Source organism: Myripristis murdjan, chromosome 10 (genome assembly GCF_902150065.1).
Source record: "Myripristis murdjan chromosome 10, fMyrMur1.1, whole genome shotgun sequence".
Lineage (NCBI taxonomy): Eukaryota > Metazoa > Chordata > Actinopteri > Holocentriformes > Holocentridae > Myripristis > Myripristis murdjan.
In genome coordinates, this window is record NC_043989.1 from 1399770 (window position 1) to 1542666 (window position 142897).

At 44.1% G+C, this 142897-nt stretch overlaps 5 protein-coding genes across 10 annotated transcripts in view; all 5 read right to left on the reverse strand.

The window, feature by feature from the left end:
* Positions 1 to 11580: 11580 nt before the first annotated feature.
* On the reverse strand, positions 11581 to 33975 carry pcdh12 (protocadherin 12). 2 transcript variants are annotated; one of them, XM_030062843.1, is made up of 5 exons: positions 30980 to 33975; positions 26139 to 26227; positions 21425 to 21576; positions 13089 to 13253; positions 11581 to 12403 (listed from the first exon to the last, which is right to left on the reverse strand). In XM_030062843.1, exons 1-5 carry the CDS (start codon positions 33848 to 33850, stop codon positions 12141 to 12143), a joined length of 3540 nt encoding a protein of 1179 aa, XP_029918703.1. In that variant the 5' UTR covers positions 33851 to 33975; the 3' UTR covers positions 11581 to 12140. The 2 variants fall into 2 exon arrangements, with proteins under 2 accessions (XP_029918703.1, XP_029918702.1); XM_030062842.1 differs by having other exon boundaries at positions 26139 to 26230.
* A 15315-nt stretch (positions 33976 to 49290) lies between these two features.
* On the reverse strand, positions 49291 to 52694 carry ltc4s (leukotriene C4 synthase). Its single transcript, XM_030062314.1, has 5 exons — positions 52615 to 52694; positions 51282 to 51381; positions 50628 to 50698; positions 50324 to 50405; positions 49291 to 49652 (listed from the first exon to the last, which is right to left on the reverse strand). Exons 1-5 carry the CDS (start codon positions 52670 to 52672, stop codon positions 49508 to 49510), a joined length of 456 nt encoding a protein of 151 aa, XP_029918174.1. The 5' UTR covers positions 52673 to 52694; the 3' UTR covers positions 49291 to 49507.
* A 4590-nt stretch (positions 52695 to 57284) lies between these two features.
* Positions 57285 to 89613, reverse strand: maml1 (mastermind-like transcriptional coactivator 1). 4 transcript variants are annotated; one of them, XM_030061784.1, is made up of 6 exons: positions 89247 to 89613; positions 88007 to 88304; positions 75048 to 76436; positions 69274 to 69531; positions 66773 to 66902; positions 57285 to 63531 (listed from the first exon to the last, which is right to left on the reverse strand). In XM_030061784.1, the coding sequence occupies exons 2-6, from the start codon at positions 88295 to 88297 to the stop codon at positions 62492 to 62494; spliced, it is 3108 nt and encodes a 1035-aa protein (XP_029917644.1). In that variant the 5' UTR covers positions 88298 to 88304; positions 89247 to 89613; the 3' UTR covers positions 57285 to 62491. The 4 variants fall into 4 exon arrangements, with proteins under 4 accessions (XP_029917644.1, XP_029917643.1, XP_029917641.1 ...); XM_030061783.1 differs by having other exon boundaries at positions 69274 to 69528; positions 88007 to 88509; XM_030061781.1 differs by having other exon boundaries at positions 88007 to 88509.
* Positions 89614 to 95359: 5746 nt separating this feature from the next.
* On the reverse strand, positions 95360 to 120766 carry canx (calnexin). Of its 2 annotated transcripts, none has more exons than XM_030061695.1 (15): positions 120672 to 120766; positions 112523 to 112759; positions 109957 to 110030; positions 108614 to 108672; positions 107862 to 108003; positions 107501 to 107582; positions 106190 to 106382; positions 105148 to 105337; positions 104803 to 104916; positions 104520 to 104676; positions 103924 to 104139; positions 102672 to 102791; positions 99955 to 100120; positions 99624 to 99721; positions 95360 to 98482 (listed from the first exon to the last, which is right to left on the reverse strand). In XM_030061695.1, the coding sequence occupies exons 2-15, from the start codon at positions 112754 to 112756 to the stop codon at positions 98426 to 98428; spliced, it is 1902 nt and encodes a 633-aa protein (XP_029917555.1). In that variant the 5' UTR covers positions 112757 to 112759; positions 120672 to 120766; the 3' UTR covers positions 95360 to 98425. The 2 variants fall into 2 exon arrangements, with proteins under 2 accessions (XP_029917555.1, XP_029917554.1); XM_030061694.1 differs by having other exon boundaries at positions 95360 to 98485.
* A 3522-nt stretch (positions 120767 to 124288) lies between these two features.
* The window catches only part of mgat4b (alpha-1,3-mannosyl-glycoprotein 4-beta-N-acetylglucosaminyltransferase B), a 108954-nt gene continuing 90345 nt past the window's right edge, over positions 124289 to 142897 (reverse strand). Inside the window, exons 9-15 of the mRNA XM_030062495.1 lie at positions 140708 to 140838; positions 138888 to 138995; positions 136417 to 136610; positions 135472 to 135550; positions 134564 to 134651; positions 127255 to 127367; positions 124289 to 126559 (exon numbers count right to left, since the gene is read on the reverse strand). Of these exons, the coding sequence (XP_029918355.1) occupies positions 126536 to 126559; positions 127255 to 127367; positions 134564 to 134651; positions 135472 to 135550; positions 136417 to 136610; positions 138888 to 138995; positions 140708 to 140838 (737 nt within the window). The 3' untranslated portion in view covers positions 124289 to 126535. The remainder of the gene's footprint in view (positions 126560 to 127254; positions 127368 to 134563; positions 134652 to 135471; positions 135551 to 136416; positions 136611 to 138887; positions 138996 to 140707; positions 140839 to 142897) is intronic.

Sequence of the window (142897 nt, forward strand, 5' to 3'; positions counted from 1 at the left end):
GTCTGAGGCCTCAAGGGGTTAAATACACAGTTTGGATGTCAGACTTGACGTCTGACAAATCGTGCTGAGATTAAACCAGAAAGAAGAAAATAAAAAATAAAATAAAATGATCCCTCATGCATTTTCTGCATTCTAACAGTTTCTAGTGAAATTCAATTAAAGTGAAATTAAATTATTCCTCGTTGTGTCGACGACCCCTGGAGGGGCTTCATCAACACTGCCATGTGTTTTATTAATTTTAGCAATATGAATATTCATTTTTATTTATATGTTGGTGTTATGAGGAGGCTGCGGACCGGACCGGACCGGATCAGACCGGGCCGGGCCGCCTGCTCGTCTCCTCGCGGTGAAATTGGAGTTGTGAATGAAGCCGCTGCCCAACAAAGTGGCACAATTTAATTTGTGTGGCAGGAAGAGCGGCTCAGATAGACTAAGTAATGAAACCTCAGCTTTAAGTTCCCTCTACTTTATATTCACACAGAGGCGAGGCAGCCGTGGTGGAAACATGCAAATGTGCTGATCTCTTTAATACAAGGTTCAGCCAATTGGACGCCGACTTTGACAAGCAGAACAAATGCCTTCAGAGGGCAAACATGTGCAGGTCGAGAAGAATGGCGCTGATTGCGCTGGCAAATTCAACTTAACGGCTGCACTCTTATCCTCTTTTCAACGCCTGCGCTCACATTTTGCTTGTGCGCTTACTGTTAAATTAGTCATCTCAGATTAGACAGGGCTTAACCCCGAGTCGAGCACACGCAGGAAACTTTCCTCCCAAAAGTTGATAAAGCCCATCAACTTTATGTATACCGGCCGCACGCAGAGCCAAAATGGCTGCCGGTCGGCGATGGGGGCGCTCATGTGAGGTTTTTAATTGGCGAGGCCGACGATGCTTCCTTGTTTTGCTGTCCTGACCCCACGGGGTCAGAGGTCAGAGGAACCTGCGGCCGCTCAGCTGCTGTGTTGGAGCTAATGACAGGAAATAAGACCTCACACCGAGCAGGATGAGCCGGCCGGGCTGCAGCCGCTCCTCCGGCCGCTCCTCCTGCCGCTCCTCCTGCCGCTCCTCCAGCCGCTCCTCCTGCCGCTCATCCAGCTGCTCCTCCAGCCGCTCCTCCTGCCGCAGGGAGACACAAACACGGTGGGAGTGGATTTTCATGCCTGAGGTGGATCATCCTCTCCTCTGACGGCTAAGGAGCTTAGAGCCACGGCAGCCGGCTCCCCACGGACTGAGAGGGAGTGCGTGTGTGAGTGTGTGTGTGTGTGTGTGTGTGTGTGTGTGTGTGTGTGTGTGCCCCTCAGAGATGTGAAGCCCACATGTTAAAGAGATTCCCTCGCTCCAAACGAGCTGAACACATCCTGTTTTCTGAAGGCCAATGCCAAGACTGATGTTTAAAAAAATCATAAAAATATACTAACAATAAAATAAACAAATAAATAAATAAAAAAAATTACCCCCAAAAATTGAAAAAAAAAAAAAATTGAAAAAAAAAAAACACAAGACACAACACAATACAAGAAACATACATTTATAAATCATAATAATTAAAAAATTATGTATTTAAACAGCAGATGAGTGATGCTGGATCAGGTTTAGTCCTAACAGGGCAAAATCACGTCAGTGGGGGGTCAGAGGCATATTGAACATCAACGTAAAAAAGTCTGATGTTTCGTGTCCTGAGCCTCCGGGACGTCCTGCGGCGGGTCGGGACGCTCTCCGCTGGGAGGGCTGGCCAGGTGTTTCAGGACAGGTGGGCCCGTTTCAGCATCCACACACAGGAAGAGGTTTTTTTTTTTTTTCCTTTTGCAGAGAGAAGCTACTTAGAGCCAAGGGCTGCAGTGGATTGTGTTTTTTGAGATGAGCTGGAAGCCGTGATGAAGCTGCTCCGAGTGTGAAGGAAAGGAGCCTCAGTGCTTCCTTTCCTGTCTCCTTTAGGGCACAGGAGACACTGCAGCTCCTGTGTCAGCCTGCAGGGCCTCAGTCCAACCAGAAGCTCCAGCAGGTGAGTCACTGATCACCTGCCCGCAGAGAGGAGGGGCTGATCAGAGACTCACCGGGTGGAGACTATATCGCTTTTTTATTTCTTGGTAATGAAATCACAAAACACAGCCAGGATTAATGAGGAGACTCAGTCCAGCCTTTAGTCCAGCGTTCAGACAGCAGCAGCTCTGTATCTCAATATATGTCAATAATAAAGGATAAATAAACAAATGAAATAAAAATCGGTGTATTGTCTTTTCTGAATCCCTACTAGATTAGATTAGATTAGATTTCTTTATTTGTCATTTACCAGCTGTCTGTTGTCTTCAGCGTGTGATTCTCTCACTGAGAGCGAGTTCATGAAATGTGCCTTTATCTGTGTTTTTATCTGTATTTTATGCTGTACAGCCGGAGCCATGCAGTTGTGCACTCGGTGTATTATGTATTGTAGTTATGTTTATTGTGTAGCGTGTGTACTTGGTGTGTATTTTGTGTCCTGTGTTGTGAACTGCACTGAGGCAATTTCCTCTCCGCGTGGCCTGACTGATACGGCAATAAAGTGAAAGTTGAACCTGAACTTGTACCTGTGAACTGAGGGAGCAGTGCTGATGGATCCTGTGTGTGTGTGTGTGTGTGTGTGTGTGTGCTGAGGTGATGCAGTCGGTTAAGTTGGGAGTGGGGAGGCCAGTGAGTTTATTTGCTTTTTGTGTGTGTGTGTGTGTGTGTGTGTGTGTGTGTGTGTGTGTGTGTTTACACTCTTGTCAGGTATTTTTCTCTGCCTGAGAGAATAAACCAAACTGCATGAGACGGTCAGGGCGTCCCGTCTCGTCCTCTAACCTGCGGGCTCCGGCGGCGAGGAGGGTCAGGACGTTATCAGACATGTCACGTCCTGTTTCCTGTCGGCGTCGGGCTCACACACCGTTTGTGTTTCCTGTCGGCGTCGGGCTCACACACCGTTTGTGTTTCCTGTCGGCGTCGGGCTCACACACCGTTTGTGCCACGTCAATGTGTTGTTTTATAAAGTGTGTGCTGATTTTCTGACGTTTCAACCAGGACTCCTTTGCAAAAGAGATTTTTAAACACAACTGTGTTTTTTCATGGTTAAATTAACCCCTTACCATTCTGACCCATTCTTAGGGCCATTTTAGCAGGGGCGGGGCGGGGGGGTCTTCAGGGGTCACAGGTCAACAGTAGGAGCCAAGTAGAAGTGGTGAACATCATCTGAAAGCTGGGAAATTGAAGATTAATTTGAGCTGCAGCTCAGCTCTGTGTATCGAGTTATTCTAGTCATAAATCTGGAATAAACATTGTGTTTTGGTTTCTTGCCGCCATGTATGAGCTGATACCGTTTGTTACACAGATTTGATGTAAAATTGAACCATTTTTGTCCACTGGATAAGTAAATAAATTGTCAAAAATCCCTCCAAAGCACCACATCAGGACACCAAGACCCTGAGGAACACCACAGAAACATTCAGGCTTTGATCTGGTGTCAAAAACTTCTGACATTTGGAGATTTCTGTAAAGTTTGATGAGGCTGTGATTCTCCTGGAGGTCACTAGAGGTCATTTTCTCCAGCGACGTCCAGTTTGACAAAAGTCTCTGCCTGCAGTGAAATGGCTGCTATGGGGGCCAACATCATCACACAGGAATCAAATGTGGCTCATTGAATCCACAAGAGTCTCAGCTTTCCAGTCAAAGCCAACTGATGCAGCTCCAAGACTGTTTAGGCCCCAGTCTGCACACACACACCATTTTACAACAGGCCACAAGAACACATGTGGACTGCAGGCTTTGGGGCCCAAACTGCATGGGAAAATGGGAAATGCCAAAATTTAGCCCGACTTTGAAATGACTGGCAGTTTCCTTGCATGACATGCTTATGAATTCCTTATGTTGTCTAGTTTCATAGCCCCTTACTGAAATAAAATAAAACAAAAGAAGGACTAATTTACAAAAATCATCGCATTAATCTAATGAACAAAACGTGTGAAGGAAATCATGCCACGTGAGCTTTTCCAGATTCTGTACCAAACATCATGTCAGGTTTTTTTTTTTTCCTGCAGGAGCCTCCATCATATCAGAGATGGATAATATGTGATATTTAAAAAAATAATAATAAAAAGCTAACATCAGTCCTGCAGCGTCGGCATGTGCTCCGGTGCTCGTGTGTTTGGCGGCCACAGGTTTCCTGCACTCGTGTCTCACACTAATTTCTGTTCTTTTCACTGATGAATAAAGTGAGTGACGTCCTTCACTGCAGAAGCTGCTGGAAATCACTCTGCCTTTCAGCTGTGATCAGCCTCAAAAACCCATTTCATGTTCAGAGAGGATATGAAGCTCCGCCGATACGCTCCGGCTTTTGTAATTCATCACCGGGCCGACAACTGGCAGGTAAAAACACAAAAGCAGAAGGAACAATTAACGGCTGGAGACATTTCCTGGCAGATCTGTCATCGGGCGGGAATGAAAGATCACTAATGGTTTCTGCAATTAAGGCCGGAGCTGTTTGGCTGCGCCGCGGCGAGATAATCCTGACTCCACCGACCTGCGAGGCTGCAGTCGAAGCCTCAGTCTGTTATTCCTTTTTTTCCTTTTCAGAGAGAAAAAAGCTGTGAATATTCTTATTCATGCGTCGAATTCACAAACGATAAGAAATCCTCTTTTGATGCGCTGCCACCGCTAATTACTGAAGCATCACCTCCGAGATGTAGAGCTTCCTTTCATTATTTCTATTCAGAAGCCTTTCTTTGGCATTCATTTGACTGTCCCCCCCCCCCCACCCCCATCCCCCCACCACACACACACACGCACACACACGCACACACACACACGCGGACACACACACACACACACACCTTCCACTCCCCCTTCCGAGCTGGAAAATTGTTCCTATAGTAAGATCTAAATATTCAAATGAAATGCAAATGAGGCCATTTTCATTTTCACACTGAAGCAGCTACAGGAAATGATCAAGCCTGCAATCAATCAGCTAATCAATCACTGATCCAGGAGCAGATCCCGGCCCTCCGAGCCACATCCAGCTGACAGACGGCGGGCGGCGACGGACCGGCTGCTCCGGGCGGACGTGACCAGACGGCTGGCTCTGACAGTTTAGCACAAATTTATTTTGTTCCTTCTTGTCCAGTTTACAAAACGAATGCACATAGAAATATATTAACCAATAATTCGTCATCAAACAGAACAACGGTCTTGGTTTTATGTAGCGTCATGTTTGTCTAATCTACTGCAACTCTTTTTCAATAATATATATCAGCATTTTCACTTTGCAGCATGTTAAACATTTTAATTTTCTTAAATTCTCCATCCACAGCGCTCACTGAACGACTGATATCAGCCCATGCATCTTTTTTCTCTGCTGCTGCTTTCTTAACCTGACAGCTGGTTCAGTGTCGCCCCCTGCAGGACGTCCACTTCACAGATACTGATGTTTTTGTATCTGCAGTCAGAGCTCCACCTCTACTTCCCTTTTCTACACAGACACCAGATCAGTTTCTGTGTGTGTGTGTGTGTGTGTGTGTGTGTGTGTGTGTGCGCACAGAGCCCTGCTGTCTCATGCCCTTTTATGGGGATTAACGGGGTGTTAACATGCTAATTAGGATCAAGTGGCACACACTTTGGGTTTATGAGGCGGTGGGATTCGTGGTCACAGGATCAGGTGGGAGCAGCTCCTCGGCTCAAGACGCCATCATGAATCTGACAAAGACTCTTCTCAGGATCTTTCTCAGGAACACATTTAAGAAAAAACGGATCTAAATATAAACATAATTGGTGAATGAGGAGAACGTGTGTCTTAATTGAATTAAAATCTGAGCTAAAATCCAAAAATAGAACCACACCTTTCATTATGTCATTTAGGCTGATTTTGTTTCCTCCCAGATGAAAAACAACCGACGAGGAAGAAACGTGGTGATGTCTTTGGTCATGGTTCCAAAACGGCTGTGGCCCACCTTTACGAACCAGCCAATAGGGACGCAGCATAAAATGATGTGGAGGTGAAACCAGCAAAATAAAATGTTTGGGGTTCCATCACAGAAGAAAACGCCCGGGTCCACATTCTCCTCCTCGTCTTCTTCTATGGATTTTTGTCCAAACACATTAATGTCACTTAATATTAATAATTAATACACATTAACACATTAATGTCACTGTTTCAGGCTCCATTCTTGCTGAGCTGTTTCCCGCTCCTGCAGCGCAGAGTGATCACGTACGCCGACGATGTTTTCTTGTATTTTGACTTGTAGCCAATAAGATTCAGTCATGTGATCATCGTACAGTCGACACACATCAAACTTGATGTTGTTAAGTTTATCAGATCCATGTTGCGCAGTGCGGCCTGCAGTAAACTGTGAGACTGATGAAATCTCAAAGTGTGTATAAGCGATTTTAGGACACATCAGCTGCATTAAGCTGAGTCAGCACGCCGCTGTCAGTGCCTGTGTTGTATTAAGCTGAGTCAGCACGCCGCCGTCGGTGCCTGTGTTGTATTAAGCTGAGTCAGCACGCCACTGTCGGTGCCTGTGTTGTATTAAGCTGAGTCAGCATGCCACCGTCGGGGCCTGTGTTGTATTAAGCTGAGTCAGCACGCCACTGTCAGTGCCTGTGTTGTAATAAGCTGAGTCAGCACGCCGCTGTCGGGGCCTGTGTTGCTCTTCTGAGTTGAGCTGGATCTGGATCGGCCCGCTGGCCACAGTGATCAGCTGACTGGCCTCCCCACAGGTTTACATGGTGTGGAGGTTTCAGCCAGAGGCAGAGTGACTGGACTTATGAAAATGCAGATATAAATCCAGCCGCAAGGCAAACATGAAATTTTGATGCGCTCTTCCTTTAACAATAGATGCTGTACATGAATTTATTTATCTTGTGCTCCTGCCGTCTGGCTGCTGAGTGCAGCCTCTGGGTTTCCAGGTGACCGTCTGCGTCTCTGAATAAAACAACAAAGACGCAGCAGGAGCTGCAGGAGGTTCCACGTTCCAACACAGGAGCTGCACAGGATGGAGCTTTTACATTTTTAAGTCTGATTCTGTGTCAGACCAACCTCTCGATGCTGAGCCGACGACCGGACCGGCGGTGCTCAAGCTGCGGCCCGGGGACAAGAGGGGGGTCCGTGAGACGGTCCCCTGAGAGACTGAAGACTTTAGGTGGGGACTCCAAGCGTCAGCATAGATGGAACATATCTTCACATATCACAACATACGTGTCCTGACGCTCTGCTGGATGTTTCAGCTCTTTACCTTAAATCTTCAGGTGAAGTTTGTGTGGTAACTTTTTAGTTAATAATTCTGACAAATCGATATCAAACACACAGAGTGTCTGATCCAACGTAAATGCTCTGGGGGAAAAAAATCCTGGAGCTGGAATCTCATTTGTTAAAATCAAGCAACCAATCACCTCCAGGGAGTGTCGCAATCTCAATCCAGTCATGTTTCGTGCACACGCACGTGCACCGCTGCCATGCACGCCACTCCCCCACCCCCAAAAACCTCCACCCCGCCGTCCTGTACAGTTCAACTTCCTGCAGCCACGGCTCGCCACTTCCTGTTCGCCTGTTGCATCGACATCAGAGCAACACGCATGAGCTGCATGAGGGTGGGAGGGGCTTAAGGGGGCTGGAGCTCAGGTGGGAGGGGCTTGGAGGAGGGGCATCATCAACTGACTTACACAGTAAAGTGTGAGGTTATCTGACACGGGTTTTCAAAGTGGAGCCCAGGGGCCCACAGCAAAATGAGGAATAGTTTTCATGTTTCTGAAAGTCTTTCACAAACATTTAAACACAAGAAATCTGATCCAGCATCACTGATCTGAAACAATTTCTATCAGCATAAATATTTTTCTTGTCTTTAATATAAATATTTTTTGCAATTTTTTTTTTGCAATTTCTTTTTTTGGGTACTTTTTTGCACATTTACTCTTTGCCTTTTTTTCCAATGTTTTTGAAAGAAATCAAGTGAAATTGGGGGAAAAAAAGGTGAAATTACCAAATCAGCAAAAACTGACTGGAACAATTTAGTTAGCCTAAATAACTAAATCAATAATAAGTAAATAAAAAAAAAAAAAAATAGTATCTCCAAAAAATACATACAAAAATTGATGAGAAAACTACAAAATATAATGATTACATTATATTTAAAATATATTTAAACATCAGATCAGGATCAGATCAGGCTGGATCAGATTTCTTGTGTTTAAATGCATCAAAAAAATCTCTAGACATCTGAGTCCCTGCAGGGAAAATCCCCTCAGGCGGCTTACACTGCTTAGAAAACACCACACTCAGAGAAACACTGGTTCTTCAGTGGTTCTGCTCTGTGCTTCTACAGAGAACCATCAGCAGCTGAAGAACCTCTTTATTTAGGGGCTGGTTCTCCACACACTTTCTGTGGTTCTTTAAAGTTATTTGGTGGTGGCAGCAGCTAACAATTCTTTTCCTTGTGGATTAATGTGCAGATTATTTCCTCAGTGAATGGATTAATGTCTCGCCCTATAAACTATCAGAAAACATTTTTAATAGCTCGTCTGGAACCCAGTGAAGGAACAAGGAACGTGGAGAACCGGCCAACAACATGTTCATGCTGGTTTTCTGCGTGCGGCCTGCTGGTTCAGGTTTGCTTCTGATTTTGGCCGTGGCAACACTTCCCCTCTTCCTCCTCCTCCTCCTCCTCCTCTTCCTCCTCTCTGCTGGAAACACATTTCTGTCTCTCCTCTCCTGCTCTCAGCTCGTTATTTGCATTTTAAGACTTTGTGCTCGTTGCTGCAGATTTGAGAAGAGGCCGTTTCCCTGCGGGGAGCAGCGGAGGAGAGACATTACAGTGAAACAACATGATGTGATGAAGAGCGCCGCTCGTCTTCATCGGCTCGCTGCAGGGGACGGCGAGTTACCGGAGACACCGCATCTGTTCTGCACAAGCTGAAAAAAAAAAAAAAAACACAGTGAAATTATTAAATGTGAGTCTTTTCAGGAGATATCAAAAAACACTGAAATGCATTCAATCATTCACTCATTCATTCATTCATTCATAAGGAAATCTAAATAAAAAACTATTTTCCATTTTGCTGGAAAATGAAAAAATAAGTTTTGCATGAAATTCAAAATAGCAGAAAAATGTTCAGCAGATTTATTATTTATTTATTTATTCTTTATTTCATTCATTCATAAAAGAAAAGAACAATTGAATATAAATACAAACGTTCCCAGATCTTGAATGAAAGGGAGCAGAAAGAAGATTCATCCTGAGCCAGGAAATCTGAAAAAATAATGAAATAAAATAAATGAAAATAATAAAATAAAGCAAAGCTAAATAAAATAAAGCAAAAATAAAATAAAATATAATTCAAATAAAAAGTAAAAACTCTCTCGAGGCCTTTAGTGAAGAAGAGGAGGAGGAGGAAGAGGTTTTCTGCTGTTTACAGAGGAACTACAAAAATACAATTTAATTTTGCCAACAAAAAGGGTTTTTTAAATAAATAAATTCATCAAACAACAAACAGCAAACAAAAATAAAATTAAAAAATAATAACAATAACAAATGATAAATAAATAAACAGGACAGCGGCTTTCATTACCATAAAATAAATTATTGATGCTGCTGTGAAGCTGCTGTGAGTACAGCTGAGGCCACTGGACAGTAAACACAGAACCCAACGCAAAGACAATAAAGGTTCAGTCCGCCAACTTTGTTTTCAGATGGAAGTTACAAACCCAGAGGGAGCGGATCTGAAAGTCATTTGAAATCTGGGAGGAGGCAGTTTCAGCCGGAAAATAACAGCAACATTAATACTAACTAATACTACTAGTACTACTACTAACAATACTACTACTACCACTAATAATACTAAAGGAAGGATTTGTTGAGGTGAATCTTCCTCCTGCACATTTCACTGCTGCTGACAAAATGTGCTTTATGAATAAATGTGTGGCTTTGTTTGGTGTGTGTGTGTGTGTGTGTGTGTGTGTGTGTGTGTGTTTCCTCGACCTGCCAGCAGATGGCGGTGCTGTTCCAGTTCCTGATGTAACGTCCTGTAACATCCCAAAACAAAACCGGTCAGCATAGCATCACACACTCTGTATGTGTGTGTGTGTGTGTGTGTGTGTGTGTGTGTGATAGAGAGAGAGAGACAGACAGAGAAAGAGAATAAAAAGAACACTCCTCCTTCTTTTACATCTTTCACATCTTTCACACACACGCACACACACACACACACACACACACTTGTACTACCTCAGGTTGGCAGCAGATGGCGCCAGCGGCTGTGACAGCGGGGAAGGCGTACACTACTGTGCACAGCAACACACACACACACACACACACACACACACAGAGTTCAATATTAACATCAACAGCATTACAAACAACCCACATGATGATGATGATGATGATGATGATGAAGATGAGAGAGAGGAAGGAAGGGAGATGGAGCTGAAGAGGTTTAAAGGGACAGTTCAAATTTTTTTGTGTGTGTTTCAGTGCAAACGGAGCAGAAGTGACTGTGATACACGTTTTATTTTATTGAAAAAAGTTTTACAAAAGTTATTTAATGCAAAAGGTTTTACAAAAGATTCTGTACAAAGTGCTGCTTCGAAAAAAAAAAAAAAAAAACACAATTCTCCGGGTAACAAAAGGTAAAGCAATAATTTACCACAAAAACCACGTGAGAGCAAATGGTGAGAGACACAGGTTGTTGTTTTCTCACAAAACATTCTTTTCATCTGTAATTCATCAGACAGATTATTTTCAAACCACAGATTATTTTCAAACCACAGATTATTTTGCCCTGAAAAACAAACTTGTATCTTTATAACCTTCATCAGTTTGCTCGTGTCAGAGTAAAAGTCGTCAGAGTAAAAGCGTCGCTGTGTAAACTCAACATTCAGAGGTTTTCACGGCGGCGGCGAGCGGAGGAAGTTCAGACGAAGCTGGTCTATTGTGAGCAGAGCGCCACTCGTCTCTGAGCAGGAAGAGCGATCGGCCTGTTGTTGTTTTGTCTTGAGGAAAGACAAAGAGACAAAGGGACGTTTCCGCCCGGCCGGGTCACTTTCTGCTGACACACACACACACACACACACACACACAGATCTCATCCCAGTGTTTTGAATGTTTGGTCTGTTTACTACAACTCCTCCAGCTTTTCCATTCATCAGATCCTGCAGGGGAACTACAGATTTCACAAAACTGAGTCAAAATGTGAGTTTGTGGTTGAAGCAGCTGCCTTCTAATGTTCTGCTTGTGTGGCGAACAAAGTCCTCAACACTCAGAAACCACACAGCTGATAATTGGCTGTGGAAAGCAAAATGTTTCCTTGGGGACTATTTTCCCTGGCGGCGGAGGAGGAGGAGGCGGAGGAGGAGGAGGAGGAGGAGGGAGCGTTTCAGTTTGAAAAAAGTCCTGAAAACACGACAGTCCTGCTGAATCGACGTAAACCAGCAGGATTTCCTTCTGACTGAATCCCACAGAACAACGACTTTCACTGTTTTTTTTTTTGTTTGTTTGTTTGTTTTTCTCATAAATTCGCAACTTCTTTAATCTCAGAATTTTCACATTTTTTTCTCATACATTTACAACTTTAATCTCTGAATTTCTGACGTTTTTCTCATAAATTTGTGATTTTTTTTCTTGTAAATTTACAAATTTAATCTCAGAAATTATGGGGGTTTTTTTTCTCAGAATATTCCCTCCCAGTTTTCTTGACTGACGCCCCCTGCTGGCAAACTGTGGAAAAGGTTTACATCCTGTCATACTGCTGCCTTTACATGAATGTGCTCGGGATGGACTGATGGTAAAATACAACATGCAGCACCTTAATTTTTTTTTATTTTTTTTTTTACAGGATTTGTCATTTTCAGCACATCATACGTCTGGTTTGGACATTTTTCAACATTTTTTTTTTTTTTTTTTTTTTTTTATTAAACACATTCTGCACAGCTGGCTGTATGTTGTGTAACCGTGCGTCCGTCGCTGCTGAAAGTGTTGAAAATGACAGCATCCGTTTGTAACTCTGTGAATTATAATTTTGCGTCTATAAAACAGATTTGCAGCGTCTTTATTTACAGTTGCAGTCACTTAAATTTTGCGTTTTATCGCTTTAATGCCTCAGAAATCTCAGCAAACGTCCGTATCTGCTGCCAGTCTCTTCCAGTGCTCGTCTAGTGGTAAAGTCCAGAGGGCGGAGCCAGACCTGACCTCTTCTCTGCGTTCCCAGAATTCCTGGCTGCAGCGTTGGCGGCGGGCGCGGCGTTGGCGGCGTCGAGCCCCAGCGAGCGGCGGTACGCGGCAGAGAGGCGGTACAGCACCTCGGGGTGCGGGCCGGGCTGGGCGTCGGCCTTCTGCGTCATCAGCATCTCGAACAGCGTGCTGACCTCGGACAGCAGGGCGCCGCCCAGAGCGCCGTCCTTCTCCGGGGTTTTACCTGAGAGGAGAGAGGCGTCACTCTGCTGCCATTTCCACAAACCAAAACCTCAGTGGGCCGCTGGTAACGAAAACTACTCACATAATAATAATAATGATAGAATTACAGAATATAAGTACAGTCTGCTGTTCACAACATTCAGGTTCAAATTATTAATGACTCAGTGGCTTTTACTCAGCATCTGAAATGAACTTTTAGGGGTGAAACTAAACTAGTCATCTTCATTTATTTATTTACTTATTTAGGATGAATCACTTTCTCCTTCCCTTTAAAGATGTATATTCACTGTCCAAAAATAACCCAAGAAAAGTGCAACAATATAGCATCTTGGTAAAGCTGGATATTTGGCAGATATTTAGCATTTTTAATTAATAAATGACTAAAACAGTAACTTATCAAAGTTATAATTGATGTAACTTGCTGTTTTCAGTTTACCTTCTATTCTTTTTGAATTTTTTTTTCATTTGATGTTTTAATCTTTTATTTTTACAAAAGCCCTTCCAGGAATGGGTCTCGCAAACAAGCATCTGCTGCAAACACGGTGATGCTTTCACCGCAGAGCCGTTTCCAATAAATCATAAATAAACCAACTAATCACCTCAGGACTGTGGTTTTGTAGTTTTAGTTTAGTAGATTTTCACAGCAGTGTTTCTGCTTCTGTTTCAGTAAAACATTTTGATTTTACCGAAGGTGGAGAAGGAGGCGGAGTCCAGGGCGTCTTGGGGGCGGAGCTCAGCTTCGGGGGACGGAGGCCCGTTGGGGACAAACACGTTGTCATGGTAATCACCGGCGAGGGGGAGGGAGAGTCTGGCCATCCAGGCGGGGTCATCGACCTCCGAGAAGACATCGTCTGAGCGAGAGAGAGAGAGAGAGAGAGAAAGAGAGAGAGAATTATTAGAAAATGATCAAAAACTGGGAATTTGTTTCAGGTCATTTTATTTTATTATTTGTTTTGATTTTATTTTTTTTTTCCAGGACTTTTCGACGGTGACTCGTCTAAATTCCGGGATTTTCCAAAACTAATTCCATGAGGAGAACCTGCTCTGTTGTTTTCAGTCTCCTCTCTCTGTCGTCTTTCTTAATATTTCTTGGGGTTTTTTTGTACGATGGTTAAATCCGCAGCTTTCATCCTGTTATTCTGCTGTGAACTTTGTGAATCCCTCCGAGGAGGTGAACAGGGATTCTGGCTCCGGGAGAAACGCAGCGGAGGCGTCGGGAAACAGATTCTGCTGCTTCACTGAAACGTGACGCGGTGCGACTTTCCCGGCCTGCAGTTCACGTCTCAGACTTCCCGGGATTTCCAGAAATAGGGGCTAACGGAAAGCGATACGGAGCAGATTAAGAGCCGAGGTGTAATCTGTAATCCCCTCGGCCGCCTCGGCCTGGAGGAGCAGGAGGAGGAAACGGACGCCGTGTTTTCATCAACAGGCGTTTCCTGCACGTCCTGTCATCCTCGCCGTCCTGCGCCGCCACGCTCAGCGTCACGTAGACCGCCACCGCCGCCGCCCACCTCCTCCCGCCTCCCCCCACCTCCTCGCCCCCTCACATTCCAGACATTTCTGTGAGACGTAAACGCCGGGTGTGTCCGCAGGATTTCACGGAGAAAAAAAAAAAAAAACACACAACAGAGGCGATGAGTCACTTGTGTCTCTTCTTCTGTGGTTTCCCAAACAAACAGGCAGACCGCCGTGCGCTGCCACTCACATTTACTGCAAACTGAATTATTTTTTCTGTTTTTTTTTTTTTTTTTTTTTGTATTGTATTTTTACTCTCTTTTTAAGTTGTTGGTTTTTGTTTGTTGTGGTCGAGCTGCGATTCACGCTCGTGTTTTCTCAGCTCCATCCTGCTCCTGTTGTTTTTCCTGGCTGTGTGACCAGGAAGAAAACTCAGCAAATAAATAGAAACTGGAAAAAAAAAATCCCAACCATAACCCTAAAAACAGATAAATATATATCTGTGTCTATGAATAAATAAATAATTTTAGAGGACAAAAGTAAGAAAAATAGAAAAGTGTGGCCACCTTCATGTTGACTGTTGTGGGTTTTCTTTTTTTAATCATTATTTATATTTTTTTAGACAAGAAATCTGCAATTTCCAACATGAAAATTCTACTTTCATCGGCGATTTTTTTAATTTAAAAAATAAGAGAGAATTTGCGCAGAGGATTAAATGAAACATCAAAATAAAAGCCCGTACATGTGTTCATGGGTTTCAAACTTTCATCTACAATCTGAGGAGGAGCTGAACGTGACGGGAAATAAAGTCAGGAGAGAATTTATGACTTTAGTTCATGACTTTAATGTATGAGTTTAATTTCTGAGTTTGATTTCTGAGATTAATCTCTGAGATTAATCTCTGAGTTTTAGATCTGAGATTAACCTGCGAGGGTCCAGGAGAGAGGCGCAGGCTGAGGAGCTCCTGGATGTTTGGAGCTGCTCGGCTTCGGCTAATTAGACTTTTTTTTTGGCTGGAAGAGCTTCACTCGGCTCAGCCTGCGGTCTCTTTCATCTAATCACAGCCAGATGCAGGGCGTCAGACACACACACACACACACACACACACACACACACACACACACACACACACACACACACACGTCTGGGCTCAGTGTGGCAGCGAGCGGCCCAAACTCAAATCTGTGCCATCAACTGACTGAGGAGGCTTTGAACCCTGCAACATGCCTGCACATCAAAAAAACACACACACACACAGACTAACACACACACTCCAACACACACACATAGAATCACTCAAGTTCACTAAAACAAGCTCATTTTCGCCTGCAGCCCCTGCCCAGGATATTATATTCAGCTTTAAATTAATATAAAATATAACAAAATAATAACAAAACATATATTAAAATATGTATTTGTTTGCAGACTAGAACAGGAAACCTTAAGCTCAGTGTCAGCTCCTGTGATGCTAAGATAGCTGATGCTAGTGAGTTTAAGGTTTAAGGTAACCACGGTGACAAACAAACACAAACAAACGCAGCGTCCACAGATATGAAGCAGAGCGATCACTCCGCTGGTCAATAATCACAACATTTTCATTTAAAAGGTGAACTGCACCTTTAACTCTGAACCAACAGAGTCAGCCTGTTAGCTCGTTAGCTCGTTAGCTCGTTAGCTCGTTAGGCTGAGGAGTTCACACCCGTCAGATCTGTGAGGAGTGACTCCTCTTCTCCTTTCAGCATCTCAGTGCCTCTCAGGCTTTGTACTGGACTACAAAAGAGACGTGCAACAGCAGTGCAACATCTGCATGCACACACACACACACACACACACACACACACAAGCAGACACGTGTGCACACACACACACACACACACACACACACAGTTAAAAGCCAGGCCTGGCTGTGCTGGAAACATAATGAGAGCTGCTGCTGCAGGAAGAAAAAACATGAGAGACCCTCCACACACACAGACATACAGACACACACACACACACACACACACACACACACACACACACACACACACAGACACACACACACACACACACAGACACACACACAGACACACACACACACACACACACACACAGACACACACACACACACACACACACACAGACACACACACACACACAGACACACACACAGACACACAGACACACACACACACACACACACACACAGCAGCGCGGTGTTTGATGTGGGTTGGAGCCACAGACCGACATTCTGGGTCTGAGCTGGACTTTGATTATCAGGATTATTTGATTGATCAGATTAATGGGATTAATTATTCCAGAGAGGAATTACAGTCCTAATGAGGCGTTTCCATGCTGATTAATATCTATAAATATCCTGTGTGTGTGTGTGTGTGTGTGTGTGTGTGTGTGTGTGTGTGTGTGTGTGTGCTCTACATTTCCACTTTGTTTGGACTAAACAATAGAAGAAGTGGGTGGTTCGTATGAGCAGAACAAGGAAGAGAGCGCCACCTACAGTCCACTGCCCACCTGCCACAAACACATGAGAAAAAAGGCAACAAGCAACTTAATGAGAAATGACCAGAAATCAATAAAAAGTTAAAAGAAAATGGTGTGAAAATTAGAGGAAAAACAAACAAAACAAAACAAAAAAAAGCTCAAATGAACAGAAATTAAGCATAAAAAAACAAGACCTGAAAATTTGCCAGAGAAAATATTCTTCTCCTTCAACATCATTTTAAATGTATAAATAAACAGCTTTATCTTTAATAATTATAAATATAGCTTTTGGGACATTTTGCTTTGTTATATTTTTTTCCTTTTTTTCCATTTTCAGGTCATTTTCATTCTTTTTTTTTCTTTTTTTTTTGTTTCTGTCTTCTATATATTTTTTTCCATTAATTTCCAGAACAGTTTCTTGTACATTTTTACAAATTTTATAAAAATTTTTGTGTCATGTCTTGTGAAGTAGCTCGTTGCCTCCTGTCCCGTGTGTGTGACAGACATCCGGCCGGTCTGCTGTGGGTTGGAAAGGGTTAACAGGCCGCGGTCGAGCAGAAAAACAGTCGAAATGCCGCTCACACACCCTCAAAACAAAAACCCTCGTTAGTCTCTCTGTGTCGGGGTGACCCTGCAGTCCGTTAGACTGTTTGAGCTGAAGCTCCTCACTTTTTAAAATCCTGCAGGACGAGAAGATTCACTGCTTCACCTCAGGTTCTTCTAATCCGGCCAAAAACAGGTTCATTAAAAACAACATCTTTTAGTTTTTAGTTTTCAAGTTCTTTGTGGATCCAGCTGGTTCAGTAAAGAACCTTGTTTAAATGGTTCTTTAGTGGTTTTTCAGAATAAAAGCCTCCCTGAGTGTTTTAAATCAGATGATTGTGTATCAGGTTGAAAACCAGCATGAACATGTTGTTGGCCGGTTCTCCACGTTCCTTGTTCCTTCACTGGGTTCCAGACGAGCTATTAAAAATGTTCTCTGATGGTTTATAGAGCGAGACATTAATCCATTCACTGAGGAAATAATCTGCACATTAATCCACAAGGAAAAGAATTGTTAGCTGCTGCTGCCACCAAATAACTCCAATAAACATGAAGAACCTTTAGCACTTTAAAGAACCACAGAGAGTGTGTGGAGAAGCAGCCCCTAAATAAAGAGGTTCTTCAGCTGCTGATGGTTCTCTGTAGAACCACAGAGCGTTTTGAGGAACCTCTGAAGAACCAGAGTTTTCATATAAAAGATCAAAAAGTGATTAGAGTGCAAGAAATCTCCTTGTTTCTGAACCCGCCCACACTGTTTGATTGACAGGTGAGCTCACACACACACACACACACACACACACACACACGGCCTTCAACACTCACAATATCATCTTCAAACTGAACAAAGAACCAGGTGTGTGTGTGTGTGTGTGTGTGTGTGTGTGAGTGAGTGATTCATCACAGCCTCTAAGATGCAGTTACAGGGGAGTTATAACTCAGAGAAAACAGAGTGAAAGGAATGTGTTGCCGCTGGCACACACACATGCACGCACACATGCACACACACACACACACACACACACACACACACACACACACACACACACACACACACACACCTGTCACAGTACTCCTGTGTGAGTTACACTGATAATAGAGCCTGCAGGGTAGCAGTGAGTCAAGCATGACACACACACACACAAACACACACTCACACACACACAAACACATACTCACACACACAAACACACACACACACACACACACACTCTTTCTCTCTTTGTCTCCAGCCTGTTATTGTCTCTCTCTCTCTCTCTCATCTTTAAGTGAAGCTCACTCGACCACGAGGACGTAAAGCCCCTCAGCTCGCCTGGGGCTGCGAGCAGCACAATGCCAGGAAAACACACACACACACACACACACACACACACACACACACACACACACAGTAAACCAGCAGGATCAGATGTTTTCATGTTATTGATCTGAAACTGATATCACCTGTTTGTGTTAAAGTGATCGGCTCCGGGTTGATCTGATGATATGATGCGTGTTGATTGATTACATATTGATTGTGTTATTGATCAGCACGGCTCTGGCCGGGGTCCTGATCTAACGAGACGTTCCCTCAACTCAGATTTCACACACACACACACACACACACACACACACACACACACACACACACACACAGCTTTATGGTTTTGGTGTTTCTGACCGTCTAAATGTTGGAAACACTGAAGCACGCCGCCGCCGCCGCCGGACTCTGGAGCGGAGGAAACGTGTTCTGCAGAGCAACCAATCAGGCGTCTCTATGTGGCGGTCTGATGGACGAGTCTGGGTTTGGGGAACGCCAGGAGAACGTTCCCTGCCTCCAGGAGAACGTTCCCCGCCTCCAGGAGAGCGTTCCCCGCCTCCAGGAGAACGTTCCCCGCCTCCAGGAGAACGTTCCCCGCCTCCAGGAGAGCGTTCCCCGCCTCCAGGAGAGCGTTCCCCGCCTCCAGGAGAATGTTCCCTGCCTCCAGGAGAACGTTCCCCGCCTCCAGGAGAGCGTTCCCCGCCTCCAGGAGAACGTTCCCCGCCTCCAGGAGAACGTTCCCCGCCTCCAGGAGAGCGTTCCCCGCCTCCAGGAGAACGTTCCCCGCCTCCAGGAGAATGTTCCCTGCCTCCAGGAGAACGTTCCCCGCCTCCAGGAGAACGTTCCCTGCCTGAGCGCATTGTGCCGACTGTGCAGTTTGCTGGAGGAGGGGTCACGCTGTGGGCTGGTGTTTCTGGGCTCGGCCTCGGCCCCTCAGCTCCACTGAAGGGAAATCTGAACGCTTCAGCTCACCGACACATTTTGGACAATTCTCTGCTTCCAGCTCTGTGGGACCAGTTTGGGGAAGGAAGGCCCTTTCCTGTCCCAGCATGACTGAGCCCCAGTGCACAGAGCAGCTCCATGAAGGCGTGGCCAGCTGAGTTTGGGGTGGAAGAAGTTGAGCGGCCCGCACAGAGCCCCGACCTCAACCCCATCCAACACCTTTGGATCAACTAGAACGGAGACTGGGAGCCGGGCCCTCTGGTCCAACATCAGAGTCTGAGCTCACAGAGGCTCAAAACTCCCACAGACACACTCCAACATCTGGCACAAACTCCCACACACACACTCCAACATCTGGCACAAACTCCCACACACACACTCCAACATCTGGCACAAACTCCCACAGACACACTCCAACATCTGGCACAAACTCCCACACACACACTCCAACATCTGGTAGAAACTCCCACAGACACTCCAACATCTGGCACAAACTCCCACAGACACACTCCAACATCTGGCAGAAACTCCCACAAACACTCCAACATCTGGCACAAACTCCCACAGACACACTCCAACATCTGGCACAAACTCCCACAGACACTCCAACATCTGGAAGAAACTCCCACAGACACTCCAACATCTGGCACAAACTCCCACAGACACTCCAACATCTGGAAGAAACTCCCACAGACACTCCACCATCTGGAAGAAACTCCCACAGACACTCCAACATCTGGAAGAAACTCCCACAGACACTCCACCATCTGGAAGAAACTCCCACAGACACTCCAACATCTGGAAGAAACTCCCACAGACACTCCAACATCTGGAAGAAACTCCCACAGACACACTCCAACATCTGGCACAAACTCCCACAGACACTCCAACATCTGGCACAAACTCCCACAGACACTCCAACATCTGGAAGAAACTCCCACAGACACTCCACCATCTGGCACAAACTCCCACAGACACTCCAACATCTGGAAGAAACTCCCACAGACACACTCCAACATCTGGCAGAAAGCCTCCCAGAAGAGTGGAAGCTGTTCTGCTGCAAAGGACCAACTCCACATTAAAGCCTCTGGGTTCAGGATGGAGCTCAGAGACGCTCCTGCAGGTGGAGCAGGACTTCTGTCCGGACAGGGTTTCAGCTCAGTGTCAGAGGAAATGAATGTGTTGTTTCCTGCTCTCTTCCTGTTGTCGCTGTGAGTCTATTGTCAGCGATCAGGATCAAACAGGCTGTCAGCAGGAGGCCGAGCTAAACGCAGCGGCACAGTTTACATTCAGCTGGGTTTCAACAGAAGGTCACAGTTTACATCCAACACACAGCCAGTTTCAGCAGGAACAACAACACACACTGTTAAACTGTCTGACCCTGACACACACACACACACACACACACACACACACACACACACACACTTTAAAAGACACCAGAGCTCCTGCATGTTCAGAGTTTCCTCTCCAGAACGTTCCTCTGCTCTCCTCCCAGAGCGAGCAGTGGGGTTTCAGAGCTGCCACATCACTCCTCCTCCCTCTCCTCCAGCTTCATTCCACTACTATATGAAAATGAACTTTCAGAGCCTTCAGACCTTCTTCACAGCCGATCATCAGCTGTGTGGTTTCTGAATGTTGATGACTTTGTTCGCTGCAGAAGCAGAACATTATAAAGCGGCTGCCTTAACCAAAAAATCAGTTTGATTCTGTGTTGTGTGACTCATAATGTTGTTGTAGTCCAGAGCACAGCTGACAGAGATTTAACTGGAATTTAAAAAAAAAAAACTGAGCATATCACACTCACACTCTCAGATCCCTACGCTGGCTTCCTGTGAGTCGCACAACTGATTTTAAAATATCATGGCTCGGTTTTAATCGCCGAACAGTTTAGGGCCCAAAACATCTCTGACTGTTTTGAACCCTGAAGGCGTCTCGGGTTCTGCAGGACGGGTCTACTGACTCCTCCCAAAGCAGAACATGGCGAGGCGGCGTTCAGTCATGACACTGAGGATCTGAGAAACGTGCCCTTAATCCCTTAAATCCAGGCTGGAAACACTTATGTTCATACTGCTTTCTGCTAAACTAATGCAAATTATTGATGATTTTATTACTGATTAATTTTAGGTTGTGTACTGTGCTGTATGTGCTGTATTTTTAATTAGACAGAAGTTTTACATGTTTCCGGTGCACATTTTACGTTCTGATTTTTCTGAATGTCAATAAAAATGTTGAAGTGGGGAAACACTGGGATAAGTTTGGAGTGTGTGTGTGTGTGTGTGTGTGTGTGTGTGTGTGTGTACGTACCAGCGTTGTTCAGCAGGTTGTGAAGCCCCTCCTCCAGCTGGGGGTCGATAGGCGAGTCTCTTCCTGGTTCCCAGTCCACGTCGCCGGCCTCGCTCTCGCCGTGGCCGCTGTCCTTGGTGCTCTGCCAGTCGGTGCAGTCCTGCCCTGCATATCTGAGCGCACACACACACACACACACACACACACACACACACACACACACTGTGAGACCGTGTCAGAGTGACACCTCTTTCCAGTAAAAATTATTTTAAAAAAACAAAAAAAAACAAAAAGATGAAGATGTTTAACTCAAAAAAAAATTGAAATAGGAGCAAAGTATCAGAGGCAATTTGATTTACATTTTGAATTTGAATTTGCACATCTTGTCTTTGTAAGAATATCAAAACACCACAAAATCCAGGAATACACTATTTGTAGTAATCTGAGGAACCTTTCAAAGTGGAACTTAAGGGGACCGCAGAAGGTTCCCTGAGGAACTCCTCCATAACTTTCATGGCATCTCCCAAGGAATACTCCAGTGTTTTGGGCTAAATAACCTTTTTCTGCCTTACCCAAACTGAGACAAGATGTTTGATACCATTTTCACCTCTGTTCAGTCCCTATGGGTAGCATTTCCTGTTAGCTTAGCATAAAGTCTGTGGGGGTCGTAAGCCTGGCTCAGTCAAAGTGAAAAAACAAACCTTTCAGCAGCTCTGAAACTGTCTGAGTCACACAGGGCAGCATGTGGATCTGAAATCCACGTCTTGGAATTAAAAAAACAAACTCCAGTGGTTTGAGGAGAAGTTAATTAGTGGTGGATCTTCCTCTACATTCAGTGATGTGAGGATCACTGCCACAGACGGTGGGAGAAATGTGTTCAGAGGCTACAGCGCCACCATCTGACTTCTCTTCAAACCACTGCAGTTTTTTGAAAAGATGTATATTTCACCTCCACATGATCCACTGTGTGAACAGACACTTCAGAGCCGCTGTACGGTTTATTTTTTCACTTTGACGAAGCCGAGCTAACAACTCCCATAGACTTCAAGTCTTTATGCTAAGCTAACAGGAAATGCTACCCATAGGAACTGAACCACTGGAGGTACAGAGGTGGAAATGATGTCCAACATCTGGTCTCAGTCTGGGGAAGTCCAGAAAAGGGGATTTTGCCAAAATGTTGGAGTAGGCTGACTTCATCCTAACCCTCTACCTGGCGTCCCTCTGGGGCTGAAGATTGTTCCAGTCGGGTTGAATTTATTTCTAAAACACGTTTAATCAGTCGGTCGGTCACACAGATCATCACAGAGCAACGAGGGTCAAATGCAGATAAACACAAGACTGAACACGTCGTAAATCTGAAGATACGAGGCCAGAGACGTTTGGTGATAAAATGAATGCCTTTAAATGCCTGAGGGTTCAAGTGACGCCACACACACACACACACACACACACACACACACAAAGACACACCTCTGAACCTTTATCAGAGTATGTGCCTGCAGGCGGGCGGAGGCAGGAAGTGCCCGTCAGTCGGTGAGGTAGATAAAGACGGTGAGTGAGTCACGTCGATCTTAACAAGTTTCAATCTTATCTTTCCCAAAACAAGTGAAACAAGCTGCCACTGAGGAGCACTGCAAAAAAAAAAAAAAAAAAATCCACCTTAACAAGTCCCTCAGATTCATCCTCACTGTTTTCCCTTCAAATCGAGATCAATAATCTGCCAGTGGGATGAGATAATCCCACTTGATTCCAACACTAATCAACTTTTTTCTTGAATCAAGTGTCATTTCCTTGGTCCCAGAGGCTGATCTGCCTCATTCTGCCTCGTTTCTACACATTTAGACTTGAATTGAAGATTTTTTACAGTGTGAGGTGAGTCCACTTATTGCCAGTGCAAGTTGTTTCAAGAGTTTTTGAATAAAGTGACTTTTGATCTAACTGAAGTGATTTATTTCCCTTTTGGCTCATTTAGAGATGCTCTCTCTTGATTCAACAAAATGAGCAGATTTACTCTTGTTCCCAGAAACATTCCTGAAAATCTGTGTTGGAAAGAAGTGGGATTATCTCATCCCACTTGCAGATTATTGACTTTGTTTGAAGAAAAGCAAGATTTGAACACAGAAGATGAAACTTAAATGAATTAAACTTAAACTTAATTAATAAATTAAGCAGGAATCGTCTTTTAAGGCAAAAGTGTTTGGAATTAATGTGGGACCTCCTCATAGGTGGTGAGATATAAAGACTCATATCCTCAAAGGTGTGTGTGTGTGTGTGTGTGTGTGTGTGTGTGTGTGTGTGCTCGTGCTGAAACAGTGCACCGCCTGTAACAAGCTGTTGAGGTGATGTCAGATCTAATCTCATCGCCGTGGTGACGCCGCGGCCCCTGCTTCCTGTCAGGGTCTGAATCACTGAGATGGAGCTGCTCTGACCTGCCTGCACACACACACACACACACACACACACTCACACACACACACTCACTCACACACACACACACACACACACACACACACCTTGCGGGTTGTGAGCCACACTTCCTTCGGTGTGAGGGTTTTGGTTTATTTCCTGTTTGTGACACCACACCGTCGCTGTCTAAAGGGCAATGCCACCAAATATAAAGGATTAAAGTCCACTGGAATTCTATTTTCGTCCTGTTGTCATTACTATCCATGCAGTACGACTGGCAGTTGTATGAAAAAAAGAAATTATGGAGCCAGGGAAGGGGGGGGATGAGATTATATTCGGAGAAAAAAAAACTCAGTTAAAGTTAAAGTGGTAAATTTATTGTGATTCTGGGCTAAAATCATCAGGATTTCCTTCTTATTAAATCTCAGAGCAGAAGAAAAAATACTCTAAATTTACGACTTTAATCTCAGAGAATATTCAAGCAATTTTCTCATAATTTACTACTTTAATCTCAGTGACTATTCAAGTAGTTTTCTCATAAATTTATGAGTTTAATCTCAGAATTTCTGAGGTTTTTTTATAGCAAAATTGGGACTTTATAATCCCCAAAAAAAAATTTTTCTCATAAATTTGTAAGTTTTTTTCTGGTGAATTTGCCACTTTAATCTCAGAGAATATCTGAGTTTTTTTCTTGTAGATTTACAACTTTAATCTTGGTTATTCTTATGTTTTTCCTCCCTACATGGCCCTGATAAGCCAGGCTGTCTGTCCTGCTGCTGTCAACACTCGGCGACATGTGAGAACACATCTTTCTTTTCTCCGTTTCACTTTTCCGCTCACAAAAACGAAGCTTTTCCGAAAGGCGTGTAAATCTGAAAACACCGGCCCGGCGTTTCCGCGTGCAACCTCGGCACCACTTGTTAAATGGTTTGTTGACGTGTAAAATGAGAAGAGTTTTCAGTAAACAGGTCGAACCTTGAACATCGCTGGGACGGAGCTTTAACTCTCCGGTCTCTGAACCGTCCCGGGACGCAAGAAGAACATCTGTGAGCTCTTTAAACGGGGGGCATTTCCCTTTGAAGCCTCGCTATCAGAGGCAGCCTGGTTTGATCAGAGAGCGTGATGTGTGTGTGTGCGTGTGTGTGTGTGTGTGTGTGTGTGTGTGTGTGCGCACGTGTGTGTGTGTGTGTGTGTGTGTGTGTGTGCGCGTGTGTGTGTGTGTGTGTGTGTCTGATACCAGCAGCCAACTGGCTCTAAAACAAAGCACCTGTGTTCTGGGAGGAGATCAGAGGGAAAACGGGGGAAACGGACGACGTTCTGCTTTTCTTTTTTTAGGGTTTCAGTCTTTTTTTAGTCGCGGCTCCCCCGTTTATTTCCAACGGGAGAGTCCTGATGATCACCTGCTGCAGCCCGGCCGCTCCCCCCCTCCCCTCCCTCGAGTTTCCGAGCGAGCGGCCGGCCGCTGTGAGGTTTTGGAGCGTTTCCTGTCAGCAGCCTGGATGCTTACAGCTGATTTGTTGACGTTTATGTTGATTTTTGTTTACAGAACTTGAAAAATAATAAAAGGCACTTTACAACATTTACAACACTGGCTCAGTCTGGTCCGGTTCAGTCTGCTTCAGTCTGGTCCACTTCAGTCTGGTCCGGTTCAGTCTGGTCTGGTTCAGTCTGGTTCAGTCTGGTCTGGTTCAGTCTGGTCCGGTTCAGTCTGCTTCAGTCTGGTCTGGTCTGGTTCAGTCTGGTCTGGTTCAGTCTGGTTCAGTCTGGTCTGGTCCGGTTCAGTCTGGTTCAGTCTGGTCCGGTTCAGTCTGCTTCAGTCTGGTCTGGTCTGGTTCAGTCTGGTCTGGTTCAGTCTGGTTCAGTCTGGTCTGGTCCGGTTCAGTCTGGTTCAGTCTGGTCCGGTTCAGTCTGGTTCAGTCTGGTCTGGTCTGGTGTGGTTCAGTCTGGTTGAGTCTGGTTCAGTCTGGTCTGGTTCAGTCTGGTTCAGTCTGGTCCGGTTCAGTCTGGTTCGGTCTGGTCTGGTCTGGTTCGGTCTGGTCTGGTTCAGTCTGGTTGAGTCTGGTTCGGTCTGGTCTGGTCTGGTCTGGTTCAGTCTGGTCTGGTCTGGTTCAGTCTGGTCTGGGTTTGTTTGGTCTGCATCGGTCTGGTCTGGTCTGGTTGAGTCTGGTTGAGTCTGATCTGGTCTGGTTGAGTCTGGTCTGGTTCAGTCTGGTCTGGTCCAGTCTGGTCTGGTCTGGTTCGGTCTGGTTTAGTCTGGTCCAGTCTGGTCTAGTTCGGTCTGGTCTGGTTCGTGGTTTTCGGTCTCAGATGTGGTTTGTGTGTTGCAGACCTGCCGGTCCGATGAGAATATTTGTTCCCGCGGAAGTTTGGCCTCGGCTGCAGCTGACCCTGACGCAGGAGAGAGAGGAGCTGGGAGATCTGCTGCAGGAGGAGGAGGAGGAGGAGGAGGAGGAGGAGAGGGAGGGGGAGGAGGAGGAAGAGGAGGAGAGGGAGGAGGAGGAGAGGGAGGGGGAGGAGGAGGAAGAGGAGGAGAGGGAGGGGGAGGAGAGGGAGGAGAGGGAGGGGGAGGGGAGGGAGGAGGAGGAGGGAAGAGAGGGAGGAGAAGGAGGAGGAGGAGAGGGAGGAGGAGGAGGAGGCGGAGGAGAGGGAGGGGGAGGGGGAGGAGGAGGAGGAGGAGGAGGAGGAGAGGGAGGAGGAGGAGGAGGAGGAGAGGGAGGAGGAGGAGAGGGAGGAGGAGGAGGAGCAGAAGAGAAGGAGGAGGAGGGAAAAGAGCGGTTAGAGAGATACAATCAATAATACAAACATCAGACATTCAGAATGCAGAGCCCTCTCTCTACCATGACTGACTGACTGACTGACTGACTGACTGACTGACTGACTGACTGACTGACTGACTGATTGGTTGATTGATTGATTGATTGATTGACCAACTGATCGATCAGGCTGCCAGTTGGTAGCATTATAAAAATCTCATCCTAAACCTCACAAAAAAAAAGATCTTTGCAGTCTTTGGCTTTTCATCACTTTTATCCCTGTTACATTTTGATGAAGTGATTAGCTGACTGATGTCTCCCTCAGAGCACCTATGGTTTATGCTGCTGTGTGTTTTTTATTTCATAACAGAGCTCAGCCTGCTGTTTTATTTCTGGAACTGAAATCTCTCGGCTTCCAACATGAACCACTTCCTGTACAAACCACTGTTGTCAGACTTTTAAAATCACTCAAGAAAACAGACGTTTTAATTCTATTTATCTGCTTCAGTTTGTGTTGGCCTCAGAAGTCCCTCCCTGCAGGGTCGTGTCTGCGCCAAAGAGCAGCAGCAGCAGCAGGATGAGACGGAGAATCTGCTGCTGCAGAAACTCAGGAAAACACAAAGAGAGAGAATCTGACTGACTCTCTGACTGGATCAGGCTCTGGATCTGAATCTGGATCTGAATCTGGATCAGGCTCTGGATCAGGATCAGGATCAGGAGCAAGAGCAGGATCAGGTTTATTGTTAAAGTGATAGTTTATCTGCTGCTGCATGTGAGTGTAACACCTCCACCAGGTTTGGTGCATGAGCTTCAGATACTACGACCACCGCAGAGACAGAAAAAAACATTTGGAGCTGAGAAAGGGGAGGTAAAAAAAAAAAAAAACTCTGAGATTAAAGAGTTAAATTTGTGAGAAAAAAACTCACAAACCTATGAGAAAAAACTTTAAAATTCAGTGGCAGTGCCAAGGCAGAAAGTAGTGCCGTCATTTTGGAGGCAGGATAGAAACCAGGCTCGGTGGATGAGTCACACCCACACAGAGCAGCAGACAGAAACTACGTGAACTGTCCCTTTAAACGTTTCACCACAGGATCTGGACATTTTTACTGTAACGTGTTTATCCTGAGCAGACTGTGTGTGTGTGTGTGTGTGTGTGTGTGGGTGAGTTTAGACAGATGCTCAGGTAGAGAGTGAATAAACACAATGTGTGTGTGTGTGTGTGTGTGTGTGTGTGTGTGTGTGTGTGTGTGTGTGTGTGTGTGTGAGAACAGGCCGGCTGCGTCAGTCTCACTGCTCAGCTCTTTCTGCTGACAGCTTTGTTCTACAGCGGAAACACAGCCTGCTCACCAGGGAGGAAACACACCGAGGTGTGTGTGTGTGTGTGTGTGTGTATTTGTGTGTTTGAGACAGACTGACAGTGTGTGTGTATGTGTGTGTGTGTGTGTATTTGTGTGTGTGAGACAGACTGACAGTGTGTGTGTGTGTGTGTGTGTGTGTTTTGGCTCTGTGTTAGTACAGTTTTTGTGTATTTTTTTAATGTGTTCGTGACTGTGTGTTGTATATCATTTGCTATTTGTGCATACATTAACGTGTGTTCATGGTATGTGTCCTTGAAGTGTGTGTGCGTGTGTGTGCGTGTGTGTGTGTGTGTTTATGTGCTCACATGTCTTCATTTATGTGTGCCTATGTGGATGAATTCCTTTGTGTAGAGTGCGGCATTTGTGTGTTTATAAGTGTTCAAGTGTGTGTGTGCATGTGTGTTTTGACCTGTGTGTGTGTGAGTGTGTGTGTGTGTGTGTGTGTGTGTTTATGCACATCAATGCTCCTGCGGGGACAGGAAATGGCCTCTACGTAAAAGCCTATTCTTCTGCAACCGGTTTCCTTCCAGGATGGACTCTGAAATATGGACGAGGTGAGGGCGGTGTGTGTGTGTTAGTGTGTGTGTGTGTGTGTGTGTGTGTGTGTGTGTGTCGGGGGTCACTGAAGGGAGGAGGTGAGCAGTAAAATTCCCCGTCAGGCATGCAGGCCTCTTCCTCTGCGACCTCCAGGGAGAGAGACAGAAAAACGTCTGAAAAAGCCAAAGTGCCAACTGGGCCGCCGGGGAGGGGGATTGTGGGTAAAAAAGCGGCCTCTTCCTGGTCCTCTTAACGGGATTCACGTGAGGCACGAAAACCTGGCCAAGCTCTTTGTTCTGTCTGCTGGGCGTCGGCAGCGCGGCCTTTCTACAAGTCTCACAGCTCGCTCACATGTCTGAGCTGCCAGATGCAGAGTAACACTGAACTTTCACACTAATTACTTTAAAATCAATTAAAACTGCACGCAGCAACCAATCAGATTAGAGATTAGAGTGTAAGGACGTTACCGTCAATAATCAGATGTGGAAGTGACTGATTACATTTCCTCATGTTACTGCAAATGAGTCGATTTAGGTGTACTTTTACTTTTTCTTCATTTGAATGAATTGAATTGAATGAATTTAAATGAATTTTACAGAGAACAGATGATCACTGACAGACTGTGGAGCCTTTCACAATAAAAGCTCAGTCAGCAAAGATGAGAAGAGGAACCTGCTTCTACTTTGTTGCTTCTACTTCTTCCAAATTTCACAATAAAAGCTGACTGTATTTGAGAGAGTTTTATTCAGTGAACTTGTTTATTAACTGTCTATGATGGATTTTAATGAACTCTGAAGCTATGAGAGGATTGTTATTAAGTTAGAAATACCAATAATACACTACGTGGGGCTTTTTTAAACATCTTTTTGTCTCATTGTTAAGGTTAAGGAGAGTCATTCAGTCTCATCTTCAGTGTTCAAATCTTGTTTTTCTCCAACAAGATTTAAAAAAAAAAAAAAAAAAAAAAACTCCTCCAGTGGGATGAGATAATCCCACTTGTTTCCACTGCTAATCGACTTGTTTCCAGAATTTTCTTGAATCACTGCCTCATCCCACTTTCAGATGTTTTACCTTCTTTGAGGAGAAAAAAAAATCCAGATTTGAACACTGAGGATGAGACTCCGTGACTTGTTAATCTGTGTAATTATCCATAACTAACAGACTCCCTTACGACTGGGCTGTCCTGGATTATCTGGGATGTGGAAGCAGCCCGGCTGGTTTTCCCTCCCTGCTGCCGGCTCAGTAAAAGTGATTGGGGTCATTTGTAAGTGACGGTGTGCGGCGCTTACATGTCAGAGCGGTGTTAGCTTACACTACAAACACATCACAGCTTACTTTGGCTGGCCTCCCCCCGACACGGGATAAGAGCGGCTCGCCGGTTCTCCCTGGAAAATCAGCGACCCCCACAAACCCCCCGACCCACCCCCACCCACCCCACACGGTTTCAATATGAATCTGATATATGATATTGAGTCAAAAGGACTGTCAGAGTTCCTCGGAGGGGGAGCGGTAAGGATTACTGTCTGTGACACATGAGCACCTGAATAAACTCACTGCTCTGGCTTCACCATCATCCGTCAGCGCTCGCCTCCGGCTGTCTGGGTAAGTCATACAGCAGAGAGGCTGCTGGGAAAATGTACAGAGAAGAAGGGGAGGGGGTAGCCTTGCTTTCTACATGACTTCATTTTAGATTTATCATAAAACCTTAACCAAGAGACTCAATTTAAAGCAAATTGAAATGAAACAACCTGATAGTAGGGGTAATTGTCCCAAATAATTGTAATTATATGAAAGAAATGGGTATCAGGACTTGTTGTTTTTTATACTGTAATAATCCTCTTGGTTGGTGTTGGTTTCTGTGCTCAAAGTGTTGTTTTGGGAGCTGTTTTGCACTGGAAGTGAATGGAGAGATAAAGGTTTTTGGTCATCTAGTTCCCTGGCAGTAATATGAGTCAGCATGGTAGTGAAACTCAAGCAAAGAGAAATATTTTCCTAATATTAAAAAAAACAACAACTCCCAGTACCCATTTTTGAGGAAATTAAATGGCTCCTTTCTTGTTATTTTAATGTTTTAACTGGAAAGTGGATCCAGCAGGTAAACTTTCATATAGTAACCTTGCACTAGGAAGAAATGACCTAATGAAAGGTCTACTTTCACAGACAATTCTAATTACAAAAAAGAAAAAAAAAATGGCTACTGGGATTTGCTGTTTTTTTATATTGTGATGACTGAGTTTGTTGGTGTTTCTGTGCTGAAAGTGTTATTTTGGGAGCTGTTTTGCTGTGGAAGTGAATGGAGAGATACAAATACAGTATTGTGGATTAGCAATGAGGATATTTCACTGGGCTAGATGACCAAAAAGTCAATTTTGATTTAACGCTGAATTAAAGCACTTGTTGAAATTCCTCTGGGTTTAGATGCGATGTTCAGAAGTAGAAATAGAATTTAGATTTAAAAGAACTGACCTGTTGTTTTAATTGTAAATGAGAATGAAGAAGAAAAGTAAGATATTGTGTCTCACCTGCACCTCTGGGGAAGCGGAGGAAAGCTCGATGGCGTTTTCTCCGAAAGCCGCCATGGAGAGTCGGACCAGGTTCCTCAGCATCTGTCGGTGCTCGGCCTCCTGCCGGCATCTTCCCTCCGAGGTCTTCGGTCGCCTGAGCGTCGCCTGCGAGGCCGAACATGGCGGATCGACCTCCTCGGCCTCAGGCCTGTTGCCGTGGCGCTTCAGAGTGCTGGAGTGTGACAGCGAAGACGATGATGAAGGGTTCCTGGTTTTACGAAGGGTGCGGTACGGCGTGGCCGGCGTCCGCGGCAAAGTCCCGTCAATTTCAATGCTTCCAGGTTTCCGGAGAGTTCTGCAGTGCGACATGGGAAGAGTGGCGTCCCCCTCCGGGTAGCCCTGGGAATGGAAGCTTGTGTTCATGACTGATGGCGCCACGCTGTATTGTCTCTCGGTGTGTTGATCCTCTGACATCATGGGAGGCGGAGCCAGTGGCTGGGCCTCACACTCATCCTCTGGGGGCTCCTCCTTGCGCCCCCTGATGACGGGAATGAGCTGGATATCTGACTTCCTGATGTTCTTCTGTGGGCGCCGCGGGTGGCGGGTGTAGGTCGACTCCGCCTGTCTGCAGTTGTAGGCTCGGTTGTCCCGTTTCTCAGGGCGACAGAACGTGGTCACCAAGGCGATGGTCAGCAGTAACAGGAGGCAGGTGGCGCCCAGGCAAATCGCCATCATCATGGTGAAGCTGAGCTGTCCGCGGTTGCCGGGTGATGAGTTCTTCAGATGGTCCTTCAGGTTGATAAAAGTCACCTCCAGTGTCGCCTTGGTTACCAGGCTTGGCGTTCCCATGTCTGATACAGCAATGTCCACCTTGAAGGTCTTTCCTATGAGCTCAGTGGCATTGGTGGTGTTCACAAACAGCTGGCCGGTGGTGTGATCCAACCAGAACAGCCCATATGGGTTTCCATCAGTGATGAGGTAGGTGACCTGTCCATTTAAACCAGAGTCTGGATCTTCAGCCTTTATGGTTGAAGCCAGGAATCCCACAATTCCCTCTCTGACCAGGTGGTCCATCGGCGAAGAGGTGGAGCCCTCATCCATCTCATTCCCCAGTTCAGTCACAATCTCACCCTTGTCTGCGTTGACCGGTACGCTTAAAGATGCCACTCCTTTCCTGGGTTTTGGCTCCTTGATGACTGGGTAGTTGTCGTTCACATCTTGGACATCGATCTGAACGGTGGCAGTGCTGGTGAGAGGCGGGAAACCCTGGTCAATGGCTTCCACGACGAAAGAGTAGCTGCGAGATTCCTCGTAGTCCAGAGGTCGCCGGACGCTGACCACACCGCTGGTTGGGTGGATGGCGAAAGAGGCTGTGGCTGTCTCCAGGTCATTGGACTCTTGTATGGTGTAGGAAACTCTTCCACTGAGCTCCAGGTCAATGTCATGGGCTTCCACCTTGAGAGCCTGGTAGCCTGCCACATTGTTCTCATCGAATGAAGCCTTGTAGTGAGGCTTAGAGAACACAGGCGCATTGTCGTTCTCATCCAGAACATGGACAGTTAGGTGTCTGACACAGGAGAGCGGGGGATCTCCGTAATCCTGGGCGAGAAGCGTGATGTTATACTGCATGATCCTCTCTCGATCCAGGCTGCCGTTGGTTACGATCATGTAGTTGTCACCGTGGATTCTTTTCAGGCGGAAAGGGCCAGATCCTTGCTGGATGTGAGCTTTCACTCTACCGTTGTCTCCTGAATCTGCATCAGACACCATCACCAAGGCGAGGAATGTGTCCTCTGGTGCGCCTTCCAACACCGTGGCGACAGGTGATTCAGGTGGAGTCCAGGTGATGTGTATCCTCGGGGCGTTGTCATTAACATCCTTCAGCTTGACATGTAGCTTACAGTGCGAGGGAATCGAATTGGGTCCGCGATCTCGGGCCTGTATGTCCACTTCGTACGAGTGTTTAGCTTCATAATCCAGAGGTCCTTTCAGAGTCACCGCTCCAGTTTGTGTATCCACAGTGAAGATCTTCTGGACCTCTGGAGGAGCATGTTTACTCAGTGAATACTCCACTTCGCCATTGAGCCCCTGGTCTGGATCAGTGGCCTTAAGGTTGATGACAATAGTCCCGCGGGCTGTATCCTCTGTTAGCTCCACAGTGGGGGTGCTGTCCTCAAAAGTCGGACTGTTATCATTGGAGTCCAGAATATTAACACGGACTAATGTGCTTCCAGACCTGGGGGGGTTCCCTTTATCCCAGGCCAGCAGGGTGAGGTCAAAGGAGGCCTGAACCTCCCTGTCCAGTTCCTTGATCACCACCAGCTCTGCCTGCTTGGTCCCGCCTGGAGCAACCTTCACATCCAGGGCGAAGTGCTGGTTGACAGACAGCGAGTAGGTCTGGAGGCTGTTGGGCCCAGCATCAGGATCGACCGCTCGGTCCAGCGGGATTCTCATCCTGAGGCTGGCAGTCTCTGAGATCTCCACTTCTTGCACAGCGCTGGGGAAGCTGGGACTGTGGTCGTTCAGGTCCATCACCTCCACACGAACCCGCAGGAAGTTCATCGCACCACCTTTCCTGTAGAGGACGCTGAAGGCCAGCTCGCACAGGTCTGCCCCACGGCACAGTTCCTCCCTGTCCAGCTGGCCCAGGGTGGAGACAGCTCCGTCCCGAGCGCTGACAGAGAAGGGAAGGGCTTGGCCGTGCTCCACAACCTGGAAATCCTCCAGGGATCCACCTTCATCTCTCTGCCGGAGGTCGTCCACCAGACGGCCGACCTGAGTTCCCGCCGGCTGCTCCTCCCAAACCCGGTACTGGATAGTTATTGGTTTTGGGTCGGAGGAGCGAGCCTCCGAACCAAAACTCAGAACCAGAAGCAGAGCCAGCAGCATAATGACGTGAGATATTACTAATCACCTCACTGATGCCTAAACATTTCTACAACCCACTCACTGAAAGTTTTAAGAAAAGCAAACTAAAATATTCTGTAACAAATATGTGCAACTAGCAGCTGGAAAAAGTCTATTCTACTGAAATATATTTGAAAATATTTAGTCTGTGTATAATCTACAAACACTAATGAGCATTTTCATAAGTGAGGAATAAAAAAACTAAACTAAAAAAATCACATAATATTAAAATGAAATTTCAATCATGGACGCTCTCCAGCAATAACCTCTGGCAGTAGTATGACAGAGTAAACAAAAAACAAAAAAAAATCCAGTTGGGCAGCAGAAAAAATATACAACGTCTTCCCACAAAGCAGAACACCACAACAAAACTGGTGACAAAAACAGTTTCCTTTTGCAAAGAAATGCCTAGAAGAAAACCCTCAGTCTAGTCAGAAGGCAATTATAGCTGCCCTGTAATTAAGATATCATCCTCTCTCTCCCTCTCTCTCTCTCTCTCTCTCTCTCTCTCTCTCTCTCTCTCTCTCCCTCCCCCTCTCTCTCTCTCTCTCTATCTGCCTGCTGTGTTAGTTACTCACTCATCCAGCTGCCGGCTCCCAGCCTCTCCGTTCATCCTCCTGAGCTCAGGAAAGTTTGGACTCGACTGAGGAAGTTTGGACGTGGGTTTCCACATGCCAGGGACGGCCCGGCCAATCAGAGCAGAGGAGGCGGCTCATATGCAAATGACGGCTCCGGCACAAAGAAGTCCAGCCCCGAGGAAACTCGGCAGGCATCGACACAACTCTGCACTGCTTTTAAAGAAACTCGATGCCGCTCTCTGCTTTCTTTTTTCCCCCCACCTCCCCTCTCTCAGTTCACAAAAACTGATTGCAGCTTGCAGAGCGGAGCCTTAAAATGACTGTGAGTTTATGTGAAGCTGAAATTCGGCGCGGTGCGTGGGGTCAAAGGCCGCGGCAGGACAAACGGTAAATCTGAAGGCCATCGCAGTGACGTTCGGTCTGGGCTCCTGACAGAAAACACAAACACAGACGGGACCAACGCCGTAAATCCTGCAGGGAGTTTCAGACCCGTCAGTCACAGCGGTCTGAGGTAGTTTGAGCACAAAACCTCCTCACTAGCAAGTCCTTTAGTGTCAAATTTAGTCTAAAAAAAATCTTGTTTTTCATTTTTCTCCCTTCCATAATTTTTTAAAATCTTGTTTGAAGAAAAACAAGATTTTTAACTCTGAAAATGACGTGAAATTACTGGAGATGGTTTTTACTTTATAGTGCATAATAACTGAACATTTTTATTCAGTGTAAATAGTAAATGATTGACGTGTTTTCTGTAGAAATCTCAGCTCTGATTGGCCAGCAACACGACGACATGCCAGTTGTTCTTTTCCAAGGACGGACAGAAATAACCCGGCAATGCAGATTCTTTTTTCAGAGGGGAAAACCGTCCTTGAACACATCAGCTGACGGTGGAATGAACAATCAGAATTTATCAGAATGTCCTTAACGTGGCAAAACCCCACATTTCATCTGTCTCCAAACACAACATCGAGTTTGAGTCGTCTCCTTCCAGGAGGGCCGGCAGGTAATTAGTGCGACGAGCTGCTGGAGTCGACTGCTGGACCTCGACGGGGGGATTCTGACACCGCCGAGTAAAAACAAGCCCTCAGACCTCTGAAACCACAAACTCACAGACAGGAACTCGTGTTCTCCCAGCATGCCCGGTGCTTATTTTTCACTTGGTGCCCATAATATCATCGAGCGTCTCAGAGTCACGGCGAGAGGAAGTTTGGAGGAGATCACCTTCCTTTTGGCCGCAGAAACACAAGAAACACAAACAAAACCAACAACACCACCAGGACAGAAGACGGGGAAGACAAAGGAAGAGGAGAAGAATCCGTGTATCATTCGTTCTTTCTATTTTCAATTGCCAATCAAAAATTTAAAAAATGAAAAAGTGACTGGTTATTTTGTTATTTGTTTTTTAATCTAACACCAAAATCCAAAATATGCCTGGTTTTTCATAGTTCAATTTTAGGCTCGGATCAAAAATACGAAATGGAAAAACGGGAATCAGGACTGAATTTGATTTTATTATTTAATTGGTCCGGTTTACATGACCCAGAAGTTTGGTAATGAGCGGTAGTTCACAGCAGATCACAGCAGCCAGGTGCATTCAGTCCCGCCGCCCTGATCACCACCACCATGGATAGTTATTAGTGTTGTTTCGAGGACCAAAGCGTGTGGCTCTAAAAGAAGAGGACATGACAACCGAAAAAATCAGCTGAGCTTCTTAACAATGATGGGTAGTAGCTCCGGAGACCTTCTTAACCGATCTGGGAAACCCGGCCCTTTTCTGTGAAATTGCACAGTGGCGGTTCTGCCTATGTTGCCGCCCTAGGCGAAATTAGTGGCTTGCGCCCTTCCATGTTACTACTCCTACCGCGGCGCCAGTCGGCCGCGGCATCAGGCGGGCCGGTCGCGGCACCAGACGGCATCAGGCGGGCCGGCCGCGGCACCGGACGGTACCGCGCCCACCCGGTCAGGTCTGCCGGATCTGACAGGTGAGCGTCCGATGCCGCTCAGCTCAGCTGATTTTTTCGGTTGTCATGTCCTCTTCTTTTAGAGTCACACGCTTTGGTCCTCGAAACAACACTAATAACTATCCATGGTGGTGGTGATCAGGGCGGCGGGACTGAATGCACCTGGCTGCTGTGATCTGCTGTGAACTACCGCTCATTACCAAACTTCTGGGTCACGTAAACCGGACCAATTAAATAATAAAATCAAATTCAGTCCTGATTCCCGTTTTTCCATTTCGTATTTTTGATCCGAGCCTAAAATTGAACTATGAAAAACCAGGCATATTTTGGATTTTGGTGTTAGATTAAAAAAACAAATAACAAAATAACCAGTCACTTTTTCATTTTTTAATTTTTCATTGGCAATTGAAAATAGAAAGAACGAATGATACACGGATTGAGAAGGACAAGTAGGAGAAGGAGAGAGAGGATATTATCATTTTATGTTGGGTGCATTTTTAGTTGTCAGCTAAAGAAAAACGTCTGAGGCTGTGCAGCAAAATATTGAGACAAATGGAGAGAAAAACCAAACAGATTAAAAAACAGAAATCAGAAATCAGCTTGAAGTTTGTTTAATGACAGAGTGAATGTGACAGAGTGAATGTGACAGAGTGAATGTCAGTTGAAGTGTCAGCGACGCGTCTGGAGAAACTCGACTCCCAGCGCAGAGCCTGCAGGTCACAGGTCAGCCAATAAGATTAGGATATCACCAAAACAAACAGCACCAACAGCCTGTGTGTGTGTGTGTGTGTGTGTGTGTGTATGAGAGAGAGAGAGAGAGAAAGAGAGAGAGAGAGTTTTTGAGTTTTAATCTTGACGACATGAACCTCATTATGTTTGCTTGAGTGTGTCTTTTGTTTGTTTTATGATGCTGATGTCGTGTTTTTCTCTTGTGTCTCTAATGAGAATCATCATCTTACCAATAAAGGTTTCTGATTTAACTGAAATGCAACAGAGAGAGAGAGAGAGAAAGAAAGAGAGAGAGAGAGAGAGAGAGAGAGAGAGAGAGAGAGACTACATCCCCAGTTGTGTAAGCACAGCAGGAGCTGAGGAAGAATGCTTTTGCAGATGCTCTAACCATGCAACACACACACACACACACACACACACACACACACAGACACACACACACACACACACACACACACACACACACACACACACAGCTGCATGTTTACTCCACAGCTCTGCTTTCTAATTAACTCACCACCTGTATGAAAGTGTGTGGTGAAGAAGTTACAGCAACATCAACTTTCACATTTGTGTGTGTGTGTGTGTGTGTGTGTGTGTGTGTTTATGTGTTTATGTGTGCGTGCGTGCGTGCGTGCGCGTGTGTGTGTGTGTGTGTGTGTGTGTGTGTGCGCGCGCGCGTGCGTGCGCGTGTGTGTGTGTGTGGTTTCTAAGAGCTGCATTTTTCCAGATTTGAGCTGAACTGAAGCCTGAAACATTTTCTTGCCATCAAACTCCATCGACCCTGCTGACATGACTTCAGGTTAAGTGTGTGTGTGTGTGTGTGTGTGAATGAGTGAGTGAGTGTGTGTGTGTATTATTACATTATTGGCTCCACTTATAATTTATATATTTTTTACCCAGCTAATAATGTAATAGCCAGCCAACAATGTAATACCTTATTACATTAATGGCAAAGAGGTGTTGTGTTGTTGTTGAAATGTTGCTACATGATTGTTACATTATTGCCTTTTATTACATAAAGAACAGAGAAGGTGTCACATCAGGGCCTGATCTTTATATTTTATATTTTATATTTTATCTTTGTGACCCTGAGAGGATGAGCGAGCACGTCTGCAGGAGCTCATGGATCCATCAAGTAAACAACAAACAACAAACAGTTTCAGCTGCTGAGGAATTTTCCAGAACAGGGTGGGGGAGTGGGGGTGGGGGGTGGGGGCTCTGACGTCCCGAAACAAAACGATCACAGCTGGACGATGAAATATGACGAGATCAGCTCACCTTGATTTTAGAAACGCAGATTTCAGTTTTCAAAATCTCAATGCTCTGTGCAGGTGGATTATTATTTCAGTCTAATCTGGGAACTCACTTTCCTCGTTTCCCTCTGTCAAACTGACAGTTCAGACAGTCTCACACACACACACACACACACACACGCACACACACACACACACACACACACACACACACACAGATCTCTAATAGCTTCCATGTGGAGGTTTGATGTTTAATGCCGCAACGTCTGATCACCACGTTTCCAGTGTGTGTGTGTGTGTGTGTGTGTGTGTGTGTGTGTGTAATTATATGATTATTGCTTATACAGTCCATTATGTAAATAATATGAAACAGATTTGTTTTATTAATACTCCCACAGTCTCTGAGTCTATATGTTTAAATAAAATATTCATATCAGACTGTATTTGTGTTCATATTTTGTCTCTCATGAACTTCCTCTCCTGCTGCTGTTTCTCTGCTCTGCTTAAATATTTACACACTTTTTAACTCATATTTGTTTTATGTTTTATATTCCAGCTCAGTTTTTATCTGTTTTGTGTCTTTTAACCCCAGCTGCTCCGTTCATATAAGCTCTTATATGAGAGTTTCATGATTTATTAATCAGATTAATAATTAGTCATTCATTTGTGTAAGAATATCCTGATTTATTCTGTTTCCTTGATTCTTATTTATTCTGTTCATTTTTTTTTTTTTTTTTTTGCTGATGCAACGGCCTGCTTTCCCCCAGGAATCATGAAAGTTTCATGAAATTTGAATTTATTCATGCACAAAACACACACACACACACAGAGAGAGAGAGGGAGAGAGAGAGAGAGAAAGAGAGAGAGAGAGAGAGAGAGAGAGAGAGAGAGAGAGAGAGAGAGAGAGACAGACAGAGAAAGTTGTTTTTTATAATCTCTCTTCCCCTGCTGTTAATCTGCTGTTTGAGATTTGACTTTTATTTTTCCAGGTGAGCAGGTGAACCGCACGCTGACGCTCCAAAACTCACTGCCTGTCATCCCTCACTGTGTTCATGCTGATCCCTGGGCCAGAAGACACATGCATCAGATTAGATTAGGTTAGATTAGATTAGATTACAGAGGCTGTGTGCTGATAATCTGAAGCTGTTCCTGATGTTTGGAAACCCATTTTAGCAGCTGGTCTGAGAGCAGAGAGGAACAGGAAGTCACGTTTCCTGCAGCTGCGAGTGCACACACACACACACACACACACACACACACACACACACACACACACACAAACAGAGGCTGATGATTCTGTCTGAGTCACATTCACTGCTGTTATTAATACAATTACTGCTGCTTCTGTTCAGTGTGTGTGTGTGTGTGTGTGTGTGTGTGCACACAGATAGATTAAAACTACACTGCAAAAAATCTCCATGTTGCCAAGTCTTTCAGTTTTCAAATCTCATTTTTCTTCCAACCAGGTCAATAATCTGCCAGTGGGATGAGATAATCTGAGATAATCCCACTTGTTTCCAACACTAATCAAATTGATTCCAGAATTATCTGTGTCATTTTCTTGATGCTAGCAGCTGGTCTGCCTCGTTCCAACACATTTAGACTTGTTCCTGAAAAAGTGACCTGGACACTAGTGGGATTAGATAATTCCACGACTGGATTTAATTTGTATCTTGTTTGGAGAAAAACGGGAAAATGAGACTAAGTTACTTTATCAGATTGATTTTTTTTTTTGCAGTGCCTAACAAATGATATTTTCTCTGTGTGTACATTGTAAATGATCAGTGTGTTGTTTAGAAAGCTCCGCTCTGATTGGTCGACGACGCGACGACATGCCAGTTGTTCTTTTCCAAGGACGGACAGAAATAATCCAGCAATGCAGCTTCTGTTTCAGAGGGGAAAACAGTCCATGAACGCAGCGGCCAACGGCGGAATGAACAATCAAAATTTATACAAAAAAAAAAAAACACAAATTCCTGAAATGAGTGAAACTGCTTTGGAAACAGGTGGGATTATGGATTATCTCATCCCACTGACAGATTATTTTATAATCTTGTTTGACAAAAAACAAGATCTGAACTCTGAAGTGTTTTTGTGGTGAAGCTGATACTCTGTGTGTGTGTGTGTGTGTGTGTGTGTGTCTGCACGTTGGAGCCTGCAGAGCCATTAGTGTGTGTGTGTGTGTGTGTGTGTGTGTGTTTGGCGGTGCAGACAGACAGCAGCCAAAAGTTAACTCGGCTATTGTTCATCATGCAGCCTGAAACCTTACACACACACACACACACACACCCCATGCTGTGTGTGTGTGTGTGTGTGTGTGTGTGTGTGTGTTTATATGTAAAAGCAGGATGTAGCTGCTCCACTGACCCACATGCAGCCTGATAAGAATCACAGTAGAAGAAGACAAACACACACACACACACACACACACACACACACACCGCTCTGAGAGGATATACTGTGTGCGTGTGTGTGTGTGTGTGTGTGTGTGTCACATGCCCTTGGTTTGCCACATTATCTTCACGCTGGCGGCCTGAATGTGTCTCAGTGTTTCCTCAGCAGATGAATCTGATTTAAAGGACGGGAATAGAAAAGCTAAAAGCGGCTCAGCTCGGCTCGGCTCACAAACTCACTTTGCTTTTCTGAACAGCAGCAATTTAGTTTTTACACCGAGAGACACTGAAGCACCGGCTGAAACAAAACTCCTGTTTCTTCTCAGAGTCTCAGAGTTTAAAACGAAGAGGCGGGAAAAGCAGAAACGACCAGAAAATCTGAAAGAAATTAATTAAAAGTTACAAGAAAATCACTGAAAATAACTAGAAAACTGTTTTCTTTATGTCTTTAAACGCCTTGAAAGTTGTTGAGGGTGGTGAGTGTGTGTGTGTGTGTGTGTGTGTGTGTGTGAGTGTGTGTGTGTGTGTGTGTGTGTGTGTGTGTGTGTGTGTGTGTGTGTGTGTGTGTGTGTGTGTGAGGTCAGCAGGGTTCGCTGACGACTCACAATCACAGGAAGAAACAATTAACCCTGCAGGGACACACACACACACACACACAGACACACACACACACACACACCATCATCATCATCATGACTCTGTTGACTGCAGTTCACTGTTTCTTGCTTATACAGTCAGATTGTTGTTGTTGTTGTTGTTGTTTTTATTATTATTATTATTATTATTATTATTATTAACTATTTTTATAAAACTCAAATATTATTGTTGTTGTTGTTATTATTATTATTAACTATTTTTTTAATTTTTTTTTTTTTTTTTTTTAAATTATTAACTATTCAATCAAGCAGGGTGGGCGGGGCTTGGAGTCATGACCCCGTTCTTCTTCTTCTGTTTATTCCCAACAAAACGCACCACTTCCTGTAAGAGTGACCAGACACTGAGTGTTTAGAACAGACGATGGAACACACACACACACACACACACAGACACACACACACACACACACACACACAGACACACACAAATATTTATATTAAAAGTAGTTTGACGCTGCTGTTGTGAGCAGATTATCAACTTCCACACGACAGCAGCCAAACTGACCTGTGTGTCTGTGTGTGTGTGTGTGTGTGTCTGTCTGTCTGTGTGTGTGTGTGTGTGTGTGTGTGTGTGTGTGTGTGTGTGTGTTAGTGTGTGTGTGGCGTATTGGGGTCAAGGATGAGGATGAGGAAGTCAGAGACTGTGCGGGGAAAATTCCCTTTCAGAGCTGAGCTGATGCCAACTGGATCTGTGTGTGTGTGTGTGTGTGTGTGTGTGTGTGTGTGTGTGTGTGTGTGTGTGTGTGTGTCTCCACAGAGTCAAAACAGAATATCAGCTCTCTAAATGAGATATACATGTTTTTTCCGGAGGTCCTTGAAAGGCCACAGCAAAAGTAGGAATAACTATAAATATATGTTAAATATGAATATCAAATGCAATTTTAACAATTCGAATATAGTTTTCTTGATTTGTTTTGTTTTATTTTTTTTTATTTATTCTTATTTTTTAATTTTATTATAATCTTCAATAATTTTTTTTTTTTTTTTTTTGAAAATTTCATTTGCACTAGTTTTTTTTCTTTTCTTTTCTTTTCTTTTTTTTTATTCCGGTAATTTATTGTTAATTTTCTCCTCACCTGTTCATGACACATACCAAGTGAGTTTGTTCAGGTTTTAAAGGGTTAATTTCACTGTTAATTCATTCACACGAACACGTCACCATGCAAAACGAGTCCGAGTGATTTATTATATCTCGGCGGTCTGATCTCAGCTCTCTGACTCTGAGTTCAGTCGACATCGAAACGATTTAATATCAAACACAAAAACATGCGCAGCAGCAGGACAGCAGGGGGCGCCGCTCAGCAGCACAGAGCCTCGCTGCAGCCACAGGACAGCAGGGGGCGCCGCTCAGCAGCACAGAGCCTTGCATCAGAAATATTGACAGGAACAGTCCAGTCCCTGATCAATATCTGGATCAAATGGACTGATCAGGTTAGAGCATTTAGCCCCACTGACCCACACATATTCTGCTCTGATTAGCTCAGTGCTGCCCCCGCTGGACACAACACTGAACTGCAGGCTGATACTGTCTCAGAGCAGCTGATGTCCAGTGTGACAGTGTGTGTGTGTGTGTGTGTGTGTGTGAGGGTAGATACAGTGACACTTAACAGATTTAATCAGATTTAATTAATAACTCCAGCTGGTATTATTATTGTGGATGGATATCATTTTTTCCGTGTTGTTGTTGTTATCTTTATTTGTATTTTTTGTGAGGGGGGGGGGGGGGGGGGGGGGGTTTGTTTTCTCACCAGTGTTTCTGTTTCTGACGGTGTTTCTCGTCACGCCTGCTGGTCTCGTCACACAGATGCTGGCGTCCGGCCGCTCATCGTGCTGTCCTGAGTTTAACTCCACCCGTCTGAAACACACAGCGTGTAGAAACAAACTGCACCAACGTGTGTTCACACTGACCAGCTTATTAATATTAATATTAATATTAACATTAATATTAAACATGGAGGAGTCACACGGTCCGAACGCTGAGTCAGCCTTTTCACCTCCTCTCCTCTCCTCCCCTGTCGTCTCGTTTCCTCTCTCCTAATTTTGTTTCCTTGTGACCTCCCTGCTCTATGCATATCCCTGTTTCCTCTCCTTGTTTCCTCTCCTCTTCTCTCCTCTCCTTGTTTACTCTCCTCTCCTTTCCTTGTTTCATCTCCCTGTTTCCTCTCCTTGTTTTCTCTCCTCTCGTTTACTCTCCTGTCCTTTCCTTGTTTCATCTCCCTGTTTCCTCTCCTTGTTTCCTTTCCTTGTTTCCTCTCTTCTCCTTGTTTCCTGTCATCTCTCCTTGTTTCTGCTCCTTGTTCTTTCTTCTTATTTCCTCTCATCTCCTTGTTCCCTCTCCTTGTTCCCTCCCCTCTCCTTGTTTTCTCCTCTCGTTTCCTCTCTCCTCTCCTCTCCCCTCCTTGTTTCCTGTCCTTGTTACCTCTCCTCGTTTCCTCCCCTCTGCAGGACTTCCTGTTTCTCGGCTCCTTCCTGCCACAAGAATCTTGTTCGAGGATGCAGGGAGGAGGAGACGAGGAGAGGAGACGAGGAAGGAGAGGAAGGATGAGAGGAAGGAGGTGAGGAGGGAGGGGGAGGCGTGGAGTGAGGGAAGAGAGGAAAGAAAGAGACGTGTGGGAAGGCCAGGGAGGTCAGAGGTCAGAGGTCACCATGGCAACAAACAGCTCAGCGCTCGGGGTTAACGAGTTCAGCCCGCTCACTGATTGGGCGTCAACAGACCCGTGTCATCACCTGTTGTCGTGTGGGATCCACCAATGAGACGACGGCATGCAGGAAGTGCTCTGTGTGTGAGTGTTTGTGTGTGTGAGTGTGTGTGTGTGTGTGTGTGTGAGTGTGTGTGTGTGTGAGTGTGAGAATGTGTGTGTGTGTGTGTGTGTGTGAGTGTGTGTGTGTGTGTGTGTGTGTGTGTGTGCTGGTCACATTGTGTCTATCAGCTGATGACAGATTTGTTTTAATAAGTTTCCCGTAGTCCTCTAATCTGCACTATAGGGCATTTTAATCTGCATTTTTTGGAAACATTTTATAAAATATTAGTTTTTCTTGTAATATAGTTTGAAATATATAATTTTGATTAGTTTGAAATATGTATTATATTTGATCATTATAGATAGATAGATATAGATATAGATATAGATATAGTGTTATGGTAACATTTTAAACTCATTTTGATTTTATCTCTAATTGTCTCATAATTTTCTGTTTTGTTTTGTTTTGTTTTGTTTTTCTTTTTTGGGGTAATTTTGCAATAATTCCCTTGTAATTATTTACTTTTTTGGCTATTTTTCTGTTTTTTTTTTCTGATATAGTCTTTTTCATTTTTGCAAATTTTGTAACAGTTTTCTTCTAATTTTTTAACAGTTTTTTTTTTCCCTATTTTTCTGAACATTTTCTTGTAACTTTTCTCTAATTTATTGTTAATGTTCATGGTATTTCTTGCTGCTGTGTCTCAGTTGTTTTGCTCTGTGTTGTTTCAGCCTCATGCTGTCGTGGTTTGGTAGCGTTCAGTCTCATGTGGCATTCTGAGTCAATTTTCCAGCAGAAGCCGTGCATCATCACACCGACACGAAACCAGCGTGAATCTGTCACCGTGTGATGCGGCGGGGCGGAGGGATCACAGACACGCCGTCCGGCTGGGTTTGTTCTGCTGGAGAGCCCGGGCGGGTGGAGCTTACCACCCAGCAGAGCCAAGCGGCAGAGACACACTCTCAGGAAACTAGAGGATGACAATCAGAGGAGAACTTTTTATTTCTCTGATTCACCGCTCGCTCCCTCTCGTCATTCATCCTCCAGCTCGCAGGAAAGAAGTTATGAGGCTCAGAAATGCGAGGAGAAAAAACGCTATCTGGCCCTGTGAACCCTGAGCAGCTGCACGGCTTCACTGGATATGGAAACGATATTATAGGGGAAAATCTGCTGATTCTGAGGGAGTCAGGAGGAGGCATGACGGTGCCCATTAAAATGGCCACCGCTGAGACCTTCCTGTTGATTTGAATGGGAAAAGCTGTTGTGCCTCATTCAGGATCTGTGGTGAAGATCTGCTGCAACACAGAACAACAACATCATGACACTCAGACGGCAAACCAGAGGAAATCTCCCTCACAGTTACTGGCAACATGTGGTGTGTGGCTAACAGTGTGTGTGTGTGTGTGTGTGTGTGTGTGTGTGTGTGTGTGTGTGTGTGTGTGTGTGGGACAGATGCAGACCACTTGGTTGTGGTGTTTTGGCGGCAGCCGTCCTCTAATGTGGCTTCACTTAGAAAGAGACCACAGCATGTGGAGCCCACATTACACACACACACACACACACACACACACAGTATATGTGTATAATGTAGCAACAGTCACACTGAGAGTGTGAGAAATACCACAGGAGCTCAGTCTATTTACTAAAAAGGTTTAACTTCACTTCTGTTTTTATTTATTTATTGCAGATTATTTCATGTATAATTTTATGTATCGTCAACGTGCTGGACTCATCTCTGCTCTCTCGTCCTGTAGCGACACAGTTTCCCCTCAGGATCGATAACCACCTCACTACGTTCTCAGCAGAACCTCTTTTTCATCACCGATCTCATCAGATGGAATTTGTTTGGTTTTATTTCGGAGTCAAACAGGAAGTGAAGCTGAAACAGAGTCGGAGCTCAGGATCAAACAAATCAGGAATAAAAAATTAATCTGAGACTGAAAAGGAGAAAAACATGAAGGTGTCAGTTTTCTGTTTCTCTGACAAAATCCTAATCCTAAACCCTAACCCTAACATCAAACCTCTCAGCGCCCTCTAGTGGTCAGAAATGCCTTAGTGCAGCTTTAATTTAAAATAAATTATCATAAATTATAAATTAAAATATTGTTATAAGTGAACTGTGTAATTATTCGTTGGATCTCTGTGGAACAAAGAGGGAACAGAACATTTTCCTGCAGAGCTTCGCTGTTTATTTCCTCTCTACTTCCTGGGTCTGGGCCGGGTTCCCGCCGCGCTGCTCGCCGTCTCGGCCTCCAGCTTCATGTCGGTCATCATGTCGACGAGCACGTCCACCTCCAGCCGCAGCCGCCGGTTCTCCGCCTTCAGCCGCCGGTTCCTGCGCTGCAGCGCCTCCACGTCCGCCGCTCGCCGCTCTCGCCTCGCCGCCCACCGGCCCCGCTGGAAGGAGAACCCGCGGCCTCCTAATCTGAGGGTGGGCGGTGTTTCAGGCCGCCGCCAGAGCTCCGCCTCCCTGCGGGGGCGCTCCAGGCCGCTGGGGGGGTTTTTGCTTCGCGACGGCGGCGGTTTGGGGTTGAAAGGTGAGAAGTAGGAAACGCCCAGTTTGTACAGAGCGTTTCTGAGGAGGGCGCGGCCCTGACGGAGGGACGGGATTCGCTGCCTGAGTGATGATATCATGAGGGTCAAAGGCCAGGGAAGATGGCAGCTTCCTGTCAGAATGACCAGAAATGAGAGGAATTTTTTAAAATCATTATTTTATGTCAAACAGACTTTTACTTAATCACTTTATTTTGAAGGAACAACGCGTTTCGCCTCAGCGTCTTCAGGCTCACCTCAGGTCTCACCTGATCATCTCCAGGTGTGTTTTTTAAATGCTTGTTGGTCACCTGACCAATTTCACTCTTAAAGCCCAACTCAGGCAGAGAGCCAGTAGTCGAGTTGTAAAAAAAAATTCAGGGGGAATGGTCAGTTTTTTTCACTTGATGAAAAGGGAGGATGGCAGTTTTACAGGGTGGATGATTTTGACCGTTTTTATTGCAGGGGGGATGCCATCCCCCCTCATCCCCCCTCAACTCGAGTACTGCAGAGAACACATCACAGTGTCCCGTGAAAAATACAAGGTATAATACAGTATATTGGAGCAACAAACAAGAAGCAGAAAAATATTAACCATATTATAAAGTTTCAAAACATAGAAAAATATTTAGATATAAACCATCAATGATATAATAGGCAAGGAAATAGAATAGAAATATTAGAGTAAAGCACTATATCAGCTAGAGACCCCACATATAGAAATACAGTACACATCTCTCATGTACAACAAACATATGACAAGAGTAAAGTACATCCCACAAATTTCTCTCTTAAAGAAAACAGGTCAGGTCGTGTGAATCATTCATATCGAGCGGCTCGACAGCAGACGGTTCATTGATCCAGAACGCTTCCCTTCTCAGGAGCTGTTTGATAATGTCCCCCCCTCCTGGATTAGGAAATAGTCTTTCGATTCCAATGAATCTGAGAGAAGCTGCAGAACCATGATTTTTTTTCTTTATAGTGTCTGGCGATGGCCTAATCCAGGTTGTTATTTCTGACGGCTGCTTTGTGCTCTGCGGTCCTCAGCCTGTTTGTCCTGAGCTCCTGCTGCCGTCCAGCAGCTGACCGCCTGCGGCTGTGTGAGGAGTCTGCATTATTTTATGTGTTCAGTTTAAGGCAGAGAACAACCGAGGATAAAAAAAAATGTATTTTAAAGAGTAATGAAACCCCAGGCACCGCGACGCAAAAACACTTAATCAATAAAACAAAATCAATCAACTCTAATCAACAGATAAAAAAACAGTAAGCAGATTAAATGTTCAATAAAAATGTAGGCTAAATGTTTTGAGTTTCCATTTAAAAATATCCTGAAGTTGACGGCTGTGACCTCTGACCTCTGCTGGGTGTCGACTCTGACGGAGTTTATTTGATTGGCAGGTGAGGGGGCGGTGCCAATTCAAACATGACAGCCAATCAGAGCCAACGTGCGTCAGTTAACTTCATGTTTGTACCCGTCTGCCCGCCTGCTGATCCAAACCGCTGCCGGCGCGTTAGGGTTAGGGCCCCGAACCTTCAACCTGCCGGACGGGTCATTCAAACGATGCCGTCACCATGGTAACACATCAGCCTCATGCCCAAACGGCGAGTGCGGTGCCCGTTACAGCATCATCACACGCTTTACGACCAGAGAAGCGGCTGAATCCCACGTAAAGGGAAACGGATCTCCGAGCTGATTTTCTCTTTTCAAACGACGACAAACTTTTCCCTGCGTCCAGATCTGTGTGACCTCTGACCTCTGACCTTTAACCTTTAACCATTAGGGCTGATCTGGACTAGCAGCTCATTTTCCTGGTAAAACAACAGACGGTTGTCGGCTCACCTCCGCTCAGCTGCTGCTGCTCTGCATCAGGCTGCCGTCTCCATGGCAACCGGATGGGGAGCCTCCGGCCTCCGGAACATCAGCGCGGCGTTTAGAGAACAGCAGACATTTGAAATCTGCTGATTCTCAGGAGACGATAATAACGATAATAAACCAGAAGCCCACATTTAACACACACAACTAACAGTTTCAGTGCAATTATTATTATTCATATTTTTCTTCTTTGTATTCTAATTATTATCATTATTATTATTATTGCATTCAGCTGCCCGGCCTTCAGGTCTATTTGCACCTGCAAGGCATGCTGGGTAGGCACGTCCAGTATGTCAGTTTCGCCTTTAGACGACCAGCTGCTGCACTTCCTGTCTGAACAACGACCACGAGACACATTTCATCCGATTTTTATTGGTTTTTCACTGATTTCACGTCAGACTCTGATGCTGATTTTATTTTGTTCTCTCATCCTGCTGCGACGGGTTCAGCACCTCGCTACGTTCTCAGCAGAACCTCTTTTTCATCACCGATCACATCAGATGGACTTTGTTTGGTTTTATTTCTGACTCAAACAGGAAGTGAAGCTGAAACAGAGTCGCAGCTCAGGAGGAAACAGAATAAAACAGAAGACAAATTAGGAATAAAAATAAACAGAGCAGCTGAGGAGTGTGAGCGTGAAGCTGTCAATCAAAACTCTCACAGCCACTTTTATTCACACAATGAAAACATTTATTGATCAGTTTGGATTCCTGTGGATCTGCTCGGCTGCAGGTTGTGTTTCAGTGTGAAGCAGCACCGCCACCTGCTGGCCAACATTTACCATCACACCCTCATGTTCTGTCCAAAATATGAACTTCTTCTTCTTCTCTTTATCTTGATGCCAATTAATTTGTGACGGGCCGGTCAAGCTGATGAGCCCCACCCAGACCGGTGACCTTTGACCTGGTGACCTCTGACCCCGGGGTCACGGCTGCAGGCCGAGCGGCGACAGCAGCAGCTGCAGCAGGTCGACGCCCAGGTGGAAACGACAGAGGAACGACAGAACACCGACGGAGGAGAAACCGATGAGGAGCCAGAGAACCTTCGCACTGAAATACAGAGGAGCCAGACTGAGAGACAGACAGGCAGAGAGACAGACAGGCAGGGAGACAGAGAGAGAGACAGACAGACAGAGAGACAGAGAGAGAGACAGACAGACAGAGAGACAGAGAGAGAGACAGACAGGCAGAGAGACAGAGAGAGAGACAGACAGACAGAGAGACAGGCAGAGAGACAGACAGACAGACAGGGAGAGAGACAGAGAGAGAGACAGACAGACAGAGAGACAGACAGACAGAGAGACAGAGAGACAGACAGACAGAGAGAGAGAGAGACAGAGAGAGAGACAGACAGACAGGAAGAGAGACAGAGAGATAGAGAGAGAGACAGACAGGCAGAGAGAGAGAGAGAGACAGACAGACAGACAGAGAGACAGAGAGAGAGACAGAGAGAGAGAGACAGATAGAGACAGAGAGACAGAGAGACAAACAGACAGACAGAGAGAGAGAGAGACAGTTAGATGTATATAAATATTTCTATATTTCCTACATGAACTGATTTCTTGTTTCATCAGGTCCAATGTAATTAATAGATTTATTTATTCATTAATTTGTTTGTTTGTTTAATTATTAGAATTATTTAAAAAAAAATAGCAAGACATAATTTTTTTGGAGGAAAGTGGCCCAAGACAGACAGACAGACAGACAGACAGACAGACAGACAGAGCGTCAGCGCCCCCTACCGTCCCTGTGCCGCCTGTGAATATCCTCTGAAGTAAAGGAGCCGTCCGTATAAATACAGCAGCCCGCAGAGTGATGACAGGCCTGCAGACACACACACACACACACACACACGCACACACACACACACACAGAGACATCATTTAAATGAGCTACAGATGCAGAGGGTCGACTGAGGTGAGGACCCTGTAGACTCAGCTGATGACAGGTTTGTCGGTTGAGTCTAAACAGTCCTCGCCCCAGTGGAGCCGGCGTAATTGAGCGAACTGGCCCTTTAAAGACAGGAGGGCTGAAGCTGCTGCTGACCCTGACTGAAGAAGAGGCCGGACATCCACAGCACCGTGATGAAGATCGGGAAATACTCGGAGCAGTTGGCCCTGCACACACACACACACACACACACACACACACACACATCATCATCATCATCATCAGTAATATTCATCAGTTACTCAGTCATCATAATAACAAAGCACCTGGAGTCTGTGTGTCAGCCAGCAGGGGGCGCTGCAGAGGCTGAACAGGCTCAGATGAATGGAGGATCTGCTCTCTAAATTATTTGTATACATTTTTTTTCCAGGGATCCTTCAAAGGCAAAATTAGGAATAAATATAAATATAAAATATTGATATCAAATGCAATTTATTAATTAGAAATAAATTTTATTTTGGCAAATTTTCAGTAATTTTTTCAGTAATTTCTTCTGTAATTTTATTTGCAATTGCAATTTTAAAAATTCTGGTAATTTATTGATAATTTTCTCCTCATGTGTTCATGAAAGATAAATATGAAATATTAATATTCAATTCAATTTTAGTAATTAGAATTTAGCTTTTAAAATGTATTTATTTTTAATTTTTGGCCAGAATTATTATTTTTTTTAATATAATTTTATTTGCATTTATATATACAACATACACACGCACACACACACACACACACACACACACACACACTGACTGGGCGCGGAAGACTCTCTGGAACTCCGGTGGTCCATCGGTGGAGGGCGGAGCCACAGAGAACTTCCTCCTGGCGTAGATCACCTGCAGGGAGAAGTATGCTGCACACACACACACACACACACACACACACACACACACACACATTTTTACATATAAGTTCATGCATTCTTGCACTCATATGTAAATTAATATACCTTGGCATGCATACACACACATACACACACACACACACACATAAACACACAAATGCCACTCACACAAAGGAATTCATTCACAGAGGCACACACAAATGAACACCTGTGAGCACATAAACAAACAAACACACACACACACACACACACACACACACACACACACTGAGGCTGTTTTGGCTCGATTCTGTTTGTGCACCTTTTTTTTTTTATTATTTGTAATTTTCAAATTTTCAATTAAAAAATAAGAGTCTAGTTTGAACATAATCAAACACCATATTGACTATTAAAGCTACAACATCAAAGTCCATCACAGGCCTGAGTAATCTGGGATATATTAAATTATAAAGCCTTGCATGTAACTTATAGCCCCTTATACCTCCTTATACATCTTATCACTGCAGGGTCAACCTTTAAAACAACTGTATATTCAACCAGCTAACAACAACAAACTGTGTGTATTAATTATTAATAAGACCAGTTAATGTGATCACATTAATCCACTCTGTAAAAGCCCACGCTCTGAAATTTGATGATTTATTAAAAAATAATGATAATCATGTTCAGAGCTTAAACAAAGTCAGTGCCAGACTCTGTACAATTTTTTTTTTTCTATTTCTGTTGTTGGAGTTCAAGTACAGAAGAATGCTAATGTGAACTTAAGAATGTGTAAGTGGCTTTTGCTTTTCAGAATAATGGTTTATAAAGATGTTTTTTTTTTTTTCAGAGTTACAAGTGTGACTGATTCTTTAAACTTACTTTTTATCTATTTTATCTCTCTTTAATAAGAATGGAGAACAGATGTATATTATTACAATTATTATCATTATCATGCCTGAGCTGTCATTCCTAATGACTGTGGTCAGTTAAACTGCGCTGACTGGTTTTTTCACTAAAATGTGTGACGACTGAATAAAAACACTGCTGAAGTATTTCACAGTTGTACTTTTGCTGCAGTAAAACATCAGCAGGCAGTACTTGTGTCTGCTTGCTGGTTAAAGGAGAAGATGTTTGCTGGTTCAGCTAAAATCAGTTGGTTAGTTCATTTTTTCTTTTTTTTCCTTTTTCAGTTAGTTAGTTAAAATAAAAACTAAAGCAGCCTCTCCAACATCAGCAGGTATTTCCCATCATTCCTCTTACCTTGCTCCAGCACGGCGAGCACGGACACGGCAGCGAGGCCAACCACGTCCTGCAGCATCTCTGCAGCCACAGGAGAGAGAGTGTGTGTGTGTGTGTGTGTGTGTGTGTGTGTGTGTGTGTGTGTGTGTGTGTGTGCAGCAGCCAGGTGAATCATTCACCTGTTCAGTCCAAACCACCTGAGCAGAGGGGAGGAGCCTCAGTCTGACTGCACTGTACAAAATATTACCCATGTTAACACGCTTTGACCTTCAGTGTTCAAATGTTTTTTCTTCTTCAACAGGTAAACATGTCACCACACACACACACACACACACACACCCTTACTTTGAAAGGTTTTACTACACTCCCATAACCATAACCATAACCACTTTATTTATATAGCACATTTCGAAAACATAAAAAGTTTATCAAAGTGCTGCACAGTAATTAACAATAAAAGACACAATGGTTAAGAAAATGAGGATTAAAATGAGGATACAGATAAAAACAGGTTTAAAAGAAGATAAGAGTCATACAACAGAAAAAAAAAAACAAAAACAAAAACAAAAACATGCTTTTATTATTATTAGTACATAGTTAGTATTGTCATTATTGTTAACATGTTATGTATTTTTTACTTTTCCAGCAATGTTTCACTGATTTATCGGTCACTCTTTTGTTGATTTTTTTTACAGTTCTTTTTTTGAAGTGGGTCCTTTTCTTGTATTTTTTTTTTTTTTACAAACTTCACTAGAGTTAACATGAAGGAGCTGAAGTGGGCGTGACATTTAGTCTCTGCAGTGACTCTTCAGCTCAGGTCAAACAGAACCTGCTGGCTGTGTTGGTGTTGTTGTTGTTGTTCTTGTGAACAGGCAAGACGCGGCGGCCGAGTGGAAATGTGATACAGCAAAAAAAGAAAAGAAAAAAACAATTTCTGGCTTTTGTCTCATTTTCCGGCTCAACTGAACATGAGGAATCCATCAAAGTGTCTCCTGGTACAACAGAAGCGATATTCTATAGCAGGGGTCACCAATCATGTGCCATGGAGGGCCAAGAGGCTGCAGGTTTTCATTCCAACCAAGACCTCCACCAGGTGACTTCACTGATCACCTCACCTTGTATCAGAAAGGAGGAATTAATCAGTGAAATCACCAGGTGGAGGTCTTGGTTGGAATGAAAACCTGCAGCCTCTCGGCCCTCCATGGCACATGATTGGTGACCCCTGTTCTATAGTAATATTTTATTTCATGGTTAAAAAATTAATTAAAAAAAAAAAGTCACATTATTTCATGGTTTATTTCATGGTTTATTTCATGGTTAAAAAATTAATAAAAAAGGTCACGTGATGCGGCAGAGCTAGAGGGACGGTGGTCAGAGGGCTCTCCAAACAAATCCATTTAAAACCTTTAAAAACATCCAAATCTTCACTTAAATGGGCCATGCAGTTGCGGCATGTATCTAATTCATAATAATATTCATAATAGTAATTCATAAAAAGAACAGAGACCCACTAAAGTGCTCTTCATATCAGCCTATTTCACTATTAAATACCGACTACAAGTTGATTTCTAAGGCCCTGGCTAACAGGCTTGGCCAGTACTTGCCACAACTAATAAATCCCGATCAGTGTGGTTTTATACAAAAACGGTTATCATCAAATAATCTGTCGTCTCTTCAACATTATACACCTAGCAAAGTTTAGAACTGAGCCAAGTATTGCTGTGGCGCTGGATGCTGAAAAGGCCTTTTATAGGCTAGAGTGGCCATATTTGTTTAGAGTGTTGACCAAGTTTGGATTTGGCCATTTGTTTATTAACTGGGTGAGAACTCTTTACCATAGACCTCTTGCTAGAATAATCACAAATGGACAAACCTCAGCGGCATTCTCTTTAAGTAGATCTAGCCGACAGGGCTGTCCTCTGTCACCAGGGCTCTTTGTTCTGGCTATTGAGCCACTCGCTGAAGCAATTAGACAAGACTCTGGGATAAGGGGCTTCAGAGTGGACCAGACAATTCACAAGGTTAATCTTTTGGCAGATGACGTAATTTTATATTTAACAGATCCTTTGCCAATTCCATTGCCTAAGGCCTTTTTTACAACCCTAAATTAGCATGTTAGACAATTTTTATGGAACTGTAAGGTACCCAGAGTATCTATGGAAAAATTAACATGGGATTATGGATCAGGGGGCCTTCGACTACCGAGCTTCAAAAAATATTATTTGGCAGCCCAAATGAGGTTTATCTTATCATTTTTTGAAGGGGATGGCCCCCCCTCCTGGATACAAATTGCATTGCATTCTCTGAAAGATAATGTTCCTCAGGAGTTTATTTATAGATGGAACTCTGAAATGATATTAAAAAAGACAGGTAACCCCATTTTAAAGCACATGTTCACAATATGGCATGAGGCTCATGGGACCCTTGGACTGAAAGTGGGACAATCACCCAAAACACCTCTGAAGCAGAATGGACTTATACCCATGACTTTGAATAATAAAATCCTAGAGACTTGGCACCGGAAAGGAATTCAGTATTTGGAGGACTGCTATGAGAGAGGATTTTTCATGTCGTTTGAACAACTGAAGGACAATTATGACCTGTCCAGCAAGTCTTTCTTTTGCTATCTTCAGCTGAGATCTTTCCTCAGATCCATCCTGGGCCCTGGGATGGCTATGCCTGTAATAAGTGAGGTGGAGAAGACACTTTTGGAAGGGAATGCATGCAAATTTATTTCTCGAATGTATGCCCTATTTCTGAATAAGAGCCCAAAGCTAGGCTTGAATAAATCTAGAGTGAGATGGGAATCAGATCTTAATGTTACGATTGACGAGCACACCTGGGCAGATTTGTGCCGGAACAGTATCTCAGCTACAATTAATGCCCGGTATAGATTAACACATTATAATTTCCTCCACCAATTATATTTAACACCAGTGAAAATCCATAAATCTAAACCCGAATTATCAGATACATGTTTAAGGTGCGGCATAGAGGTCGGCTCTTTTCTTCATTGTACCTGGCTCTGTAATAAAGTGAGGCCCTTCTGGCATGACCTCTGTGACACATTATCCAGGAGTAACACTCCCATTGGATCCAGAGCTATGCTTATTAGGGAATTTCGCAAATATTAATGACTCTTTAACCCGACCACAAAAAAAATTTATGAGTATCGCTTTATGTGTGGCCAGGAAATGCATAGCCCTGACATGGAAATCTGATTCCCCTCTACTTATTGATAAGTGGTCCTCGGAAATGAACAGTTGTGTTCCTTTAGAAAAAGTTACATATAACCTGAGGAGAAAACACAAAACTTTTCTTGAAATTTGGCAGCCTTATCTGGATTATATTGATCACTTAACTTCTCATTAATATTCTGATGCAGTGTCTCTCTACTTTGTTTTATTGGATTTGATGCACTGACCTTATTTTTATTTTATTTTATTTTTTTTTGTATGTATGTATGTATGTATGTATGTATATATGTATATGTGTATGCGTGTATGTGTATGTATGTATGTATATACAGTACAGGCCAAAAGTTTGGACACACCTTCTCATTCAATGCGTTTTCTTTATTTTCATGACTATTTACATTGTAGATTCTAACTGAAGGAATCAAAACTATGAATGAACACATGTGGAGTTATGTACTTAACAAAAAATCGTGAAATAACTGAAAACATGTTTTATATTCTAGTTTCTTCAAAATAGCCACCCTTTGCTCTGATTACTGCTTTGCACACTCTTGGCATTCTCTCCATGAGCTTCAAGAGGTAGTCACCTGAAATGGTTTTCCACTCTTTTTTTGTTAAGTACATAACTCCACGTGTCCATTCATAGTTTTGATTCCTTCAGTTAGAATCTACAATGTAAATAGTCATGAAAATAAAGAAAACGCATTGAATGAGAAGGTGTGTCCAAACTTTTGGCCTGTACTGTATATGTACATATATATATATATATTCTAATCTTGTTTAGGGGAGGGGGGGGATTTGGGACTTTGTTTGTATTTACATGCATTTACTAAATTGAAAATAAAAAAAAACACAATAATAATAATAATAATAAAAAAAAGAATAACAAAAAAGCTAATTTCTGTTTCAACTCATTTTGATGCTGAATGTTTTTGAAACCTGAACTTTTCCTTTTTTTCTCCAAAGAACTGATGATCAGAAAACTCATTTAAACTTTTGATTTTGTTGATTTTTGTTTAAGTAATTTTGTAAGTCTTTATTTTTTACATCTTTTCTGAATTTTTTTTTATTACTTTTGCCTTTACAAAAAGAACATAACTTTTTTCTGTATTTTTTTTTAAATTTCCAACAAACAGCTTTTACAGACCAAAGTCATTTTTGTTTTGTGAAGAAATAAAGGCTATTAATAAAAATGTCCCAAAATATAAGAGGTTAAATCTATTCAAGACTTTTTCAGATAAAATAAAATGTCAAATTAAAATAAACAATGATAATAATAATAATAATAATAATAACAGTAGGCATTGAGATCTTTTAATACTTTTTCAGATTGTGTCTGTCAGCTGAACTGAGCGTCACTGAAAGTCACACTTGGATCAGGATGAAGAGCTTTTCCAAGTTTTCAAGGAGTTTCCAGGAATGTATGTGATGCTGACACACACACACACACACACACACACACACACACACAAAAAAGAAGGCACGGACAGCGGGCCAGTTTCTAAAGAACTATATTTACATAATACTCTTGTTTTACAGAGAACCATATCAAAAGTATAAAATACTTACAAAAATCCGCTGCAATATATAAAAATAACATCTATCTTCTCCAGAACATTAGGAAAGGAATACATACAAAAAAATATATTTATAGACATTTACACAGAGCCCGTTCACAAGTTCCAAACAGAAAACCCCGGGAGGCTGGAAGCTGAAGGTTCGGCAACAGACCGGCAGATACGGATTTGGAAGAAAACATGAAAACCAGCCCCAAAGCTAGATCTGAATATTAATGCATTATTCAAAATAAAATACACAACAGTATTTGCAAGAAAAAACAAAACAAACAAAAAAAATTCATACGTTCTAGTTTCTTTGAACAACTCAGAACAGTACAGTAGATAGAAAGACCAAGTCACAGTTCCACCTTAAACACTATGACCCAGTCACAGTTCCACCTTAAACACAACGATCCGGTCACAGTTCCACCTTAAAGGAACACGCAACCGTTTTGGGCAAAATCCCCTTTTCCCGACTTCCCCAGACCGGGACCAGATGTTGGTCAACCTTAACGCAGCTCTGAGGCTCTGAAATACACAATAAAGTTTTTTTTTTTTTTTTTTTTCCCACTCAGACAGAACCAGGCTAATGACTCCCATAGATTTCAAGTCTTTATGCTAAGCTAACAGGAAATGCTACCCATAGGAACTGAATCACTGGATGCCCAGAGGTGAAAATGGTGTCCAACATCTGGTCACAGTCTGGGGACATCGGGAAAAGGAGATTTTGCCCAAAACGTTCCTTTAAACACAATGACCCGGTCACAGTTCCACCTTAAACACAACGACCCGGTCACAGTTCCACCTTAAACACAATGACCCGGTCACAGTTGCACCTTCCGGCTGGAGACACACCGACTGTAGCAGGACTGACTGTCACACCTCAGGTCTCATTTTGCAGTTTTTGTTTTGATAAGAGGGAAACGGTTTGCGGTCCGTTGGATTTGGGAAACGCTTCACGAGCTCTGATGCTGCAGTCAAGTCGTGCCACAACATCGGAAATTCTGATTCGTCAAACACGTTTTAATCCCCAAAACACACTTCGCTTCTGTTTTCACAACTGCGTGATTTTAAATCCATCAGACACCAGTATGTAAAGGGTAAAATTCATACGAAACATAAAAATTGCACTTTTTTTTTTTTTTTTTATTTGCGTTGCACAGCGGGCAGTTCATGATCCAAACCTACCAGCAGGGAAATCTCCCACCATGCTCATACGGAGACAGGTCTTTCATTTATCCACTGAAAAATGATACTGTTAACAAAAACCTCTATGCACATGGGACTGTTTTCGACACCTCTGTCCACGCGAGAACACAAACACACAACTGCCTAAAAATGCAAGATCGAGTCCGCAAACGCTGTGCCAACGTCCAAAGCTGATGGGAAAAGAAAGCGGCCTGATCAAAACGAGGCTGAGCGGTTCATCTGGACAGAGGAGGAGGATGAGCTCCTCCTAAAAGTCACAAATAAAGACCAGTTGTTGAAAATAACTGCCGGATCAAAAAGGCGCCAGTGTGAGGTCAGCATCGCAAAAACGACAGCCTTAAAAGTTGTGTTTTCGCTGACCCAAAAAAATAAATAAAAAAAATTCAGTTTTCATGTGGGACAGAAGCACGAACGGTATAGAAATCTGCATTTTCAAAAAAAAATCGTCTCCGTGTGGACGAAGCGTCAGACTGGAACGCAGCATCACAACAGAGTCACAAAACCAAAACCATGGTGGGTTTTTTTTTTTTTTTTGGTGACACTTGTTGCTTGGTTCTCATTGGCTGGTGCTGATGTCTATTCAGATTTCATTTGTTAACCATCTCGCTACAGGAGGATGCCACAACTTAAGAGTTTGGGCAACAAGTCAAGCACGTCTGAAATGAAGTGACTGTCCCGGTGGATCTGAACCTTCACACACTTCCAGATCATCTGAACGAGCGGCGCCGAGGAGCAGCAACTCGCTCTGATCTGGAGAAACAGCTGTGATGTTGGATTGTGGCTGCAAATGCCTTGAAAAAGTCACGTAGACTTTCCCCCCCAGCTGAGCTCGAACCTGAACACAGAGGAACAGGTTTCATCCTCTGAGTCGTCTAAAATCCACCATGAATTGTCTGAGATCCTCTAACTTCGCGGAAACATTAACGTGGACAAAAACAGAAACTCCGTCAGCAACTTCAAAACAAACCGCCTGCAGCTGCACAGCGACCCGCACAGCTGCTGGGTGAAAACATTTAAAAAATGACATCAGAGTGACGGCAGGACAGCAGCAAACAGCCGCCATGTTGGAGGATCGTTTCCCTTCGACCTGTTTCCCCTTTCTGTTGGCTTCCATAGGGCAGCTCGGACTCGGTTTGCTGCTGCTGCTGCTCATTTCCATTCCAAAAAACCAAACGAAGCAAGCCGGAGGAGAGGCGGCGGTGGCGGCTCAGGCAGTGTGTGTGTGTGTGTGTGTGTGTGTGTGTGTGTGTGCTGGCAGGAGTGTGTTTGCGGGCCGCAACAGGAGCTACAGCGTGGATCATGTTCACACTCGGTTTAAAAAGAGTTTCTTCACCCGCGATGCGTGATATTTGTGTGAAGCGCTCCCCATGTGCTGCCCTGGACGCCTGACATAATCTACATACGCTGATGACTTCCCGCTCGCGCCGCATGTCCAACATGAGGGGCTTTCTGGGAGTGGTGCTGAGTGTGTTTGGGAAGCAATCATCATACAACCGGATACCAGAAACGTAGATTATACAGCATGACGAGTATGCGCTTTTTAAACTGAACCTTTAAAAGCTCTTACAGAAGCATGGACCCACTTTTTCCCACTGGATCAGAGATGGCTAGTGTTTTTTGTTTTGTTTTGTTTTTTAAATACAAGTTTACCATGAATGCTTCCCAGTAAATCTGTCTTTGTCAGGGATGGAGGACAGCACAGGGTGAAGACTTGGTAGAAATATCCATGCATTATCGGTGAAGAATCCCTTTAACATCTGTCTCGAGTGACCGGATCACAATCCCATTTCCTGTTGGATTGCTGAAACTTTATTCATCCATCGCACGATTAGACTCTCTTCGCGATGACAACATGTGCTAAATCGTAAAACACAGAATTCAGAAAAATAAAAAGGGAAAACATGGAATTTGGGAGGGAAAAAAACAAAACAAAACAAAACAGAATCTGGAAAAAATTTAAATAGTTTTACAGGGCCCTACACGTCCATACCAAATACTGAAATAATTGGTCTGAGGTGTAGCATCAGGAGCATCCACAAGAAACACAGCAGTGGACGATCGCAATCCAAAGGATCTGTCAGACTTCGGATGAGAGATTTGGGAAAACTGTGACGGTAATGGATATGAATGTGAGTCAGAAGAACAGACAGAAGGAGCTGGAGTGTAGAGGAATCAAAGTAAGAAAAGATGCAGGATAATATCAGGCGTGAATGCAGGTCTGACTAAACTGTTTATTTGTGATTGGGTCACCAGAGACGGATGTTAGGAATAAGTGTAAACGAGACTCTGTGTGTGTGTGTGTGTGTGTGTGTTAATTCTACGTGGGGCCGGTCCAGTGGTTTCACACTGAGCCACGGTTTCAGTAGTAGTCTTAAGTCACTCCACCCGCCAATCCTGTGTTCAGTCTTCAGTTACCAACAGCAAACACTGTATATATACTAGGCAAAAAAAGTTCTGCACCGCTTTTTCAGTCTATAATTTCTCCCCTTTATTTATACCCAATAGTGTTGTATCTTATACCGTTGTAAAGCCTGATTCGTCCTCTTTCCCCTGAGATACAACTTGTAAGGATGGCCGCTTGGTCGCTTCCCATACAATTACCGGTGTCACTCATTCCGGAAATGCAGGATCCTTACAAGTTGTATCTCATTGGAAAGAGCGAATCAGGCTTTACAACGGTATACGATACAACACTATTGGGTATAAATGAAGGGGAGAAATTATAGACTGAAAAAGCGGTGCAGAACTTTTTTTGCCTAGTTTATATACACATACTGTATATATACACAGTATTTTATCTCCATTTATACAAACACTCAGCACAGAGTCTGCAGAAGAAGCTCAGCCCAGCTCTGACACGTGCTGCTCTTGTGTGGAGGAAAACAAAACTTTGAGCGCTGCCTTGCTCATCAGCAAATATATGCAAGGTGGTAAAACCTGGCGAACCTGGGCTCAGACGCGTTACTATAGAAACAACACATCGCAGGAAGTCGGCGACGAAGCAACACCAGGCGAGGCAACCAGGGAAAGTTGAGAAATCACCTAAATGTCAGATTCACCATGACGTCTCAAGTCATGTTCCACAACATCCACAGGTTTGCCGTAAGCAAGGCGACATTAAAACTAGCAGATTGTTGATTTTTGGAGCTTGGCGACACGTTCTCTCCACACAAGAGGACAGAAGGTTTCAGGGCTGAAGCACAGCAGTGACCCAACTGGCTGGAATCCCTACTGATGTGTCAGTCAATGGATCTCTTTCTTTTCCATCTTTTAACCATCTACAGCTGGCATAGCAGCTCAGAGTCTTGCTCAAGGGCAGCTGGGTAGTGGAGGTTCAACCCTATGTCGCACACTACTGAAGCGTCTTTGAGCAACACACTGAAACCGCGCCAGGTGGTCGACCCTCATCGCTATCACAGACACCTTGAAATGACACATGGCTGCTGACAGATGCACGCTGGCTGTTACAGGAATTCAACCTGCAACCTTTCAATTACATGTCTCTCTACCCTCTAGGTAAACCAAACTCCTCCTTATTGCTTCATTGCATTGCAATGGATTAGCAGTTGGCTTGTTTCCCCACTTCTCATCCACAGGTCAGTGTTTTGTAAATCCCAAAATTCACAGACAACCTCCACTGGTTTACCAACTGGATGTTAACAACATGACAACCTGGAGAGCAGACAAACACCACAATCTGCGTGGTGGCCGGTTCTCATTCTGTGTCTGACGTTTAGACACTGACCTCTTTGTATTTCAACATATCAACAGATCTGAACAGTGTTAGGATCCAGGGTGTCATGGACTGACAAATTCCCTTTCACAAATCTAACTCCTCGACATGACTCCTTCAGGAAAGTGTTTCTCTCAGGTGGAGACACCTGTGCAGCTCAGCAGGGTTCAGGTGGGCCAGGTGCTGGTAGGTGGAGCCGGTCAGTGGTGGCTCGCTAGGAGCTCATCCAGGTCGTCCATCCACTCCTGGGTGCTCTGACCTTTCAGCAGGGAGTCGACCAGCTCACTCTCCCCAGGGAAGCTCCCTGACGCCGCGTTGTAACCAAACGACAGCTGTTGCTGTTGCTGATTGGCAGTCCGGCTGACCTGGTAACCCTGGTTGCACTGCAGTCCCTGGCGCCCATTGCCCTGCGGCTGCCCAAACGCTGCCAGGTCAGGAAGGACAGCCTGGTTCTGGTTGGCTTGTTGTTGAGTCTGCTGCTGGTTGGCCAGTGGCTGGCCCAGGGGCTGGGCGTTGGGTGGTGCCCTCTGCTGGGCAGCTGCCATGTTTGCCTGCATCATCTGCTGCCCGGGGTTCAAACCCCCCAGGGGGCGGCCGCTGGGGTTGGTACCGAAGGGGGCGGCACCTGGTGGCATCTTGGGGATGCGGGGCTGCTGCATGTGGAAGGGGTTGGGGGGGTTGTTGAAGGCGTTGGGGGGCAGGCCTGTGGTGTTGGGGGGGGTTTGGTTGCTGAGCGCCTGCGGCCAGGCTGCCGCCTGCGTGCCCTGCATGCCTCCTGGCATGGAGCTGGGCAGGTTGGTTCCCATGTTGTTTTGCATGGCGGCGGGCATGCGGGTGGCGGCGAGCTGCTGCTGCTTCAACATGGCGGCGTTAGGCTGTGTTTTTAGATGCTGCTGCTGAGCCAGCAAGTTCTGTCTGTAGGTGGCGCTCATGGGGCCCAGAGGCTGCCGCTGCAGGCTGCCCTGCTGGGGGGCGTGGCCGGGCATGTTGGGGTGGTTGGGGTGAAGGTTCATATTGTTGTAGAGGACCTGCTGCACGTCCACACCGGCCCCGCCCCCTCCACAGGACGGCAGGCTCATATCGGCCTGGCTGACCGCTGGGGGTGGGGCTACACCACCAGCTGGCCCGCCGCCCTGGCCCATATTCATTCCCATCAAGCCTTGGTTCTGAGGGAACATACGCTGGGTGCCGGGGGCGGGGCCTCCCATAGAGCCGACGCTGCCCATTGGCTGAGATGAAGCTGTGAACACAGAGAGAACTCAATTTATACCAGAAGAACAGAATGTGTTAAATACATCAGACTGTGTCAAATACAAACATGTCTGAAACTGTGATTCTGACTTAATTTTGCAGACTTAAATTAAAGAACTTTAAAAATCAAGTTATTTTATCATTCAAAGATCTGGAGGTCACTGATGCCATTTTCTGCGCTCCCTCTGGTCCTATCCCAGCTCAGTCAGACGGCAACAGCCAGGATTTTTACTCGTGTCAAATACAGAATCTGTATATGTTTTATACATACCTTATCACCATGTTTTAGATCTCAAATTAAAACACCCTTTACAGACTTAAGTGCAATTATGATTTCCTCTTTCACTTTTAAACCATGTGTTTGTTTTTTAACTGTTTGACTATTTTGGTCAATTCCTTCAAATCTTTGTTTTTTGTCTCCCTATGAAGCACTTCCTGTAAAGTTTAGTTTCCAGCAGGAGCAGGGGATCTAAATGAGCATTTCAACTCTGGAGATATTGTTATATTCTCATTAGGAGCAATAACTGAACTGACCTAACTGCCAGTGACCACAGGCAGAACTGTGACCTGCCTCTGTGTGGGACCAACAGACCCAACCCGCTTCATTAGCAGGTTCACTGGGAACGGGAACTGTACGGCTAGTTTGCCATTCAAATCAGTGGTGAGCAACATTTACACAAGGGGTGGCATGGAGCTTATTTATTCACCGGCAGACAATGAACTGTTTGTCATGAGCATCACAACAACAACAAGCCGGTCCACACGCCTTTCCAAAAGCCAGACCCGCCCTGCCCAGATGGAGGCGTTAACACACAGCAGAGCTTTTATTCTGCGAGTCAACTTCCCCCGCAGCCCTGCTCCGACCAAACGGCCGCTCGGTTTGGTTTGGTTTGGTTTGGTGGAGCAGGTTTGGTCTGCGGCCTGAGGTTAAGGACTGGAAATGTTCTCTTGGCTCATCGTTTGTTTGACAGAAACTTTCCCTGGTAAAGGCAGAGGACGGTCATATCCAGGTCAATGGCGCCTACAACACCTCCGACAGTGAAATGAGTGCCATGTTGCAGCCTCTGACACACATACAGGATGATTTTCAGCAACACTTTCCCGCAGAATAAACTCCTGCCGTCGCCCATTTGTAGTGTACAATGGACTATTAGGGCCATTTTAGCAGGGGAAAAAAATTACAGAGCCAGGGGAGGGGGGCTAATCTGAGAAAAAAAAATGAATTTCAAAGATTAAAATCGTACATTCTTGAGACAAAAAACTTTGAAAAACCGTTTATTTTACTTTCTTTTGTTGGAGCCACATGGCTTCACTTTTCTGCCGCTTCATATCATATCATGCAGTTGAAGGAAATACTGGTGATTTTACAATATTATGATCAGCATTCAGACTTGAAGAGACATTGTCGTGACTCGGGCCTTTTCAGAAGAAAACAATGCGCTAATTTTGGACTTTTTTTCCTCATAAATTTATGGCTTAAATTTCAGAAATTCTGCGTAATTTTCTCTGAATATTCACTGGCCCTGTTCTGGCTCAGTAGGTTTTCTCCCTACATTGGCCCTAACCCTATAAAGCCATTTGTATCATATATGATACAACAGAAAAATCGTATATATATATTTTTTTTTTTTTTTACATTTTGCTATAGGACTAAATAAAGAGTTCAATTTTTAAAAAATTGAATTTTCTGCCAATTCTTTCATAGTTCAGGCTTTATAGGGTTAATATACGATCATAGTTGTGAACCTGCTCTCTTCCTGCTCAGCGAGCCGAGCTGACTGTGAGGACGGTGAAACTGCACAAGCAGTCCTATAAGAATTTCAAAATCCTGTTGTTCCCTTATGGGAAACTGAGTCTGTCTCTTAAAGAAGTGTTACCTTACCAGTAAATTCCTCCTCTCCTCTGTATCCTGATGTCACCTGAGATGTCCTGGCTCAATGACACCAACTGGGTTACAGGTCTGATTCCCTGTGTAGCTCACTGGGTGAAGTAAGGCACTAACACTGCCAGGGTTTTCATATCAAAGACGCCCAAATACACCAGCATTGCACTGTAAACACCATTTAATATCTTTAATATCTGCTGTCAGATATGACTGGGACCAGAATGACTGTGGATGAGGTGATGTCATCAAACCTACGAGAAAAACAGTCGGCTCATTGTTCTCTCATGCTAAATCCTGGAACATAATAAATAAATTAATGTCCTCTTTTCTGGGGACGCCCTGGACTTCCCTGTAGGACCCCTGGGGGTTGGGGGCGCAGCAATTCAGTGATCTAATCATCAATGATCCAGTACAGTCGACACAAACTGAAAACATCGTTTCATGTCGTCATCTTACGAGATACACCTTTGTTTTGAAGTTCCCGTGGCACATCCGTGTCATCATTTCTGTCAAAGCACACCGCCTTCCTAAACACTCAAACAGTGCCACCGCCAGGCAGATAAAAGCAGCCAAGAAAAACACAATGAGAATTTCCACTGCCCTCTAGGGGATAAACCAGCAGAGAGGAAATATTTTAAATTTCAGAGAAAAGATAAGTCACATGTCATATGTTAGCGATGCCAAAATGAGAGAAAATCCTCAGGAAACTGTCCAAAAAAATCGATATAAAATAGTGCCGTGATCAAACATGTGATCTACTCACCTGAACAGCGCACTACAAAGTGTGGTGTTACAAAATTAAGACTTCTATTAGTTACAAAAGTAGTGGGTTGGTAATCAACTCAATTTGATAACCTGGATCAATACAAAAAACTCACATCAGCTGTCAATCACACAAAAGTCAACTGAACTGACTCGCTGACTTTCCTGAGTTTTTCTGAGCGTTCTGCTAACTAAATTAATCTGATCATCCTGTTTAACTTAAGGCTCATTTCTGCTCTTTTACATATGAAAATAAATGCGTCCATTTCAGACGATGTAACCGTCACTGCCCACATGCTTCCATGCATCCTTTTCGTTGGCATGGATGTTCATCAATGAATCCACTAGAGGGCAGCTCAGAGTCCAAACCTACGCTGCTGCTCTGTTTGGCCTGGAGTCGCAAGCTTCCTGCAAACCTGGACGGACGGAGGAAACGAACGCAGAGCACGGACAGAGGGCTCTGTCTTATCTGGAGTTAACATCGAGCACGAATGAGCCTTGAAGGGTCGAGGTGAGCTTCCTGTGCTGGTGCAAGAGTCCAGCATGTGAACTACAGAGAGAGAGAGAGATGCTGGGGTCGTACCTGTGAACTGGTTGACCTGCGGCTGAGGGAAAGGGTTCTGATTGGCCGGCTGGCCCTGCTGGTCCTGGTACTGCGGAGGCGGGCGGGTCAGGTGTCTCTGCAGCTGCTGGTCCTGCTGACGCTGCTTCTCCTGCACACAGACGAGCACAGATCATTACCTCAGCGAGAGCAGGGGCTTCCCCTGAGGCCTTTACACACTTCCAGGTCTTCAGCAGAACAAGGAATAGTTTAAATGCTCGTGAAAGCAAGAAATCTGATCCAGCATCACTGATCTGATGTTTAAATATAGCATTTCAATCCTCAAAAATATGAGTTTCATGTCATTTAAAAAATACATATTTTTACTAATTTTCTGGCCTTTTCCTTTTTCTGTTTGTTTGTGTGACTTGACATCACTCAGTGTGAGGTCAGAGGTCAAACAGCAGCTGCTCATGTCCTGGTTTTAATCAGCAAAATGTGTTTCCATTGCAAATGATCACATTTCTGTTTATCCAATACAAAGCTGATCCATGTCAAGTGAGCGTTGTAACTTTTAGGCACATTTTGGGCCTTTTATTTGACATCATCTGCCATCTGCTTTTTTTTTTTTTTTTTTTTTTTTTAAATTTGAGATGGGAAAAATGCAAACCAAAAAAGTATTGATGGAAACAGGTTAGTGACACATCTGGGTAAAAGGTACGACAAAGACGCCTCCACAGAAATAAACATCCCCTGCGGCGCTGTTTTTTAATCACATGCCGTCGACGCCAAAAGGTCTGCAGGATCATTCAATACAGCTCATTATACAGACTTCATTTAAATGTACACAAATATTGCAATATCAGCCTGATTAAGACAGTAGTCTGCAAACAAGATCTGAACTGCAGTCAGAATATTCAAATCAAGACACGAGTCTGGTCATTTATGGTGCTAAACAACTGCACCTGCTAAGACACGTGACTCCCAGGTTTTGTGACATTTTATGGGACTCGCCACAATCCAACATGTGATGACAGAGGAAAAAAAAAATCCCTGACATGCAGGGACACGAAGGCAGCTCAGCATTATCTCCATTATTAAGACTCTGTTCAACTGCATGAAAAACAGAAACACACATTAGCTGCTGGCCCGGCTCATGGAAAAGCTTAATCACACTATTGTCCCGTCTACAATAAAGACATTAATTAAATTATGGCGTGCATGTAAACACCAGTCACTAATGAGCTGTTGGACATTACAGACTCTGATGGAGCTCTGAAGCTCTGCATGCTGGGTAAAGCTTAAGTTCTGTGCTACGTAGTCACGTTGGGTGACAGCCGATGGGAAAAGGGGGCTTCTCATCACTTGGACTGTTCAGAACGAGACAGTCAAGGTTTCACTGTGCAACCTGCAGCTCACAAACACACACACACACACACACACACACACACACTGCGCTGTGTGAAGCCGGTCTGAGGGGTTACAGCTTTTCCTCAGTCCGTCACAGCTGCATGTGAACCAACACAGAGCTGTGAAGCACTTCTTTCAGGAAACAGCTCCCTCTGCTGGGGAGGAGAGGCGCTCGCTGGCTGGTTAGTGCATACAGACAGGTGACACATGAAAGGAAGTCCCAGCATGCATTGTGCTAGTTTGGTGTTGAACAGCTTCATAGGAACTGTCCTAGAGGGATGGAGCTCCATGCTTCCAAAAGATCCAGTACATAGAGCGCATAGAGAGAGGGATATTATAGGTGTATTAAAGAACAAAGAGGGGATATTACAGAGATATTAGAGAGAGACTCACATAGAGATTGATTGACTGATTGATTGCTATAACACAGGGAGAACATTAAATAGAGAGGGATATTACAGAACATAGAGAGAGATTATAGTACACATATATGGATATTATAGCCACTGTTGGGAGGGTTACTTTTAAATTCTGTTCCACTACAGATTTCTGAATACATGCTAAGTATTCAGAACCTAAGTGATTTTGAACATTTGGTCTGTTTACAACAACTCCTCCACATTTTCCATGTTGACAAAAAAATTTATCAAATCCTGCGGGTGAACTAAAGATTTTACATAAAATCAAAATGTGAGTTTGTGGTTGAAGCAGCCGCCTTATAATGTTCTGCTTCTGCAGCGAACAAAGTCCTCAACATTCAGAAACCACACAGCTGATTATTGGCTGTGGAAAGCAAAACGTTTCCCCGGGGACTATTTTCCCCGGCGGGGGAGGAGGAGGAGGAGGAGGAGGGAGCGTTTCAGTGTGAAAAAGTCCTGAAAAGCCAACAGTGCTGCTGCTTTTAGGAAAACTCATGTGGAGGACTTTATTCCGCTGATGGAAAACTGGAGTGAAGAAAGTGTGAAGGCTCTGAAAGTTCATGTTCATATCGTAGTGGAATGAATGGAAACCAGCGGCTGGAGGAAAGGGAGGAGGAGTGATGTGGCAGCTCTGAAACCCCACTGCTCGCTCTGGGAGGAGAGCAGAGGAACATCTGACACCACTTGGTTTGGTTGGTTGGTTTTTAGTTTTACCTGCTCGGCCATCAGCTGCTGTCTCTGCAGGTACTGCTGCTGCTGCTTCTGCTGCTCCAGGATCTGCATCTGCTGCTGCTGCTGCTGATGCTGCTGCTGCTGTTTCAGTGCTGCCGCCATGTACGCTGCGTTTCCATGGTTACCCGCCATGGCGTTCCCCCCCGGCTGAGCTGCCATGGCGTTGCCTCCCGGTGCGGCTGCCATTGTGTTGGCGGTGCCGGGGCCGTGAGGCGGGGCCGGGTAGCTGCTCTGGTCCTGCTGAAGGTGGAGCAGAAAGTAATAAGATGTTGTCAGCTGCTATGTCTCCACCAGGGGGCGCAGTGCAACATGCAGGGGTCACCAGAAGGTTTTGGTGGAAGAAGTTACATCACAAGTTCAGAAATAACCAGCTGAGAACAGATCAGCACATCAAACAACTTCACCATGACTTTCCATGACCAACACTGAGCACGTCTGCTCTTCCTCTCTGCTTCATAAATCATTTTTGTGTGTCTAATGCAGGAAATGAAATAAGTTAAGGGCGAATCTCAGAATTTCTGTTTTTTTTTTTGTTTTGTTTTGTTTTATTGTAAATTTGTGAGTTTACAATCTTTGAATTTTTTCTCATAAATCTGTGATTTTTTTTTTTTTTTTTTTGTAAATTTGCTAGTTCAGAGAACAGCTGAGTTTTGTTTTTTTGTTGTAAATCTACCACTTTAAACTCAGAAATTCTGAGTAATTTCTCTGAATATTAATAAGTTTGATAAAACACATTTTATATTCAGTTTTCCCTCCAGGTTCCCTGAAGGTGTCAGATGTGTGTGTGTGTGTGTGTGTGGTTTCAATCTGCTGCCGTGGTCATCGAGCGAGGACGTTTGTTCACTCTGAGCGGGAAGACGAGACCAAACAAATCCAGAAAGTGGATCAGTGGTTGAAGCTGGAAACAAGGAGGAAGAAGAGAAGAAGAAGCAGAAACACAAACAAGAGAATCTGCTCAGCATCAGGTTGGTGGTTCACACTGATGGAGCTGGACTGACCCTCTGACCACAAGGTTTTGTTGTTTTGCTCTGATCAGGGGCAACGGGGCTAAAAAAATGTTTCAAAGGGGGAACATTAGTGAAAAAAGTTTGAGAATCACTGCTCTGAATGTAGAAACAGTGTCTCTGGTGTTAGGAAACGGACATTTTGTGTCCTGCGTCGGCGATTCTGCCGTGATAATAAAGTGAGAAGTCAGCTGGAACAGAGCGTCCCGTCTCGCGAGAGGAAACACACCAGCAGCAGCAGCAGCAGCAGCTATATTTAAATAGAGAGAGAGAGAAAATGAAAGGCTGCTTTGTCACACACCCCCCCTCTTGGTACGAGCCTTAGCAACCAGCTGCTTGACCCAGACACACACACACACACACACACACACACACACAGACACACACACACACACACACACAGACACACACACACAGAGCGTGGGGCCAGACTGAGGCAGAGCAGCCAAACAAAAGGCCTCGGTGCTGCAGGCTGCCTTCACTTCGCTGCTCCACTCTCTGCTGCAACTTCACATTAATTTCACACAAATAATCTATCTATCATAAAAGGAAAAATACCCCCAAACTGTGATTTATTTCATTTTGGTCCACTTTTCAAACCAAAATCTTGTCTGTTTGGTTGAAATGTTGTAATAGAATAAAAATAAATTGTGTTTGGAGACTGTGAAAAAGCATCAGGTGGATATTTTTCTTCATGGTGGATGTGTTTCTTACCGCCCAGCAGCCGCAAAACGCTGTGGACGTGTGTGTGGATTTTATTATTCTGCTTAAAACTCAAAAATATCGCCTGCCACAAACCACTTTTTACCTGCCAAAACAAACCATGCATGTGTTTCTGCGACCATGTGAGTCAGTTCATGAACAGATTCATTTTAATCACCAATACCTCGTGGGTTAAATCTGTAATTCAGGGATAACATTTCCTTCAAACTGATATTATACTTATGACAGCGTATTAAGGCCATTGTAGGGGGAAAAACATACAGAGCTGGGGGAGGCAATATTCAGAGAAAATAAATAAATAAATAAAATAGAAACTATTTTTCCTATTTTTTTTCTCGGAAATACGTAACCTTATGATCTCAGTTAATTTGGTACAGACCCCAGCAGAAATCACACCACCAATTTTCTTACTGTTGTACGGTGGCCTGAAGCAGACAAAGACTGAAAACGGTAAATAACAGCCGATAATAATCACAGCCCATGTCACACTCACTGATTTATGCACCAAAAAAAATAACTTTACCTACATTTGGCAGTGGAAAATTTCAGGGACTCACCGGTGTAACTTGGACAGACACTGTGATGTGATGCATGATTTTAGTGAAAACAAACATTTCTGCATCATAATTTCCTTGTTCACTGACAAAGACACTAAATGGTGTCAATGTAATTTTTTTCTGAGGTCTGTGCTAACAAACAAACAAACTAATAAATATTTTCTTACTTCTGTTTGTACTTACAGAGACTGTAATTTACAGACTAGAGCATCTCTGCAGCAGCACAACACTGCATTTATTAATATTTTACCTTTACTAACATTTTGGATGAAGTGTTCCCCCCAACTCTGCATACAGGCGTCAATGTTAAGACGGGAGACTGGGACAAAACAACAGAGCGACTGGAGGCGCCGCTTAAAGAGCAGAGAGGCACCTCGGCCCTGAGCTGTGGAGCTGCAGACAGACAGGCAGACAGACAGGCAGACAGACAGACAGGCAGACAGACAGACAGACAGGCAGACAGACAGACACACGGCAGACCTTCATCCTCCTCTGCCTCACTCCCCACGCCGGAGGAAACCGGCTGACTGCGATCGAATACTTGGAGCGGAGGAATGTACAGCGCCGGCCTTGAGAGGCTGGAAACACGGATAAAGGCTGAACGAGGACGGAGACATGAGCTTTCAGGAGTCTGAAACATGTTCAGGGTCTCCGCTCTTTCAAGGACGTTTTCAGAGACTAACAAAGCGGTCAGCTGCTGCTCACAGGTCTCTTTACAATTAGGCTTTACGCAATCAGGATTTTTCGGGGCCGATCACCGATCAGTGAGTTTAAATAAACCGATCACTGATCTGATCACATGAGGGAGCAATACGTCTATTTAAATAACTTGTTTATTTACTGTATATACTTACGTACAGTTTACTGAGTATCAACAAAAGGGAATTTCCCAGTTTGGGATCAATAAAGTATCCCTATCTATCTATCTATCTATAAGTATTCTCAAGCATTTCTGCCAATGTTTAACAATCTTTGCCCCAAACTGACAGAGGTACTGTTGTGTTGCACAGGTTGCAAATAGCTTGAGTTTTCTGTCTCAGACACTTTGAAGTCCCACACCACTGACATGTTTGTTTGAATCTGACAGCGAATGATTCAAGATTCAAAAAACTTTATTGTCCGTCATATAGTGACAGGGCTCAAAACTAACATGGCGGTGGTGTGGAAATGAGACAGATAAAACAAAGCAACGGGAGCATCTGCAAAAAGTTTCAACACGACTATGACGTCATTGATCGGATTGGCAAATTAAGACATTACGGCCGATCACACAAACTGCATAAAATGCAAAATATCGGCCGATCTGATATAGCCAATCAGATCTGTGGAAAGCCTATTTACAATGATCCAAATTAGACAAATAACACACTGTTAACATGTTTTTTCATTGTACAACATGTTTTTAACTGTAAAAAAAAATGAACATAACAGGGTGACAACAGACAAGACTGTTGATGTGTTTATGTGTTTCGAGTGTTTATGGCCTGTTTGGGCTTCCATACACGTGACGCCACAAAACGCCAAAACACGACAGCTGGGTATCAGTGGGTTAAAAATGTGTGAGGTGAGCTCAGGAAAACAACTGAAAATGTGGTCTCAGTCAAACGTAGCAGTTTTCCAGGATCTCAGGACTATTTTCAGGACATTTTATCACTTTTAGAATTTTCCAAGTGTTTTCCAAGACTGGAAAAGTAGTCCATAAGTTTCCTGGATTTCCAGGACACGTGGGAACGCTGATGCGGCTCAAATACGTTGTTAAATGGTCTTACAGCCTCAAATTTAAACTGGAGAAACACACAGGCTTGTTTGTATGAGAGCTGATGCAGGCCGACTTCTCAGATCATATATATTTTCACTGATTCTCTTTTTTGTCTTCCAAAGAAATTTATTTTCTGTGCTATGAAGCCCTGGGTACCATTTTGACTGTAAAAAAACACTTTCCAATTCTGGACTCTTAGGCTTGTCTGTGTCTACACAATCTGAGACTAGATGATATGAACGTTTAGAAAATAAGCCAAAAAAAATCAGCCAAGTCAGTTAAAATGTGGCTCCACTGTTGGAACTGCAGGTTTCCAAAGCTGAATCTGATACTCAGAGTTTCTCAAGTCCAATTTCAGTCAAATTTAACACCAATTTGAGCCCCAAAACAAGCCAGATGGTCTGCACAACAAAAGCAAAGCACGGAGAAAAAGCAAAAGTTTGTGAGACCTATCAAACCTGAGAGTCCCTTCAAACACGTTTCCATGCGTGTGTGCACCTGTTCGAGGCTCTGAACTGGAATAATTCACTTGAAAACAATGTGCGACTATTTAAAGAGGATCTGCTCCGCTCTGGGGAATGAAGCAGAGCTCGTCCCTGCAGCATGGAGGCCTTTTGTTTTCTGTGTGTGTGTGTGTGTGTGTGAGCTCAGCATGGACCTGGAATGTGCTGCAGGCCTGGTTATGAAAGCAGGGCTGAAAAAAACACTGATGAGTCTTTGTAGTTGTTATTGTTGTAGCGCTGTTATGCTAGCTTGGATGCTAACTGCGGCCAAATGCTGTCTGTTTGTGTTTTCAGTGGAACCACCTGGTGGACCACATGACACTTTAACTTTATTTAACATATTTAGATATTAAAACCTGAGCGAGGAGAGGACAAATCCAAACAGTGTGGATGAAGAAAGCAGCATTTTCAGTCTCAGATTAACGTTTGACACTCTGGTCCTCTCTGTGAGTCTTATCACTTCGAACCAGTCCAACAGCAGAATAATCAGCACCGTTACAAAGTTAAGGCCCAGAAATACTTTTTCCCGGAGCTAGCTGGCTAACATTAGCCTGCAGCGCTCAGCAACAAGGTTTCATGAAGCGCGTTAATTTGGAACAACAGGTGACAAGGCGGCAGCTCGACAACGCTCTGCTGCTCACAAATAATCGACCTGACCAATCAGAGCCCGGCATAAACGAGCTGTGTAAGACAAACAGTGTGAGAGTGTGTGAGCTGCACCGAGTCGTTTCAGTGCTCTGTGTGTGTGTGTGTGTGTGTGTGTGTGTAGATCTGTAAATGAACCAGAACAAAACAAAATGTCATTATTTGCTATGTTGTTACTCAGACTGAACGATATATACTGTTAACATGTCGTTTTCTCCATATGAACATGTGAGATATTAATATCTCAAAAGGCACCGATATGAACGATATGAACTTTAAGGTTAGGGGTTAGCCTGAGACACTGATCAGTCTGTCATTACTTATTTTGAGCATGATAAATCTGACAGTGATTTCATGGTAAACTTACTGATTTCATATATACACAAATACAGAATGGAGTCTATTGTTCCCTAATGATTTTCTTTATTAGAATCCTTTTTTTTTTTTTTTTTTGTAATTTTATTGCCATCAAGCATAAATATTTAATTAGAATTTTACTTTATTAGAATTTTTACTTTTTTATTTTAATTTACACTACTGCTGGGAAAAAAATAAGAATACATACCTGTGTGTGTGGGATGTGTGGGCGGAACGTCATGCTGTTCTTCTGCTTCATCTGCTGCTGCCTGAGCAGCGACAGCAGGGCCGCCTTGTTCTGGGTCTGGGCGTTGGGGGGCCGTGGCGGTCCGGGCCCCGGGCCCCCCGCCTCGAAATGGGACAGGGGCTTGGTGTTGTTGAAGTTCAGCATGGAGGACGGGGCCTGGGCTCCGGGCGCTGGGGGGTGGCTGAGAGGGGGCCCTGAAGCCGGGTGGCCCAGCATGTTGGGGTGGCCCCCGGGCCCCTGCATGTAGGGCCCGGCCCCCGCCTTGGGAGAGCCCTTGTTGGGCTGGCCGGGCATCAACAGCTGCTTGGGGTTGTTGGGGTTGAAGTCCTGCGGGTACAGAGAGGGGCTGGTGGGCTTGTCCATACCAAAGGCGCCGCCTAGTGGGCTCTGGGAGGGGTTGGCGGTCTGGGGCCAGGGCGGGGGGTGCGGGTGAGGCCCCTGGGGGTGAAACTTGGCCCCCTGCTGCTGCTGTTTGTGCTGCAGCTGGCTGTGGAGGTGCTGCGCCCTCTGCTGCTGGGCGGCCAGCTGCTGCAGCTGCTGGGCGGGCGACAGGTCCTTGGGCACGGGCGGGCCGGGGGGCAGGAGGTGGTTGGGGGGCTGGAGCTGCCTGGAGGGCGGAGCCGGCTGGGACTGGGGCAGGGCCGGCGAGGAGGCGGAGGATGAGGCGACAGGGGAGCTGGTGGGCAGCGGAGGAGGTCCAGAGGAGGTGGGCCTGACGTGGGGCGAGCCGGTGCGAGAGTCCTGGTCGAAGGCCACGGACGCCGGTGAGAACTCTGTCTTGACATTGGCCAGATCTGGAGGGAGGAGGCCCTGCGAGGACTGGCCTGACGCCACCTGTGGGCCTCCTCCCCCTCCCGCCGGCCCTCCCGGTCCTCCGCCCGCCGTCACGCCGCCCGGTGTGGGCACCAGATCGGGCGGGTCCTTGCGGTCCTCGAAGCCGTCGTTGAGGATGTCCTGGATGTCCTCGTAGGCCACGGAGCGGTTCAGCTCCTCCATGAGCTCCGTCCACTCCTGCTCGTTCAGGTTGAGGTCGGGGAACAGGCTGTTGTTGGCTCCGCCTCCCGCCGGCAGCATGCAGGGCAGGATGTCGTCCGGCTCCTGCTTCAGCTCCTTCAGGCGGAACTCCTGCTCCCCTACGCCATCCGCTGACTCCCCCGCCGGCCCGTGGGTGCCATTGGAGGCCAGCGCGTCGCTGATGCCCAACTTGGAGTCCAGCGGCGAGCCGTTAGCCGTGCCGTTGTCCAGACATGACTTCTTGCTGGGGGGGAAACCGTCACTGAAGCCGTTGACCTGATCCCTGCCGAGCGGCGAGCCGGCACTTTCCAACTTCCTCTTCACCGTCTCCTGCAGCTGCAACGAAGACAACAACCAGTTTAACATCAACGGCCACAAATCACTGCAGCAAGAAGCATCATTCAGCAAGTTTTCAGAGATCTTCCTTCAGCAGAGACCCCAGGTTCAAACCCTGAACCATGGCTCCAGATTTCATTCATCTAAGCTCACAGAAACATGGATTTTCTTAACCAGCGCCTGCTCACTTTCACCAAAGCACAGTAAAAAAATTTTAAAAAGTTATGATTTAAAGATCTGATTTTCTGGAAAAGTCCCACTGATCCCTGAGCTTAGTGTTGTTTTAGTTTTAACACAACAGAAGATTTTTTTTTTGAATGAAGCAAATAATTTAATACAAATATAGTCATTAGTACTAGCGTTATTATTGTTATTATTATTTCCTAATCATTTGAATAGAGTTTTTTATGCACACACAATTTGAGTTTTGCATGGCTTTACACTCATTTTAGGGCTGTTCAAACTGTTTTTCAGGATGGCTCAGTGATGGTGGTGAGAAAAGTTAGTCTGGAGTCCTGACCTGGAGGTGGAAGATCTCCATATACACACACACACACACACACTAGCTCTGCTGGGATTCAGGAACAAATATCATCCACACACACACACACACACACACACACACACACACACACACACACACACACGGCTCAGAGTCACATCAAAAGAAAAAAAGGCTTTTAACTTTTATCTTCTCTCCTCTGAGCCAGTGAAGTTCACTTGGAGCCAGATCTTAGAAAACGTGTTGATTTACTGACTCAGACTGATTTCAGTCTTCATGTGATCCGCCTCTTACCAAACTCTGACTTAGCATGACTGATCTCACTTTCTGCTGAGGCTGAAGCGGCTGTGTTTGCCTCTACAAAGCAGAGCCACAGAGCCACCAACACTCTTTAACATAAAGAACAAACATCTGTGAATCCTGTGGCAGTGACAGAAACACAGGCAGGAGAACACTCTGCTGCCTTGCACGACGGAGGAAAAACCCTCCACCCCGCTGGTGTGTGTGTGTCTGTGTGTGTGTGTGTGTGTGTGTGTGTGTGTGTGTGTGTGTGTGTGTGTGTGTGTCTGTGTGTGTGTGTGTGTGTGTGTGTGTGTGTGTGTGCACATCAGTGTGTCTGTCTTCAGGAAAAATAAAACTCCAGTGACTCACTGAACTTCATAAACCTGGAATACTGGTCTCCCACTCCCTGTCTCTGTCTCTGTCTCTGTCTGTCTCTCATTATGATATCTATAGACTCCGGGGGTTGTGGGTAAATTCCTTCCTCGGCCTTTTCCTGACACACCAGTGGTATTCTGGGTATGTGAGTCCCTGGAGCATCTCCACCAATCAGGTGTCAAATATAACCACGACACTCATCAGTCTCTTTACACTACTGCTAATACACCACTGCTAACATGCTACTGCTAATACACCACTGCTAACACACCACTGCTAACATGCTACTGCTAATACACCACTGATAACATGCTACTGCTAATATACCACTGCTAACATGCTACTGCTAATACACCACTGATAACATGCTACTGCTAACATGCCACTGCTAATATATCACTTATAACATGCACCTGCTAATATATCATTGCTAACATGCTACTGCTAATATATCACTGATAACATGCTACTGAAAACATGCTCCTGCTAATATACCACTGATAACATGCTACTGCTAATATACCACTGATAACATGCTACTGAAAACAAGCTCCTGCTAATATATCACTGATAACATGCTACTGAAAACAAGCTCCTGCTAATATACCACTGATAACATGCTACTGCTAATATACCACTGATAACATGCTACTGAAAACAAGCTCCTGCTAATATATCACTGATAACATGCTACTGAAAACATGCTCCTGCTAATATATCACTGATAACATGCTACTGCTAACATGCTACTGCTTATATATCACTGATAACATGCTACTGCTAATATATCACTGATAACATGCTACTGCTAACATGCTCCTGCTTATATATCACTGATAACATGCTACTGCTAATATATCACTGATAACATGCTACTGAAAACATGCTCCTGCTAATATATCACTGATAACATGCTACTGCTAACATGCTCCTGCTAATATACCACTGATAACATGCTACTGCTAATATATCACTGATAACATGCACTTGCTAATATACCACTGATAATACACTACTGACAATATACTATCTCATTTACACAGAGTATCATGTGGGGATACTAAAGTGGGGTTCAGCCAGAAACACCGGGAGTATTCCTTTAATATAACAGCAAGAAATATGTAATAACAGCACAGGAATAGGAATTCTGCTTTGTCTACGACGGAGGTCATCAAACGTCTTCAGGACCCCACAGCCGGCTCTCCTGAAGCCCCGGGCCCCCGCCTCAGGTGATTCTGCCCTCAGGACTCTGACTTGAAAAGATATTTAGGTTTGTGCTCATTATGGACATGTCTAGGTGTCATACTTGTCACTAATAATATAAATTCAAAGCGGTGACATTAAAACCGACTGTAATGTAGCTATGTCTAGTGGATCAAACAGGCAGCGTAAAATATGAAAGTGCAGAGGAGAGACAAAAATGAAAGTAAAGTCATGCAGAAAGTATGTAAGCAAACTGTGATGACCCGACCTCACGCAGATACTTTGAATTTTTGCTGCAAGATCAGAGGCAAAAAAAAAAAAAAAACCCAAGGTGAATCACTTGAGAAAATATCATGTAACAGGGAGAAGCACAGCAGCTTCGTCCGCTGCAGCAGTCACAATAAAGGCTGCTCAATGCTTTCTGAATACCGTCACTGCTCATTTTGCTTTGCCACACAGTTTACCCGTTTTTCCCAAGACACAGATTGGGATTTACAATTTACTAGACTACAGAGACTTCAAAGTGGGGATGGGGTCCAGGGGTCCTAAACAAAATGAGAAATAGTTTTATTTTTCACTTTAAATGCTTGTGAAAGACATTCTTGTATTATTTATTTTATTTTATTAATTGCTTATTTTCAAGTAATTTTCTTTTTTTTTTACTCATATTCTGGTGATTTCTTATTAATGTTTAACTTGTGTTTCAGTCTTTTTACTTAACGTTCTGATACATTTTTTTGTTTGTTTTTTTTTGCTTATTTGTTCATCCTTTGCCCATGTTTTTGGGAGGAAATCAAGTGAATTTGCTCAGGTTTCAAAGCATTAAACACTCTGACTCTCTGTATTTTGAAAAGCATGAAAAGAATCCAGTGGACTATCGGCACCAAAAGTGCATTTTTTAAAAAGGAACTTCAGTGAGTGGCATCAGTACGGAGAGCCGGAGGAGCCAAACCCCTGACTCACCTCCAGCAGAAACACAAAGGCTGCTGTTTGCACGCTTCCTGACACACACACACACACACACACACACACACACACACACACACACACACACACACACACACACACACACACAGGATGAGTCAGCTCAGTGGAGGTGGGTGGGGGTTTCAACTCACACTGAGTCACCACACAGGACTCCAGTCACACTGAGCTGCTCTGTGCACACCAGGCCCTCATCCACTCACACAAAACTAATCAATTATCATCACCTATTATCACCTGATCAGTTCAGTCATGGATCAAAGTAAAAAAATAAAATCACCAAACATCTGCTGAATCCTGCTTCACTGAGAGGCCAAGATAAACCGTGTTTGTCCGAGCTTGAAGCTGAGCCTGATGCACAGAGCTTCTTGTGGGAATCTGAACGTCACTTTGGGCTCAGCTCATTTCCTGTCAGACTTTGACTTTATTTTGAAACTTCACAACTTCAGCGTTTCATCAAAAAAAAAATACCAATCAGGTAGTGAAGAGAACAGGTCGCACAGTGCAGGGCGCCGTTCACATTCTTGTGATGCACAGACGTGACATTTTCAGAGATAAGCCGCAGATACGCCCTCAGGTTCTCTCTGCCTCTCCCTGCATGGTTTGTAAAATTTTAAAAAATTGACTAAACAGAGAGGCAGATACACGGTGTCAGAAATTTTTTAAAAAAGTATCTCTTATTTTTACCAAAACGCTTTTAGGAACAGGTGTTGCTATAAATACTATGATACTTGCATTGGATAGCTGTTTTCAGTTTGTCTATGTAACCTGTGTCGCTCCCTGTCATATAAACCATAAGTTAATAAATAATTAGCCAGATAACTGGGGAAGAACTGATGCTATATGCTGCAGACAGGGACTGGATAGCATAAAACTTTAGGAATATGATTGAGTGGTACTGCTGACTGTTAGGTGGTAAAAATAACATTAACTCCAATCTACATCCGTTGCTGGACAGAATTCGACTGTGGGTGTTCTTTCCCAAAACAAAACCAGATGATAACATCAGGCAGCAGAGTCTCCACTTACACCAGAACAGGGATTTCAACCTGTTTTCATGTCCTGGAACCTTGAGTTGATGTTCATCTGAGCTTAAGACCAACACCTGAAGTGACCCTGACTTCTGATAAAGAGAGATAGTTTTGTTTGTTTTAAGCATTAAATTCTTTAGAAACCAATTCTGAGCACAGATTCAAAGAGGTGACATTGACATGTTAAAATAATCGCTCGTACTTTTTTGATACCATGACGATTTCAAGCGAATTAGATTGAAGCCTGAGCAAATTCACTTGATTTCTTTCAAAAACACAGCAAAAAGGAGATGAATGGATTTGCAAAAAAGAAGATAAAATAGATATAGACTTTGTAGACTATCAGCTCCAACTGTCCAATCTAATCCAGTCTAATCCAGCTGTTGAGCCATAAAGTTTCCTCTCCTGCTGCCTATAACGCTCAGCTTGTCTTGTTGTCACGGTAACAGAGGTGTTCATTCCCTTCTGTGTTTGGCATTGAGCTCATAGTTAGTGCTACTGCTGGACTGGACTGCACTTTACTGACAGCTGTTTCCACTATTCTGTCCCCCCTCATGTATATAAATAGGGGGGGGACAAAAAATTAGAAACACCTCTCAAGTGTAACGTAGTCCAGTAGAAGACCACTGCAAACTACAACCTCAGTAATAAACACAGAATTAAAGTGACACATTCTGCACAATGTCAACACAAACTGAACATGATAAACTTTGTTAAATAGTAGAGTTTATGGCAGAGCTGCTGAGCTGAGCTGCATCAGACTGGACAGCTGCCGCTGAGGAAGAGGAGTGCCTATTATTTTGAATATACGATCAAAAAATATTTTTTTCCTTTCCAATTTCAAAAACACAGTATTTACAATTATTATTATTATCATTTGTCTAAATTATTCTCATGTTGCTGAAGATGGCCTGTAATCCCTTCATGTGGGAATAAATCTGATTACCAGAACATTAGTAAAATATTAACAAAAAAATAAAGATAAGAAAGGTTACCAGAAAATTGACTTTTTTAACTCAGTAAAACTATATTTATACTTACACTATTAAACTGTGTTTGCAACACAATGTAATATACAAATATAATCAATAAAACTGATGAAATTATTTGAAAGAATACATTTGTCTATTTATGGTATTTCTTATTTCACCATTTGAATTCTAGTTAACTATGTGAGGGAAACACTGTGAAATGATCTGTGGAAATGTCAGGTCAGTGACACTGGATCAGATTTTTTTGAGCTTAAAATGATTTTAAAGTAATTGTCATGTTGCCAAAGATCCTCTGGAGGCCCCTCAGGGGCCCTGGACCCCACTTGGAAACCCCGTGCTAAAACACTGTAGTAAGAGAGGCGGCAGGTGGAGGAGAGCTGCGAGTCCAAAGTCCATCTGCTGCACGACAGTGTGTGAGGAGACACTCCCATCAGTCTGAACACACACGCCTCTTTCTCTCTCACACACACACCTTTCCCACACACACACACACACACACACACACACACACACACACACACACACACACACACACACACACACACACACACACACACACCTTTCCCACACACACACACACACACACACACACCCGGGGAGGATGGACAATCAGACTGTGTGCAGGTCTTATGATGCTTAAAGACGAACCATTCACATGAGTATCAGCACTGAATATCAGTTATCTGTGTCATTGATGAGTAATAACCAATAGTGGTCCTGAAAAATCAATATGGGTCGATCCCTGGTATCAAAGCAGTATTAGCCTCATTCTGACAAGGAAATATTTGGATATTATAAGCTGACAGTTTATGCTGCAACTCAGAAACTTGTCAATTCAAATTAAAGACCGTTTATGAACTTCTGAGGTCTATTATTTCTAAACAAAATTTAACATTTCAGCCCTTCTATTGGGCCTGACAGTTTTTCCCTCGTCAAAACTTTGCTGCGACATTCATCTGCCTTGCCGACAACCTAGCATGACGTGTTTGGTACCAACAGATTCCTAAGACCGTCTAGTTTCACATGATGATATTTACTTTAAATAAATAAATGTGTCATATATTTGTATATATGGTGGATATAGGTATACCTTTTCACATATGCTCAATTGTTATTTCTGAATTTATTGTAATATTTTGCAGTATTAATGCACATACTAAGACTTAATGCACATACTTTTGATATAACTTTGCATAATGCACTTTCATTTCTATTTCTTGTAATTTAATTCTTCTCTCGAGAATTTGAGCAGCTGCAACTGACCCACCTTCCCCTCTGCGATCGATAAAGTATTTCTGATTCTGAATTCAGCGATTAAAAAAATGACTAAAGAATAGCGATACTTAAGTGAATGGTTTTTTTTTCACCCCTAGCAGACACACCTGCAACCAGCACTGCAAGCTCCAGAGTCTGAGCTGGCCAGCAAACGCCACACCACAGAAACGGTTTTAACGCACAATAACAAGCCGACACCTGAAAGCAACACCTTTATCTGCTTCTCATGAAAATTATCTCCAGAGTACGCTCATTATCGCTGAAGACAACATGATAATTTCTCACCTCTCTGTTTAATGAGCCATTTAATTGCCTTAGTCATCGCAGGATAACAGTTTATACTTTCTTAACTGAAGGTCAAAGGTCACCAGGCACAGGAACCAGGATGTTTGACTTAGCAGAAAGCAGACGAGGTGCTCGGAAAGCCGAAAGCCGGCTGCGGCGTTAGTTCCTCCAGGCTGATTATGAAATATATCCTTGTAAAACAGAGAAACTGAAGTGCACCACGTGGAGCCGTGTCAATATTTTAAAACAAAACGCCGCCTGAGGCTCATTGGTGTTGGTGGACTGGTAAAAAAAAAAAAAGAAAAAAGAAAAAAAGACCAACTCCTGAATTGGGGGTTTTCACGTTGGGTTTCAACAAGCCACCGACCCCCACCTGACCCGATTTTGCACTTAAATCAAGAGATTTTTTCAACAAGCATTAAAACAAAAGACACTTGATGTCAAGCCAGCATCACAGATTACCAAAACAAATTAGTAAGAGAGTAGTAAAAAAATTTACAAGAAAATTACCTGAAATTTGCAAAAAAAAAAAAAAAAAAAAGTGTATTGTGTATACCGTGTTGCTAATTTTCTGGGGGGTTCTTTTGCCAATTTTCCAGTAATTTTCTCAAAAAAATTTTAAACTAATGTCTTGCTATTTTTTGTTAATTCATTGATGATTTACACACCAGAAAATAAGCAAATTAAAAAAGTTAAATTACATTAATTAATTAAATTAAAAGAACTTTGAAAATTTGCACAAAAAAAATCCTTTTAAAAAATACAAGCAAACTATATTTATAATGATTAAAATTATATCTTTAATGGTAAAATCAGTGATGCTGGATCTTTCACAAACATCTAAACTGTATTCTTCATTTTGCTGAGGCCACCCTGGAAGACCGTCAAGGACTCCTGGGGGTCCCCGGACCCCATGTTGAAAACCACTGTCCTTAATTACAGTTACAGTGCAACCCTCAGGGTGGGTCCACCCTAATCTGGAGAACGCTGAAAGCTTCTCTGTTTCTCCATTTTGCCGTTCCATCCAGACTGAACCAGCGTTTCCATCGCTCTGCCAGGTGGATTCCTTTTAAAAACGGCGGTGTCGGCGTTGTGTGTAGCAGAGAAATGGGGAAAACGGAGGGTTCGGTGACATATGAAGTGTAATGTCTGACCGTCATGTGACCGTGAAGTGTCGCTCTGCACACGCCTGGTAAAGAAACTTGAGGGACGAGGCCCAAGCAGTATGGACAAAGTCAAACAACACAGTATCTTTTACTGAACACCTCAAAATTGATATTGTGACAAAACTGTAGGGATGACTATCGGTGCTTTCAGCAGATATTTCCTCACAAGAAATTTTTGATAAACAACCATTAGTGACATGGATATGCTGACCAAGCGGGCAGAGTCAAATAACAGAGCAGCTAAAACAACGTATTCAACTCAGGAAAATTGCATCTCTTCTCTGTAATGCTGCCTTTAAAACCAGGAAAAGACAACACGTGCCAGATCACTGTACTACGACACCCAAAATCCCAGACGATATCTAGGTTTATATCATGACAGATATGATATCAATGTGTTGCCCAGCCCTAGTGTGGAGTAAACTAAATGTCATTCTCTAAAGGGCATTTTCCACAAATAAAAAAATCAAGAGACTGCATCTTTCCTCCCACAGATTCACAGCTACAGTGACTCGTCTCTGTCACTGTGAAGCTCCCGACTCCGACTTCATTCAAACTGTTGAGCCTCCAGAGGATTTGTACACAACGTGACCATAAACTGAGCAAACAGCAGTGAGACTCATTAAGTCCAGTCTAACCCTGGTCTCACCCTGTTTGTCAAGTGTTCAAACATGGAACTGAATAATCAATCAACAGAAAATTGACTTAGTATAATTTCAGAAACGGATGGGTTTTGTGTTTTATCCAGTGCAAAATGCCAACCATCTGTCTTCCTTCAGCTTCACTAAGACTCTAAGATCCTGCTAATCATTTCATCTATAAATATAAAAACTAATGACAAACGCTTTTCACAAGTTCCCAGAGCCCAAAGTGATGACGTTGAACTACTTCTTTAGTAGGGACGGGTCACAAAACTATTGAACTCGGCGTGTTTCTGTTAGACGACTCGGGTTTGAACACGCGATTCATTCACAATTTTGTAATGATATGGAACTGAGAAAAACAAGCGATTTCTACTGTTGACCTCCTAGGACACTTTGGCTTTATTTGTCACACTTTAGACACTAAATGATTAATCCACTAATTGAAAATATACTCCATAAATCAACTGTGAGTGAAGATAACCATTAGCTGCAGCTCTAGTTCATACAAGGACTGGGCAATATATCAGTGGTATAGTGATATCATTATTTGAAACCAGATACAGTTTGGGATTTTAAATATCATAATATTGCAATATGACATAAATGCTGCCTTTTCCTGGTTTTAAAGGGTGTAAATTACTAATGACTGTTTATCAAATAGGCTATCTTGTATGCAAATATCTTATGAAAGCACTGATAGTCATGGATACAATATCAATATTGAGGCATTTGGTCAAAAACATTGTGCTATTTCATTTTGTCCAGATATCACAGCCCTAACACATACACGCTTTTCTTGAGGCATACACATATTAAATAATAATAACAATGATAATGATAATATGAATGATAAAAGCAGGGGTCAAAGGTCAGCGACAGGGCTTCAGTGTGCTGTGTAGCCGGTGAAACCAGCTCTTTTCATCACTACATTCCTCCCGACACAGTGACCAGAGGGTCAGACGGCCTGGGCCGGGGCTGTCTGCCTGTTTGTGTCAGAGCAGCGGCAGACACACACTTCCTGTGCGGTCACGTGACACACAGCGTGGCCACAAACAACACTTCCTCTGTCAATCACTGCAGCTGCACGCTCTCACTATACAGCCCTGTGGTCTCGTCCGTACGGAGAACACGACTGGAGTGGCTTCACTCAGCCTGCACGACCTCAACCAGAGAGGAGGGATCAATCAGCTGGACGGACACACACACACACACACACACACACATACACACACACACACAGGACTCTAAATGACTCCACCATGAGCCAGTCTGAGAGCCCAGAGTGTTTTCCTTGTAGTGAAAAGCCCTCCAGCTGCCAACCTCAGTGGGTTTTAACCCTCTGAAAACTGGGCTTTTATTTTGACACGTCCATAGAAGTAGAATTGGAAACAGAACTCGTTCTGTGTCGATGCTGAACCCTCTGAAACCTGAACACATCTCTGCTGCAACACCCCTGACTTAATTTCTTTTGAACAAGAGTGCAAAGGTGTAATGTGGTCGATGAAGATTCAGTATTAATAATAATAATAATAATACTAATAATGCTAACAATAATAACTATAGTTATGTAGTAAATAATAGTAAAGTAAAGGTACCATATGAAACTAGACGGCATGAGGAATCTACTGGTACAAAACATGTCGTGTTAGGTTGTCAGCAAGGAGGCTAAATATCGTTGCAAAGTTCGGCTAAATTTTGTCAAGGAACAAAACTGTCATGTCTGTTTCCAGCAGGTCCCTTGACCTCTGACCTCCAGATGTGTGAATGAAAATGGGTTCTCTGGGCAGCCACGGCTCTCCCCTTTGCAGACATGCCCACCTTCTGCTAATCCCATGCAGTTTGGGCCACAAACCCTGCAGTCCACATGTGTTCTTGTGGCCTGTTGTAAAATGGTGTGTGTGTGCAGACTGGGGCCTAAACAGTCTTGGAGCTGCATCAGTTGGCTTTGACTGGAAAGCTGAGACTCTTGTGGATTCAATGAGCCACATTTGATTCCTGTGTGATGATGTTGGCCCCCATAGCAGCCATTTCACTGCAGGCAGAGCATTTTGTCAAACTGGACGTCACTGGAGAAAATGACCTCTAGTGACCTCTAGGAGAATCACAGCTTCATCAAACTTTACAGACACAAACTAGAGAGCGAGGCCGTTCAGAGGAGCTCTGCTTCTCCAGCTGGACTGACAGTGAGGGCCAGTTTCTGACACATTTCCACAACAAAACACTTGCAACTCAATTGCCAAAAAAATGTGATTCCTACAGAAATCTGCAAATGTCAAAGGTTTTTGACATCAAATCAAAGCAAGAATTTTTCTGTTGTGTTCCTCAAGGTCTTTGTGTCCTAATGTGCGATTTGGGAGTGATTTTGATCATTTTTTATCAATTCTCCAGTGGTCAAAAATAGTTAAATATTTCACCACATCTGTAATAAATGGTCAACACATAAATCAACACATAAATTGCTGCAACAACTTATGACACATAACTGAACATGGGGATGGCTTCATAAGCCTCCATCATAATGCTGTTAACCTTGCACACTATAAATAAATAAAAAATAAATAAACAGGCGCCAAACCAAAACACAATGTTGATTACACATTTATGACTAGAATAACTTGACACATGGAGCTGAGCTGTATCTCAAATTAATCTTATGGTTCCCAGCTTTCAGATGATGTTTACCCTTTTATTTCCCCCTGACGACCCCCTGCCCCCGTACTAAAATGGGTCGAAGAAAGGGCCGGAATGTTAAGGGGATTAATAAATAATAATGATAATAATAATAATAAATGGCTCCTGGATTTCGGTGGGGTTAACAGCTGATCACTCACCGCTATTAGCGTGCTGTTCCGGCTCTGCTCCCCGGCCGCGCCGCCGCTGTCTCCGGGCTCCGCGGCGCCGCTCCCGGTGCCCAGCGCCCTCTGCCCCGCCGGGTCCGCGCTCGGCTGGGGCTGCCTGTGCTTGCTGGAGCGCTTGGCTTTGGTCTGCAGGCAGCGCTGGTGCAGGGCGAAGGTCTGCTGCCTCTCCAGCTCCAGTCGCTCCAGCGCCGTGCTCTCGTAGCGGCTTTCGCAGCTGTTGTGATGCCGCCGGAAGAGCTCGATCCTCCGGCGGAGCCTCTCCATCACCGCGCTGTGTCGCGGTGCAACAAAATCCGCCATCATCAATAAAGACTGTGGTAAACTCCGGACTCAGGCTTCGTCCATAAAAATGCTGAATTTGCCTCTTTTTCAGTATTGGGCGTCTACACCCCCTCTGCCCTTTACAAAGACTCCTCTGCTGGCTCCATGCAGGCAACCTTTGTCTTGCTAATGGCCTTTAGTCACTGCAGCAGTCACTAGCCGGAGAGGAAAATCAACATTTTTTTCATTCAGACTGCCGTTTTGCTAACTTCAAATCAAGTTAATATTACTAAAACACACAAATCTAATTCTTTAAAACATCAAGCTGCCAATTAATGCTGTATAAGCTGCCGTGCTGCCCTGTTAAAGCCTCAATCTGATCTGTTCTCAAGTCAAAAAAAAACACACAAACCCCTGATCTTCCATGTGGTCTGGACACACGGCAGTAAACAAGACAACTCTCTCTAATGTACATGCGAACTGTTTATTTAATTAAACAGCCACGACTTGGTGTTTTACTAATACTTCAAATCAATGAAGGATCCTGCTGCATGACTCGTGTGGGCAGCACATTCCTCCAGTTACTCACAAACCAAAAAGTTGTAGCGTCGAAAAATCCCCCAAAAAACTTTTATTAGTATCTGGTGAAGTTTGGTGGTGGATTTTTTTGGAAGCTAGCTTGCATCTAACTCGGCTGTCATCCACCTGTCCGAGATGCATCCACACACCATGAGAACATTATTTCAGGCGACTAACTTGTTGAAAAGTTTATTTTGCTGAAGGTGCGTTAGCAAACAAGAGCTGGTTAGCTTGTCTAGCTAGCAGCACAGTTGCCTTTCCTCTAAAACTTGACAAGGTGTAATAATCACCTCCCTAACACACACATTCAGCTGATTTAATCATTCCAAATGCGAATAAACAAGTCTTAACAAGAAGTTTGAAGTCCACTTACTGTAAATGTAATGTTGCTGCCTGCTGTTTCTACAGCATCTGTCTACAAACAGCTGATCCTCCGCCTCCTCGGTGCGGCTAGCTGCTAGCTGTTAGCTGTTAGCCGCTAACGCTGTTTGTTTGGGTAGCCGAGCTAACGGTTAGCCAGGCTAGCTAGCTGGCTAGGTGGCTAGCGTGACAGCATTTAAATAAAGCATGATGCTCGGACTTTCAAACTGTTTCTTCCGACGCGTCGGTGCGGACGAGCCCGTCTGACCGAGCCCCAGCCGGAGAACGCGAGGTTCGCAGCAGAACCACAATCCGTCAATAAGAACAGGCGAACTCTGTGTCTCTGTTCTGCTTCTATTGTTTTCCAGCGGACAGAGAAGTCTCCGCCGCCATCTTGGAAATTTTCTCTTTTTTTCCATCCGCGACGGGAGTCTCATCGCTGCTCCCGCCTCCGCGATCACTGACCAATAGAGAGCGAGATACGCCTCAGAACTTTGTGATTGACAGTAACAAGCACCAATAAGAAATGGGAAATGAGCTATTGACAACAGAAGGAAGCAGTAAAAGTTGTCATTTTTTCAATCCAACACAGGCCGTTGTTCCCGCCCCCTGGATGATTGACAGAAGGAGAAAGCAACAGCAAGAAATGTACTCAAATTAAATTAGAGAAATAAACCAGAAAGGAATAAATGAGAAGATAAACGTTAATGGAAAGCAGACACTGCGTCAGAAACCACTGACAGAAACGTGTCACACTCACAACAAGAAAACTGAGCTTTTTAACTTTTCAAGAGTAAAAGTTTAGTTTGACTCTTTATCCATACATTTCCCCTTAAGTATCCTCAGTGTGATAAAAAATGTTTCCATACCGTAGGCCAGTGTGACATAATATGGATGTGACTCTGGCAATGTCACACTGATTGATTGATTGATTGATTGATTGATTGATTGATCTGGATCCCTGGCAGTCTGCTCTTTCTAGGGTTCGCACAAGGAAACATCACATCATAACACAAAACATCACATTCTGATGCAAACAGCATGTAAAGTCAGGGGCCCTCTTATTGTAAGCCCTGAGTGGCCCCTAGTGATTACCTCATGTAATAGATAGATAGATAGATAGATAGATAGATAGATAGATAGATAGATAGATAGATACTTTATTGATCCCGGAAGAAATTAATGCATTCCGACGCTCAGTACAATAAATCCACAGTGTGATTAATACACTCAGTCCAAATTAGAAATTAGAAATTAGACATGCACAACACAGCTGCAGCCTGCAGTAAACCCTGTTAATCTGTGTTCCTGTTAATCCCAGCTCTGCAGTCGCTGTCTCTGCTTTTTAATCCAGCCTTAAGACACTTTCTTACACTCCTGCCTTTTTCTCTGATATCTGATTTTATCTGTTTCCATATTCCATATTATCTTTCTTTTTAATTTCTTTAATTTCTTTGTAACTGATTTCAAATTGTGTGCTTTTAATGTGCTGTTCTTGTGTCTTTGTTTTGTATACGTTAATTTGATTGTGCTTTTATGTTGTCTGTGCAAAGTACTTTGTGCATCTTGACTGACAAATTGCTATACAAATAAAATTATTATCATTATTATTATTATTAAAATAGTCTAAGCATGAAACAATGGCCTGTACCAGCTATGTAGCCTATAATCCTGCAAATTAGCAATTGAGTGTGCAGTTGAAAAGCAAAATAAGAAAAATTAAAATAAAATAACAACAAAAATGAAAATAAAAACAAAAATTAAATAAAAATTAAAAACAAAAATAAATATAAAACTCGAGCGGTACTGGTGAGCCGAGCGAAGGGGCCGCCACTCGCTGACCGACAGGAAACCACACGACGCCCCTCTCAGGTGAGGAGGTGAGACTGCAGCGACGACAGCTGCTAAAAACACTGCTGTGACAGTCCGGGCCTTCGCACACCAACACTGTGCTCTCCATCCAAATATCTGCACCTTCTAAAACAAATACATCTGGATATACGTCTGAATATAATCCAGATTTGGATGTGTGGATCCATAGTGACCAATCCTCGGATGGGACAGCTGAGGTTGATCTCATGACCTTTGACATGTTGGAGTTAAAGGCGGAGTGAGCAGGATCTGTTGTTGTGGTTTGTAAACACTAAAATTTAAGGTTAGCTCCTCCTCCCTGGCTATGCTAACCACCTTTCCTAGGATGGCGACGGAATGACATGTACCCAGTTTCCCCTCAGGGATCAAGAAAGTATTTCTGATTCTGATTCTGATTGTGAAATGTAAAACATTCCTTCGGCGTTCTAGGAAAGAATTTGTCCCTCAGGCCGCTCCTAGTCCAGCAGCTCCCAGTCCAGCAGCTCCCAGTCCAGCAGCTCCCAGTCCAGCAGCGAGGCGTTGCTCTTCCTCCTCCTCCTCCTCTTCCTCAGCGATCCAGCAGGTGAAGCCGACCCCAGATTCACTCTCACTGTGGAACAAGCTTTGTTCGCTCGCCGCTTCTCTTTGGTGGATTTACTTTTTTTTTTTTTCCACGTCTGTGATTTTCATGGCTTCCTATTGGACGTGGTGCTATCGATCTGGCATGGCGCTGCGCTGTGATTGGCTGAAAGCTACACACCTGCTGCCCAAAGGCCGACGCCCAGAAGAATCAGCAAAACAAGAAAATCCAGGCAGAGGGCGGGGTCTCTGCAGACACACACACACACACACACACACACACACACACACACCAACACACACTGCTGGTGGCTCTCAGTCAGGATGGAGACGATCAGTTTTGCTTCTGAGGAAAATGAAAGTGTGTGCCTGGCAGTTTGCTGAGGCCTTCAGTGAAGCTGTCAGACTGCAGGACACACACACACACACACACACACACACACACACACAGAACAAACACAACAAACAACAGATTCCCCATTTTATTAGATTTACATTCATCTGCATCCAGTTGAATGATGTTCAGTAAATTCCTGATTATTTCAGCAGCGGCTCAGAGCTCAGAGCAAACAGGACGCTGCTTCATTTAGCTGTCACTCTCAGTCTGACGTCTGATCAGTTTCCAGGCTGAGCGGCGGCGTCCCGGCCAGCGAGCGAGTCCCACGCTGGAAAATTCCATGACTTTCCACAGTCAAGTCAGTCTTCCTGGTTGGTAAAGGCTGTTTAACCCTCTGAGACCCGGACTGACGTCAGATTTCTTGTTGAAATGCTCGTGAAAGGCGTCTGAACGCAGCCGGAGGACGTTCACCAGCTTTTAACCCTCTGAGACCCGAGCAGACTTGATATGTCAGAAAAACAGGAAAACAGGAAAACAGGCAACGAGCAACTGAGCGAGAAATGACTAAAAAAATTTGTAGGAAATTAGAAAAAGTTTAAAAGTCCTAGAAGTTAGCAAAAAAAAAAGAAAGACAAGAGAAGAGAAAGAATAAACAAACTGACCTGAAAACTTAAAAGAGACTAGATTAGAATTATTAGAAAATTATTAGAAATTCATCTATCTATATATGTATATATACATAAATTTCAAAATTAGATTGGATTAGAGTATTATTTTTCCCTAATTTTCAGGTCATTTTCTTCTGTTTACCAGATTTTTGGGTCATTTCTTGTTAAGTTGCTCGTTCTGTTTTTGGTTTTGAGAGACATCAGATGAAGCAGCTCGGGTTTTAAAGGGTTAATCCGTGCAGCAGGAAACAGGCTGCGTTCTGCGGCCGTTTGGTTTCCTGTGTGGACAAACAGCAGAGCTCCAGCGGCTGTGTTTCCTCTCTGCTCCGGCCACGCTGGAAACTAACCTGAACCTGAACTTCTCAGATTCCCTGACCTCACCTGGGAAACCTGGAAAACACCTGCGCTGGAGAACGGTGTCACTGCGGCACTAAATCCAGTCCCAGCGTCGGCGTTCGGCTCCAGGACCTCCTGCTGAGCTGCACAGACAGTTTTTTGGGATTTTTTTTCCTTTTTGGATCCTACAGAAGCAGTTTCCCCTCCGCTCAGCAGCTGCACGGAGCTGCGAGCTGCACAGATGATGGAGAGTGAGGATGTGACAGCACATTCATTTTTTGGGTGGACTATTCCTTTAAGAGCAGCAGGCCCTTGTCTTCACACTGGTTTGTGTTTTGAACGGTTTGTCTGCCGGGGAAAATGAGTTTCTCTGGTTGTGTTTTCAGAAATGTGACTAATACAAACTGACAAACGACATGAAACTGAACTCAGAGGTGGAAGGAACGGATCACATTTATTTATTTATTTGTGAATTTCCCAGTCTGGGATCAATAAAGTATACCTATCTATCTATCTATTTCCTCACATCTCTGGAACTGAGTCGTGTTTTGTGAACTTACTTTTTAAAATCAGTAACTTGACTTCTCCTTCGGTCCATTTCTGCTTGAGTTTTGTCCTTTTCTACATTTTAAATCAGATCCATTACAGAGAACAGACTGTGGAACCTTTCACAATAAAAGCTCAGTGAGCAAAGGCGAGAAGAGGAACCTGCTTCTACTTTGTTGCTTCTACTTTTTGTCATTCATCTGTGTGGAGTAAGTGTGGGAAAAAAAAAAAGAGTAAAAATATCAGTGAGTCAGCTGGACGAAGAGAACCAAAACTACTAAATATTAAAATTAGTATTATTGTAGTACTTCTAGTAGTCCTAAAAGTAGTAGTAGCAGTAGTAATTGTCTAACAAGGTTACTACTACTGCTACTACTTACTCATCAGTACTCAGTAGTAGTTGAGTGTAATGCCCCTTTAAAAGCATGCAGTGTGCAGCGTGTTCTCTCCTCCTTTTCTAACTGCATGGAAAAGATCCCAGCTAACACAGTTACTGTTTGGAAAAAGGAGCTCAGTCACTTTTACTGCCAGGACATTTGACATGAGACACTTTGGACTTTTACTGCAGGACATTTTTACTGCACTACTTCTACTTCTACTGCAGTCACATACCAGCAGAGGAACAGTACTTCTACTTCTACTGCAGTCACATACCAGCAGAGGAACAGTACTTCTACTTCTACTGCAGTCACATACCAGCAGAGGAACAGTACTTCTACTTCTACTGCAGTCACATACCAGCAGAGGAACAGTACTTCTACTTCTACTGCAGTCACATACCAGCAGAGGAACAGTACTTCTACTTCTACTGCAGTTTTACTCTTATATTTAAACTCAAATTCTTTAAAAGTTAATTTCCTGCTCAGATTAATGACCGCTGTGAACCTGTGGACTCACATCGAGCCGTCGGGTTTTTCTTTCTGATCCAATGAAGTGGCTGTGGAGGGGAGGACAGTAAACTCTGGGGTTTGTGGGAAATGTAGTTCTTCATTTGGAAAAAACGTTTTGCTTCCCACAGCCAATCATCAGCTGTGTGGTTTCTCAATGTTGAGGACTTTGTTCGCCGCACAAGCAGAACATTAGAAGGCGGCTGCTTCAACCACAAACTCACATTTTTACTCTGTGCGGTGAAATCTTTATTGATAAATGGTTTGTCGATGTGGAAAATGTGGACCAAACATTCAAAATCAGTGGTGTGGAGCTTTAAATTATAATATTAATAACTGTTTTAGCTATACATCCAATAAAAAGTCCAATTGTGTGATTCCAGCTTCAATAAGATCACTCAAACAGCAGCAGAAATGTGAACATTAATTTCCTATTAAGCCATTATCAAAATAATAGCACTTTCTTAATGTTTAATGTCAAATTCAACTCGTTTTTATCTGTAATTGACAACTGCAATTGTTTATTTACCTATTGTATTATTCACTGCATTTGTTTCATTTTTTTTTTTCTGTATTCAGTATATCTCATTGTATTCTAAAAACCTGACCAGGGACAAAGACTGCAAATTAGCTGAAGCTAGACGTCTTATATACATCACATTTTCCCTTTTTTGTGGCAATGTTGTTGTATCGCCCCTGTCAAAAAATATTAAATAAAATAAAGAAATAAGACTTCTTTTTTCTCTGTTCATATCATTATAAGATGAACACTCTGGGGTTTTCTGGCAGCTGATCACTTCTTTTTATTATTTGCCACAAAAATAATCAATTAAATGGAAAAATAAAGATGATTGATGGTAATAACTGTTAGGTGCAGCCCTGTGGTGTGAAAAGTGACAAAGAAATGAATGTCCAGCGTCAATCAGTTTCCATTCGGCCTTTTTATTCATCAAAATCACGCGTCCGTTCAGATGTGCTGCACGTGTGCGTTCACATCAGGCTCCGTCATCACAGTGTTTCTCCTCGCCGGTGGACCTTCCGTGACGGGACTGCAGCAGATCTAGCAGATCTAGTTCTACCTCGCTCTCTAGTGTACAGGGTTAAATCAGAAACCGGGCTGCGAGCGTTCAGCTTCAACACGACAGGACAAGCGGAGTTACAGAGTGGAGGTTCAGTGTTCAGTCTACAGTCTCAGCTAGGCAGCGTCAGCCACACAACGACACAAACCAACAGAAAAAACTAAAAAAAATAACAAACAAAACAATACAAAGTGGATATGGGTGAAAACACATTCGCAGAAACAAAGCTCCTGTTTCATGTCCGAATGTTCAAATCTCACTTTCTGTGCAGGAATGTCTTAACCGACTTGTTTATTCACCCGGGAGACGACGAGCCGCCGCCGCCGCCACAAATCAACTCCAGGAAAACCGTTAAAGGACAGGAAACCCGACAGAGAAACTCCTCCCACATCTGATTCATAACACTGGCAGCTGCTTTCCCTCACACCTCCCAGCCAATCACAGCACGGCTTCCCGGCTGGCTTGCAGAGGGAGCCAATCCGGTGCTGACTCACAGACAGACAGACGGGTAATATGCAGCAGGAACAAACAAACAAACAAACAAAGAAGAAAAATCGATTCGGTTACAAGCGGCGCTCACGATGCACCAGGTGGCGCTGTGACTCGCTCAAACACATTTACCAGCCACAGGAATTTAAAGTCACTGAAGGTTTTAAATGAAAAGTCTGGAAGAAATTTCATCGATTAAAGAGGCGCAGACGAGCGGGACGTGAGCGAGGGGACGATCAGCGGGTTTGAATCGATGTTTCGGCGGCGGGCGCGGCGGTGGGCGCGGCGGCGGCGTCCCGTCCCGCAGCAGCAGCAGCAGCTTGAACTGGTCAGGTGATGTTCACTGTGTGAGTCTGGGTGGTCGTGACAAGTGCCGTCTCTTTAAACATGGGGCAAGACTTCCCCCCCCCCCGCTCTGACATCACAGCCCCTGATTGGCTGGCCGTCAGGCGGAGCCGAGGTTCCGGTGGAGTTTTTTCTCTCTTAGTGCCTTTTTTTCGTTTCAACGTGGGGTCGATTCAACAGAGAGAGCTGTCTCTGCGGTCTGCGGGACCCGTCCCAGCATGCACTGCGGCGGCGGCGACTCGCTCCGCCCGCTGGATCGCAGCGTTTTCGTTGGCTGGCGGTCCCGGCAGGTTCGGGTTCGGGTTGAAGGTCGTCGTCCGCTGCTGCTGCGGTTCAGACGCAGACTCAAACGCGCCGAGTCATTCAGGACTGCTGCCGCGATGACTCATGACGTCAGCTGTTTTCATGATTTCATCCACCAATCACAGACCAGGAAAAGCGTGAAAAAGGCGTGAAATTACCGGAAAAAGCGTTGAACTCTAGATGATTTTAAAAAAGGCGTCGTGTACGAGAGGAAGGGATTTTCTCGCCGTAAAAACAGCGAGACCAGTCAGTGGGACCAGAGTGGGACCTCTTGCCGTATATATCCTCTTTGTTTCAAACAGACCTTGTGACTAAATCACGGTTGAGCTCCAAACGCCGACCGGCGCGGCGCCGCTTCGAGCCGCGAGGGCGTCGTTTCCTCTGCGTCCGAGTCACACACAGGAAACGCCACGTGACCGGACACACTACATCGAACACGAACACACACACACACACACACACACACACACACCACGTGCTAAAGGACGGCCAACAGGAGACTGGAACGGTTTGTTTGTCACACACATCACAGCGACGCGTTTTCGTCAGGACGCCGCACAGAGACGGAAGGTTTTCCTCGACACGTAAACAGACGTTTCACTTTGACAGTTTGACGAATTTACAAGAACTACGGCTCCGCCCACCTTCCTTAGAGACGCTTTGCTCCGCCCTCGCCGAGCCGACACGTTCGAATGGAGCGCGCCCTTTCGATCTCAGACAGCCGTGAGTAACCTGCCGCACGAGCCGGGGCTTCGCTGTGATTGGTGGAGAGGATGACAGCTGAGGTCATGAGGCCGGTCCGACGAGTTTGACCTTTAACCCGGGATCAACTGTCCCTCTGCCCGTCTGTCTGTCTGCCCGTCTGTCTGTCTGTCTGTCTGTCTGTCTGTCTGTCTGTCCCTCTGTCTGTCTGTCTGTCCCTCTGCAGGCAGAACCAGGAAACACTCAGAAAACAACAACAACAACAAAAAGAAAACATCAATGGAATGAAAGCTGACAGAGGAAGGAGAAACATGCACACGTCCGGACAGGTGGAGAGGAACCTGGCTCTCTCTAGGACCACGTGAGGCCGTGACCTCGGACCTGCCTGCTGTCATCAGGAGGGTGACACACCGGGAGGCTCATGCAGGAGGAGGGAGGAGGAGGAAGAGGAGGGAGGAGGGAGGAGGAGGCCGGACCTCCAGGCCGCACATCGTCCGTTCACTTTTTTACACTGTTAGCGCTAATTAGCAGGCTAATTAGTGAGGCGCTGGTCACTTAGCGGGGCTGTTAGTGGGTTAATTAACTGGGCTAACGCTACGCTAATTAGCAGGACTGTTGCTAAGACAAACCAGCAGCTCGTTGGTGGCCGCTAACGCTAATTAGCATTAGCAGGCTGTCAGAGGGGCTGATGGGCGGGCGGCTGCGAGCTCAGCAGACGGGACGGTCCGTGGGTCCCACGTACAGAAAGGTGCAGGAAGTTTAAAGTTAATCTTTTCACAAAGCCCTTTAAAGTAACGCTAACTCTTCCTCACACTGGGTTCATCATCATCATCATCATCATCATCATCAGCGCTGTTAGTCCACATGGGGGCGTGTCTGTCTGGTTTCCTGTCGCCGTAAGTTTCGTTCGGGCTTTGTGGCCTCGGGGAGGTGCAGAGGAGGAGGGGGGAGGGGGGGTTCTGGAGGCAGGTGGGGCGAGGGGGGGTTAGAGGGGGGTCGGGGGGGTCAGATGGGTTGGTTGGGGGGGAGGGGGGGTTGAGGTCAGGGCTGTTTGTTGGTATTCAGCCACATTAGTCCTTTCTGAGCCTCCTGTTCCTGGGAGATCTCCTCAGAACATCATCCTCCTGCTTCTGCAGAGAGAGAGAGGGAGAGAGAGAGAGAGAGAGAGAGAGAGAGAGAGAGAGAGAGAGAGAGAGAGAGAGAGAGAGAGAGAGAGAGAGAGAGACAGAGAGAGAGAGGGAGAGAGAGACAGAGAGAGAGACAGACAGACAGAGAGAGAGAGAGAGAGAGAGAAATGAGTTAATAACACACACACACACACACACACACACACACACTGTCTTCTAAAGCAGCGGGTCCCAAACCGGTCCTCGGGGCCCCCCGTCCTGTCCTGTCCTGTCCTGTCCTGCAGGTTTTTCTTTCAGCTCATTTAAGAGCTTCATGCTGATTGGCTGAAACAGATCTACCTGAACAAGGTGTGCATGAAGGCGCACGGGCCTTACCTGCATCAGGTGTGCAGGAGAAGAGCTGCAACAAAAACCTGCAGGACGGGACAGGGAACCGCTGTGTGGACACCTACACTGTCCTGTGTGTGTGTGTGTGTGTGTGTGTGTGTGTGGGGTCCAGCTGACTGACTGACATGTTATGAACTGCATGTGCTGTAATTTCATTATATTCTGTACTAGTTGAGGGTGTCTTCAACTATCAGACATTTAAATTTAATGCTTTTCAAGACAAATTTCAATCAAATTTCAGACTCACCTCTGGAAAAATAACTTTTTTTTTTAATTCAAATAAGCATTTCAGGTGAGTGCTGTATATTTGATCTTGTTCTGAGGTCAGTTTTAGTCACTGTCTACGTGTTTCTACACTCCTGTATAATCTGGGTTGTGTGTGCATGTGGGTCCCGTGCAGCGAGTGAGCATCAGGTTCATGTTGACTTTCATGCAGAAGAGCTTGGATGGATAAAGAAACTGTATGAAATGTCCTCACTCATTGAAATTTAAGACTATTTCATGACTTTTATGGCCAAATGTGGATCAAACTGAGTTGAAGACTTTTCTTAGTTTTTGTTTTTGCTTCTCACCTGAGAAGAAAAGTCATGAACTGCACAAAAAAAAAAAAAAACAGTAACAGTTTAATGTTAAAAGTGACATCACGGGGTCACGCCTGTGACATCACGGGGTCACGCCTGTGACATCACGGGGTCACGCCTGTGACATCACGGGGTCACGCCTGTGACCTCTCGTTATATTTTCTGCTCCTCACCTCTTCAGCTGACGCCTCGTTCTCTTCCTCCTTGTCGGCCTCCTCTTCCTCTTTCTCCACAGGACTTTCCTCTCCGTCGCTCTTCTTCTCCTCTGCAGCTGAAGAAGAGGAAGAAGAAGAAGAAGAAAGAGAGTTGAATTCATTCCATCAGCCTGAGGTCAAAATGCTGTTTCTGTCCTGGAGCCGACGGGTGGAAATGTTAAAAACCAGATACACAGTTTGACCAGCAGGTGGAGCTGCTCCCCATCCGTCACGGCTCAGCTTCAACTAAAATGAGCAACATGACAAAAAGTAGAGATCAGTTTTGAAAGTTAAGCAAAATGAAACCAACCCTGTGAACTTAAAGAAGAGTTCTGCTTCTCCTCAGCCTTCTCCTCCTTCTCCTCCTCTTTCTCCTCCTCCCCCTCCTCCTCCTCCTCCTCCTCTTCCTCCTTCACGTCCGGCTGAGGCTCGTCTGTCTTCTTGTACTCTGCCGCCGGCGTGGCCGCGCTCTTCTTCTGCAGGACGGAGGAACAGCAGTCAGTGACCGATGAACGACAGACGATGCAGACATAAAACACAATGCAATGACTTTATTTTGTCTCTATCTGATGTTCATTCTAAAGCCTTTATCGGCCCAAACTGCAGACATATGGATGTTGTCGCGCATCCCAGGCCAGCTGGTCTGTGTGTGCAGACTGGGGCCTAAACAGTCTTGGAGCTGCATCAGTTGGCTTTGACTGGAAAGCTGAGACTCTTGTGGATTCAATGAGCCACATTTGATTCCTGTGTGATGATGTTGGCCCCCATAGCAGCCATTTCACTGCAGGCAGACACTTTTGTCACACTGGACGTCGCTGGAGAAAATGACCTCTAGTGACCTCTAGGAGAATCACAGCCTCATCAAACTTTACAGACACAAACTAGAGAGCGAGGCCGTTCAGAGGAGCTCTGCTTCTCCAGCTGGACTTTATTTTAAGTGAGCTGACGAAAGCTTATTAATGTAAGAAGGATAGGCAAAATAAGCTGAGGCTTCACCCTATACCTTTTTGGTCAGTGTATATTTGTATACAGCGGTCCCTCGTTTATCGTGGGAGTTATGTTCTAAAAATAACCCGCAATAGGCGAAATCCGCGAAGGAGTCCGCTTTATTTTTTTACAATGATTCTAGATGTTTTAAGGCTGTAAAACCCCTCACTACACACTTTATACACTTTTCTCAGACAGGCATGAACATTTCCTCACTTTTCTCTCTTGTTTAAACTCTCAAAGTTCAAACCTTCGTAGAAAAATAAGTCCAGTATTATAGAATGAACGCATTCTGTACTGTACAGGAGACACGGCACGGAGGAGATTGATTGACAATGGTCTACAGTCCCTTAGCCAATCAGGACGCAGAACACAATGCGCTGTAAAAAAAAAAAAAAAAAAAAAAAAAAAAAGCATGCAAAATTGCACTAAAAAAAAATCCGCGAAACTGCGAGGCCGCGAAAGGTGAACCACGTTATAGCGAGGGACAACTGTATTTCATATATTTGTTTGGTTTTTCAGTACTGAAAGGAAATTAAATATTATTTATTTATTGTTTAAAAATATGTGTATAAGATATTGTTTATTTATATGTGTATTTGATTTCTGCAAGTTGAAAATGACCAAAATAAATTCACTAAACTAAACTACACTGACAATAAGGGCCAGGTTCTGACACATTTCCACTACAGAGGAGGATAACTGATGAATAAAAAAATCAAAATTAGTCGTAATATCAAATCGCAATACTTTTCTGCCCCAAAAATCCTGATAGTGTCCAATCACAGGATGAGCATATCATCCCGGCGGTGAGATATAAAGCTGTGTGTTGCAGTTTGCTGTCGTTTGTTTGGTCTGTAACTCGCGGGACAAACACACACACTCCGCCTCAGAGCAGATTCACCGGTTTCAGTCGATATGACAGTCTGACTTTTCCAAGCCAGCGTCTGTGCCTGAACTCCGTTTCGGTTTTAATCCTCTGAAACCTGGACGGACATCAGATTCCTGGAGTTTAAACGCTGAACGCAACAAATCAGAGAATAAAACGACTAAGAAAACGACCTGGACACACCTGCTGTCACATGGAAACCTGGTAACATCGCACGATAATATATCGTGCGATGGCAGATAAACGTCTGTTGTTCCATGTTTTGCTCTATTGTTGATTTGGTTGTGTCACAAATCAACTTGTTCCAATAATTTGGGCGATGCTCACACACACACACAAACCCAGGCAACAGAACCTGACTGCATCACACACACACGGCAGAGGTTAAGGAGCCACACACACCTGCAGTGCAGCTTTGGCAGTAAATGGTTTGTAAAGTGACTGAAGACAGACTCCCTTCCATCGTTATACTCCTATTTTACAATCATGTTTTATATTTTCTGTGCTACTTACTTAAAATTTGCACACAAAGGTTCCAAATAAAAGCAGAAAAATAACCACTAACCTTCAATTTGGCAGCTATATAATTAAAAATGTAATAAATATTTCCATTTGTTCTTTTTATATAAACCACTTCTTCATGTAACTCACAGACAAGCTGCGACATCGAGATACACGCCGACGTCAGGATGTGAGATTTAGGTCAAACCCCCCCCTGCTGTCTAAACTACAGCACAACACAAACACACACGAGTCACACCGACACACACGACACAACACGGCAAGAGCTAATCTAAGCTAGCGGCGTCACCGGGCCGGCGGCGGCGGCGGGGGCGGGGTTTTGGCGTCCAGCTCCTTTCAGTTCCTCCTGTAAGCCGGACAGACTGAGCTGATCCTGAGCAGAGCCCGCTGAGCGCTGTGGACCGCCACACACACACACACACACACACACACACACACACACACTGAGGCATCAGCACTGAGGCCAAACCAGTACATGTCAGTAAACCAGAGCTAAATTAGAAACTTCTTCTTTTATTTCTTTTGCATCTGAATCAAACCAAGTTTCCTTCCAGGGCGACTCGTTTCTTCAGATCTAACGCTGTGTTTTGCAATGTGTGTGTGTGTGTGTGTGTGTGTGTGTGTCTGACCTTGCCGGTGCAGCAGAAGACGATGATGAGGACGAGCGGTAAAGCCACGGTGAGGACGTAGACGACCCAGAGCCACGGACGCTCCTCTGCCGCACTGAGCATCTGAGCCGCCAGGCCGGGCTGAAACACACACACACACACACACACACACACACACACACACACACACACACACACGTTATTACATTCCACACATTAATACAGCGTCACTGTAACACATTAAAACACTGACATATCATCATAAGGTGCAGTTACATGGATATTCCTGCAAGCTGAGTGAAATGGCGCTGATTAGACTCTTCACTGTTTCCATGGAGGCTAATTAAAGAAAAACAAAACAAAACAATATACAATACAGCGCAATACAATATTCTTTATTGTCCCTGTGGGGAAATTTGTCCTGGACTCAATGCTGCACACAGAAAAGCCTCCACAGCTGCAGTGAAACACAAACTTCATCCTACACAGAGCACAGCACCAGCTGCACAGCAACACACAGCCCAGAACCCACCGTGCACATCACAGAAACAGTGCACGTTACAGAAACAGTGCACATCACAGAAACAGTGCACGTTACAGAAACAGTGCACGTTACAGAAACAGTGCACGTTACAGAAACAGTGCACATCACAGAAACAGTGCACGTTACAGAAACAGTGCACGTTACAGAAACAGTGCACGTTACAGAAACAGTGCACATCACAGAAACAGTGCACATATACTGCATGCACCCTGAAACTGCTGCACCATCCCCTCAGCCTCTAGCAGCACTGTTTAAACATGTGACAGAGGCAGGAACACACGAGGCTTTAATGCGACAGGTGAGAGCTGTGCAGGTGAGAGCTGTGCAGGTGAGAGCTGTGCAGGTGAGAGCTGTGCAGGTGAGAGCTGTGCAGGTGAGAGCTCTGTACGGTCTGATGAGGGTTTACACGCCTCACAGCATCTGATCAGAGCAGGACTTTATCTGACCTGCAGAAAGTGGCTCCACCTGCTGGGAAGTGTCTGATCTGCCAGAAATATAAATATAACCGAAGCTAACCAGTGGTGGTGCCCCCATCAGGTCGTCCATCAGACTGTACAAATGAAACCTGGCTGGCTGGTTTGGACTTTTATTCTTGTAACAGGAAGCCTGCAAACTTTCCCAGCAGGTTTTTGATTTGCTCGGTGGTTCAGTGGATTCTGGTTTGTCTTTTCAAGCGGCTTGTTTGGCGTTCAAACGTTCCTCTAAAGGTTTAATCTTTAAACCACCCACCTCGGCGGCGCCCTCCGCTGCCTTCTTCAGCCCCCAGCCGTCGTTGGCCCAGCGGTCAGCGGTGATGCGGTCGTTGGTGATGAAGAAGTTGTCGAAGAAGATGTCGGAGGACATGGACCAGAGCTCCAGCCCCACGGCGTTGAACGGGGTCATCCTGAACGGGTGCAGGTCCTCGAAGAACGCCGGGTTGGGAATCTTCCTCGGCTTCCAGATGCCCTGAGGAGGCGGACACACACACACACACACACACAGACACACACACCGGTCAGGAAGTGAACCTCAACACACACCTGCCCTGATTCAGGTCACGTACTGTCCCTTTATTTGAGAGTGAGACGGTTTCAGAGCTCTGCTGCCAAGACTTCACACCCGGGACAGAAATTTACCTGATTAACTTCATGATTTAATATCGAGTTATAAGACTGATTCTGTAAAAACCTCAGCCTGTGCTGGTTCCACTCTTTTATTCTGATCTACCTTTTCCACAACAGAAAATATTTCATTTGATTCTGAGCCAATCAGCAGCACCAGCTATCGGCCAATCACACTGCATCACTTCCAACTTGTCTAAAAGGGGGCGGGGCTTGCACGGTTACCTGGTAGTTGGGGTTGTCAATCATGGGCGGCTTCCACTTGCCCTTGTAGTTGGGGTTGTCGATCACCGGCCGCTGCCAGGCGCCGCAGCCGGGGGCGGACTCGCAGGCGGGGTTAGGAACCTGAGGCGCCTCCCACTCGCCGTCCATGTCCTCGTCCCTGAGGGACAGGAGGCAGACAGGTGAGGCAGGGCGGTGTGCCTGCGTGGATGGTGTGTGTGTGTGTGTGTGTGTGTGTGTGTGTGTGTGTGTGTGTGTGTGTGTGTGTGTGTGTGTGTGTGCGTACCAGTCGTCAGGCTTGATGGCGTCGGGGTCGCTGATGTACTCCGGCTCGTCGTCCAGCCAGCCGTCTGGTTTCACTGCATCTTCATCTGGGATTTGAGCTGGAGCATCCTCATCCCTGCACACACACACACACGCGCACGCACACACACACACACACACACGGGGTGATTCAAACAGTGTGAAAAACACATTTTTAAATCTAAACAAGAAAATAAATGAATAAATGAATTCTGAAACTGAAAGTAAAACTAAATTACAAACTAAATTTTAGCCTGGATTCAAAATATGAAGAGTGTCTGTTTTGTGTGTTGTGTTCGTGACAGGGTGCGTTGCCGTGGTAACTGACCAGTCGTCGGGCTTGGTGGCGTCCGGGTCCTGGATCTTGGGCCTCTCGTCCCAGTCCTCCGGCTTGCGGTCGTCGGGGTCTTCGATCTCGGCGGGCGGGTTGATGGGCGGCGTCATGTCGCTCAGCAGGTTCCCGCTGTTCACCACCGTCTGGTCCACCAGCAACTCAAAGCTGTTGTCCGGGTTCACCACTGGGGGGCGACGCAGCACACGCACACACACACACACACACACACACACACATAGTCAGCTCCTGTCTCTGACGGTCAGAGCTCCAGCTAACCATCTTCATGTCAGTTCATCATATTTGGTCACTTGTTTGGTGATTTTTTGTATTTATTGTAATTTGCCTTTAAATACTACTATAATTATTACTGTCAGTTTTATTATTATTATTATTATAATTACTGCTGTTATAATTATTATTAATATCAACTCATTATATTACTACTAACTACTAACAATGATAATAATATAATAATACTAGTACTAGTTAATAATAGTAGTAATATAACTTCTATTAATTTTGATACTTAATGTGTTTTTTTGTTTTTTCTTCATGCTTTTTTTTTTTAAATATTTTTTATATATATTCATATTTTGGGGCAAATTTTTTGGTAATCTCATTTGTAATTTCAATTCAAATAAATGTTTTTGAGAGGAATCAAGTGAATTTGCTCAGATTTCACAGTATTCAACTTCTATTTATTTATATGATTTATATCTTAGTTAATATACACTCATTCTGCTTTTAACTATTGCAACCATCTGTATATTTCATATTGTTAGAAATTTATATTTTTTACTGTATATAGTCTTTATTGTATATATTTTTGCTTTTATTCTATTTAATTTTATTTTATATTTCCATTGCTGCTTTGCTAATTTTAATTTTTTAATAAAGTACATCTATCTATCTATCTATCTATCTATCTATCTATCTATCTATTATAATGAACAGAGAAAAGGAGGAAAATCTTAGCTTGATCTTAGTGAAGCTGTGTGTGTGTGTGTGTGTGTGTGTGTGTGTGAGAGTGTGTTACCCAGTGTGTACAGGTGTGTCTTCTTGTCGGTGTAGTAGGTTCTCAGGTCGGCGTCGGGTTTCTTGGCGTGTTTCTCTTCGTATTCTCCGGTTTTGGGGTTTTTGTGTCTGAAGATGAAGTGCAGTTTGTAATCCTCTCCACATTTATCCGGCCCGAACATGATGGTGTACGGAGTCTTATCCACAAACTGGTCCTGCACACACACACACACACACACACACACACACACACACACACACACACACACACATCAAACCACTGGTTAAACTTGGCAGATTCATGATTTGTGATGATCAGCTGAGGAAACACAGAATGTGAAAACAACAAAACAAAAATTATAAAGTAAAAATTTGTCCAGCCCACAGCTTCCTCTGAAACGGGTCTGAACTCGGTTTTCTACAGCCTCATGTAACCTCAGCACAACAACAACAACAACAACAACAACAGGGATAACACTTAACATTCAGGTTTTAGATCAGAAGTGAAGTCAGTGGCCCGGTGCATCTCTGCCATATCAGCTACAGCGACTTTAAACTCCTTCTGCTTTGTTTAACAAGCATTTTACAAGATTTAAGGCTGAATTATGCTTCAGCGTTGGAAGAGCGTACGGGGGTTGTGCGAAGCACGCATTTCCTACGCAGCGCGTGTGTGTCCAACATACCTCTGCAAACACACAGAGCAATTCTCCTCCCACCAACGTAGACCCTGTGACGTATGGTCGCTGCTCTTCTGTGGCGAGTGGACGAGTCGTATAGCGGGCACTCTCCAAAGTTTTCAAACACAACCGACGAGTCGAGACACAACAGTTTAAAAAAAAAAAAAAAAAAAAAACGGCGCTGACGGCACAACAACAGGAATGTGATGCCAGTTGCAACGAAATGCCGGAAATAGTGTACTTCGGCGGACCAATCACTGCTCTTGTGGGGCTGCGGAGGGTCCGCGTAGTTACAATTTTTGGGAGGCGCGTGGCAAGGCTCTGCGGCGGTCGCACAACCCCGTAAGCTCCGCACAACCTCCGTACGCTCTTCCTACGCGGAAGCATAATTCAGCCTTTATCCTCACGCCCCACAGTGCTCTCCTCCAGCAGGGGGCGCTCCACACAAAAAACACACAACAATCTGGAATCTCTTAAGGAAATATCGCCAAAGCCCTTTTCTCTCTCTTTTAGCATTTTCCAGAATTTCTCCAGGCCTGGAAGACATATTTATCTATTTTCAGGTTTTCCAGTCATGGGGAGTGTGTGCGAGTGTGTGTGTGCGAGTGTGTGTGTGCGAGTGTGTGTGTGTGTGTGTGTGTATGTATGTGTCTTACCAGGTCGAGGTCAGGGGTCTGACTCAGCAGCTTGACGTACGCACCGCCACACTCGATACCTGTCTGAAAGTTCACCTCATATCTGCACGCACACACACACACACACACACACACACACACACACACACACACACACACACACACACACACACACACACCATCATTTCTAAATAAGACGTTTGATCTCATGTCGTATTTTCAGTGTGACTGCGTGTGAGACTCTTACATGAAGGAGAGTAAATTTATCTAATCAGACATTTTAATGACAACAGTAAAGACAAGGAGCACGTTCAGGTGTCCGCTGTGTGTGTGTGTGTGTGTGTGCGTGTGTGTGTGTGTGTGCGTGTGTGTGTGCGCTCACTGGATGATGAGGGGCTTGGTGTCGAAGATGAAGGGCCGGAGCAGCTGGGCCGAGATGGCGTGATGTTTGGCCCGAGACTTCAGAACCAGACCTTTATCACCCGGGAGCTTGCTGTCAATCATCTCCTCCACCGCCCACTTCCCTGGAACAACAACAACAACAACATCAACATCAACATCAACAACAACAACATCAACAACAACACCATCAACAACAACAACAACATCAGCAACAACACTTCCCTGAAACAACATTAACCAAGTTTTCACCAGCAATTCATCATATCCTAATCGATCATATCGATCATATTTCTACTATATTAAACACAAATTATTTACCAAAAAAGTTTGTTTCAGTTTTGAAGTAGAAAATGTCCTTTTATGCCTGAGCTCTGCTTCTACATGCTGTGGATCTACGTGCTATAGATCTGGCTGAATATCTAAGGGTCTGAGATCTTCATGCAAATCTGTTTACTGCAGATCTGAATGTGCATCTGTGTGCTGTAGATCTGTTGTGCTATAGATCTGTGTGGTGTGCACGTGTGTGCTATAGATCTGTGTGGTATAGATCTGTGTGCTGTAGATCTGTGTGCTATAGATCTGCGTGGTGTGCACCTGTGTGCTATAGATCTGTGTGATGTAGAGGTGTGCTGTAGATCTGTGTGGTGTGCATCTGTGTGCTGTAGATCTGCGTGCTGTAGATCTAGGTGTAGAGGTATGGTGTCGATCTAGATGCTGCAGATCTGTACGTACCGTCATACTTGGCGATCTCATCATCTGTGTCGTCCTTCTTGGCGCTGGACAGAACCCAGCTGCAAACCGCATACACACACACACACACACACACACACACACACACACACACACACACACACACACACCTCGGTTAGAAACACAGCACCTGTTTGGATAATTTTGTCTCTCGTCGCGTTTCGAGGCTGAGACTCTCATCGACTTCCTGTTCTTTACCTGAAGTGCTGAGTCAGCCAACAGGTGAGCGGTCAGAAGGTAAGAAACTCACCTTCAAGGCTGCATGACTCATCAGTTTAAATCCTAATAAAGACCTTTAACTCATCAAAATTCATATTCTGATATAAATCACACTGTTCGGCTCAACTGGTGTGATTATTCTGTGCTGACGACATGAATCTAAACTGAACTACAACTAATATCACAACACGTAAGACGACTACGGAAGCCCCCGAGGGTCAGCTGGTGGGGAAAAAAAAAAAGCTTTGCTCTTGGTTTAGGAATCTGTGGTTTACAAAGCATGCTCTCATATTCATAATCTCTACCCACTAATTATGAATCCACACACACAGATTTGCCCTCAACTTCCGAGAGCATGGATTATTTAATTTGTCTTTATTGAAGCAGAAAAGTCTTTGTTAACTTTAACCCTTTGAAAGCCGAGCAGATCCTTTTGATTTCTTTCAAAGAAGAGAAGGCTCGGGAAAAAGGCAACGAGCAACTTAACAAGACAAAAAAAAAAGAAAATACTGATTTACAAGAAAATGACCTGAAAATCTGAAAAAAGAAAGAACACACAAACATAAATAATTTTAAATATATAATTTTATTAATTATTAGTTTTCTGGACATTTTCTTCCCTAGGCATGGACTCTGAGAGCGCGGTTTGTTAAACGTGCGCACAGACTCCTGATTTACACACAGCTCTTTAAGTGTGTGAACTGACCCCAGCAGGCTTCCGTAGACGACAGTGGAACAACAACTTCAAAATAAAATGTTCCTCCATGATTAAACGGACATGTTTGGGTTCCCTCTGCAGACACGGGAACGACCGACTTCATCTCCTTTCTATGTTTTCCATGTTTTTTTTTGCTGTTTTTTTTTTTTTTTTTTTACAATTTTTTCTCACTATTTCTGTCCATAAAGTAACCTTGACCTTGACATGTCTACCTGCGCTGTGATTGGTCAGACAATTTGCTGGCCTGGTGCCCATTTGCTCAAACAGGCTTTGACCTTTTGACCCCTCACCTGCTCATAACCCTCATCTTAACCAAGTGGGTGTATTTTACCCAGAACTCTGGTGGGATTCTTAATAATGGCTTCATACAGGTGTGACGTGTGCTCACCTGTCCAGTGTCCCCCGATCAAAAGACTCAGCGAAGAAATGTTCCCCCATGGGCTCAGGAGCCTTGTAGGTCACCTGACAGGAAGAGGAAGAGGAAGAGGAAGATGAGGTTCACAGGTTGCTCACAGGTTACCTGCGAATGATTCAAAAGCGGCCAAAACAACTGGCGTCTCAACGTGTCGTTTACATGTAAAAAATAAACATGCTAACCACGTGTAAATGTGTCAACGTGTAAACAATGTGCTGTTTACGTATAAACACATGAGCATCAGTCCTGCATGGTTTGACCCGTTTGCTCTTCCATACACAAAAAGGTTACAGGGTTTCTGCTACATGTAATTGATCGTGGTGCACCGCCACGGCAAAATAAAAGCCGCCACGCCTTTGGAATGATCTTTTTTTTTTTTTTTTTTTTACATGTTAAAAAGAATTTAAAGTATATTGTAAGAATGGATATACACACACATGTATATAGCCTATATTTGCGCACATACACTTACTATAATCAGGGTTTGAAATGATAATTTAAATATCATGAAATGTTACACTACACTGCAATTAACTTTATTTTGAAAACTGACGCTGAAGCCCTCCCCCACGGTTTCAAAAAATCCTGGAGGAAACCCCGGGTTATCATCATTAAATAAGAAAAACTTGGCGTTTTATGGACTGAAATGGAAATGAACCCGGAGGTGGACCGGCTCTGCTGTGCGGGCGTGGGGCGGCGGGCGGCGGGCGTGGGGCGGCGGGCGTGGGGCGGCGGGCGTGGGGCGGCGGGCGGCAGGCGGTGGGCGGCGGGCGTGGGGTGGCGGCTAAACCGACCATCGTTCTGGATTGTGACGGGGAAACAGGCCGCTGACGTCGGTACGAAAACCATAACAACTGCACGTCTCATGTTTACTGGGATCAAACAGATTTCAGGGCTGAGACCTAATTACAGTGCAGCGACACGCCGTCAGCGCACACACACACACACACACACACACACACACACACACACACACACACTTTGTTCCTCGCTGCTGTTACGCTGCTTCTTTCTGTTGGTCAACGCACTTTGAGATTTTCATTCTGCAAAGTGATATTTACAGGCAGAATGAGTCAGATTTTCCAAAAAACCAAAAGCCCAACACTGATCCTCTCCATCAGGACTGCAGTGTGTGTGACTGTCTCGCATTTGGATCCATCACCGTCCTAGGAAACAAAAACTGGCAGCTGGCGGTTCGCTCAGCCAGGGAGGAGGAGCCAAATTTGAATGTTGTGTTTACAAACCATAACAATAATTCAAACTCACTGATAGCATCGTTATTATTCTGAGTCTGTTTATTGCGATGCAGAACACAACAGATATGGATATCAAGTTCATCAATGAGACGGAGATTCTCGATGTTTTCGTCTCCAGAGGCCATAAACAAGATGACGTCTCACTTCCTGTTCCTGATAAACATCACAGCCGTGACCTCTGACCCCAAACCTGCCGTCTGTGTTCAATTCATCATCAAGCGCTCGAGGCTGCCTGGATTTGTTCATTAATTCACACCAAAACATATTTAACCAAAGCACTTTGTCTGGTTCACTGTGTGCATCTCTATTGATTTTACTTAAAACAATTTTTTTAAAAAAATACATATAATAATAGAAGTGATAAAGTTGCTAATAATAAAATCAGTCATAAGATAAAACAAGGATAAACATAAAAAGGATAAAAGATAAAAAAGGAATAAAACAAGTGGAGGAAATACGGCGAGGGAAACGTGTTCCCAGTGTGTTTGGCTGTGAGACGTTATCAGGGTGAACAGGGCAGTGTGTGTGTGTGTGTGTGTGTGTGTGTGTGTGTGTGTTTCCTGCTGCAGTGTGAATGCAGGTCAGTGGATCAGTGGGTCGATCAGAGCGACTTCCTGCTCGGCTGGTTAATCAGTGACACCAGACGACTGACTGACACTCGCTCTGATGAAACTGATCCGCTGATCGGACGCATCGACGACAGGATTAATGTGAGCTAATTGATAACTTTACATAACTTAAAACATAAACTACTTCCTGTCAGTCTGGCTTTTATTTTGGAGTCTTAGTTTTTCAGTTCAAGCACCAGTTTTCATATTCATTTTTATGGTTGTGTTTATTTTATTTCATGTTTAATTATTGTTGGTTTTTTTTTGTTTGTTTGTTTTGGTACCATTTTATAGTTTATATTGTTGCAGTTTTTAATGTAGCATGTCTATTGTTTTTATTTTTTCTTTTAATCTTGAAGCACGTTGAAGCACGTTGGGCTGCGTGTTTGCTTGGAAGGTGCCGTAAGAATAAAGTTGAGGTGAGATAAACCTGTTTAAGATGCTTTACCTTTATTTTCTCATTCACTTTTTTGGTTTATATTTATAGCGCTGGGTTGATAATTGATTAGTCGATCAGAAAATAACTTTTCATTTTGGCTTTATCTTTCATAATTCATACATTAAAGGATTCATTGATCACCAAGAAAAAAAATCAGTGATCAAAAAATTAAAGTAATAATCAAAGTAAATTAGTCGCTTTCACACCGACCAATCGGCTGCGTAGTCCAGACTTACTTTAGGTGTGGGTGGAGCTTTGGGGGTGGGCGGGGCCTCGTCTGCCGGCTCGTCCTCCTCCTCCTCCTCCTCGGCTCCCACCAGGCCCAGGTCCAGCTCGTCCTCCACGTCCACGACGTCGTCCACGGCGTCCTCACCCAGGTCCTCAGCCTGGGCTCGGACCACAGCGGGCAAACTGAGGAAGAGGAGGCCCAACGCGAGAAGAAGAAGACACAACCTGACCTTCTGATCCATGATCTGAGGGAGGAGGGAGGAGACAAGGAGACGAGGAGAGGAGATGAGGAGAAGAGACATGGAAAAAACAGAAGGAGAAAACAGGGAGAGGAGAGTTATATCAGTGAGGCTGCTTTATTATTTATATAAAACCATCTGATGTAATTTCCTGCCTGTGATGTAATTTCCTGCCGGTGATGTAATTTCCTGCCTGCTGTCTGACAGTAAGTGTGTTACTGCTCGGCTGTTCAGCGTCTGGCTGCTCTCTGATCTGTTTCTCGTCTGATTTCAGACACAAACAGTGAATCAGTGAAGTCTGAGAGCCACAATGAGATCAAAACAGACGCCGCGCCTCGTCCGCCTGTCGTCCCGCCGACTGACAGCAATAAACCAAAGCCCTAATCTGACTCCCATCGCTCTCCCTTCCCTTCCTGGAAAACATCTCTCCTGCCGACTTCAGGCTGAACCCGGAGACTCCGACCAGCAAACAGCACAGATTTCCCAACAGCCCTGAACAATCCCAATCCCAATCCCGCTGGGATCATGTGGCTGCTCACACAGATTATCATTATCATTATCATTACCAGAGTTCAGGGCAAATCTTCACTAACACCTCAGTATTGTTTTTTTTTTTTTTTTTTTTTAAATCACAGATGTTTCTTTTTTGCTGAAAAATCAAAACCACTGCAAAAAAAAAACAAAAAAACTATAATATAAAAATATTGACGATGTGATTATTTTTCAGGATGGAACAATGTGTTTGTTTGTTTGTTGTAAGGTAATGTGGAATTCAGATATCTTCAAACCCATAACAGCCGATAACTGCACCAGTAGGAATATTTCTTAGTATACAATTTAATTGAACAGCTGGATAAATTACACAGAAAACTGAAAAAAAAATCCAATCAATCAGCCAAACAGACAGTATTGATTCTTTTCTGGATGAATCCCGATATTGGTCCTAATTATTTTTTGCCATCTTACAGCCGCCGGGTTTGTTTATGAGAACTGATTCAGATGGGACGAGATGGATCGATTTAGCCAAACACACACACACACACACACACACACACAAATAAAGTCTTCACCTGTACAGGTTAGTTTATTTTTCCATGAGAACAAAGAGGAGCAAACAAACAGCACCGTGTGTGTGTGTGTGTGTGTGTGTGTGTGTGTGTGTGTACATGTTGCAGTCCATCATTAACACACACAAACACACACTATTGCCAGATCGTTAGCCAGCGTTTCCCTGGCACCCATCGCCATGGTGACGAACAAGCACCTGCGGGACTCTCAGCCTCGGCCTTTTAACCTTAATGAGATTACACCCCGCGGGATTACTGAGCACCCCACTCTCACACACACACACACACACACACACACACACACAGCAGGCAATTTACTCACCACATAAACACTGTGGTCTGTGGAGACTAGAGACTACAGGTTACTCATTATACCAACACACACACACACACACACACACACACACACACACACACACACACACACACACACGCAGAGCCTGGGTGGTAGCTGACAGCTTGCAGTGTCATAAACCTGCTGTTGGGACACACACACACACACACACACACACACCCTGGACACTCACTCAGGGTCACACACTCGTTCAGGTTTCATTCGCTCCGTCTTTCAAAACGATCAGACGGGAACCAGGGCGCCAAATTAAACCCGAGAAACAAACACTTCCAAGGATCTTCGCCTGCGAGCGACGTCACGTTATCGTATCAGTATCTGGATCCCATCTGAGATCTTAACATCTCAAAGGGCAACAGCATCAGTTTTAGGGCTGGGGGTTCACCTGAGACACTGATCGCTCTGCTCTGATCAATAAAAGCAGCTGTTTTCTGCATCCAGCTGTTGGTATCATGCTGTTTTTTTTAGAAGAACGCTCAATTTACACTGCTGCTACACTTCAAATTTAAAATAAGTGTGAGCAGAGATATCGTATCGCTATCCAGATGAACAGAGGTATGAAATATTTTGCGTTCATGTTTATACAAATCCACAAACGTTCAAGGGTTTTCAAGGAAGTTCAAGGAGCCGACAGCCGACAGACACGAGGATTCAAGGATTTTCAGGGACGATGAAACTCCTGCAGAGAAACTTTTACCCTAAACCCTAAAGCCATGACTGCCGCTGTCTTGTTTGAAATGAAGTGTGTGCAGCTTCTATCACAAAGCACAGCGCTCTCAATGCTTCACACACACACACACACACACACACACACACACACACACACACACACACACACACACACACATACACGGCAGACAGACGCTCAGCTAATGAGCTTAACCTGCAAGGATTAGCATGCCTAGCGCAACAGGCTAACGCTCAGTAATGATGACTGCAGCTAACGGTTAGCTTAGCCTTCAGCTGCCAGACAGCAGCCACATGGCGTTTAAAGGAATTAGCCGCAGGGCCGCGACTAATGTGCTTTTATATTGTGTCCAGTTAAAGGTGCAGTTCGTAGCTCTCGCGTGTCGGCGGCCGCAGGGAGACGCTGCAGGAACCTGAGGGGATTTTTCGGTCTCTGATGACCAGATGACGCGCACAGCGACATCAGCGAACACAGAGTTTCTCATGTTTTCATTCTAGAGCAGCGAATCACTGCTGAGGAAACTTCACACACACATTCACGGCAGAATAAAACACAAAGTACAGACTCAAAAAAAAAAACGATCCTATCCATCTTGACGGTGAGCTACTAGCAGTGTGTGTTGGTGTGTGTGTGTGTTGGTGTGTGTGTCTGCAGTTTTGCTGAGCTCGGTTTTGCTGACTCTTCTGGGCGTTGGCCTTTGGGCAGTGGGTGTGTCACTCCCAGCCAATCACAGTGCAGCACGGTGCCAGATTAGGGATGCTAACTTGTTGACCATTTGAACTTTAACCGAATCATCTTGTCGGTTCATTTTAAGGCTGAATGTGTCGTCGCCGACACAGATGCGCATGTCAAATTGTAAATACCATAACTTCCGTAAAGTTTGCTCTATCAAAAAAATTCCAACTGTTCCTGAAAGCTGAGAAGTTGCTCATGAACCCACATACAGTTTAATACGGTAAACATGGCGACGGGACGCTCTGCCGGGCTTGGATTACGTCATCACGGTCACGGTCAGATCTCAGCTCGTAGAGAAGCGAGCCAAGCTCATGGTGATCACGTAGAGTTTTGAACAAAGTTTGTCATGCAAGTCTGCAAGAGTCATTAAACCACCAAGCAGACTCATCGAGGAATCTGGAGACAATATTTTTCCCGAGGAGAGAGAGATTTCTTCTACACCACGGTAAGGAACATGCGTAAATTACATAATGTTTGTAGGATATCATGTAGGCTATGTACAATATTTGACTCCGGGATGAAAGGTGTTCCATGTTATCTTCTGTCTGAATTGGTTTTGGGCCTGCTGAGGGGAGATCCATGCTACAGAACGGACACGGTCGCGTTCTTGACTGTCTATAAACTTTACAGATGGTCAAATAATATTCTCGGTTAACTGAAATAAACTGATTAATGAGGCCCAGTGGTCGACCAAGAAAATTTTCCATTTTCGCCATCCCTATGCCAGATCGACAGCACCACGTTCAATAGGAAGCTACGAAAATCACGGATATCACGGGGTAAAAGTAAATGCAGCGAGGAGAAACGGCGAGCGGACGAAGCTCCTCCCACAGTGAGAGAATCTGGGTTTGGCTTTCAGCTGCTGGAGGCTGAGGAAGAGGAGGAGGAGCGACGCCACAATGCTGGACAGGAAGGGGCCAGCAGGAAAAACTATTTCTCTAGGATGGTGACAGAATGTTTTACCTGTTGGGTGGTCATGTCAATCCATCGCCATCCTACGAAAGGAAAACTGGCTGCGGGCGGTTAGCTTCGCCAGGGAGGAGGGGCCAGCGCTGAATATTGTGTTTACAAACCACAACAATAACTCCTGCTCGGCCTGACTTCATATCAAAGTGCTGCCAGGGATGTTCACCGCCGGCAGAGCAACACGGTGAGTCATCGACCCCGCCATCAACTCCCAGAATCCTCCTCTCCTCATTCTTCAAAGGACATTTACACGAGCAGCTCCTTTAAGGAACAGGCCAGTGTGTAGTGTGTGTGTTGTGAGTGTGTGGCTGAGCGAGTGTGTGAGTGTGAGCGGCAGAAAACGATGCGAGTGCAGAGGAGGAAAAGGTTAGCAGTAAATATACAGTAACAGGCTGCAGTGTGTCGGTTAATAAATAATAATAAAATAATAATAAAATAATAAACACTGCAGCTTCTCATTAAGAAAAGTCTCGTCTGTTGCTTCAATAAACTGCTGCAGGAGTGAAGACATCTAGATATGCATATATATGTGTGGATATATTTTAGTATATTTTATTTTTATTACTCTTATAAGGTATGCAAGTGTTGTTTTCTTAAATTCTTATATTTGTGTTTTATTTTTCAAAAGATATATTTCTCACGCCTGGTGCTGACACGTATATTTTGAGCTTCCTGTGGAAAGTCTGGACAACCTGCAGCTGGAACACAAGACTTTGCCAATTTGAGATCAATAAAGTGCATCTATTGATCTATCTATTTATCTATCTATCTATTTATCTATCTATTCTTAAGAAGCGGTGAGTCGGCGTGTCCACATGGAGCGGCCCTGCTGCTCACAGAGGAGCAGGAAAGCATGAAAGAACTTCCTGTGATGTCATCACAGCCGCTCTCCAGCTCAGCCAATAAGAGCCTGTCCATCGTTCCATCAATATCGTTTCACTTCTCTTAAAAAAAAAAAAACAACATTACAACCATCAGCTTGATTCACATCATCTGTTGCTGCATATTTCAGTTCAGTGAACGCCACACCGCCCTGCATGCAAACACACACTGACGTGCACATCTGCACGGTGCACGTGCACGCTCGCAGATGTGCAGACGCCCGAAACGAAAGTCCAGCCACACGAGAGACTAAAAATACATAACACACACACACACACACACTTTCTGATCACATCAGATCACATCCTGCTGCGTGGGGGTGGGGTGTGTGTGTGGGGGGGTGGGGGTGCAGGAAGGTCAGTTCCAGTTGAGTCATGCGGCCTTTTCCACCAACAAAGAAGTGGCTGCGCTCTGGTTCCTGCTCCAAACTGTGAACCTTTTCTTTTCCATTTCCAACAAATAAAATCTGATTCCAGATCAGAGCAGAAGCTGCTTCTGCTTCATGTTTGCATTGCGCGTTTCATCCTCACTGAAAACTCACTTCAGAGACACTTCATGTTTCTGATGTTAATGTTAACAGGAACAGACCAGTCTGCCCAGTTACTGTTTAAACTGGGAAACCAGTTTTTCAGGGCCGCAACCAATAATCAGTAATCCAGGGCAGCAATACCCTACACATATATATATATATACATACATACATATATATATCTATTTGTAATAAAATGTGAAAACAGGAAAGAGTATTAGAGATACCAACACAAACATTGTTTTGAATTAACAAATATTTAATTAAAGTTGTTAGTAAAAAAATTAAAAAAAATCTTAGTAAAAAAGGTGTTAGTAAAAGAAAATCAAGAAAATTATAGCAACAACAGAAAATTAGCAAAATAAGAAAATTAACAAAAAACAAGAAAAAAATAATCACAAAAAAGTTACCATAAAAAATATATTAACCTGAAAATTTTAGCAAATAACGAAAAAATCATAAGAAAATCATTTATACTGAATAAAATTATATATTTAAAAGGTCAGATTAGTGATGCTGGATCAGATATCTTGTGTTTAATTAATTTCTTTTTAATCCTTATTTCCACAGGTAACCTGGTTGAGACACAGGGTCTCATTAATATGAGAGAGCCTTTCACAAGCTTTTAAATCCAGTAAAACTTTAACCCTTCTGTTGTTAAAGCAGGCACTATTTTAATGTTTCTGCAATAATCTGAGATACTGGAAACTGAACAATTCTAGATTACTGGCCTGGTGATGGTGCAGGACAGGTAACTGGTCGGTCCCTACCAGCATCAGGATGTTTTCTGCAGCAGTTTGTGCCGACTGCGGCTCTGACAGGTTAAACTGGTCGGGCGACCGGCTGGTCGACTGGTTCCCTGCGTGAAGGGAAACCTGACAGTCAGGCCGGCCAACTGCCGCTCTCCAGATCTAATCTGCAGCTCAGAGCCAGCAGGCAGGGCTCGGCTCCAAGCAAATCGTGTTTCAACAGTCAGCTGGAGGGGAAAAGGGGAGCTGCTAGCTCCTGTTTTATTGCACATGACAGAAAACTGTGTGTGAAGCCTCACGCTCGCAGCACGAGCTGGTCAACACCCAGACTGACACACAAAGGCAGGTTTATGTCAGCACCGAGCCGGGACGAGACCAGTTACACACCAACCAACACCAACACACACACGTAATCTGACAGCAAATGTCGCTCCGATAAAGTCAGTTAATTTGTTTTTCTGCAAGCCGAGTGAACCACAAACTGTGTCTGCATCCCCGGACAGAGCAAAACAAGACTCTCAGTAAACACACTCTGCTCTTATTTTTCAGCTCTGTGATTATGATCGCTCTGCACTGTTGTGATGCCACAAGGTACAAGACTTAAAATCTAAATTACTTCACCAAATGAAACTGTTCCAAGATTGTAGAACAACCACTGAGCCAAAATGAGGATACATCATTTCATCCTCCAGTTATCTTCAAATTTACTCACATTTTATAATCAATTGGGGTCAATCTGGGTGCACTCATTTAAACCACCGGAAAATGATAATAAAAATTGTTACGCAAGTTTATGTGTCGGGTGCTTTCTGTGTCTTGTGGACAACCTAAATAGTTCTTCAAATTAAAAATACACATCACAGATTAAAGCTGCACGTTAAAGTACTTATGGAAATCATGTTTCCTCATGTGAACCATCAGTGGTTCTCACACTCCTACAGGCGTGGTTAAGCAGGTCAAACAGAAACCAAAGGAAAACTGATGGGTACAAAATGTGTCAGGACATTTAAAACCTTTTCACTTTCATCTCATGTTTATCAGAAAATCAGAAACACTATTGATCCCTCGGGGGAATCTGACCTCAAAGATAATAAAATGGTTAAAGACATGTTGTTATTAGATGTTATCTTGTGCATGTGTTTGCTGGTGAGGTGACAGTTTGCTCTGTGTGTGTGTCTCTGGAGTGAATGAATGAGAGCCAGGTTAACTACAGCAGAGGCGATCATATATTAACTTTAAGTCCTTTTTTTTTTTTTTCTCAGTTCCATTAGCAGACTGGTTCTCCCTGCTCAGCCTGGCCAGCCGGCATTTTAATCTGCACAGTTTGATGATGTGAAGCCTCCAAGTCACATTGAATGAAGCTGCTATGATTAATGAGTTAGTCTGCTGGTGGTGGCTGAGCTAAAACGAGGCTAAATGACATTTTAGTTTAGGTTTAACAACTAAACTAAAAAAAATAACTTCTCTGGAGGGTATTATTAATAAGTATATCTTAGTATACCCCGTCAGAATGAGACATAGCACATTTATGTTCAGTGTGGGAGCTGAGGCAGAGGCGCAGTGACGTCTGACTGGCACAATTAGCCACATGAGCTCCTCACAGCTAGCATGGAGGAGCATCCCGGCTCCCTCACAACATTTAGTTGAGCTCAGTCCATCTCTCAGTCACATTCAGCGGCAGCCACAGCTCCTCACATCTTATTTATTATTATTATTTTAATGTTTGCCGAGCGGCCAAACTGCAACAGGCTAGCTAAAGCTGCTAACTAGCTGAGGGAGTTAGCCCGTGGTCATTAGCCGTGCCAACCACGCCGCTGCCGTGCGGCTGAACCCCGCTGCCGTGTGGCCAACGAGCAAGCAGGCTGCGCACAAGCTGAGCTGTTTTTCAGTAAATATGAACATTAAACTGTGAATATCTGCAAGAAATGACATTTATCCGTCTTTACTCACCTCCTGCTCTGTGGTATGACCGCCTGGAACTACACAGGGATCACGTGGGGGGGAGATTTTGGCAACGGGGCCCGCCCACCTCCAACGCTGATTGGACGGGAAAACTCACGACGTGACGTTTCCTGTCAACTGTCAAGTGCCCATTGGAGAACTCGAGTGTCCGTCAGGGTAAACGGGTCCCGCCCCCCAGAAGGTGAACCTCGTGGACGGCGATGATTGGTCCAGCTGCAGGAGGAAGTGTCCTCTGATTGGCTGTAGTAAGACCGATCAATACGCCTGCAGGCTGATGGGGTTGTTATGACACAGCGGCTTAAATAAGATGCTACACCGAATTAGATTAATAATTTAGATATCCCTAATCTCATGAATGACTGTCGGATTATTTACGACACAGATTTTGTTATGTTATTTTATATTTTCCTGTTCCGTGCGTTCATTTATGAAACATCTCCTCCTAATTGTGACATATGGGAGCTGAATGTTAATTTTCCCTGTGCTTTGTTTCTTACACTGCAGGAAAATCTCAGAAATCAATAACCTAGTCAATAATTTTAATTTGGATAACAATAAAAATAATTACACAAAATATAATAATAATAATTTTAATTTGTTTCTCTCTCACACAACAAGTTTATGAAGCTGTGGTGGGAGCACACAGTGTGTTTGCGTGTGTGTGTGTGTGTGTGTGTGTGGACGATCAAATCCGCTCAGCCACCGCTTCTAATCACACTTTTATCACAAATATCAATCAATGAATCAATGACATTTTATTGATACAACACATGTCAGTCATTCCAAAAACAATGCAACACGATAGACGTGAGAGGAGAAAAAATAAAAAGCAAAAAAAAAAAAAAAATTAATTAAATAGGAGATAAAGATAAAACAGTTTAAAAACAGATCTTAAGATATAGAAAAAAATATAAAATCAGGGAAAATAAAATACATTTTTAGGGAGTTGTTCCTCATCCGATGTGAGGCTCTAAGGACAAAGGATGTGTTGCTGTAAAGCCCTTTGAGACAAATTTGTAAGTTCTGATATTGGGCTATATAAATTAATAAAAAAACCAAACTGAACTGAATTAAAATAAAATAAAATAAAAGCTTCACACTGTACAAACTGGCTACAGATGCAGCATTCCTAGTAAATGTTGGTCATCATGTATTCGGGTCAAAGTGGTTCTGGTGAGCAGCTCCGACCTTCACACCGTTTATTAACCTGCTGCCTGGGAGCCGTGACCTCTGACCTCTCACCTGAGTCCTGTCGGCTGCCTGTGATGCTGCAGGTTCGGAGCGGAGCAGCAGACAGCTGTGTGTCAGCCTTGTGGCCCTGCAGGCTGCCGTAGAGGGTCAGCGTGAGCGTCATGTGACCTCGACCCATGTGACCTACCTACTCACTGATCTGGGGTCAGTCTACACCGCCCGACCACCGAGGAGCAACAAGGGCTTAAAGCTGAAAACACACACACACACACACACACACACACACACACACACACACACACACACACACACAGCTACACTGCAGACATTTTGGTTCTCTGTGTCTGTTGTATCTTCAGTTTCCAGCACATTTACAGACACAGACACTGAAAAATATCAAATCTACAAAAACTCCCACAGCAAGTCTGTCAAATAAAATCTAATAAAGTTTTGTTGAAGAGTCACTGCTCTGCGCCGATCGACACACAGATTCTGTGACAAAACGATCAAGTCAGCTCTTCAGATCTTTAGTCGAGGCTGAAATGATCCGAGGTTTGAAAAACTGTTCACGTTTCCTCGCGTCGCTGTAACTGAGCAGCTTTTTGTCTATTTTATTTTAAAGTCACTAATTTGACTCTTCACTTCAGTCCATTTCTGCTTGAGTTTTGTCCTTCACTGCATTTTAAATCAGATCCATCACAGAGAACAGACTGTGGAACCTTTCACAATAAAAGCTCAGTCAACACTAATGAGAAGAGGAACTTGCTTCTTCTTTGTAGCTTCTACGTTTTGTCATTTTCCAAATTTCACAATAAAAGCTGCACCATGAAAAACTGCAGCAAGGACCATTTAGACTCAACTGTATGAGAAGTGAGAACCATGTAGACTCAACCATCACATGATGTGCTTCTTCCACATGTGTGAGTTGAGTCTCCAGGGTCCTCACCTCAGTTGAGTGTAATATCCCTTTAAAAGCATGCAGTGTGCAGCGTGTTCTCTGGAAAAGATCCCAGCTAACACAGTTACTGTTTGGAAAAAGGAGCTCAGTCACTTTTACTGCCAGGACATTTGACATGAGACACTTTGGACTTTTACTGCAGGACATTTTTACTGCACTACTTCTACTTCTACTGCAGTCACATACCAGCAGAGGAACAGTACTTCTACTTCTACTGCAGTCACATACCAGCAGAGGAACAGTACTTCTACTTCTACTGCAGTCACATACCAGCAGAGGAACAGTACTTCTACTTCTACTGCAGTCACATACCAGCAGAGGAACAGTACTTCTACTTCTACTGCAGTCACATACCAGCAGAGGAACAGTACTTCTACTTCTACTGCAGTCACATACCAGCAGAGGAACAGTACTTCCATTATATTTTAATATGGCAAGATTTAAACACACGTCGCTGCTGATTGGGTAACAGCTCTGACACCTGACACACACTGAAACTGGAAAAAAAAAAACCTGAAAAAACGAGGACAGGTGGACCAAACTACATTTTTTTAGCAGCCTGACTATGAGATCGATATGGGGTCAACCGTTAAACTTGTGTTGTCAGTTGCACGTCTTCACCTGCTGCAAGTCGCTTCCAGGCAGTTTGATGTCTGCAGCGTTCTGCTCTCAGACACAGAAAACTGCAGACAGACAGAAATGTGGAAATCAAAACAAAACAGCACACGGTTAAAAAAAAAAAAAAATCTCCCTCCAGGCTGGCAGGTTTGCCTGTTTGAGCCGACAGATCACGTTATGTCAAATCAACTTCAAGAGGCATTTTTTTTTATTAAACAGTCACCATGTTCTTCTGATTGATGTCAAAATCTTCTTAAGCACAAGTTCAGTGACAAAACCACAAGTCAGAGCTGGGTTTCATCGGGAAATGATGTGCAAAATGAGCGGCTCATTAATGCATTTTTAATTAGCTCATTAAGAGATGAGTTTTGTTTTCCTCAGTGTGACTGCTGATGACTTTTGTTTTCATCTGCGTCTCCGTCTGACATCTGGCTTTGTCTTTTCTTCCCCTCCGGTTTGAAATCTTTATAAAAGCTTTTTTTTTTTTTTTTGTCTCCCTTCAGTTTGGATTTCTCCTCAACTTTTTCAGTTTTTATCAGTTTTATGTGCAAATGAAGTCGGTCTTGGCTTCACTTAAAACTCAAATCCGCTCACACTTTGACAGCTTCCTGTGATGCGTGGATGTTCACCAGTTTCTAATCAGTGGACTGATGTTGGTGTTTCATCATTTTCTTTGATGAAACCTAATTACCTTTCCAGAAATCAGCCTCCAAACGTCACTTTGAAGTGAAGATGTTGAATCTGATCCCACAGCTCGCTGAGCCTCTTTTTGGGAACCAGACCAAATAAAAAAAAAAAACTTTCAAAATACGACAATGAGACTTTGATCACACATCCATTTCAAATTTCTGGCTTTATTACAATTCACAGATTGGATAGAAGGTAACATCATTAAATATAGTTTATCTAAAGGATACAAAAGACAACACAAGATAATAGCAATGCATTCCAGTGCATCTTCCAAGAAAAAACCTCAGGATGTTTCCTGATAGGCAGCTCGGGACGGTCTGCCTCCCGGTCTGGACTGGTGGGAGCGGTCGGGCTGCGTTCACAAGCCAATGTGAGCAGCGTTGCCAAACTCAATTCAGCACTTGGCTTTTGAACCTGTGTTGTTGTTGTTGTTGTACGTTTCCAGCGGCCAGGCGACGCTCTTCCTGACAAACTGCCAGAGGAAAGTGAAGGGAGCGTCTGCTGGCTGCCGGAGTGAAAAATTAAAGCTGCGAGAGAATTTATCACCAAATGTGTTGATCAAAGACTGAAGAAGAAGAAAAAAAGTCCACAAACCAATACAAAGTGTGATCTCTTGGCAATATTCCTCTTAAACCTCATGCCAATAAAGCACGTTGAATTGAATTATTGTCTGCGTGAACGTGGCTGGAGTCCACAGAGGACCGTAAAACTACACCACAGTACAGAACTGCACACTAATGCACTTTAGAGCAGTGGTTTTCAAAGAGGGGTCTGGGGACCCCCAGGGGTCCTTGAGGGTCCTCCAGAGGAGCCTCAGCAAAACGAAGACAATTTTAAATGCTTGTGAAAGACGTTCAAACACCTTTCAAAAGCATTTAAATAAAAGAAACCTGAACCTGTGTCACTGATCTGACCTATAAATACAGCATTTTGACTTATTAACAATATCATTTTCTGGTCATTTAAAAAAAAAAACCTTGTTGCTAATTTTCTGGTCATTTTCTTTTCTGATCTTTTGCTTATTTTCAGGTCATTTCTTGCAAATTTACTCATTGATTTTTGAGAGAAATCTAGCAAACTTGAAAGTGAAATTAGGTGAAATTGGCCAAAAGACTGGACCATTAATAATAAAAATCAATTCAAACAAAATCCCACAGGGCAAAATAGGAACCTACAGGGTCCCTAAAGGGCAAAATCATATCAAGTGGGGATCCAAGGTTTACTAAAAATCAACTTGAGGGTCCAGAACATGGAAAAGTTTAAAAACCACTGCTTTAGAGTACCATAAAGCACATTAAAGCGCATTAAAGTAAAGTATAATACAGTAGCGTAGGGAACAGTTGAGTATCCTGGTGGTCATCAGTGACAAGGCCTCAGAGAGTTAACAGAAATTAAGATAAAAAAAAATCAAAACTTTAAATGATTTTGTATTCAGCAACAGTAAAGACTTTTGTAAATCGTTTAAAAAAATACCAGCTTCCGTCGTCAGTAGTTTCAAGCCATGATGATTTGACATGTGAAAAGAAGGTCAGAGGTTGCAGCATAGGATTCTGGGTATCGGTTGGTCATCGCTACATTTTTTTTTTTTTTTTTCATTTTTTAAAATTTTGATTGAATCTGCCGTCGTATCCGAAGGGCCCCGTTTCCATGTGCAGCATCCAGACAGGAAGCAGATCCAGAAGCCTCAGACTGGACTTCCTCTCGTCACGTTAAGGCAAGTTGCTGGCTGATGAAGGGAAACGATGTGAGCGGAGATGAGCCGGCGCCCTCGGCATCACGCCGGCCTTCGTTTCCACCAGTCTGCTGCTGTGTCTCTATATACACATATCAACACACTGACAGCTCATTCATACCATAGTGTGTACATTTCTATGCATATATCCACATACATGGTTATGATGGGAGTATACTGGTGAGTCACTGTTGTTGTGGACAAGTCCGGACCGGCTGACCGACTGCAGATAGAAAGAGGCCGAGGGTTTGATTCCAAAGCAGCGATTTCATCATCAGAAGAGGCGAGGCGCAATCTCGCCACCGCCTTTTGACAATTACCAGTGTTTCTACATACACCTTATGTACACATAAATACAAGGTTTTTATTTCTAAGTATTAGGTCGTCTGAAAGTCTTTTTTTTTTTGCGTGTCGTGTCGTGCCGCGCGTACCAGGCGCGTCAGCTGTCTGTGAAGGCTTCCTGTTCTGTCTGGTGATGCTTGTTTTCACCCTCAGTGTCTGCTCTGCTCAGCCTGCAGTAGCGAGGTCCGGCCAGAGGGCGGCGCTGTGGCACCGTGGTGGGGAACTACTGAGCAGGTCCGCTCAGCTGCTGTCAAACCTCCGGTTGGCTCGGCCGAACGCTCAGAGGCGCTGAGGTAACGCTGAAGGGGTGGGGGCTGAGCTTCACTCTGCTTTCTTGATGAAGATCTAGAGGAGGGAAGACCAGAGAGACCAGCAATGATCCATTATGATCCAGTATGATCCATTATACAGTACCCAATAACCACTATACAGTGCTGAATATGGGAGATAATAATAAAAAGACTGAAACCTCTGATCATGCTTATACTTCCTGTCATTTGCTGTGATTTATAATGAAATGAAACTATTCTTCAATTTGTTGGAGATCAGCTGAATCATCTGAAACCTCCCAAGAACACATGGGACATTACCAGTGGTCTCCAGAACACCCCCAAGAACCCCTGGATCTTCCCCAAGAACCTCTGGAGCCCCATCAGGCATTCATGGAATCCCCTCAAGGATCCCGGGAACCCCATGAACTACCTCTAGTACCCCAGTGCCCAATGGAACCTCTGCTGGGACCTCCTCAAGGACCTCTGGAACCTCTTCAAGAACCCTTGGAACACCCTAAACCACCTCTGAAACTTCTCCAAGCACCCCTGGAGCCTCACCATGGACCTCCAGAATGCCTAAAGGATCCCTTTGAACCCCCTCCAGAAATTCAGGAAGCTATTCAAGCACTCCTCCATTCATGGTACTTCAAAGGGACTTTTAATAAAAGCCTCCACCGTCACGGCATTTATGTGTAAACACAGAGCATCAGGCCATTGAGCCGCTCTAACAGGTAGATCCGTTCACGTCGTTTGACTCTGGCCCCTCACCTCGCTGAGGATCACCCAGACCGGCGAGTCCGTCATCACCGAGAGACGAAAGGCCTCCAGGGGCCCAAAGGTGGGGTCGACCTCGCCCTCAGCGATCCCATTCTGGAACATTCCTGGAGGAGACAAGGATCGATAGGATCAATAACCTGAGGCAACCAGATTCACTCTCACTATCACATTTTATACTCTTTTCATTTCATTTTTCATTTTTAGACACAGTTTTTTTCATCACCTATTTTGAAGCATAGCCATTACCCAGATTGAGGGGCACAAAGGTTAACAATAAAATGAGAGCTCTGTGCCGGCGTCAGCCCAACGTGACCCAGCAAAGCAGGATGCCTTTTTTTAGCTGCTTGTATTAATGTCTGTCAAAAAAACTGAGCTCAGAGAGGCTGACTTACTGGTTTTGGTCTGAACTTCAGCGGAGCAGTAATCCCCCCGGACTGCTTTTTTGACTGGGATTATCAGGATGAAGGTGATGCGTCTACGTACAAGCTACAGTTACTCCATAATCCTAGCAAAGAGCATCGTCTGGGGTATTATCTATTACATCCGCTCATCACAGGGTATTATGTGTTATTATTGTGGCTGGTATGACTTTTGTTCGACCAGCTCTAACATGTGCATTTCCTGGAAAGATTTCTCCAAAGCAGGGAATAAACAAAAACAGGAGCACAGGACATGAAATCCATAATATTAAAACGGAAAAACCAGAACAATGACAAGTTACTGAGGGAGATACTGTGGGACCGGGGAGTGTTACTCACTTTCTACAGCCAAATGTCCTCAACTAATGTAAGGATTCAAACTAGAAACCTTCAAGGCAAAAATGGAAGAAATGCTGGGTGGGACAAACCTTAAAACCACATCACTGAGATTTAAATGGATGAAGGCAATGAGACACAAAAGCAAACCAGCTACTGGTTTAGCAGAGCAGACATCAGGCTAGTCTTAAAAAAAAAAAAAAAATCTATCAGTTCTGCCCACATTGTCAGAAATACAGGGTACAGTAGTAGTAGGAGTCCATTTCTGTCCCCCAAGATATAAACTCCAAAAATGTTCCCACTGGGGTTTATTATTGGACCCCAAGGTAATTATCTGAACCTTTTTTTAGAGCCAAAAAGCTACATACAGTACATGCTCACAATCTCTAAAAGGTACATAAACATACCACTAAATGTAAAAGGAACAATATCAAGAGCCAGCATTTGTGAGGGCGAAATACAATGAATAAATGAAGGAATAAATAAATATATGAATGAATGCCTAAGTAAATAAATAAATTAGGGTAACATATTAATTTAAGGTAGATTTGTGGGATATATATATATAGGTCATACAACTATCCAGTCAATACTGTAGTTATGACAACACTGGTCTCCATTAAAGGTGGGCAAAAAAAATCGATATAGCATAATATTGCAATATTTTGTGTGGCGAAATTGTATTTACACACGAACACCAAGTATTGATGCAGCATTTCTGACAGGTTTTTATTACAGAGCTGGTCAGTCTGTTCCACTTTGCTGCAATAAGTGAAGATGAACAGAATGAAAACTTTATCTTATTCAATAAAACAGATGTTGACAAAGAATTTCCCTGGTTTACCAGAATTTCCCTGGTTGGGATCAATAAAGTATATCTATCTATCTATCTATCTATCTATTCCCAAGGGGACATAATTTGCAGCTCAAAATAGCAATCGCAATGCATGTTATTGCAATACTCGGTATATTGCAAAATGCTGAAAATTGCATTACTATCGAACTATGACTTAAGCATCGTGATAATATATCGCGAGCCCTCTGGTGATTCCTACCCCTGGTCGTCTCTATGAAATACAAACCACAAGAGTACAAATCAGTTCCCAGTGCCAACGGTACAACGGTACCATGGAGGTCCAGTGACAAGCCACCGGACTCCTGAAGGTACAATTATGGGATTTATTTTCTCCTCCCTGAATGTGTTGCTTTGTACCAAAGTGTCCCAGCTGGTGTTGGTTTTATTGACACGGGCTGGGTGGCTGACAGCAGAGTCAAATTAAACCAGCTGAGGCAGAGGCAGACAGCGATCGATCCACAGACTCGTCTGAAAAATTGATGAAGAAGATAAAAGAGCTGCTGTTAATTTATGATGTCAGATCAGAGTGACAGCGGCGTGCTGCACAACCACCTCCGAAACCTTTCTCTGAGGTCCTGCAGTCCTTCTTTCATCCATCACTTCTTCCCTTCTCTCGTCCTCTCTAATACCTCTACTTGTATTTCTACTTCCACTTCAACTGCTACCACCATTTTGACTGCAACATTATAGCACTAGGGTAACAGTAGCTGTGGTGTCAGAGCTGATTAAAGCAACAGACTGAGAAACTTAAAAACATTGATTTTCCATCTAAAGGTCAAATGGTCGAGGGAAAATATGTGAAAAATTTTCCCAAACCAGAGAATTTAAAGTCACAAGCCTGATTCCCTGACCTCGACTTAATCTGCTCCACTCAGAGCTGTACTTAGAGTGTGTGTGTGTGTGTGTGTGTGTGTGTGTGTATCCCCTCTGAATTGTGAGGAACTAATTGCTGCAGGAAAACAAAAGCAGAGGAATGCTGGTCTGAATAAAACCAGATGACATCACCACTTAACGCGCGGCCCGTTAAGCTCATTATGGAAAAAGATCCCCTCTCCTGTTTACAGCCTCATTCACATCTACAGCCATAACTGTGAAGGTAGCCATAACAATAAAATATTTCAGTCGTTCTAAATGACTGTAAAGTGTCTGTTCTCGCTAAGGGTAACTATAAAAACATCCACAACAACATCGATATTTTTGTTTTGTACATTTCTGACCGTGCATGTCGATGCAGAGATAAAAATTAATCATTTTGATGCAAACAAATTAAAGTTCTAGGGCAGAAGTGGGTGGAAGCTCCATAACAAATCTTTGTTATTATAGTAATTATAGCAACAGCAGTTTCTACAGTATGGTTTATGGTGTACACTTATTCATAGGTGTGAATGAGCCTTATATGCAGACTGATATGTCCAAACATCCAACACAACTCATGATAATCTCTCAAGAATTGCTTAGTATTGATCAGTATTGGTTAGCACTGGGCAGATTGTTATTGTGTCTTTGCATCTGCGAACGTTCCAAATAACGGTCGTATAACCATGATGGCAGTTCAAACAAGACACATGAAAGACGAAAAAATATTAAGGGAATGGTGAAGTAAAATATGCAAAACTACCTCTATATAAATCACCTCTGTAAACTCTCAAAAAAACTTCTTTAAGAACCATTGGAACCCCATTAGGGGTCCATGAAATCCCCTGAAGGACCCTGGAGCTCTATGAACCACCCCAAGATGTTTCCAGTACCAAGCACCCCTGGAACCTCGTCAAGGATCTCTGGACCTGGTTCCACTTCTGGAACGTAGCAAAATCCATTTAAACCCGACAGAATCATTTGGAACTTCCCCAAGAACACATGGAACCTTACCAGTGATCTGTACAACACCCCCAGGAACCCCTGGAGCCTCCCCAAGAACCTCTGGAGCCCCATCAAGGATTCATGGAACCCCATGAACAACCTCTAGTGCCCCAGTAGGACCTCTGCTAGCACTTCCCAAAGGACCTCTGGAACCCCTTCAAGAACCTTTGAAACCCCTAAACCACCTTTGAAACTCCTCAAAGCACCCCAGAACCCCCTCAAAGACCTGAGGAAGCTATTCAAGAACTCCTTCATTCATGGTGCTTTAAGGGACTTTTGATGAAAATAAATAAATAATAATAATAATTTAAAAAAACAACAACACTTCTGATATGTTACAAAATCCCCTTAAACCCCACAGAATCATTTGGGATGTACCCAAAAACATACAGAACCTTATCAGTGATCTCTGGAACAGCCCCCAAAACCCCCTGGAACCTCTCTAAGAACCTCTGGAGCCCCATTTATTATATTCATGGAATCCCCTCAAGGATCCCTGGGACCCCACGAACAACCTCTAGTACCCAAGTGCCCCAATGGAACCTCTGAGGGTACCTCCCCAAAGACCTCTGGAATCCCCTGGGAATCACCACAAGGACCTCCGGAGCCATCAGGGAACCCCCACAAGGACCTCTGGAGCCTCTCCAACAACCTTTGAAAACCTCTAAACCACGTCTGAAACTCTTTAGAGCCTCACCAAGGACCTCTGGAACTCATCAAGGACCTCAGGAAGCTGTTCAAGAACTCCTCCATTCATGGTTCTGTAAAGGACGTAACAAAAACCTCCACTAAATGGCTTTCATCTGTAAACACAGTGAATCGGATCATTCAGCTGCTCTGAAAGGTCCAGTTCTGTGGTTTGACTCTGGTCTCAGTGCTCCATCCTGGCTGCCTCATGGGATTGAATATTTTCTACTATTTGGACAGCTGGTTGGTCTTCAGGGTCCAGACAGTGCTGTTACCCTACAAGGGAAACTAAAGCCCACCCAGCCCCATTGGAAAGGATTTTATCACAGTTAGAGACTTGTATGCAGTGGTGGACACAGTATTACAAACTGGTACTCAAACAGAAGTACTGTAACTATACTGCAGTAGAAGTAGAAGCTGTACAGTAAAAATCTACTACAGTAAAAGTCCAAAGTGTCTCATTTCAAATGTCCTGGCAGTAAAAGTGACTGAGCTCCTTTTTCCAAACAGTAACTGTGTTAGCTGAGTTAGAAAAGGAGGAGAGAACACGCTGCACACTGCATGATTTTAAAGGGACATTACACTCAACTGAGGTGAGGACCCTGGAGACTCAACTGACACGTGTGGAATAAGCACGTCATGATGGTTGTGATGTTGAGTCTGTATGGTTCTCTTCATCACTGATATTTTCCCCATTTTTTTCCACTCTTATTCCACATTTTCCCCAGTTGAGTCTAAATGGTCCTCGCTGCAGGTTTTCAAAGTGCAGCTTTTATTGTGAAATTTGGAAAATGACAAAAAGTTGAACCAACAAAGTAGAAGCAGGTTCCTCTTCTCATCTTTGCTGACTGGGGTTTTGTTGTGAAAGGTTCCACAATCACTGATCATTTGTTCTCCGTAATGGATCTGATTTAAAATGTAGTGACTGAAGGAAAAGTCAAATTACTGACTTTAAAACAATAATCAAAAAAGTACAAGTGCACAGTAAAAGCTATTCACTTACAGTAATGTGAATAAATGTAATTAGTTACTTCCACCTCTGCTTTTAGGAGCTCTCACATCTCGGTGGTGGATGAAGATAGAACTCAAGAATAATACTAAATAATAAAATCCATGTTTTTAACTGGGTTTACCTTCCCTGTAACAAAAGTAATCTACTAAAAACACCATGTGAGCAGCAGTGCTTTATAGGTCAGTAAAATATTCTCCTCACATCACACTTTATAATTACAGCGTTCATGTCAGCGGAGACGACACTAACCAGTCTGTGTCTTCAACAGCGTGACGGCTGGGGAACCGAGAGCAACACCGCACCGATCAAAACATCATCTCACATCTGATTTATTCTGATCCCTCATTTACATTAAAAAAAAAAAAAAAAAAAAAAAAAGAGTCTGGCCACAGCATGCTGATAACTTCCACTGGAAACTGTGAGGCTTCATCAGAGCAAATCAAAAGACAATCAGTGCAGTGAAGACTGGAGGTGATGGACCGCTGCCTTGTCCTTCTTCCAGGGGAAAGTTGTTGCTTTTCTACAAATGTGGAAAAAGTCCCTGAACCCTTTACTCAGGTCAAACTATCAGTACCATAAAAAAATCCTCTATTAAAAGTTTTCATCCTGCGTTCCAAATGCCCCTTCAGTAAAAGGGCTGCAGTATTCTGAGTAAAATGTTCCTTCAGTATAAAAGTACTGCTGTATTCTCAGTGAAATGTTCCTTCAGTATAAAAGTACTGCTGTATTCTCAGTGAAATGTGGTTCACTGTGAAAAGTAGTTTGTTGTGAAGAATATTCCCTTTAAAAGAGGTAATTATTGATGGATTAACCTTTAAGAGGTATTTTAATGTTGTAGCTCCAGCTGCTCCACACCCTGTTGGCTGTTTACTCTCTGACATGCAGCTCATCTGATGTTCTGCATGGAGAACCTTCTTCTGCAAAGTGACTAGTACACATCTGTAAACACTCCTGTTTTTCCTGGGACTCTCCGGTATGTTACCCTTCTTTCCCGCTGTCCTGTCATTTAAACATTTCCCTGGAAATCATCCATATTTAACTTTTCTTGAAAAGAAGAAGAGGAAAAAGAAGGAGAAGAAGAAGTGAAAGGAGAAGAAGAAGAATAACAGCAGAGGATTCATGGATGAGGAGTTATTTATAAGCCATAAAAACTCTTAGTTTTAATCTTTTTGTAGTTTTACTTCATTCTCTCTCCTGTCTGGCTGTGCACTGGATACTCTGCTCTCCTGCAGTGATGTTTTAAATGCACCTTTAGTTGTCTAAGCACTGATAAATCATATTTTTATTAGGCTACAGATTCATATCAGATCCTGACTGAGATCCAAATGCCAAATACTGTAAAATTTCATTAAAATCGGAGTCAGTGAATCAAATCAAAACAGTGGTGGAGCGCGGCAGGTCGTCATGCATGAGGAAATCTCAGGTTTTTTCACAGTGTAATGTTGACAGGCAGGACCTGGCAGCTCTGGCTGTCAGATAAACGCCGTGCAGAAAGAAACAGAAGATTTCCCTGTGAAATGTAGACGCAGGGAAGGCAGACAGTCTCAGCACATGGAAACACTCTTCAGAAGTGGACTGAGGCTCAGGACTGAGCTGCAGTTTGTATGTGCGTCAGGGCGAGCGGCCGGCGGATCGACCAGCGTGAAGCTGCTGCTGTGGAGCAGGACGTGATGAGCCGCCTCCCCTCTGTGTCGCTCCACAGCTGAGCTAAAGTACCGGAGCTGCACTTGGCTAAGCTAAGTTTGTTTGTGGAGGCGGCGTGGGCGTGCACGGCAGCGGTGCACGGTCTGTGTGCACAAAACATGATTGGTGCTGAGGTAGCCACGCCTCCTTTGTGAATTTCCCAGTCTGGGATCAATAAAGTATACCTATCTATATCTATTGAGGAGTTTTTCCTGTCAGAGCTTTTAGTTCAGAGGAGAATTGGCAAAGATAAAAGATAGATAGCTTATAGCAAAGATAAAAAAGTTTCCCTCAGAATCTTTCAGGGAGCAGAGGCATTTCTGTCACCAAGGATGAATAAATAAGTTACACCTAAATTTAAAGACAAAAAACTTTTGCAGTCAGCTTTGAGGAAGTGAGTCAGCGTGTTGCTGCCTTGCTCCAGAGCACTGCGGCAGCAGGACTCACCTATTCTGATGAAGCCGTCCTCTGTCCGCTGGTATTTGGGAGTTTTCTCCCTCCCTTCCCTCAAGGCCTCTTTCTCTGCCTGAATGTTCTGCAAGGACACACACACACACACACACACACACACACACAGTGAAACTGTTAATACTGCTACTGGTGTTAATGATGATGACAGTGAAGATAACAGCTCTGGATGTGAATGTTGACCATTTCGTGTCCTTGTCTGCCGACTCTTCTGACATTTTCACCTTCCTGTCGGTCTTCCTCCTCCTCCTCCTCCTCCTCATCCATCAGCTCCTGCTTTCATCTCCATCTCTCTCTCCTTGTCAGCGTTACCCCCGGCAACCGCCTCCATCCTTCCTATTCTCTTGCTCTCTTTTCTTTATCTCACCGACTTCCTCTCTTCAGCTGCCTGTAACTCTCAGCTGATTTCTATTCTCTCTTTGATTCCCCCCCACCCCTCCCCCTCTCTCTCTCTCTCCCTCTCTCTCTCTCTCTCTCTCTCTTTCTCTCCTCTGCTTCCTCTCCTCCTCAGCGGAGCTTCATCACACTCTGAGTTCTTCTTTCAGGAGATTTTATTCTCTCCTGTTGTGAAGAGAAAAACTTTTCTATTTGGGGAGAAAGTAGGAGAAAAAAAAGTGATGTCTCACTCTTTCTCGTCTAGGAAACGAAAATAGCCTGAATCTGATGTTAAAGCAGTTTGATACGGTCTCCTGCTGCAGGTAATAAAACATCCAGACTCACTTCCCAGTTATTGTTTCACATCAGTCACCACCCTCTTTTACAGACCAGAAGGTGGAGGGTTTTTTTTGTTGTTTTATTTTTTAAATTTTTTTTTAGTATTGAGTGATTCATCTTCTAATGGAGGATCTTTGCAGTGATGTGGCGTGAGTGACAGAGCGAAGACTCACATCGAACGGCAGAACCTCCACCGACGTGTTGAAGAGCTTGTCACCTGGATGCTCGATGTTCCCACTGCGAAAGAAATACCTGAGAGAGAGAGAGAGGGAGAGAGAGAGAGAGAGAGAGAGAGAGAGAGAGAGAGATGTTGAAGTAGGAAGTAAAGTAGGAATAATATGAAAATTGAAGTAGTACTAATAACAGTACTAGCAGAAGATGTAGTAGTAATAGTAGAGGTACTAGTAGTGGAAGTGGTGTACCAGTACTAATATTTTTTCAGCAGTAGGTATGTTTCAGCAGGGGGCGCTATATCATCAGGACTGAATGGAGCAGCTGGACTGGACTAGACAGCTGCAGCAGACTGGAACTGGACTGGACTGGACTTATTAATGTTGCTGTTTTGTTTTTGTTTTTGTTTTTGTTTTTGTTTTTGTTTTTGTGCCCGTTTGTTTCATGTTGTCCTGTGGATCTGAACGGGCGGCTGCGGCGGCGGGCGGCCAGCTGCTCGGGGTTCGCTCTCTGACTGAACAGATGCTGTTGTGGAGAAAATAGAAAACAGAAAATAGAAAACAGAAAGGCTCTGGCACATGAAGGGGCTCGCAGAACAGCAAACTGATGAGGCCGATGTCTTTGTAATTTAATCTGCAGCCGTGTTGAGAGCTGACCGGCACCGTTTGACCCAATAAATCTCTCCTCCCTGCATCCAAATCCGCCCAATCCGAGGATTTACCTGCAGATTTCAGATTCACCTGTGGAAAAGATCCTTGTTGAGATTCTTTAACCCCTCCAGCCCTCGGGCTCACCTGCTCCCCTGTAATCCCTGTAATCCCTGGCACTCTCTGGTCACCTCTGAGACCCTGCACCTATAGGAACCTTTTGTACCCTTAGGAGCCTGTTACCCCTAATCCCCCCTGTTGCCACGGTAACCCCCGCCACCCTCGGTCCCTGGTACCGACCTCTCGATGCGGACCGGGGTGAAAAATCGTATCCGTATGAAGTCGCCGGCGACGGGCGTGAAGGCCCAGAAGAAGTCCTCGCCCAGGTAGGCCTTCTCCAGGGTGAAGTGCTGGTAGGTCTTCAGGCTGGTCGTCACCTCGGCCAGCGGGTTGGCGTGACCCTTATGGAGGGTCTGTTTCCCAAAGTCCTTATCCTGCAACCAGACAGACAGCAGAGCGCGTCACACCTCAGCAAAATAAACCTGCATCCTGTCAGAAACATGCAGGAAACAAGCAGATTAACAAAAAAGCACCGGAACATGCGTTAAAAGTTCGGGGGTGAAAAAGTACAAGAAGATTAACAAAACATTTACCTCAAAATCAGCTAGCAAATATTAAAAAAAAAAAAAAAAAAATACATGAAAATCTATCATTTTTATATTTCTAATAATAAAAATGCTATATTTAAAGGTCAGATGAGTGATGCTGGCTGGACATCTTGAGGTTAAATGCCTGTGAAAAGCGTCTGAACGCGGCATCAGAAACCTGAGCAGATTCACTGGATTCCTTACAAAAAAGGGAAAAAAGTGATGAGCAACAATTTACCAGATATGACCGAACATCAGCAAGAAAATAGTAAAAAGTCACAAAAAAGTTATGACCAGAAAATTAGCAACAAACATGTGAGAAAAAATGTACTGGGAAATTAGAGAGAGAAAAAAAAAAAAAACATTGTTAAAAAAATTACAAGAAACTACAAGAACTACTTACAAAGTATTTAAAATTAAATTATTAAAGAAAATTACAGTCAAATTACCACAATAAATAAATTAATACATAAATAAATAAATAAATAAAAAAGAAATGTATTATATTTTCTCCAGCAGTTTAATAAACAAAATTAATAAGGTTAATAAATAAAAAATAAGAAAGAAAGAAAAAGAAAACAAGAAAAGAATTATATTTTGCACAGAGAGTTAATAAATAAAAAGTAAATAAATAAATAGATTAACAAAAGCCTGTCCGGCGGTTCCTGGAATCCAAAGGGTTAAAAAACGACAATAAAACGTCTCAGTGGACTGACGCCGGGCAGGAAGTGGGAGGAGCTTCAGCAGAGAGAACAGGTAGACAGGTGACAGAGTGAGCGTGGTGTGTGTGTGTGTGTGTGTGCAGACACTCGGTCGCTGTGTTATGACTAATCGTGTTCAGTCTGTCTGCAGCCACGAACCAACAGAAAATAAAAACAGCAAAGAGATTAATGCCGTTGAGATGCACCTGCAGTCTGAAGCCTTTGCACCTGACGTGAAGGTGCTGGACGTCTGAGAGCCGAGGCAGAGAAACACAGACGGCTCATCTGACGGGTTTCTCTCCGAAAAGTTCAGAAAATTCCCCCTGAAGTAGAAAGTGTTGGTGGCTCTGAGCTCAGAAGCAGAGAGGGTTTGTAAGTCGAGCTCTGAAGAGGAGCCATAATTTTGCGGGACACATAATGTCTCTGTGAGCCGTCTCAGGTGGGGGAGTTTCTCACGCCTGAATGAATCTCTCCACTTAACTTTCTCCTCTAACGAGCTGCTGTACGGACGAATAAATCCCACTTCCACTTTGCTTCTTTCAAATTAACTTTTATTTTTTTAAAATTCGGGGCTGATTTTCTCACTAAAGCGTGGCGGGTGTCTCTGGGCTGGAGGGTAATAGATGTATTTAGCCTCTATCTATACAAGGTCCCGTGCAGCCGGGCCTCTGCGCTCCAGCCTCTACATGGAGGAGGCGCTGGTCCGGGACGGCCGGATCAATACTCAATTGATCGGGCTAGATTGCAGCACCAGTCAGCCGAGCTAATATCCATCGCTCTTAACACAGCAATCAGAGGCATTAAGCCGAAGCGTTTTGCTCCGGGCTGCTGGCAGGAACCGCCGCCGCCGCCCTGAGATACTGCAGCTTCCCTCGGAGCTGCAGAGGATTTTAATCTTCATCTCTGGGAGCCGCAGAGTCAAATCACCGAGTTTTACTGCTGACCAGCGAGCAGCTGCACGGGACGGAGGACGACTGCTGAGTTCAAACCCACTGAAAACTGTTGAAACCTGAGTAAACTTCTTCAAACATTTCTTCCTTTATTTGTCCCCGAGGGGCAACAGGGGCAAATTAGCAAATGAGCAGAAAATTAACGGAACATTAGTTAAATTATTAGCAAAAGAAATTACAATGAAAAAAGCAAAGGGGGGCTCAGTACTTCTGGCCTGTCCAGAGGTTTATCGGTTGCAGGGCCAAAACCACTATTTCAGCATTGGGGGGGACAGATATTGAATATGCTACTGAATTGCTAATATATTCCAGCAATATTGGGGGGGACATTTTTGGAGCCTGAAGTCCCCCCCAATGTATATGGACGTTTGGTCCCTGATCGGTTGGGTCTGTGATGACTGGATGGAGGATAGAGGTAGACATTAATGTAAAATCAAAGAAAAGGAAAGAAAAGATAAGGGAAGCTGTATTACCTTGAGTTTCTGGATCTTTCCAGCCAGAGAGGAGTGGGTGCCGACGTGTTGGAAGAGAGACGGTTTGAAACGGATCCTCAGGTTGGCCTTCTGCCTGTCACAGTGTTTCTGTCAGAGAGCAGGGAGGAGGAGGAGGAGGAGGAGGAGGAGGAGGAGGAGGAGGATGGGAGGAGGAGTGAGAGGAAGAGCGGGAGTGAGGACGAGTCACAAAGACAAATCCAAAATCATTTCAAAGCACGGAGCCGTGAGCGCAGCAACATAAACCATTTCACTGCAGGCAGAGCATTTTGTCAAACTGGACGTGGCTGGAGAAAATGACCTCTAGTGACCTCTAGGAGAATCACAGCCTCATCAAACTTTACAGACACAAACTAGAGAGCGAGGCCATTCAGAGGAGCTCTGCTTCTCCAGCTGGACTGACAGGGAGGGCCAGTTTCTGACACATTTCCACAAAACAACACTCAACATCCAGTCACAGGAAAAATGCAGAATTCTTTCAGAAATCTGCAAATGTCAAAAGTTTTTATCACCAAATCAAAGCATGAATTTTTCTTTAGTGTTCCTCAGGGTCTTGGTGTCCTGATGTGGTGTTTTGGGGGGATTTTTGATCTTTTTTATTAATTCTCCACTGGTCAAAAAAGGTTAAATTTTGCAGCAAATCTGTGTAACAAACGGTATCAACATAAAAATCGCTGCAACAGCTTATGACACTGAACTGAACATGAGAATGGCTTCATATTCTTCCATCATGATGTTCTGACCCCTTACACACTGAATAAATATACACGGTGTTTATTTCAGATTTATGACTTGAATAACTCGACAAACGGAGCTGATCTGCATCTCAAATTAATCTTCAGGTTCCAGCTTTCAGATGATGTTTACCTCTTCTACCTGACCTCTACTGTTGACCTGTTATTTCGCTCTGAAGACCCCCTGCCCCCGCACTAAAATGGGTGTAGAGGAAGGGGCAGAATGGTGCAGGGTGAAATCTCAGAGCTCCTTTCATCGCAAATGAGGTCAGAAAGAAGTCTGAGCTGGAAAGTCAGACGTAAACAGCAGCTCCTGGTGGATATAGATCCTTAAAGAAAAAAGAAATAAGAGAAAAGCAATTTGTTTTTGCGACTGTAACAGCAACATCACAGCTGCTGCTTGTTTCCTCTTTTCGGCTCGTGCCGTTCTCGCGACCTCAGTCTCATTTTCGACCCTCCACATTTTTCCTCTCCAACCAAATGCAACGCCACAGCGGCACCACAGAAAATAATGATGGAGGTCACGACAGAGTTCTTTGGTGCGGTGGAAACGCAAACAAAACAAACAGGAGCGAAGAGAATAGGAAAAGCTGCTCGGGTTTGTGTTCATTATGAAGCTGTCCAGGAGTCATAAGCTGTCAAATATATTCAAAATGGTGAGATTACATCATGTTGGAATAATCACTTGGACATATTAGCATAACACCGTCCAGTGAATTAACCCTTTCTTTCAAAAACATGCAGGGAAAAAGCTGTTGGGCAAATTAGTAAAAAAAAAATTATCACAACATCAGCAAAAACAACAGTGAAAACATTAGTAAAAATTACAGGTAAATTAGCAACAATGAAAAAAAAAAAAAGAGAAAACTGGCATTCCCCCACCCTCCAAAAAGTGTTTTAAAATGTTTTAGTTAAACTTCTGGATCAGATTTCTTGTGTTTAAAAGCTCGTTAAAGGTATTTACATCTAAACTATCCCTCGTTTTGCTGAGGACCCCCTGGAAGACCCCCAAGGACCCCTGAGGGTCCCCATGCCCCACTTTTCAACGCCCTGGCCTGGGTTACTCACCGCGTCCTTCTCTGGGTTGCACACCTTGACCCACATGATGTGATCCAGCAGCCAATCAATGGGCTTGTCTTTGTAGAACATGAGCATGAACTCGACGATGAGCGACAGGTCCAAGGACTTGAACATCTTCCCTGCAGAGAGAAGAGGAAGAGGAGGAGGAGGAAGAGGAGGAGGAAGAGGAGGCGGAGTCAGGCTTCAGGTAACATCTGACCTGACAAACATCACCTGCGTCTGCCCTGAGCTCGTCTCAGTTTAGCTCAGAGGGGTGTTTGCTCTGGTTCAGGGGTTTTCAGGCTCTGGACCCCCAGCTTGTCCTCACAGTGAGCCACGGACCCCCCGCTGAGGGGAGTTTGTCCAAGCGACGCTGATATAACAAAAAAAAATCTATTTATCTATTTATCTACCTGTTTCTCTCTTCATATATACACAACCATGAAAATTTTGAGTCTACACCGATCTTCCTGTTTCAGAAAAGAAGCGTTATGTTCGTTTTCTTCTGATTTCTCTATTGAGCGCTGCTGTAGCTGAGCGGGAGCCTGAAGCACATCGATATCACGATCAATACTGAAGCACATCGATATCACGATCAATACTGAAGCCCATCGATATCATGATCAATACTGAAGCCCATCACACGACACAGCTTTTATTTTTATTTTGTTTTGACTTTTGTTTTCATTTTCAGTTTAGTTTTAATTCGTTTTTAAAGCAAACCTGCTTTAAAAACGCTTTAATGCTTAGTTTTAGTTTAGTTATATAAGCTTCAGTGCTTTTTTTGTAATGTGGGGTCATTTTAATAAGCGAGATTATAAGAGATCTGGCCTGTGCAGCCGACAGGAGGATACTGGCTCTCTGCAGCGTAAAACTGCCACAGCTAAAAAACTGGAAGATAAATTTCATATCCTTCCAAAATGCCAGGAAACAAAATGACAAAGATGAAAAAAAAAAAACAACTAAAGACATTTTCTCTGTAATTTTACTTTATTTTATGTGTTTTGTAAAGCCTCATTTTTATTTTTACTTCAGTTAACAAAAATGTTTCCGAGTTTCTTCGTTAGTTTTTGTTTACGATAATGACCTCGGTCCTGCCTGGTTGTTGCAGACAGTTTGGCCTGCAGGGGGCGGCGGTGAGGGAGCAGCGGCAGCTCCCCCGTCCCGTCTGGCGGGGGCGCTGGCGGGGCGCTGGCGGGACGAGTTTGGACCGAAGCTAAAGTTAGAAAACACAAACCCACATTCACAGAGGAGATCCAGAGCAGCCCTGCAGCGCTGGAACCCAATCTCATTTAGCTCAGTGAGTCACGTTCACACTGATGAATCTATTAGGAGACACACACACACACACACACACACACACACACACTCCACCGGCTGGGGTGTGTGTGTGTGTGTTTTATAGGTCAGAGTGAGGACCTGAATGAGGCCGGTGCTTTGTGCAGGAAGCAGGGAGTGTTTTTTGAGGTCAGTGTCACTGTAGTGATGCAACGAGAGGATTCACACACACATGCACAAGATAAAAATGAATCTATTCTACACACATGCACACACAAACACACACACACACACACACACACACACACACACACACACGCTGCTTGTATAAAATCAACATCATTCAGCTGAGAGTTGAGGCTCCCGCTGTGCCGCGTCGCTCCTCGTCTCTTTACTTCTCGATCTATATTCATCTCTATCTGCTTCTTCACCTCCTCCTCCTCCTCCTCCTCCTCCTCCTCCTCCTCTCTCTCTCTCTCTCCGTCTGTTTCTGTGTCTGCCTCCATCAGATTCAAATCCCATCGAGCTCCTCCGGCTCGATAAGAGGCTTTATGTTGCCAGAGCGTTTGCAAGAATACCATATAACCTACAGCCCAAAAAAAATAAATCATAATTGTGTGTCAGAAAATTAATAAATCACAATAAAACATCATCGCAGTGAGCAGAGGACACTGAGAGAAAGATCAGCTCATCTCTGTGTCTGAACGTCGAAGGTGTCACTGACATTTTCCTGATCACATCCACACCTACAGCTGGTCCGCTGATCAGTATTGATTTGACAGGAGAGATCAATACGTGATAATAGCTTTATCCAAATCCTCGCCCGTCAGCTGATCAGTCCATTTGATTCCAGATATTGATCAGTAACTGGACTGTTCCTGTCCATATTTCTGCTGCAGACAGGATTATAAACTGAAATTA

Coding starts and splice junctions, on each gene's coding strand:
- pcdh12 (XM_030062842.1), bottom strand. CDS start 33,850: ATGCTGCTGGCTCTGCTTCTGGTTCTGAGTTTTGGTTCGGAGGCTCGC. Junction 21,577..26,138: donor TATTCTCATCGGACCGGCAG/GTCTGCAACACA, acceptor GTGTGCGCTCAG/ATATGCAGGGCAGGACTGCA. Junction 13,254..21,424: donor CAACCTGCTGAACAACGCTG/GTACGTACACAC, acceptor TCTCTCGCTCAG/ACGATGTCTTCTCGGAGGTC.
- maml1 (XM_030061781.1), bottom strand. CDS start 88,336: ATGATGGCGGATTTTGTTGCACCGCGACACAGCGCGGTGATGGAGAGG. Junction 76,437..88,006: donor GGAACAGCACGCTAATAGCG/GTGAGTGATCAG, acceptor TCTTCGTTGCAG/CTGCAGGAGACGGTGAAGAG. Junction 69,532..75,047: donor CACACATCCCACACACACAG/GTATGTATTCTT, acceptor CTCCACCTTCAG/CAGGACCAGAGCAGCTACCC.
- canx (XM_030061694.1), bottom strand. CDS start 112,756: ATGGATCAGAAGGTCAGGTTGTGTCTTCTTCTTCTCGCGTTGGGCCTC. Junction 110,031..112,522: donor AAGCTCCACCCACACCTAAA/GTAAGTCTGGAC, acceptor TCTTCCTGTCAG/GTGACCTACAAGGCTCCTGA. Junction 104,677..104,802: donor GCCATCAAGCCTGACGACTG/GTACGCACACAC, acceptor CCTGTCCCTCAG/GGACGAGGACATGGACGGCG.
- ltc4s (XM_030062314.1), bottom strand. CDS start 52,672: ATGCTGCAGGACGTGGTTGGCCTCGCTGCCGTGTCCGTGCTCGCCGTG. Junction 50,699..51,281: donor CAGAGAGTCTTCCGCGCCCA/GTCAGTGTGTGT, acceptor GTGTGTGTGCAG/GGCCAACTGCTCCGAGTATT. Junction 50,406..50,627: donor CGGCCTCTTCTTCAGTCAGG/GTCAGCAGCAGC, acceptor GTGTGTCTGCAG/GCCTGTCATCACTCTGCGGG.